Source organism: Chenopodium quinoa, unplaced genomic scaffold (assembly GCF_001683475.1).
Source record: "Chenopodium quinoa cultivar QQ74 unplaced genomic scaffold, ASM168347v1, whole genome shotgun sequence".
Taxonomy (NCBI): Eukaryota; Viridiplantae; Streptophyta; class Magnoliopsida; order Caryophyllales; family Amaranthaceae; genus Chenopodium; species Chenopodium quinoa.
Window position 1 is genome coordinate 1,570,281 of NW_018745323.1, and position 143,332 is coordinate 1,713,612.

Here is a 143,332-nt window from a genome sequence, read left to right on the forward strand (position 1 = left end):
AAAACTCGATGGACACTTATGGTGTCGAAGTTTATTTATTTGAATAGTTTCTAGTAATTTATTTTTAATATCTAATCTTGAAGCAAATACTTAGTTAATTCTGTACCGATTTAGCCAAAATTTAACCAATTTTTATAGCTTAATTGTTGAATGCTTGTAATATCTATAATTAGTTCTTATTCTGTTCAATAGTAAAGGAGAGGTGAAGGGAGTTGGAAAATCATTTACCAAAAGACTAAAGGTATGTTCTCTTCGGCTTAATTTAGCTCACTTCAGTTTCTAATTTCCTTCTCTCATAAACAATTCTTTTAAGCTTTATTCAGTTTAATTCAGCCTCAATCAGTTCAGTTCAGTTGTTTTCAGTAAATCAGAACAGGAACTAAGACGTTGTTCACCTCACTTTATTCTAAAATTATTGTTACTGATCTTTATCTTATTATATTTCTTTAAAGTTATTTTTTTTTACTTAGTTATTTCTAATGAATTGAAATTATTTTCAGGGGTGGGGAAGTAAAAAGTTAGTTGGTGTCCAAAATATGAACTACCAATCATAATTTTATTTTCTTTTATATTTTAGAGTGTTTAAGTTATATATATCAATACTTATATACTACAGTAATCCCCATCATTATCCCCATAATACACAGGTTAACATATCAGGAAAAAAAAAATCGGCTAAGAAAACTTTGTTATTATTACTCCCTCCGTTTTTAAATACTTGCTCAATTTCCTTTTTGGAAAGCTTTTACAATATTTAATTCATTTTTCACACTTAGTGGACCCAACATAATACTCTCTCTCCTCTTATTCTTCCACTACTTTGGCTTTTTATAATTTTTTATTCTTTCAACTACCCTATTAAATGGAGCAAGTATTTAAAAACGGAGGGAGTAATTTTTTAAATGTTTATTTTTTACATTTTTTTTTTGTTATAAAAAAGGATATTCTCAAAAAGGAAGAAGTTTGTTAAGATATCTAATTATTAATACTTTTGAAAATTTGAAAAAAAAAAGTTTGTTACTGAACTTGGGCTAGTTACATATTAATAGTATATTACTAGTTCAAAACCCGTGCTATGCACGGTTTTACATGGGTAAATTTAAGTTTGTCTCTGAGATAAATCTGTGAATTTATTTCCTCTCAATAATCATAAAAGTAAAATAATAGAGTGGCACGGATTTCAATGTATAAAGTTATGAGAGGAGATAAATACTAGAAGGTTAATCTGTGAGATTACTAGGGCTCCCTTGTTCTACAATATCATTTTATAATTCGTTTTATTAGTACAAAACCAAATCATAAGAAGTAAAAAAAAATAAAGCACAATAAATATTATGATATACCATTTGATAATATCATAAGTAGTATTTTATATTATTATGTAATAAATCTTATTCTTTAGCACTATGTTTTTTTAGGTATCAATCCCTAAATATAAAACCAAAACTTCTCTTTAAGATGTATGGTAACAAATTTCATTTTTTTTTTTAAAAAAAAGTAACAATTTTTTTGGCGAGAAATTTTTTTATGAGATGATGCCACATGTACTTTAGGGATATGGGATTACTTGGTTCTACATGGGTAAATTCAAGTTTCTCCCTGAGATAAATGTGAATTTATCTCCTCTCAATAATGATAAAAGTAAAATAATAAAGTGACACAAATTTCAATGCATAAAGTTGTGAGTGGAGATAAACTAGAAGGTTGATATGTGAGATCAACTGGGGCTCCCTTGTTCTGCAATATTATTTTATTAGAAATTGTACAAAACGAAATCATAAGAAGTAAAAAAAAACATTAAAAAAAATAAATATTATGATATACCATAACATTAATAGTTTTTTTTTATAATATCATAAGTAGTATTTTATATTATTACGTAATATTTCTTATTATTTAGCACTATATTTTTTAGTTATCAATCCCTAAATATAAAACCAAAACTTTTTAGATATATAGTAACAAACTTCATTAAAAAAAAAATTATAATTACGTGTAATTTAAGGATAACTACGAGCATTACTTTAGTATATAAGTATAGATTTTTTATTTTTAATTGAATTAAAAATTTAATATAATCATATATATATGTGCGCGCTTTTATATAATTGCAAAAATTTATATCTTTTTAAGTGACTACTTGTGTTATATACTTACCCTAGCAACTATTCATTTTGCATGTATTTTCTAATAAACGAATATTGAAATAATATTGTAAAATTACTATAAAAATGTGTATGACACATGTTGTGATATATATATATTTCGAGTATATTTTGTTACAAAGTGTTTATTTTATTTTACTTAATAAGCATGATTTTTTTTTCTTTCTCTCACATTGCTATTCTTCTTTTACTTTCCTTCCCTTTCCTTTTGTTTTATTATTATTTCAAAATGCTGTTTTACAAATTTTATTTTAAATGAGATTTTATGCTTTTCTTTTCTTATATTTAGGTTAGTTTTTATTCTGTACTATTTAATTTAAAAATAGATTTTGTTGATATTTGAATACCACTCTTCCATAGGCAACAAAAATTATGATCACACACTCTTTCACATATAAATAAATTAAATCCATGCCATTATCACAAGTAACAATAACTTTTTAAGTAATCAAAATATTTTCAATTTAGAATAAACGTGTTATTGTTGAGTTTACATCTATTATTGCTCCTTGTTTCCTAAATAAATAAAGTTCTACTCATCATGAGCACATGATTTTATGATAGGTTTTGTAGATATAGGTGATTAAATATGATTTGAAAAGTATTGGGATGGAGATGAGATAAACTTGCTAATTGAAATTGTCAGATAATGTAAACTCCTTGATCAGAGTGATTTTCATTGATCAACATTTATAGGGTTACAATGAGAAATCTAATCATATTAGGTAACATAAGATATGTATAGATATATATCAAAGATAATCTAATACAAAATATATCCTAAACCTAAGATGAGAATATTCTATGGATATTCTCTATCACACCCCCGCAGTAGGAGCGGGAGAAAATCATATGCTCAGACTGGAACTGAATCACGCATCGAGCGGTAATAAGGATAGTATGGTAACCCATGATCAAAAGGGAAGTAGTAGACATGTGCCGGTGATGACGTTGAGAAGCAACAACCACGATCTACGTAGAGTAGAGATAAGCACTGCTAGGCCGGAGGAGAAGGAGAAGAGCCGCACACAGACTTGGGCTAAGTTGCAGATCCAAAGAAGAAGAAGCTAAGGGATCAAACCATCATCGGGGAGAAGACACTACAATACTACGTGAAATCACAATTGAAGAAAAACAAATAAAATTGCGCAAGAAAAATATTAAATTCCACCGCTTGAAATTAATCAATTCTCAAAAGAGAAACCTAGGTAGCAAGAATCAATACTCCACAAAGATTCCAAGTGCTGCAACAATAAGAGGAGCCAACTTGGTAGCAAAAGAGATGTGCAAAAGTTGACCTTATTCTAGTATACCATCACCAAAACAAAATCTATGTGATTATGTGTAGAAAAACCAATGGGGCAATGTAAGAATTATTGTTGGTCATGAGGAGGTGGAAATAGAGTGCGGCACATGGAGTAGGTTGGCAAAAATTGGTACTGCCAGTAGTGGGAGGCGGTAGTGTATGCGATTGCCACCAATGATGGAGGCGGCTTTCGCGGTTGCTACTATCGGTGGGAGGCACAAGGCTACATAAAGATTCTAAAAAAAAAAACTTTGAGAAAAGAAAAAAAAATTATATGTGTGTGTGTTTGCGGAAGCATAAAAAATCTGTGTATATCCCGCCGGTGGGTTTAATTTTCTAACCCACCGGCAGTGTGAGAATTTTTGTATATGATCCCAAGATCTCACCTAAGCTGTGATACCATGTTAGTGGACCAACTCAACCAAAATCTTAAACTGATGGTTGAGGCCCACGAATATGTTTTATACTCTATCACTCCTCCTCACACGAGAGCCCGGTTGGGCTAGTGTGGATGCAGCATGGGCCCTCCTCATACCCTGCGCTTAATATTCCACTTGAAAGTGGGGGTGGATGAGATTCGAACCCGTGACCTTTGTGTCACGCTGGCTCCGATACCATGTTAGAGGACCAACTCAACCAAAAGCTTAAACTGATGGTTGAGGCTCAGGAATATGTTTTATACTCTATCAGAAATAATGGACATAGAAATGAGAGCTTTTCTACGAAATAAATTAAATTAAATAAAAAAATTGACAAATTAAAATTGTTTTTCAAATAAAAAGAAAAAAAATAATGGTATATATATAGTATTTGATTGAAAGTGATCTTGAAATAATGTTTGGTTTTAAATGTTGCCACTTAGAGCAAAGTCCTATATATAAACTTTTTTATCTTAAGCAATTGATGTATTGAAGTAGATATTTGTTTAAAGTATTAGGTTGTGGAGGTGAATCTAGACATGTCTTCACCACCTCCCTCCAATGTGGCATCTTTCAGCAGGGGCGGTTTCAGGAATTGCTTGTTTGGGTTCGATCTCTCCAAACAAATACAGATATCAAATATCACAATTCAAAATAAAATTTGCATTGGCTAATTCGAGTGTGCACAATACATATCAATTACGTAACAAACAACAACAATAACAAAAAGTTTATAGGACATTTTGTGAAAAAACTACCTTATAAAGCACTTTTTTTGCGAGAAACTACTTAATAAAAAACATGTTGTAAGAAACTACCTTATAAAAGGGTCAATGTTGTAAGAGACTACCATTGGTCGGATCGGAAAGTCATCTCTGACTTTCATTTTCCGGCGTTGACTACATCACATGCCAATCAGGTGACTTTTAATTCACCATTTCCTTCCTTTTTTCTTAATTCGTACGTGATGTGGTCAACGCCGGAAAATAAAAATTAATGATAACTTTTCGATCAAGGGTAGTCTCTTACAACATTTACCCTTTTATAAGGTAGTTTTTTACAATATATTTTTTTTATTAGGTAATTTCTCGCAAAAAAAGTGCTTTATATGGTAGTTTTTCAAAAAAATATCCTTAACTAAATTATAATTGAACTCAACTTTCTATGATTTTTGCAATTTTGACACACATTCTTTCCAAAATACTTTAAGCCTTTCATCTCCAAACTGTAAAATACAATGTCAGAATATATACATTTTAACATTGTACTTCCTGCTTCACTCACAACTTCAAATATTTAAGTAACAATAAAAGTATACAATAATTAACAAGTTAAAACTTAAAAACAAAACCAATAAACGAAAAAAAAAAAAAAAAAAAAACTTGTATTGAACAATACTCCGAGAGATGAAGAGAAGCTCACGAATTGAAGGCTGAAGCTCTATATAATTTGTAATATTGTAGTAAAAAAAAAAGAAAGGAAATATCGGATTTTGGTACCTCGAAAATGGAGCGTGTTCGAAAATATACCTTGTTGAATTTCTTACCCGTTTAAAACTTTTTCTTTTTTTTTTTTTTACTTTGGTAATATAAAATTATAGGTTTTGGTATCTCCGTCTATGTTCCATTAACTTTTCCTTCATAAGGTCCCATTATCTAATTATAATACTATCTTCGTTACAGGTTATGTGCAACGATTAGACATTTTTCCTCTCTACTTTATGTCTCGTTGCACATAACCTGTAACGGAGGTAGTAATTTAATTTATAAAAAAAAAAAAAAAAAAAACCCAACCAGCCACTGCCACCCCTCCCTGTCAGCCACCCTTCACCCTCCCTGCGCCGGCTGCCGGTGCCAAAACATTCCTCCAGAACCGATGAGCGGTGAGGCCACCTCCTCCCTTTCCCTCCTTCGATCTCAGCTCCAACAGCTGCAAAACCACTGCACAAAGTGCACAGTAGCAGCTGCCCACCAAAACAACCACCATTATTCGCCAAAAACAACTCCCTTGTTCGTCGGCCTCCTCCCTTCCTGAAACAACCACCATCCCCTTTTTCGCTGCCCCCCGAAACCCTAAAACTCACCTAATTTAAAACAACCCGAAAAACAAAACTCGCTTAGGGTTTTTAAACAACCCATAAAACGGTTGGTTTTTGGGTTGTTTCAGGTAGGTTTTGTGGCCATTGTAGGGATGTTTCAGGTAGGTTTTGCTGGTGCGTGTTGTAGGGGTAATTTTAGTGGTGGTGGTGTGATGGAGCGGCGAATTGGAGGTGCTGGTGGTGCGAATTGAAGGTGCTGGGGTTTGAATTGGAGGTGATGGTGGTGCAAATTGGAGGTGTTGGTTCACAAATTGGTGGCTGTTATGGTGTGAATTGGTGGTTGTTATGGTGTAATTTTGAGGTACTGGTGGTTAATTCGGCGGCTAACGGTGATTGCAGTCATGGTGGCGAGGTGAGGTGGCTACGTGCTTGGTTGCTACCGACTTGAAGGTGGCTAAGGGGTGGTTAGAAGATAACAAGGTCCACCAATGGAAAAGTTAATGGAATATGGACGTAAGTACCAAAACGTATAATTTTACATTTTGATGGATACCAAAGTTAAAAAAAAAAAAAGTTTTAAACGGGTACGAAAATTCAACAGAGTCCATTTTCGAGGTATCAAAATTCAAAATTTCTAAAAAAAAAAAAAAAGATGGTGCCTTTGGATTTCAAACCCCTGACTTTTCACCTAAAAGGTAAAGCTCTAGCCATTGGTCCGTGCATTGTAGTATTAAAAATAGGTGCATAGTTTAGTATTTAACCCTTGTTTTAATTATTTTTCTTAAAAAAAAAAACCTTTTTTTTTCCAGATTCAATATAGATTCAGCTAAACCTACTAAATACATACTGGAACCGCCACTGCTATAAGGGGGAGTAGCTTGAGCGATCGCTCTAGGCCCACCTTTTGTGGCCCCCTGCATAGATTTTTCTTACGGAAATAAAAAAATAAATAAATTTTTAATTAATAAATAACTAAAATAAAAAATATGAGAAGTATTCACCTATAATTTTTTTTCCTGATTATAAGTATAACCAGGCGAATAATTTTTATCCTTTCCTTTTCTCTTTACTAGGGTATCCTACGCGCGCGATGCGCACGAAAATGTTAGCTCTTGCATAGAAGTTGTGTTAGCGTGTAGTTACAACTTTGATTTGGGTGGTAGATCTGGTAGTTTTAATACGTACTATTTGGTTTATGTGCCTATATAGTGGTTTTGTAGAAGTATGAAAAAGCCACCAAAATCTTTAATGACAATTATTTTTTTAACTCTCAAAAGTTTGACAGTGTTATTTCAAAATTATTATTAAATAATATTTAATTGATTTGCATCCCTTCATATCTTAAGCTAATTTAGAACTCTTAATTGATTTGCATGATTTAATAATACTTAACGTATTTTTCTTCAAATGATTTTTTTTTAGCTTGGTCATACGGAGTAATAATATGTGAAATGTTCGTTGTAGCTATAAACTTAAGAATGTAAGTTCAATGTTCTATGACCATCTAATATATATATATATCTAACACTAAAGCAATAATCACTTAGTTATGTTTTTCCTCTTAAATTCTCTCCATATTTAATACATTTTTTTTCTGTCATCAATGTCCCTCGATTTTAGGATTTAAAAGTTATTTATACCTCTTGATAACATCTGCTCAAATATCATTATTTAATATGAATGTCATTTAAATTCCACGTTGTTTATGTGCGTGCCATCAAATAATGTAAAATTGAAAAGCTAATAAACCTTAACAATATTTGTAATTAAAGGACAACAAAATTGTAAATAAGAAGAACAACCACGAAGGGGATGTTTTTACAGTAGTCGTTTGAAAAATGACTACCATATTATTTTAATGATATACAAATATGATTGGTTTATTATTTCACGTTATAAAATAGTCACAATTAGTCTTATTATATCTACAACGCAAATATACTTTTTGAATTTTTTAATCCAACATAAAATAAATATTTTTCGATAAACTATAAAATAAGAATAAAAATTACATAAATGAAATTAAAAATTTGATCAATCAAAAAATTGGTGATAATACTATTTTATACCTAAAATATAGTAATATAATTAATTACTTGGAAAAAATATGTTAATTATGAACTATATAATCATGAAAACATTATGGTAGTCATAATTCAAATGACTACTATAAAATTTTCAACCACGAAGGAATAAAAATTCGTACATACAATTTTTTTCCTTTTTAAATAATAATAATAACATATGAAGTACAAAACATTATAATTATTTTATTTTTTTTAAAAAAAGGCATTAATTGATGGTATGTTTAATGAAAAAAAACCAATCTAATATATATATATATAAAGGGGAGCTTTTCCCGAGTTTTTAGAGAGCCATATAGGATTTAATTTTCTTAGCACACCATGTAGGGTTATAAGTTCCAATTGTAGCCAATCAAATAAGAGAATATTATTTTCTTTTAGAGTTGAATAATTCAAATGTCATGTAAGCAAAATTGACGAATGAGATTTCCCGGTTTAAATTAATTAAATATAAAATATTATCTTTTGATATCAAGAATTTTATCAAAATATATAACAAATTTTAGCACATAAATATATATAAAAAAATTATTTTAAAAAATTCAAACAAACCGTGCATCGCACGGCGGGCTTCATCTAGTTAAATATATTAATGAGAGTAAACATATTAATGAGGGTAAAAAAGTAAATATACATTTTTGTACATAATTTTTTACATATTTTTGAGGGTATAGTTGGTAGCACACTATTCCTAAGAGTTATTTTCTAGGGATTCCATCTGGCACCTTACCAAACTTCAATACAGTGACTCAAAAAATAATAAAAAAAATCGAGTTAAAAATGCAACAATAATATAAGGGGATAAAAATTTTGTTGGTGAATTTTACGAGTATATGAAATAAATATTTCTTTGCTTTATTGTTTAGGGCCCTTTTTTAAGTTTTCGCTCTAAGCCCCTTAAATTTCAGAGACAGATCTGACACATTTACTTAAAATAAATTAATTTCTGATTATGTATTTTCACACATACTTAATCTTATCTATAGATAGGTTTTATTTATTTATTTTTTAAACTAAACAACTATGTATCATTTAAAGTTATCTTGCAATAAAAAGTGTTAATATCTTTGTGAGATGCATGATTATCAGATTATATTCTCTTAATGGAATCGAAATTAGTCATTCCTACAAACCTTAGCTTGGACTATAACAAGGTTAATCAAACACTCAAACAGCCAATACCCACAAGAAATGTTTGGTTGACCTCAAAGGTTGTAGATAGATTGAGAGAAAATTATCCTAGATGTTATGTAGAACAGTATTGGAATAATAGTGATCATGTATTTTTTTTTTGAAGTATACATTTAAACATCATATTAAGTTTTTCGTCTAAATTGGCCTTTCGATTTCCAATTTATTGCTCTATTTATTTGTTTGTTAGCATTAAGTTTTTCGTCTAAATTGGCCTTCTGATTTCCATTTTTATTGCTCTCTTCATTTGTTAGTATCTTACTAACCTATATTGTCAAAAAAAAAAAAAAAATTACTAACCTAACCTAGTTTATTGACGTGTTAACGTTCTACATTTGTGTCATCTTGATAATCTTTTTTATTGCCACACACGATACATCTATGATTAGGAGAAGGACCCCAATCGTACCTTAACCCTCAAGGTTTTTTGGTCTGGCATTTGCAGGTTAGACACTTTGATCGAACCCTAAAGGATTCTCATCCTCTAAGTGTCTCTAGTAAAGATCGAACCCTCAATTTCAAAGTTGGAAGGTACAATCCTTACCACTAGAACAAGTTTAGCTTGGTATGGCTATATTCAATATGTTTGAATAGAAAAACCTTCAAACATCAAATACAAAGAAGTAGAATTTTAAGATTGTCAAACTTAATTTTTTTTAGAGTCACAAAAGACCGGGGTGAGAATCGATCCCAGAATTTTCTGAAATCGGGAGAAAACTCTAACCACATGTGTTATTCCTCACTCTTAGAATGTCAAACTTAATGATTGTTTAGACTCTTACATTAAATCATATATGACACATTAAATATCAATAAAACTCAATCAAAAGTCAAACGGCATAATTAAATTTATGGTCTTTAAGAAGGGTACAAGTCATGTGCCTAAACTAGCCTAATTAAATTAAATTAAATTAAATTCAACTCAAATATTGAATACCTAGGTTTAATTAAGATCTTATTTTAAAGTACTTTTCATAATTATCAATATAACATCAAATTATATTAATCATCAAAAGTCAAAACATACAATAGGTTAAAATCCAAATTATGCCTCTCTACCCCCAAAAAATACCAAATATCTAATGACCCCCACAAACTAGTAAAAAAGGCCCTATAATTTAATTTATTAGCCAGAGCTAAATTAACAGTTTCTTTTTGGGCCTGTATATTTGCCCTACAATGTACCAAAGTTGAAGTTCAATTACAATTAATTGCCACGCTACTGGCCCCATTATATTGCCCCACAAGCTGTGAACAGGCCGTTAAATAATTTTTGTATCATCATATTGCATTTTCTGCATAAAATACTGGCCAGAGTTTCCTGCATTGACGTGGAGTGAGACACCACTTTTAGAATAGTGGTTCTGTGATAGCGAGTGTCGGTACATTATCTTCGTCACTTAAAAATTGCTCCATTATTTTATTTTCACTTACTTTAAAATTACTACACCTAAAAAAAATATAAGTTACGGCCAATTCTGATAGATTGAACTGATTTGAACCGAACTAAACGAAATATTTTATAAGAGAAAGAAATTAAAAATTAAACTGAAAATAATATGAAGAAAACATGCTCCTTGTTACCATTTTAATTCTCTTACATGCTACTCCGTATATTGACCTTATTAAACAGCACATAGACAATTATTTTAGTGAGGGTCTTCATTTGCGACATTTAGGATTTTTCGACCGAGTAACAAAAGATAAACGGGTCAAATTAGTCGATACCCATGTACATAATACATATGGAGTACATTCATTTATCTCTATCTTCAGTGATATTAAAGATATTGTACTTACGTATATGGGTATATCCCTACACACCATTACACCAATCGAACACAATCTTGAAAAATAAAAAGCCTTTTTTCTTTAAATTTCTCTTGTTTGTTGTGAAGGTCTAAAGTCCAAAAGGAGAACATAGGGCACATGGGTAGAACATGCCATCCCTTATTCTAGATTATGTATTTGCATTATTTCATAAGACTTTCACCAAGAAAAAAAAAATGTCTTCTAAAACTTTTATGAGTAACATAATAACACTCTTATTTATTTTCCTCAAAAAAAAAAATAGAAAAGAAAAATAACACTCTTATTTATTGGTTAAAATACGCTTTTACATATAATAGATTAAATAGTGTTAAGTAGGTAGTTTGAACAAAATTTAAAATACCATTTGAATCTCGGCTCTATTAATTAATACGATCCTAAACAAACATATATAGATTTTGCTATACTAAAATATTTGAGATTTGAACTTTCATTTGTGAATTGTGACTTTCATAATGTGGACATGAAGATCGACTAGAAGTAAATACTCCGAGCTAACAAGTAGCTCTTTTTCCTGGTCCATAAATACATGGAAGAATAAAAATAATATATGGATTTTTTTGGAAAAATAAAAAAAAATAACTAACAAGAATTTATTATAGGATGAGACATTTTATCATATAAAAACTTTGGACAGACATAGGCTCAAAGGTTACATAGTGTCGGTGAAACCATGATATAAATATTTCTGTTTTGTTGATACAATATCATCTCATGTGATTTATACTCACTACTACAATTTTTCATTTATTGATGCACAATTTCTGTGCCACTAACTCTCATTAACCGTAAATTAGCTAAAGGAGGCACAGTAGATTTAAGTACTATAGTGTTGAATTACTACGTAGTAGGATTCTTTAATATCCATTGCATTTTTTCTTCATGTCATCTTGTTACTTTAATGCAATACGTAATATTAGGTGTTGTTTTGAAGCACTAAAAATACAATTTTATTGTTTCGATTATCAAAATCCATTGGTAAGTAATTTAAGTTAACAAGCAAGTACTAATATGAATATTACACATAAAATTTTAATTTGTAGGAATAATAAAGTAAAAAATTATTTTAACAAGTTTTATTTTTTTTTGAAAGAAAATCATTTTAATAAGTAATATACAAATCTTTGACACCTCACAAACATAAACGAATATCATGTACACGTAGTTCTAATGAAATATCATTACAATAATAATTACAAATAAGCTTAATTTCTATTTTGCATCAATAAGAACATATAACTATCCAAACTCCAAAGTAACAACTTTGGCATCATTGTCAATGCAACTAACTTCCTAACTTCATAAAACCCTACATCATTTCCACATTGTATTAAGGTTAATTAGCTAATTAAGCATATCATTGCTAATTTGGGGTGTGTTCAACCTCCTAGGTGGCCCATAAACCCAAAACTACTAAATTTATTGTGGTATCCTAGCAACCAAAAAAGTAACATGGGCCCCAATCTATATACCCAATCAAGTTTCCTCAAATTCACCAATTTCTATACCCTCTTTAAATTCTTTATAAACACCCTTTATTCCTCCTTGCTTACATAGTTCAAAACTCACACAAAATAAAGAAATGGCATTTCATCTCTTCTTTCTCTTCCTCTTAATCTCTCTTCTTTCCCCCATTTTCATCCACTCCTCCCATGTTAAAGATCCCGAACTAGTAGCACGTGAAGTACAAGAGTATGTCCTTAAACTTCTCAAATTTATAATTAAACGTGTACATCACACATAACGCAATACTTCGTGGTCGTTTGGTTCATATGAAAATAATGTGAAAAGTTGTTATTTAGGAAGTTGACAGCTATGTTGATAGTTGTTTGGTTAACAAATTTAAAAAGTTTATACTTTTGTATACACTTATAAGTAGAAACTTCTTCGCAAGTAAAACTCTCTAAAAATTGCAAATTTTTTGAAAAAAGTGTACCATCATACAATAAAGTAAATACTAATAGTTCAATTGAATATAGAATGTTACACCTACAATATACATTCTTTTTTTTAAGGAAAATTTTACTGTAGTGAATGTATATGAGTTTACACTAATGTAACACATTTTTTCTCTTATAACAATGTTGTAGGAAAATTATTAATGCAACTACAAGGAGGAATTTGGGATACCTATCATGTGGGACCGGAAACCCGATCGACGACTGTTGGCGGTGCGACCACAAGTGGTTTAAGAACCGCCAACGGCTAGCGGATTGTGCCATAGGGTTTGGCAAGGGTGCGCTCGGGGGCAAAAACGGAAAGATGTACGTGGTCACGGACAAGGGGGACGATCCAGTAAACCCTAAACCCGGAACCCTAAGGTGGGGTGTGATCCAAGATGAGCCATTATGGATCATATTTGCTCATGACATGGTGATCAAACTTAAAGAAGAATTAATGATGAACTCATTTAAGACAATTGACGGTAGAGGGGCCAGTGTACATATTGCTGGTGGTCCATGCATAACAATACAATATGTTACAAACATTATAATACATGGTTTAAATATACATGATTGTAAGCGTGGAGGGAATGCTATGGTGCGGGACTCCCCATCACACTACGGATGGAGGACGATATCGGACGGTGATGGTGTGTCCATCTTTGGTGGGAGTCATATTTGGGTTGATCATTGTTCACTCTCTAGTTGTACTGATGGTTTAATTGATGCTATTCGTGGTTCAACTGCTATAACAATCTCTAATAATTATATGACCCACCATAACAAGGTTATGTTGTTGGGACATAGTGATTCTTTAACTAGAGATAAGAATATGCAAGTTACTATAGCTTTCAACCATTTTGGTGAAGGGTTGGTCCAACGGATGCCGAGGTAAAGCTTCTAAAATTCTCTTGTTGTCTCTTTTTCTCGAGTGTGTTATTTGGATTTAGTTGTCACGTTGCTGATTTAGTTTACACTTATAATGCGACAGTTGTATGAGGTGAACGCTAACTTTTTGATGCAAAATGGGGAATTTTGGCAGGTGTAGACATGGGTACTTTCATGTGGTGAATAATGACTATACACATTGGGAAATGTATGCAATTGGAGGAAGTGCAGCACCTACAATAAACAGCCAAGGCAATAGATTCCTTGCTCCTAATGACCCAAATAACAAGGAGGTATTTTTTATCTTCAAACTCAAATTAGAAGTTTATGTTTTTTAAGAATGTCCAAATTTTATAAACTAGTGTTTACTAGGGATAGAGATCAAACTTGACACCTAATTACCAAAATTAGATCGAAGTTGTTTTTATATACATAACTCTTGATATTTTTAAAATGATACGTCGTAGATTGTTACAACTGATTTGGAGAAAGTATTTGTACATTTTAAAATTATACAAAAAAGCCCGGTTTAAGGGCTAAATAATCAATAATAAATTACCAATCTAGATATCATACGATGTGATAAAATATTTATATTTATAACTTGTTAATGGATTGCAAGTTTTGGTTGAATATTATTGTAGGTTACAAAACGAGAAGAGTGGCCACTAAGTGTATGGAAGAAATGGAATTGGAGATCACAAGGAGACCTAATGTTAAATGGAGCCTTCTTCACTTCTTCAGGAACAGGGTCTTCCTCAAGCTATGCTAGGGCTTCCAGCTTAAGTGCAAGATCTTCTTCGTTCGTAGGATCGATCACCATGTCAGCTGGTGTACTGAACTGCAAGAAAGGCGCTCGCTGCTAGAGCAATATTACTACTGTATTGTACTAAGCTCCCCCAATTGTATTTATCTAAAAGGGGAGGGGTGAAAATTATTGATTTTACCCTCTTTCGGAGTAGAATTATACTAACACAACTTCAGCCTGCTTCTGAAGAAATTTTTAAGAAGCAAGAGCAGATGTGTTGTTAAAGCTCAATTTATAATTATAAGAGTGATTTTTCTTTCCAAAAGACTGCTTTCGCAATTGCTAACCCGGCAATTTGTCTCCAAATTCGATTTGTAGTTCACGATTTATTTAGCACAGATGATTAGTTGTATACAACTTTATCCCTAGATCAAGCGAATCAACAAAGAATAATAAACGCTCACAAAATGACACCCTCGACCAAACCATCTACTAACTATCATAATGATATCAATCCTAAACAAAAGATTAGGGCATATACAGGAAATTAGCTCTCCCCTCATCCCCATATAAGTGTTTGATTATGCACATAAGGTTAATAATTAGAAGATATTCCATTGGCATTTAAAGCTAACACGATCACATCGAAAGTAACTAGTTAAACAAGCAGTCCGATGGTATGAAACAGAGGAATTATAACTATAGTTTCATCCATCCATCCATCCATCCACATATACTTCGTATATAAATGGGAGCCTCATTCATCCACATATACGTCGTATATAAATTTTTAGCCTCATTCATCCACATATACGTCATATATAAATTTTTAAAAAAAAATGCAAACCATATACCAAAATTTCCAAGGCACAACAAATAACAAAGGACAAGTCAAAGAATTACTACATAAATAGATCTATCTATAAAACATGAATTCATGACATTCAAACTTGTGGGATGCAATAATGGGGTCAGATCTCACATGGAAAGCAGCATACACAGTAATGCCATAATAAATAATCACAAGACAAATTCCAACCACAACTTTATCCCTTATAAAATTCACATGAACATTTGATGCCTTAGATTTTGTCTGCTCCTAAAATTTAAGCAAACTTACTCATTCTGCCTTTATTATGAAATCAGACACTGACAGCTTTATCCTCACATAAAATTGTGCAGAAATGTCAGCAAGCCAAGATCTAGCTTCACAAAGCTAGCACTTGTTACTCCATTATATACGGAATACATAATATTATGCAGAAATATTAAGATTTAAAGATGAAGATAACAATAAGCCACAAATAAACATCTATATTGATCAGAAAAGACGGTCTAACTGAGAATACTCAGAGAAAAAGATTCGACATACAAAATTTAGGGGCAAACAGAGTTTCAATTCATTGTCATGAGAAACGTTCCATTTTACGCCACAAAAGCATCATCAAAGACCCAATAGAATGACACCTACGCTTAAGAAGGGGGAGGACTCACACAACATAACCTAAATTACATACTATCAAAATTCAGATGGGGTAATGACATCATCTATCTTCAAAATCATCTTCACAACCTGGGTAGCTAACAAAATCTGCTGCTGCTTCCCGATCAAGGTCTCGAAAACATACTGCTCACGCATGTCGTTTGTGCCAACGTCATTGCAATCTATGCCCAAGTGAGTAATGTTCTCCTGCACAAACCAAAAGGCAAGAACAGGGACTCGCTTAAGCTTTCAATTCATCAAACTTGAATTTAATCCCCCGCAAAATGCAGTAAATTCTCCTACATTGCTCACACTTTCCACACAGATTATATGAAAAACAAAGTTTAAAAATAAAGCAAATATAATGTCACATTTTTCCATAAGAAACGCCAAAAGGATTTAAACTGCACCAGTTCCCTAAAAACCCAAACCATGTTTAAAAAATTAAAAATCCAACTGCTCCTACAGCAGGTCATTACCAGCATAGTAGCAAGAAAAATGTCAAGGAAGCATATATAATTAAAAACACTAATATACTCGTAACTGTATCTGCTGTATGGCTACTAAGAAAAATCATGGACCCCTCCTTTTCTGATTTATCGGCCTATGAGCAGCATTCTCACATAAGAACTTATGCATCATAGCAATTTCATACTAACAAGCATGCACTCAGTAATCCATTAAGGGGGTGTTTGGTTCATCAAGTTGGAATGGATTGGTATGGAATCCCATACTAGAGAGGTATGAATTCTAAAACCCATACTAGTCCAAAGTTGTTTGGTTTTATTGTTGGAATGGATTCTATCCTTCATTAATTTAATGGAATGTGAATCTTATGGGGAGGGGTAGGAATGGGATTCCATGGGTATGAGGGAGAGTTAGAACCCCTAGGGTATGAAATTCCATTACAAAAAACCTCAACCAAACAAAAAACTAGATGGAATGGATTCTAACTCCATTCCTACCCATTCCAAATGATCCAACCAAACGACCCCTAAAGGAGAGTGGAAGAGTCTCATGAAAAATCATACTTTTTGTTAGGATAGTAACATGGAAGAAAAGGGAAGAAAAAGGAAGGAGAGGAAGAAGGTAAGGTAACATTTTCCTTCCAAATCTTTCCAACATTGGAAGGATTTGATTTATCAAGAGGGGAAATAAATCCTTCCATTTCCCTTCCCTTCCCTTCTACCAAATGCTATATAAACACACGGGAGATGGATCCCTTTTCTCTTCTCTTCCTTTCACTCCAATTTTCTCAGTCCAAACAAAGTATCACTGTTAGGGAAGTGAAAATTAAACACCGATATGAGGTATAACATGATGCACAGCACATTTGACAGCAGAAAGAATATCCACTTGCCAGATCATATGAATTTTTTTAAATTTCATGCATCTTTCTTACATAAGCTCATTGAATTACAAAAATGAGAGTTTAACAGTAGGAACCTTAGATGAAAAACACAGGATTTAACTCATCAGCAATTGCAGATATACTACATTGCTCTTTGAGGTAGCAATTTTGTAACTAATTGGAGATTCTTATTTTAAACAACAGATGTGCAAGACTCCCTGGTTAAGCAATTCTAAAAGAAAGGCCTTGATCCACAGTCTCTTTTTAAGCATAAAAGCAATTCATCAACTAAAACAGTAGAAGATATTAAGTGCCACACAGCCAGTTACCTTGATTTGCTGATGTTTCACAGCAGACAGTGTTTCAATAGGCTGAAGACCACTGTTTTCAGCAAGTGCCATGGGAACTGCATCAAGAGATTCAGCAAAGGCCCTGATAGCATACTGCAGATACAGGAAAAGACAGTTAAAAATAAATGAAAGTTACAAAACATTCAATATTCAAGGTAATATGTTAATACCTGCTCAACTCCTGGAAATCGATCAGCACCTGCCTCTACAGCAAGAGAACAAGCAATTTCAGCAGAACCGCCACCATACACAATAGAATTGTTGCGGATTAGGTTCCTTGCAACACAAAGTGCGTCGTGGATGCTTCTCTTTGTCTCTTCAATCATCATTTTGTTACCTGCATCATAATGTTAAATAAGCAATTAGCACACACAGCACAAATGCTAATGTTTATTTAAACAGGGCAAAAACCCAGTTAAAAGAAGTACATGCACATAAACTTACATAAGCCTATTTAGGTAAAAAAAAAAAAAAGAGATTGAAATTGTATCAGATGTGAACTAAGTAAGATTTAGAACAGAGACATGAACCTACCGCCACGGATAAATATGGTCACAGCCTTTGAATTGGCACAATGTTCAATGTACAGCATTCGATCTTTTGTGGTACCAAAAGCTTTCTCACGAACCAACCCGGCCTGAAATATCAGGACTATGTCAGGGGAATAAAAGAAAGGCCACACAGAGAACTTCAAAAAAAAAGTATTAGCCTTCACTTATAAGTCACATTATCTGGCATTGAGAAACTTGAAAAGATTTAAGCAACACAATTTCACATTTGAATAAAAGTACAAAATAGGAGTAATAAAATATAGGTCACATTATTGATTACAGAAGAATACAATACGAGATTAGATGATACACGTTTACTCAGCTGAAAAGATTTATAACACGAATCAATACTCTAGCTAAACCTCAGCTTTGTTGAGCAAGGCATGGCTAATGACACATTCAGGTAGCTTTTAGCAAATTGTCAAACACTAGGGCTACGAAACGGGCCAGTTGGATACCCCTAACTACAATCTCACTGAAAGTTATCTTTTCATCAAAATAAGAGAATTCAACCCTCTTCATAATTCATATATAATCACAATAACTCAAAAGAATATTTCAGTGAGGGACATCTAAGACCACTGCCTCAAAACACCCTTCCATGATAAGCTAAGGACTTAACAATCATTTCACGAAAGGTATTGACTGAAACCTATGTCGCTATGGCTATTGTTCCACAAAATTGAAACATTTCAACAAAAACAGGAATATATTATAATGCCAAGCTACATACTAATAAGAAATCCATAAACAAACAAAACAAGGATCACGCTTGAAGGAGTTTTTGTTTGAGGCTAACAAAGGAAATTACAAGATGATACTAGACACATCTCATTGCAGCAATCATTATGACATCAATACTTAAGCAAAACGGACACATGTTAACTTCGAAAAGAAATTAAAACATCTCAGTTAAAACTATTATTCAAGAAGCTTTAGCAAAAGGGGCATTCGTACCCGTCCCAACTTTTCAGGAGTCAATTCTTGAAATCTGGGGACAATTCTTCCTCCTGAAAATATATAGAATTTCCAAGTAAGTACAATCCAACTAAACAAAGGTCAAAACCATATTCTATAGCAAGAAAAAGACATAATCACACACCGGTGGCAATAGCAATAAGCTCCAGCTCAACACCTCCAACCCATCTGACAGCAGGCAAATTCCTATGCATCAACAAATGGTTTGCTTCATCATCGAAACCCCATTGACAGATAACCAAAGTTGCACCAACATCCTGCAACTCACAGATCCGCCAAATGAGAGATGTGTATTACAAAAGTGCACATCCTTGAAAGCATAACATACTCCTTCAGACTCTAAGCATCTCAGTCATCAAACAGAAATAGGCATAGACATGCTGCTCATGTCACAATCCACTTAACAGAGGACTTTTTTTCATCAGAACATAGAATCAAAAGACTGAACCAGAATAAGACTTAAAAAGAAACTAAACAAGCCATGATCTAAAAGAAGGAATTAGCTAAATGGATATATCTCCAGCAGACCAGTAACAGTAACCCTTACGAGCTACGACCAATCGACCATGCATACAAGCGCTTGGCTTCCTTGCACATCCCGACCCAAAAATGGGTAGGGATATAGGATGTTTAAAAAAATTTCACAAATTGTTGTAACTAGAACAGAGTATGTGCCACCATACATATTATCATTCAAAGAAACAGCAAAATTATCAAACATATATATGATGTCTCAGAACCCACCTTGCACTTTTGAACCATTTCATCAAAGTAATGTTGCTCTTGTTTGCGTAATGTCTCAAACTTCTCCACAGTGTCAATCTCAACCTTATGCTTGGTTTTTGGCTTTGGTGGCTCAAAAGGGCAAGTTAAAATTGCTATATTAGCATCTTCAATTTTTTTCGGCATTTGAGGGTGGCTCATGTCCTTGTCCACAACAATACCATAGATGAGTTCAGTATCTTCAAGTTTACCTCCCACTTTCCCCTCTACTTTAATTAGATCAAGATTAACATCCTTCCGCTCCAAGTCTGCAACAGCCAAAACCGCTTTAACCGCAATCTCAGCCAAACTGCGCTTACAGCGATTTACACTGGAAAAAAAAAAGAAATAATTTTAAGTTCCTGACAGTCAGATTCATGAAGAAAACCACAACCACATATATAAAATAACAAGTCATGGTAAGTATGACAGCCAACAGGCCCGACATATGGGCTATTGCAGTCTTGCTAGATGAATGAGCAGAACTCCCACTAGCTAAAGCCAAGGATATACTTGTAATTCTTTGGTATCAATATATGGTTCCGATAACAGAATATCCATTAGACCAGATTACCAAAGAAATTTTGGCATTTGAAAGTGCAATATAGAACTTATTCCAGAGGAGATCTCCAAGCATTTTAAAGTCATATTTGTCTCTAGGGAGCATATTGGCAGTTAACACTCAGAAAGGAGTGCTGGTTATTAACTGTCAGAGAGAAGTGCCTCCAAGGGGAAAGATGGTGGGCAGATAATTTGACAAATCCAACTTGTTAAGACATTGCAAATTAGCAATAGTCCTTTCTCTAATTGAATAATCACGTAGGCATCCAAGAGTTAAAACCTCACACCATACACCAGGATAAGAACAGCAAGAAATCTAGAAGTGACCGGCAACTTGATTTTGATAAGATCACATTGATTTGAGCATCAGCTAATAGAAACAAGTATTATTGAGGATAAAATTCACATATCTGGGCTGAGCAAGAAATAGTAGATTTGACATGAGCAATACATGGTTGATTTGACATGAACAAGAGTTTGTGTAATTGACATGAGCAAGACATAGAGGATTGAACATAACCCATAAGCACTATTACCTAAATAAATTAGCAATATATAACACTCCTCCTATTACTAAATATAGGCTGCATTTGATTTGAAGTCATTCAATAGTTAAACTCTGGGTTGTTCAACATTTTCAGAAAAAGTTAATTCAAATAAGTTTGTTACAATCAAGATAGCTGATAATAAATTAAGTTTAGAAAATACAAGTTCATCTTATTTAAATTCAAATGAATAGAACACAACCTTAGCCAAAATTGTATTACTATCCTTCACTAATAAAATTTTTATCTCAACCATGAGTGATATGAGAAATTTCAAAATATAAAATACTATATTTAAAATGTGAGCTAATGTTTATATTTTGAGACAGCAGTATTAGTATAAATATCAGGGTACTAAGGTCATAAATTTCAGGGCGCTCCAACTACTTTCTCTTTTTTTCATTTATCTCAGCAGCTAGTTCCTGACTCAGGCAATCATGCAACATCAAGATTTGCTTAATTTATGGACTCCAGTACGCTTGGCAAATGAAAATCAATCAGACTGGGAGTAAAAAGTCATAGCCACTTTAAAATACTAGAAATCATGACTCGTGAGAAGGATAAGTAAGCATACATTTTTGAAGACAAAGTAGTCATGCAAGTCTGGATCAAAGGCTCTACATCGGTTTCTCCAAATTCGAATTTATGTGCGATCTTCTCCAGATGTTCAACAGCGATCCGAGAAGCCACTTCATATCCTTCTGCTATTCTAATAGGATGGATACCACGATCTAAGAGATTTTCAGCCTGCTCCAGAAGGGCACCAGCCATGACAACTACTCCAGTAGTGCCATCACCAATTTCATAATCCTGACTGCGGGACAATTCAACCATCAACTTTGCAATTGGGTTATCAACATCCATCTGGTCCAAGATAGTAGCACCATCATTTGCTGAAAACAAGGATAGCGTAAGTGTAAGAATCGTGAATGGAAAAACAAACTTGCATAAAATGACATACCTTTACATTTCAAAAGTCTACTACAGTGATGAACAAAACTATAGTTGAATGTAGTTTTAAGATTGATTACTCTAGAGTTAATAATTGATGTACTATAATTTAATACAGTATGGACATGGACAACACTTCATCTAGAGAAAATATAACTGTCAATAAGTAGTATATTAGGATCCTTCAAATATTAGATGCTAGTCCTCTATCAAAAAAATAATCAATAATTTAATTGTCTAGCAAATAGAAAAGGCATAAACAGCCAGCCATCCAGAGATTTAAGCTTGAATAGGTTAGAATCAGAAGCTGAACAAGCTCATTGTACCCCAAACAACATATTAGAAATATACCCAGTAGATCAAAAGAAATAGTAGCTAGAGAAATGAATCCCAATGGAGAACATATGTACAAGGAAAACAGGTCAAATTGATCAATAATCTCCCCAGCTATAACCCAAACCTAGAGGTGCATTCTAAAACCCTAGCTCATCCCTGTTGCAAACCTCGAAAAGCAATACCCGTAAATCTTAAGAGTTAAAAACCCAACTTCTCCAACAAAAATGCATATGACATCATTTATATTACTAAATAAAAAATGTAATTAATTGAAAAGTTCATGGAGAAGGCCACATTCATCTTCTCATTTGCTAAAGTTAAGATCTTTCCAAACCCTAAACTATAACTAATCCTAAAAGGATCCTTCATTTAATATCTCACAGAAAAGGCAAAGCACATCAATTCTAAGCTAGTTGCAAACATCCCAATCAATTAGCTATAAGCAGGCACTAAATCAAGTGCAAATCACAAAACCCGGAACCCAAACCCTAGCACTAACATCGGAATTCAAAATTAAACCTATAATTAAAAAATCTGACCATAAAATCACCTTAAAACCCTAATTTGAAAACAATAATTGCACAAAAACATCTAGAACGAGTGAAAATCAGATTAAACAGAAAAAGTAACTGATAACAATGTCACCGTCGGGAGATTGGAGCATCTTGTCCATGCCCTTAGGACCAAGTGAAGTACGAAGAATATGAGAAACCGCTTTTCCAGCAGTTACATTAGCTTTCACAGCCTCTAATCCACTCAATCGAGCCTTCTGTTCTTGCTCCCTCAATATTATGAATCGCCGCCCCGATTCATCGAATGCCGCAAACGACATTTTCGCCTTTCGAGATGAATCGGAACAAGATGATGAAGAAGAATAACAAGCAATGAATTTTGAGAGAGAACAGAAATAGTGTGAATTGTACAAAATCCGAAAATATGAAAATGAGAGTTAGAGAAGTAGAGAGATTAGTATAGCGTTCTAACTTAAGAATAGTACGGTGTTTTATGGATCATCCGACCCATTTTTAAGCTTTTTTGTGACCTAAAACTAAAACCCAACTCAAAACTTTTTTTTTTTTTTTGAAAATAAAAAAACTATGAAGTACAAACTCAAACTTAAAACTGTTTTTTTTTTTTTTTTTTCCCCAAGAGCTTAAAAAAAAAACTAACTAGATGGAGTTCGATCTCATTTGTTCAGTGAGATGCCCGAAAACCAACTAAACTAGCGAAAACTAAACCAAAACCCTAGAAATATCTGAATCCAAATTTGAAATAAAAAATAGGAAGCAGATCAGAAATAAAAAAGCAAGCAACATGTAGAAAAGAAAAGGAAAAGGTAAGGGTAGTAACTGATAGTGATGTCGCCGTCGGGAGATTGGAGCATTTTGTCCATGCCTTTAGGGCCGAGAGAAGAGCGAAGGATGCGAGCGACGGCTTTACCGGCGGAAATGTTGGATTTCTGAGCTTCTAAACCTCTTAAACGGGTCTTAGATTCTTGCTCCCTTAGTATAATGAAGGGACGTCCGAATTCATCGAACGCCAACGCCATTGTTGATTAGTTGAGAAGGATGTGATTTACCAGAATTTGAGGAGAGAGATAAAGAGATGGAAAGTTGTGGAAGCTCCGAGAATGGGAGCGGGAGAGTGAAAAAAGAGGAGAGAGAGAGTTGGGCGGAGTTACTTAATAGCAGCGCCGCACCGCTGTAGGGATGAGTGGATGGCCGATTTGTTGGTCTACTTTGTTCTGGATCATCCCATACCCGTTTTCTCTTTTTCGGATCTTATACCCAATTTCAAACCTTTTTTTTTTTATGCTCCTAAAAAGCATGTATAAAAATACATGCATGCATGTACGAGTATCATTAAGTATGATTTTATCTACTATTTGTTTTTTTAAGGGAATTATTTTTTTAATTAATAATTTCATTAATTATTACTTATGGGTTTAAAACAATTAAATTATACTTTATTAATTTATTTATTTTTGTCATATTATACTAGTAATGAGGGGAAATAGGTTTAGAACGAAAAGTCGAAAAGGCTATGCTAAATTACAGCCATTTTATTCCCAAATTTTATTTTTATTTTTTTGTTTTGAGGAAAAAAAAATGTTCCCTTCGTTCAAGAAATTATCATATACTCTCGGGTGTATGGTACACCCAAGGGTTTTTGTTTGTTCATTTGACGATAAAATGAGCAATAATTATTGAAATGAACAAAAAAAAAATACTCTTGGGTGCACCGTGCACCCGGGTATAATATAAAACAATTTCTAGCTTCATTCATTTACTATGTAAGCTACACAAATCGCTTTCAATCCTTGAAATCAAATTAGAATGTCTAGACAATTATTTTACGTAGTAAGAAAAATACATAAGGTACACGATACTACGTATTCATGAGGCTTACTGGTTTAGGGTAAAAGGAAGTGGTACATTAGCTTTAAAAAACAAACAAAAAAAAATCATCCAATTTTCTAGAAGATCAAAGACAGTTAGGAGTCCAACCAAAGTTACAAATTCAGACTCCAGCGTTTCCAAGTGATCCTCATTAATGTCATGATAATTGATCTTCACACAAGTATTATGATTGAATTTTGCGGAAAATTTGTGAGAAACCTTTTTAAAGAACTACGTAAGTGAAATAGCACCTTTTTTTTTATAATAGTTTATTATGATAAAATACCTTATAAATTAGAATACTGTAAGTTTTATTTTAAATGACATAAGAACCTGAAGTACAACTTCATGCCAAATTGTAAACATTCCAGCAAATGCAATTAGGAATAGCCAGTAAGCCAGGTATAAACAAAACCAGCCAATCTGAGTTTCATTTGCACAAAGCTACTTAGTGCTTAAATTCACGATTCTAGTCACTAGACAGTATAAATATCAAACGTGAACTATGCACAAATTCAAGCGATTCTCAAATTCCTTCAAGGCTATAATACGCATTCTAGACAGAAAAATATGGCCTTTCTGCATTCTACAAATTAAATGTGACAGCAGGGGAGCAGGACACAAAAAAGAACACCTTAAACAGATGAGAGCGACTGGTCCTTTCATGATATGTTCTCTAAACAAGCTGCTCAAGTAAGTTCCACATTTGCAGAACACTTCATCCACAGACAAAAGACCTAATTAATCATATGGAATTTGGATGTATGCAGCATCGCACACAAAGGGAACATCAGCATACATCCCCGCGAGAGCACACCTAATACACTCCAGCACTGTGAACAAGTAACCAAATGCCACAGCTGTCCAAAAATGCATGCCAAACTTGCCCCAGTAAACTGCTTGAGGCATCCAACGGCTGACAGTACCAATAACCTGCAAAGCTATCTCGAGCAACATTCCCATCACAACATGAAACCTGAAGAAGTGGGGCCACTCTTTTCTCCTAACGATCCCGAGGTAAGCAACAAAGAAATATGCCATGAAAAACCAGGGTGGCAGCCTCCCAATGGATCGGAGGAAAGGGTATGTTAGAAACTCAAGGTCCTCAAGAAAGGGATGAAGATGATAAGCTGTTTCTGCATACATCCAGGTCTCATGCAAAGGCATCAGATAAGGAAGGCAGGCTAGGGTTCTCCACCACCATCGAGGCTTCTTCATCATCTGAGGAAAGCGGAAACTATAAGGAACATCCTTTGCTGCTCGGGGTACCATGGAGTGTCCTCTCCTTTTAGGTAAGAGAGGAATAGTGTGTGACAGCCCACCATGCTCTCCACCCAAGAGAGGAGTCGAAGAAGCTGAAAGATGAGAAGACAACGAAAAACCTGCCATTTATCGATAAATAAAGATGTCAAAATCGGAAATAACAAATGACTAAGCAGTGAGTATGATCGGTAAGCACCACAAACAACAAATTGTAAATGAAAACACGTAAATGGACCATGATTAGAACTTGTTGGATTCTTTTGCCGGGTACTAGAAACCCTCAACACATGAGATAAGATTCTCTCAGCATAACTTTGTATAGTTTTATTGCTTGTCTGAGCCACCAAATACCTTGATGATGTGTTTAGATGATGAACTTACAATCTAGAATTGTCCCAATGCCAAGCACAGCGTGAAAGGCCCATTAAATGATGGATTTGAAATTAAAATCATTACCCTGTCATTTGAAATCACAATGCCCCTCAACTGCTCTATTTTTTCTGCACAAGCCCACTTCTCAAACCTACAGCACAACCAAATGCACTCTCCCCCTTCTCTCCACTCCTAAACACCATTATCTCTCCATCCCATCTCCTCCACCCTCACTGCAGTCACCACCAAATACCCCTTCGTTTATCAAAGCTAGAACCTGATGTTCCTCTATTCACTAGACACAGTTGATGATGCAGAAGCAAGAAAAACAGAAATGTGGGCGGAAGCAGTGCAGATGAGGTTAACATGACCAAGGGAAATCATATTGTGGAAAGAGAGAATTGAAAATTTTCATTGCCTAATTAATTGTAGAATCAAAATTCTGGAAAACAAATTTCTAGTACGGACTACGGAGTATTTGAAATGAAATGTGAGTTCCCAGATGCAATCTGATGTCTGTCAAAAATTCAAAAGTATAGTTGAAAGGAAAACCAAACTTGGGAAACAAGAACAAAATTATATACCTGTAGGATGATTCAATTTCAGCGCCTCAGTTGGTCGACATAGAGCTCTGACATTGGTTAACGCAGCCTTTGCAGGTAAAGGAGCAGGTCTTGGCCGGGAAGCATTACAGGAAATAGGCTTATATGGTCTGAAATTCATACTGCATCCATTTATGATCATTCTCTGACCTAGTTCATAAGTTTAAGCACCCAAAACAGAACATTTCAAACATCAATTATGGAACTGGACACCTAGGGAAGACTGAGATGAAACATATCAGTCTGAGGATTTAAAGTGTCGTAAAATGACAAAGCTGAAGTAACATTATGAATCACAAATTAGACTGAAAAGAGCGCGCTCCTACAGAAATGCAACAATTGTCGACTATAAGGTTTAATCTACACTTCATCGAGTCTCAATTTCTAGGATCCCATACTTTGTTAACTTTTTCAATTTACACATAACAATAACAACACACCATTTCAATCATGGAAAATTGATAATGCATAAAACAAGCTGACAATTCATCGAGTCCCAACACACAAAAGAAGCTTCAACTACAAAGGCAGCATGAAATTCTTGTCTTGGAATAAAATTAGTTCCCAAGCGAGGAAGGACTTTAATCAAAAACTAATCATACGTTTCAAAAATTAGTTCGGAAACCAAATAACAGATAAAATTATCCATTGCTGATAGAACTTTCTATCAGCCCATCAGTACTCTCAAACATCTACAAGGAAAATTTACAGCATTTTGCAGGTATTCAGCTCCAATGTCAAGCAAAACTTGTTTCTTAAACCACCCAACACCAAATTTAAGCCCAAATTAAACCACCCACCTCCTTGAACTTGCACACAATCAAAATTTCCAGCTTTGCTAATTGAATTACATAAAATTAATATTAAAATTCAGAAGTTAACAGAATTACCGAATACGGAGTATAATACTAATTATTCAATATTCAAGATGACAAAAAAAAAATAATCGAATTGCAGATGGAAGGTCGAATACAGTTGCTGCAAAAAGATGAAAAGTGTGGTGATTTCGACCACATAAAAGTTCATAGACATAGAAATTACTGAAAAATAGAATTAATGAAAACCCTAATTGACATTGAAAGTAAAAAATTGAGCTGAAATTAGAGTAGAGAAAGTGAGGTCATTTACCAGTGTGAGTGAGAGAAGTGTAAAAATGGAGGTTAATGAAGGCGATGAATAGTGAAGTAGAAGAAAGAGGAAGAAGAATTTAAGCAGTAGTTAGGGTTTTGGGAAAGCAACAGCATACATGGTGATAATGGTGAGATTGGGGATAGGACTCCGACAATGAGAGAAACCTCGAACTCGAACACTTACCGTAGAGGGTTAGCCAAATTTCGGATTAATTTTTTTTTTTTTTTTTAAACCACAACATTTCGTTTAGCAATAAGTCTTGTATTATGCGGAGTATAATTACGAGTAATTTTATTGTAAGACGGTCAATTAAAAATGATATTTATAATTTTTAATGAGTTAAGTGTAAAATTAGGGTCTAATCTTTTCATTTTTTCACCTGTTGGAACCTCTCACTTTTTTTTTCAACTTTTGGGACCTCTAGTTAACTTTCTGGCCATTTAACTCATTTTTAATCCACCGGAAGAAAAGTAAGTCCCTTAATGAGCTATTTGACCCAAAAAAGTTAGTCTCCTCATTAACTTTTTCACAAAATAAGCTAATAAAGTCATCCCATTCATAAATAATCATCCGCCATATAAAAAAAAAAGTATATTCCAAATATGCCAATGAAAAAAAAAAGAAAAAAAAAGTTGTAACTAGCCGTCACTACAACAAATCTTCACTTGTGCCACAAATTATGCCACGAGAATTAAAAATTCGTGGCATAATTAATTTCATCTAGTCACGGTAAAAACGAATTTCAGAAGAAAAATTTATACCACATGAATATTTTCCCGTGGCAAACTTTATATTTGTGCAACGAATAGTGCTTTTCCCATGGCAAACTTTACATTTGTGCCACGAGTAACTCTTCTCCCATGACAAACTTTACATATGTGCCGTGAGTAGTTTTTCCCATTACTTCTTTTTCTCGTCATCCAAATTTTATTTTTCAATCTAGGGTTTTATCCTAATTAGTTACTAATTTTTTTAAAAAAAAAAAAACTTTCAAACTGATTAGATTATAATTTAGAAATATGTAGTTGTACATAGTACTCCGTATATTATACATCGTACAATTCAGTTTATTAAATTCTTCAAATTTCCAACTTCAACATTCTCCCGGTTCATATTCTCGCAACTGCAAAATCTCACAAGTCAAATGACACTTTTGGCTACGATTTTGTCGATCGGCTAAAAATTCTCACTCCATCATTGGTAAGTTTGATCTTAATTCAGTTTGTTTACATGATGAATTTGGTTGCACTTAGCGATTTGTTTGGTAGTTTTTGTTTCTTGTCCCATTTCTTTTTATTATTTTGATTGTTATTTTAAATTTTGATTTGGAATAAAAATTGTTTAATTCGTAGCAAAATCTAATGAATGTTCTTATTAAAAACTAAGATTTAAATTCGTGAAATTGCGATTGCCTGATTTTAATAGTATGCTTTCACGAATTTTATTAATTTATTTGAAGTTGTAATATGAAATTATGATGCAAAATTAACCTGCACAAGTATTTATGAGGGGACTAACATTTTAGAGGGGATAGGTATTTATTTTCTTTCTAATCATTTTTAGGGGACTAATTTTCTTTCTAATCATTTTCAGGGAAATAACTTATTTAACCCAAGGGACTAACTTATTTAACTCAAGGGACAAACTTTTTGGCCGGATTCTACCCATCACCCATGAGGTCCCAAAAGGTGAAAAAAAGGGAGGTCCCAAAAGGTGAAAAAATGAAAAGGTTAGACCCTAATTTTATACTTAACTCTGTTTTAATGAATAACTTTAACTTGTGAAAAGCGTATTTGAATTCTAATATCTAAGTACATGTTATAAAAGCTAATACTTCGTATGATTAACAGATTAATATAACACTCGTACATTATTAATAGAACGTGGAGTAAAAGCTAACAATTGTCTTGGGGCATTAAATAAGATAACCAAAAGTAAACATATTAAATTAAAATTAAAATTTATTACATCGATTGACGCGTGATTTTAGCAAGCTTTATCAAATTAAAACCACTTTAGGATACATATTAGATATCTAACACCACAGGGGCGTTCATTAGCAATATCATAAAAAAAATTATAACTTTAATATGAGTAGTATATTTTTAATTGCTTTAGGAAAAGGAGGGGTCGTGTTGGGTGGTAAAAGGGAGAGCGTTCGGCGAGAGAGTGGGAGGGTCTGGGTTGGGGTTGTCGGTGAAGGGGGGGGGGCTATTGACGGGGAGGGGGAGTTTGTTGATGGGGCGGGGATCTTGTTGGGTGGGGTTTATTTTATTTTTTTTAAATTAAACTAAAACATGTTTTTTTTTTTAAAAAAAAAGAATTTTAAAAAAGCTTCCAGTCACATAGCGACACATGTCATAATTAAACTACTAAACATGTTATCAACCGGTTACATACATTCTATTTTGAGCAAACGTAGTCAAAGGTTAACTTATCTTGTAATAATCAAAATGTCGTTTTATTTTTGAAAAATCTACCAAATATCAAGCTCTTTTTGACAATTTTCTCCTAACATTACCCATACATAAACATTTGCAATTCTAAGCTATATAGATTGTAGAAAATCGAAGATGAATTTACTTGTAAACTTGTACTTCATATAATGCTAATAAGGAACAAACATAAAGTATTATATTATGCATAGCCCTAAAGATCAACAGTAGTACACCTGTTGTACCATGCAATTCGGCAATAACCTTCACAATAATGTTACAAAATTATTTACACCAAGCCAACTTAAAAATAGAACAACGAAAAACCAACTAATGTGACCCCGGCAATGGTAGACACCTCAAGCTTGGATGCACCATTCTTCTTAGTAGGTGATGATCCGTCCGTAGAGGGGTCAGTTGGAGTGTCCGGAAACATCCCAGCCGGGACAGGCCCACCAACGGGGCCTGCCTCGGCAAATCCACCCGAAGGAGAGCCAACATCGCCACCTTCATTACCAATATCTTCACTCGGGCTAGGGGCAGTAGTTGTTTTGGGGATAATAGCTGCCTCGGCGAAGGCTAGTCCTAATAGAGCGAAAAATACTAAAGCAGCAACTTTCTTAGCCATTTTTCCTAAGACAAAGTTTACAAATGAATGCTCCAAGGTCTAAGATGAACCAAAGATATGATGTGCAAGATGTAAGAAGATAATGTGGGATTGATACAGTTAAAAGAAAAAAGTGGTTAGAATTGTTTTATAAGGTATATGGAGTTGCGTAGTTATAGGATAACCACGTATAGAATTGGTCATTTGTTAATGCAAATTTAGTGACTCTGATTCATAGGAATAGGAATTACTTTATCCAAAAGCCTATAAATACCATCACTATATATAGATTATGCTAAAATTAACATAATTTATTTTTCAAGGATTTAAGTTTAACTAAAAGCGTTTTTCTTTATTATAAAAAATAAAAAATAAATAAAAAATAAAAGTGTTTTCTTTGACATGTCACTATGTCAGTTATCATTTTAATGAAATCAAAATAACCATAAATTTTAGACAGCTCAATAACTATAACTAAAATAGAAACCGTTGATATCATCCTACACCAAAGCTGTATAAGTGTCACTTTTTTATGACATTTTTTCCCGCCTTTATGCATTAATGACATCATCATATTTATTTTATTTTTTAATTTTAAGCTAAGCTATATCCTTAAATTGCTTTGAAAATTGGATTATAAATAATGACTACAACTATTAAAAAAAAATCAAATACAAAGTAGATACTTCTACAGACTATTGTACAATTGTACAAATTTGCTAATCACAGGAAATCGCCTTTTTTTTTGTTTCCTAAATAAATAGAAAAAATTAATTGTCCTCAATATAGCTAAAGATTATATATTCATCATTACATATTTTGATAAAATCGTGCATTACACGGGACTAACCTAGTTAATATACGAAGTATTAACCTAGCAAACAAAGAATAAAGGAAAATGGAGGAAAAAGTGATTTTACATTTTCATGAAATTTTGGAAAAATGAAAATTAATAAGGAATTATTTTTTACTTTTACCACAAAAAAAATCAAGAAATTGTTTTCTACGACCAAAACTTTAAAAAGTTTTATTTTACCACCAAATAAAATTCTATAAAAAGTTCAATATCTTCTTCGGTTGAAGAATCGGTTTTTAAACTTCAAATTCAATCCTATCTGAATTTCTCATAAATCCAATTTGAATTATAATTCGATTATTTGGATCTAATCCGAAAATCCGAATTAAAATATATTGCTAATTTTTAGGGCCTTGAGTAATTATAAAAATAAAATTGCAATTAGAAAAATTTTAGTGTTAAAAACATATTTGTATATGATTAATACAAGTATTGAACCATTCAAAAAAAAAAAAACAAGTATTTAAAGCATAGTTTTACATAAATGATACTTCGTATTAGTTATCTATTAACATAATTTTACATGATTAATTCAAGGAAAATTTGTCAAAAATAATACAAATTTTGAGCAGTCCATTAAAAACAAGTCAAACTTTTAATTATTTATCAATAATGCAAACTTTGAGGGAATCCGCTTTAAACAAGTTAGAACCGGTTAGTTACCTGGTGAACAGATTATATGGGACACGTGGCATTGTTTTATTGGGTTGTCAATTTAATTATTCTTTTTTTAAAAAAAAATTCAATGTTTTAAATTTTTAAAAATACAAATAATATTTTTTTTAATTATTATAAAAAAAAAAAAAAAAAAAAAAAAAAAAAAAAAAAAAAAACCCACCCACCAGTCACCAGCCATTCCGCTTTTTTTTTTACGTCTGACCTCTTTCCCGCCAACGTTCCCTCCCTCCCCCCACCGGTTGCGAAGAGCTCCTACTTCAATTCCACTCCCTAGTCCCTCCCTTTCCCGCAACCCCGTTTTGCAACCCCAACACTGTTTCGCAAACCTCACTCTAAACCCTTCTTGCTAAACTAGATTCAGAATGGGTTGCGGGTTTTGGGTGAAATTTGTTGAACAGTGAGGGGGCTTTGCAAGTTGACCAAGATCAAGGATAGGTGGGTTGGTCCTTTGCTGCTAGGAGTAATCGTTGGTTTGAGTATGGGCGAAGCCGCGGGGATGTGGGTTGAAGTGGGAGGAGAAGCAGTGGTTGCGGGTGTCGTGTTAGGGTGAAGGTGGAGATGGTGGTAGGCTGGTAGCAATTGGATGAGGGTGAAGGGAAAAGAAAAGAGAGGATGGAGTTGTTTGGATGGGATTGCCGGCGGAGAGGGCTAGGTGTCGGCCATTCACCGGGGTAAGGTGCTATTACTAGCGGAGATGAGATATTTTTTTTAAAAAAAAAATTATTTTAATTTTGTTACAAATTAACCATAATTAAAGTATTAATTTGGAGTTAATTTTCATAAAAAAAAGGAGTTAATTAAACTGTTTTACAAGTTTATAAGAAAAAAATAAATAAAGAATAACCGGCCAAATAAGTTATAGGTAAAATAACTTGTTTAAAGTGAATATTTTAGTTAATTAAGTTATTTGGATCCAAATAAGGTCAATTGGATCCGATTCAAAACGCAATTTTTTTTTTTAAAAAAATAATTCAATACGAATTAATAATTCAGTTTGGATTAATTTCGGTTTTTACCCGAATAATAAACACCCATAATTGGCTAATGGTACATGTTGTAGCTTTTTCCCAAAATCGTTGAACAAATTGTTTGGAATATTTTGAAAAAATTAATTTTTTTTTTCTTGGGAAATGTAATTTGACTAACATGGAATAATGATGGTAGGGGTGGGACTTCGGTTTGAGTCGGTTTCGGTTTGGAGCGGTTCGGATTGAAACGATTTAGTTAAGCTGGTGGGTCGGTTTGGTTCGGTTTGGGTTAATCACGGCTCGGTTTGGTTTCGGTTTATTTCTTTGCGGTTTAAATTCGGTTTGGGTCATAAGCGGGTCGGTTTATAAACGATTCGGATTATGTCGGTTCAGTTTGATACGGGTCGGTTTAGGGGGCGGGTTTACCCGGGTCAATGTCAGTTCGGTTTACAAACGGTTTGGATCAAGCCGGTTTGGTTTGAAATAGGTCGGTTTAGGGGCGGGTTTACCCGGGTCAATATCGGTTCGGTTTATAAACGGTGCGAATCATGTCGATTCAGTTTGAAATGGGTCGGTTTAGTGGAGGGTTTACACAGTTCAATTGGTTCAGTTTATGAACGGTTTGGATCATGTCGGTTCGGTTTATAAGCGGTTTGGGTCATGAATTCATGATTGTTTTAAAGATCGCGTCATGACCATGATTTAATGAGTTGATACTTATAATAAGATAAATCGATAATTAAGAATGTACAAGTATTCAATTAGATTGATCAACAAGTGTTTTAAACTTTTAAGTTTTAATAATCAGATATGTAAATATATTTATCGATTATAGTACATACCAATAATTCAATGAGGCAATGATACTTATGATAGTATGATAATGATACCAACCGTACATTCGTACGATATGATATACATAATAATTAATCTATAATTACATATACATTAACAATATCGTATTGAATCAATTTCCATTTCCAAACATTGCATTTCTTATAAATTATAACTTACACGAGATTAAATGGATTCGTTATTTAGTTTGTTACTTTATTTAGATTACTAACTCAAACAACTTAATAAGTTAAATGGACGAAATCACGAAATCATGACCATGATTTAATGAGTTGATACTTATAATACGATAAATCGATAATTAAGAATGTACAAGTATTCAATTAGATTGATCAACAAGTGTTTTAAACTTTTAAGTTTTAATAATCAGATATGTAAATATGTTTATTGATTATAGTACATACCAATAATTCAATGAGGCAATGATACTTATGATAGTATGATAATGATACCAACCGTACATTCGTACGATATGATATACATAATAATTAATCTGTAATTACATATACATTAACAATATCGTATTGAATCAATTTCCATTTTCAAACATTGCATTTCTTATAAATTATAACTTACACGAGATTAAATGGATTCGTTATTTAGTTTGTTACTTTATTTAGATTACTAACTCAAACAACTTAATAAGTTAAATGGACGAAATCACGAAATCACTAATTAAAGTGGTGATGAAATCATTATGCAATACTAATGTACGAATAGTCAAATATACAACGGTTAGATTGAATGCCCATGAAAAACAATGGTTAGATTTTCATTACTTTATTAGTTATTAATATTATTACTTATTAAGTTCTTATTAGTTTATTATATATACTGATATACAGTCACAGACTCACAGATATATATAATATACATATAGAGATGTCAGATATTGATGTGCATTAACTCATTAAGTCATTAACTATGTCGTATTAAATCAATTTCAATTTTGAAACATTTGCGTTTCTTACAATTTATAACTTATAAGTAATAAACTAATAATAATAATAATAGTAATAATAATAATAATAATAAATAATAATAATAGTAATAATAATAATAATTATAATAATATTATAATAATAGTAGTAGTAAACTAGTAATAATAATAATATTAACAAATAATTATACTAACAATAATAATAATAATAATAATAATAATAATAATAATAATAATAATAATCCCTCAAAATAATAATAATAATAAATAATTAAAAAAACGGTCAAAAAGACCTAGAAAAGCACAAAGAAAAATCTAGACCGTTAGATCTAGATGAATATTCTGGAATCTACAAAAAAAAAATGAACGGTTAGATGTTGAGATTGAATATGGACGCTTAGATCAACTGAACAAGTAAAACCTAAACCTAGAAAAAAAAAACCCACTTTATCAGCCATTCAGCCGTTTTACAATTTTACTCACTCAGTCACTCTTCTATTCTCAATCTATCATAGTTTCTCTCTCTAACTTCTCAGTTTCTCACTCTTTCGTTCTGAAATTCTCAAGAATCTCAACTTCTCAACTTTTAAAAATCCTAATTAGGGTTTTTGTTTTCGTTTCATTTGTGTTTTGGATCTACAGTTCTGATTTCTCGCTTTACATTCTTGTTTTTTTGTTTTTTCAAATCTTCCTTTCCTTCAATTTGAAGGCTTCAAGCCGTCAAAAGTTCAAAACTCAAGGTAATTTTTTGTTAATTTTTGTTGTTTTCGTTTTGATTTTTTTCGTTTTTGTTTCGGTTTGTTTATTTAGGGTTTTTGTTTTCGTTTCATTTTTGTTTTGGATCTAAGTTCTGATTTCTGACTTTTTCATTCTCGTTTTTTTTTCAAATCTTCCTCTCCTTCAAGCCGTCAAACCTCAAGGTAATTTTTTGTTAATTTTTGTTGTTTTCGTTTTGATTTTTTTTCGTTTTCGTTTCGATTTTTTACTTTTTTTATTTAGGGTTTTTGTTTTCGTTTCATTTTTTGTTTTGGATCTAAAGTTCTGATTTCTGAATTTTCCATTCTCGTTTTTTTTTTTTTTTTTTTTTTTTCAAATCTTCCTCTCCTTCAAGCCGTCAAACCTCAAGGTAATTTTTTTGTTAATTTTTTCGATTTTTTTCGTTTTCGTTTCGTTTTTTTTTTTATTTCAAGTTCTGATAATCTACATTCTTGATTTTTTCTTTTGGTCTCCAGTTCAGGCAATTCTCCATCTTCAAATCTCCTTCAAGCCGTCAAAGGTAATTACTTTTTCCTTTTCGTTTTTTTAATACAGTTTTTCTGTTTTTGTATTTGATTATTGTTGTTGTTCTTTCTTGAATATAGTCGAAATATGCCTAAAATCTGTTGTTGATTGTATTTTTGTTTTTTACGGGAAAATGGTAGATTTGTGTTGTTTTGTTGTTTATTATGCTCGATTTAAAAGTAATGATGATGGGTTGTTCAGATTATGTGATTATTATTGTTGGAATACATGCATTGTTTATTTATTGGAATACTTGTGCAGTTGTGCTTCATGCTTTGGTCCATACTCCATAAAAAATGATGGTTGACCATATTGTCAATTGCATACTTGTAATAATTGGCATATTTTGTACTCAAGAATGAATTTATCCATTGAAATTCAATTGTGGGTCCTTATGCCTTACTGAAAAAAATGACTTACCAGGGAAATCATGCATGCTTAAAATGTATACTTGTATGATTGGCTTAAAGTTGGCTTAAAGTTAGTACTTAGAATGTACACATATGTCAGTCACATGAGACAATGCATGCTTAATTGCTCACTATTAGTAGAATCTGTCACTTAATTTGGTACTTATAAATGCTGTTTTTTTTTTTCAGTCATGTCTCGTGAGTATGATGAATTTGACTATGAGAGGCAATCAAATTTTGATACTGTTAGCTCTCAAGCTGCCTCTGTCCCGGATGATGATGCTAGTAATACCGGCATTATCAATCCTTCTGTTAATAAACTTCAAAGAACCGCAGGTATATGGAAGCATTACACTTTTTTTTGTAAAGACGATAGGTAATGAAAAGGTAAATTATGCTCGTTGTAATTTGTGTGGCAAAGAATATCCCACTTCTAATTTGTATTTTGTTAGTGTTTTAAAAATTGAGTACGCTATTACTCAAGCCTTTAAAGACCCTAAACTTGCACCCATGGCAGCAGTTATGCTTGAGAAGTTTGAGAGTTATTGGGAGGATTATAGTTTGATACTTTCAGTTGCTATTGCTCTTGATCCTTGTTATAAGTTGTTTCGAGTGAGACATATGTTGAACTCGTTGTATAATGATGAAGCATGCGACGAAAAGATTATGATGATTAAGGAAGCTTTTTATGACCTTTATAAATTTTATTCTACTGCATCTAATACAAGTTGCAGAAATCCTGCCTCTTCAAACACAGCTCAATCTGAAAATTCTAATCGCACGTTGAGATCTCAAAATATTTTCACGGTAATACAATATACTCAATATTAATGGTAGTCTTCTATTTTTATTTGTAATGTCATAATTTAACTTCTAATAAAAAATCTGTTTCAGTTGCATGAGGTTGATGACGAATGTGATGATTCAACTAGATGCCCTCTGGCTGATCTTGAGGCATATTTGAATGGACCTCGTTCGCGATTAATTCAAGGGGAACATTTTGACGTTCTCAAGTACTGGGAATCTCAAGCTTCTTCTCTTCCTATTTTAGCTAATAAGGCAAGGGATGTTTTGGCCATTCCTATTACATCGGTGGCCTTTGAATCTTCTTTTAGTTTGGGTGGTCGTATTTTGAACAAATATAGGGGTAAACTTTTGCCAAAGAATGTTGAGGCATTGGTTACCACCCAAAATTGGTGTCGTGGTTATCAAGCGGATGTTGAGGAAGACGTCCTCCTTATTGGTAAAGAGATTGAAGCCGAAAGTGCTTCATCTGCATAACTGGTATTTGTGTCTCATTGTGGTTTATTTTATCTTGAAAAATCGTTGCCCTTGTCATTTATTTTCAGACTTGTTGGCAGCATTTTTCAAGACTTTTAAAATCGTTGCCCTTGTCATTTATGTTGAGACTTAAATAGTTAAATGTATTTTGGTACTTGCTGGCAGCATTTCTCAAGTTTTTGTTAAAACAACCATTGCTCAGTGATGTAAAATCTGAGAGCAATTTTAAAAAACAAAAGCTATAATTTTGAAGTTGCTTGAACTTGTTATGAGCTGCTGCCTGCTGGTAGTGCTTTTGCCTTTTGGTTGTTGTCTCTGAGTTGTTATTGCCTATATTGTTGCCTGCATGAGCTGGTTCCTTCCTCCTGCCAGCTTGAGGTGCTGTGTTGCTGCCTTTTGTGTTATGAATTTATGATAAGTTTTGTTGCTGCTGTTTCTTATGCTTGCTGTTTTAATTTTTCTTGAATCATCGTTGCCCTTGTCATTTATGTTGAGACTTCAATGTATATGTACTTGCTGGCAGCATTTTTCAAGTTTTAAGTTAAAACAGTCATTACTCAGTGATGATACGATAAACGTAAATCTGTGAGCAATTTCGAAAAACAAAAATAAGTTCCTGCTGAGTCCCTTCTGCTTATATTATTCCTTGCTTCTGATAAGTTGCTGATCTGTTATTGCGTGTGCTGGTTCCTGCTTGTTGATGCTATTTCCTCTGCTCTTGGGTGCTGTGCTGCTGCTTCAAGATTCTGCTTCAAGATTCTGCTCCCAAATCACTCACATTCTCACTCCTCCCTTCATCTTATCATGTATCATTTTTTGCAACCCTAAACTTGATGATGTTTCAGTTGATAAATCTGAAATCTAATCTGGGTAGTAGTGATAGTAGTTTCATTATGTATTGGTATATGTATTGTGAATTTTAATTAATGAAAATGGTGACTTTTTTTAATTGCTTGTTGATATTACTCTAATTTTAATGCTATTTATCTGCTGGATTTGTGGTAATGTTATGAAATAATTGTGGCTTCAGATTTGGGATGCTTCCGTATTTATTAAAATTCTTTTACTTAATATCTGGTTTAATTTAAGAAAAGCTAAAAAAATGTGTTTTATAAACATTTTAGTCCTCCCCTTTACAAAATACTTGTATAAGAAAGTTTTATAAAGTGATAATGTGAATGATTGTACGCCTTATTGACTAGTATAGTAATATTCTAATGCTTATGCCACTTGTGTAACGCAATCTCATACATCTCCAATCTTATGTTACCTTTGAGGCTTTGAGTGTTATTGGATGATCATGAATATCTTTATGAAGGAACAATGAAGATAATTTGGGTGGACTAGCATTATTACTGGAATGAAAATGATACAAATGATATATCTTGTAATTAAAATAAATAAGTAATCTGAAACGATATTAATAATGCCGTTGACCTAGATCTAGGTGATATAAACCTTTGTATAAACCTACGCCGTTTGATTAGATCTACATTTATTAACATTAATTGTATTTACTATTTAGCCATTTAGGTTGTAAATAATTCAATTTGAATTAAGCAGTTTGTAATCGGATCAGTTTAAACAGGTTGCGATTCGAAAACAGTTCGATTTTAACGGTTTAACGGGTTATGGCAGTTCAGTTTAGACGGTTAGCGGATTATAACGGTTCGGTTTATACGTGCAGTTTAAACGGTTTTGGTTCATAAACGGGTCGGTTTAAACGGTTAGCGGGTTACAAATGGTTCGGTTTAAACGGTTTTTTTTTCCGGTTTAAACGGTTTCGGTTTATAAACGGTTCGGGTCATTAACGGGTTTATAAACCATTCGATTCGGTTTCGTTTCGGTTCGGATTTGCGCAGTTTGGTTTGTTATCGGTTTACGGTCCGTAACGGGTTGACATTCAGCGGTTCAATTCGGTTTCGGTTTGATATTGAACGGTTCAGTTCGGTTTTCGGTTTATATTTATCGGTTTATAAACGGATCGATCCGTGATGGTTCGGTTCGGTAACGGGCGGTTTCACGGTTCGGTTTGAAAAGTCTCACCCCTAAATGATGGATAAGAAAACCCGAATTTACATTTTGGCGAACGTTTAATAAACAATAGCTAATTATGGAACACTTTTGAAATAGTTGTTATATTAAAATATTTTAATAGACAAAAAAAGTGGCTATCTACCCTAATAAAATTGAAAATCCCATGTCTAACTCATTTCTTTTCGTTGCTGCTATCTCATCTGTTTCATTTTATTTTGTTTCCTTTATATTTTTTTTCTCTTATCTTTCATCTATGTATGTCATATTATCCTTAATTTCAACTATTTTCAAACGACATAAAGATTTTATATATGAAATTTTTTTACCGATAAATTCAATTTTAATTGTTGATAAATTTCAAGTTTTCCAAAAAAAAAACAAAAAGAGTTTTGTATAATTTTAAATCTAGATATATGCATAGATGTATTTGCATATAGATGATTTTTAGTGTGGAATTAATATATACTTTCATGTATTTTGTTTAATTTATGTAATTTGTTTTTATTTGTTTTCATGTAATGTTTTTTTTTTTAATTTTATATATTGGTATTATTATATATTTGTATAATGACTTTGGTTTGGTTCAAAATAATACATGAAAAAATATATTTTTGAATTGAAATTGTACAAGAAATTCGTATACAACAAGTATCAAGAAATTTGATGAGTACATCTAAATTTACAGAATAAAGTAACCACAAAAGTTTTTTTCAAACGCAGTAACATTAATTGACAATCTTTAGTCTGCTGTCTAACATTAATAGCTAATCGAACTATATATAATGGGTCGTTTTTACAGAATTTAGACCTAAACTGATGAATAAATTACCCTAAATACATCAAAATAATTGACATGCATTTTTTCTAAAAAAAAAAGCCATTAGCTCTCAAAAATTACCAAAGATTGACGACATTTCGGCGACTTCTGCGGCGGTAGAAGAGCACAAATGGGAGAAAGTGAACCAATCAAGCAGGAGAGAGAAAAAGGAAATCGGTGTTTGTGATTTTGTGAATGGTGTGAAGCGCGTAACGTTAATTTATGTATTGTATTTATTGGGGCAGTATAGGATAAACCTTATCACTATTTGAGTAAAATCTGGAAAAAAAAAAAGATAAAGGTGGTCAATTTTTTAAGGTCACGCGAGAGGTTATCATCAAAGAAAAAAAAAAAATTTGTCGGATTCCGATCTCAAGACCCCCAAACAATAAACTTATAAGTTTCTTTTAGACCACTTTAAATATATAAGATCCTTCTAAACAAAATAGTGAACATATATGTCCCTTCCAGATAAATTTTCCAACAGAATTTTTCAAAAATATAATGAATCATATGTACAAGTAGATCTGTCAATTCGGGTTATGTTGTAACCTATGCGGTCCGGGTTCGGGTTGAGTCATGCTTGAGTCGAGTCATTCGTCTTATCGGGTTTAGATCAGGTTTAGGTCGGGTTAATTACAGGTCGGTTACATTCGGGTCGGGTAAATAATAGGTCGAGTACAATTCGGGTTTTCACGAGTTAAAACGGGTTTGGGTTATTTTCGGATTCGAGTCGGGTTCGATTCAAGTCAATAATTTGCGGGTCATAATCATGTTGGGTTATTGTCGGGTTTAAATCAGGTTCGGTTCAAGTCAATAATTTGTGGGTTATATTCAGGTCGGGTCATTTCCAAGTCGGGTCGTTCTTGGATTCAAGATGGGTTCAGTTCAAGTTAATAATTTGCGGGTTCGGTTCAAGTAAAGACAAAATGCTTTCAATATTAACATAGAGTACTTTAAGCCTTATGAAGTTATGACTTTACAAGTATATTACAATATATATCATATATCTTTATTTCGCTAGTCAATATTTACAATAATAAAGATGTATCCTCCGGAGTGTGGCTTGAGGAATATCCTCCAGAGCTCCATGAGATTATTTGTAATGATGTTGAACTTTTGATGATTTAATAAATTCTAAGCGATGGTTTGTGTCAAAAAAAAAATAATAAAGATGTATAAAATAATAAGTCGAGTTGATTTCGAATCGTGTAAATAACAAGTCGTGTTGATTTCGGGTTGGGTTTGTAACAGATCGGGTTGAATTTTGAGTCGGGTATTCGGGTTAGGTTAGGTACAGGCCGGGTTAAATTCGAGTTTTGACGGATTAAAACAGGTTGGGTCAATTTCAATTCAGGTCGGGTTTGATTCAAGTCAATAATTTATGGGTTATATTCGGATCGGGTCATCTCCAGGTCGGTTCATGTTCGGGTTCGAGTCTCAAATACTCGGGTTAACTAGGGTGGTTCTTGAAAAACAACCACCCTTGTTTACAGAAACAAGTTGTTAAGCCTTACAGGAATCATTTACAACAAAAAGCTATGACTCTCCTAAGTTATATCTACAGATACAAAGTGATGTGCACTTATAGCAGCCATACAGGAGTACTTTAAAAATTACAAGCAAAATTATTACACTTCACAAATTTGATTGCAAATCTGTTGCATTTTAGTTATAAACAATTAATAATATTTTCTCTTAAAGACACATTCTTCAAGCCCAATCATAAAAGCTCCTCTGAAAACATGGAAGGCCATTATAGAGGAATTTATTGCAGGCAGCCATAAAACATTTTTCTCTAGATAATCAACATAGGCTGATTCAATCACGAAGCAAAGGGTGCTCCCTGAATAATATGACCAAAATTTTTATGTCAAAACATGTCAAAGAAACACAACATACTGTAATCTACCACTCACATAGTCACATCCAGCATGCTTAAGCATCGACCATTACACCAAATAAATTTAAGAAGAATTAGAATCATATCCACAATTATATGACCAAAAATTTTATGTCAAAACATGTCAAAGAAACACATCATACTGTAATCTACCACTCACATCCAGCATGCTTAAGCATCGACCATTACACCAAATAAATTTAAGAAAAATTAGAATCATATCCACAAACCAATACTGAACTTGATACAATAGAAATTATAAAGACCACACATAATTTCATCCCCAACCACAAAACGACAGAAGCACAAAAAAGTGGTATGCACAGATATTGGAAGGTAGTGGAATTTAGACAACAGCTGAAACTGATGACAAGTTAGTCCACTCATAAGTCATCACAACTTGTGATGACTTCCAGGTAGTCATGAAGGATTCTATAGTCTCACTAAAAGATGTGATATCTTGAGCAAACTGAATGAAACAAAATCATAATAATTTAATTTGGCTGGTGAGTTTAGAGACCAACCAACAAATAAGATTCCCACTGTTACACTAATCAAGCTAAATGTTCAAATTCAAAAGTATATTAGACACAGGCATACGACATCTAGTGATGTCCATATTAGTGAGCAAAATGGGAAGGAATAAGAGGGAAGGGAGAAGGAGATCTTCCATTTTCCTTCCAAATCTCTCCAACAATGGAGGGATTTGATTTATTGTGTATCTCAAGTCTTGGAGCTTATTATTGATATAATATATAGTTTAGAGAGACAAAGAGAGAGAATTTTGGCGTATACCCCTGATATTCTTACACATTGGCCAGGGGAGCCTCTTGAAGCTTCAAGGTTTCTCTCTCTTACAAAAGTCAAATGAAGTTTGTAATTTTTATTAGTTTATACAAATGCTCTATATCAATAAATAAATCCACAACTAGTTTGAGGTCCGGGCGATGCCTCGGGTCATTTTTTTTGTATTTAATAGTAAATTGTTTTAAAAAATAACTTTAATAAATTAAAGTGAAATCTATTGATGGTTTTATAATTTAAAAAAAATTCATATTTTTAAATAAATTTTATTGAGCATTAACAAAATTCATTATCATATTAGTTTGTTTTATCTGTTAAATGAATGAGCAAACGACAGAATGAGGATTAAAAAATTAGAATTTATGAACGTTAATTTTTTGTGAGGTATTCATTAACAAGATGCTCTAAATTAGGCATGAATTTACTAATGGTAGTAGCTTCAGAATCAAAGTCTTGGGGGCAAGCATTGAGGTATTCATTTGGTACAATTCCCCTATGCTACAAAGAATTCAGCAAGTTCATAAAATTGCATTTCAGTATCTTCAGATGAGGATAATTTCTCCCGCTTGATGATAGAGATTCATGAGAGATCTCATGGAACTATGACAGAAGCTAATATTGAGTTTTTTTCAGCATAGGGCACCTCTTAGCCACCTCCATCATAGCCGCCTCAGAGACACTTTTGCTGCTTTTAATTAAAAGAACCTCAAATTTTGAGCATCTGTAAACAAGGCAATCAAACTTAAACATCATTTACGGAATTTAAAAGGCCCTTATATTTTCCTGATCGTTTTCACATTTGCAAGAATGTTCTCTTATTCATATTCAGAGTTTTAGTAGATGAACTATGATTATGCAAGGTCAAGATCGAACGGAGCGGGGAGGAAGAAACACTAAGCTCTCCTATTTATGAATTTAATTAAATTAAGTAAATTAATAATGAGAGATGTTTAACTACTCTAGCAGTGACCAATTCATCATGTTAGCAATGGTGTTTTTTTTTTTTTTTTTTTTTTTTTTTTTTTTTTTTTTTTTTTTTTTTGACGGGAAGCAATAGTGTTAAGATATACTTATACGTGCAAAGACTATTCCCATTACAACAGAACATGTACAAAATGTTACTTAGCCTCTTCATGGAACCCTAGCAAAAAGTCCAAAGTTACTGCATCACAGATCGGTCACATTCACTCCCTGTTAGCAGGAAAAAATTCTATTACACGGCAAGTTTCCTGACACTTCTCTCAAATTTCTCACAGCCAAACCATTCGAATTTCTTCTAAGTAGAGCTCAATGCTTTTATACAGATTCCTGACCTCTATTCACACCAACCTGATCATCTTTTTGACATAATGAAAGCTAAAGAAATCAGAGAGAAACCTAGTAATCTTTCCACTTTCCTGCACTTACTTAAATTATCCTACTTCATCCCGAATAAAGAACCCTTCCCGGTGTTATTCTCATTGCTTATAGTACCACAATCGATATAACAGTATCAATTCCATAACCTTACATTCATTCTATTCCATATTGAATCTATTAGACTATGTAAATACTTGTGTATTTTCTAGATGTATATTCTCTAGGTTCACTCCCCTTTAACCCTTTGTATTTATTATGTTTATGTTCATACCCTTAATCATAGCTTAGTGCTTTGTGTAATCTTTGTATTTATACACTTTCCAATAATGGAATACGGAAGGGATTATTTCCTATATGGTATCAGGATAGTTTTTCCCTCTCTATCTTCTCTCCTCTCCTTTCTAGCTTCTTCCTCTAGCCGATCCTCTTTTCACTATGGGTGACTCACCAAAAGCTCCAAAAGCTTCCGCCTTTCATCCCACCTTCACTGTCAACAATATAAAGAGCGTAATTCCCATTGTTCTTCAGATGGACCGTGCTCAGTACATCTCCTGGGTCGAGCTATTCAAGATTAACGCTCGTGCTCATCAAGTGTTGGATCATATTCTTCCCTCCCCTGACAACACCGATGACTCTTCTCCTCTGTCAAAAACAGACCCTGAACTTTGGGCTTGCCTCGATGCTATTGTTCTCCAATGGATATATAGCACCATATCCAACGACTTTTTCAATACCATCCTTGAACCGAACTCCACTGCCGAGGCTGCGTGGGGTAGATTGAAAGATGTTTTCCAGGATAATCAAACAAATCGTGCCGTTCAACTCGAAACTGAATTTTCTCAAATTGATTTGAACAACTTTCCTAACATCTCTGCCTACTGTTAACATATTAAGATGCTTGCGGATCAACTCGCCAATGTTGGGGCCAAGGTTTCCGATCATCGTCTTGTCATCACTCTCGTCCGTGGCCTTCCAAAGGCGTATGACAATGTTGCTGCTCTGCTCCAACAATCCGACCCTCCTGTTCCTTTTCAAAAAGCCCGATCGATGCTTTTATTGAAAGAGTCTCGACAAGCCAATCAAGCTTCTAATGAAGCCAATGCTACGGGTTCTGCTCTCCTTGTTGCGGGTAATTCTTCACCCAACCATGAATTTCACTCTTCTCCTCACAATGGCAATCGAAATCAACAGAAGCAATTTAATGGTGGCCGCGATGGTGGTCGCAGTGGCAACAACAAGGGGCGCAACAATGGTGGCCGGAAGCACAAGGGTCGTGGTGGCCGTGGCTACGGGCAACAACAACAACACCAACAGCCCCAATCTCCTCTGCCTCCATAATGGAACGGCACTCAAGGGTGGAAATTCCCACCTTGGGCTGCCTGGGCTTCTTCTCCATGGGCTATCCCACCATTCCCATATCCAACCTCCCAATGGCAGCGTCCCCCTGCTGGGCCTAGGCCGCATCAGCCCGGTATTTTAGGACCACGACCCCAACAGCACCAACAAGATGCCTTCTCTGCTCAAGCGCCTTCTTCGGTTGGATATGCACCTACGGATGTCGAAGCCTCACCACCCACCGCCCTTGTCGCTCTCTCTTCTACTTTGTGGCATGACCGTTTAGGCCACCCCGGTTCTCTTGTTTTGGATTCTCTCAAGAAGAATGATTTTATTCAATGTAATAAAAATTTAAAATCTACTGTTTGTTTTTCTTGTATTTTTGGAAAACATGTGAAACTTCCTTTTTACGCATCCACTACTTGTACTACTTTGCCATTTGACATTTTGCACATTGACATTTGGACCTCTCCTAAACTAAGTAGAGCGGGACATCACTAATATGTTCTATTTTTGGATGATTATACTAATTTTCTTTGGACCTTTCCAATTGCTAGAAAGTCTCAAGTTCATTCTCTCTTCCTTCAATTAAATGCTTATGCTAATACTCAATTTGAGTGTAATGTTAAATGTTTTCAATGTGATAATGGTGGAGAGTATGATAATGATTCTTTTCGTAATTTTTGTGTTTCTCATGGTATGGTCTTCCGCTTCTCTTGCCCTCACACATCTCCTCAAAATGGCAAGGCCGAGAGCTGAGAAAAATTCGTTCTATTAATAATACCATCCGTACCCTTCTTGCTCACTCTTCCATGCCACCTTCATTTTGGCATCATGCCCTTCAAATGGCCACTTATCTCCACAACATTCTCCCAACAAAAATTCAAGCCTACGATTCACCAACATCTATCCTATTTCAACAAAACCCTTCCTACTCTCACTTACGGGTTTTTGGATGCCTTTGTTACCCTCTCTTTCCCTCTACCACCATCAACAAACTCCAACCCCGTTCCACACCTTGTGTATTCTTAGATTACCCTCCTAATCATCGTGGTTATAAGTGCTATGACATGTCAACTCGAAAAATCTTCATCTCCCGTCACGTGATTTTTGACGAAACACAATTCCCTTTTGCCAAAATTCACACTCCCTCACCTACGGACTATGACTTCCTTGATGATGGTCTTTCCCCTTTTTTTAGTCCAACAAATGCAACATCAGCCTAGCACTACTACAAAGGCCCACGTGCCTCCCCCCTCTCTCTCCCACGGCCCAACAAAACTCAGCCCACAATCCTTCCAATTTCGGTTCACCAGACCGCCCAACCCCCTCTCCTTCTGTGGGCTCTCCCTCCTCACGGCCCACTCTTGCTCACCCCACTCCAACCCATTTTGGGTCTTTACCTATCAACACTCCTCTTAGCCCAACTGATCAGGCCCACCCTACACCCCACCTTCTAATCCGGCCCACACTTAGTTGGGTCAGCGTCCAAGCAAGCCCCCCCTCCCCTTTAGCTGTACAGACCAGGAGCTCTCATGGGATTTATAAACCCAAAAATATTTTTGATCTTAATTGTCAGACTACTTCTCCCCTTTACCCAAAAATCCCATTGCTTCCCTTTCCGATCCGAATTGGAAAAATGCCATGATGGTTGAATTCGATGCTCTAATTAAAACTAATTAAGACGTGGGAGTTGGTGCCCCTTCCTCCGAATGTTAATGTTATTCCTTGCCTATGGCTTTATAAACATAAAAAGGATGCTAATGGTGTTTTTGAGAGGCACAAATCCCGTCTTGTGGTTAATGGCAGGAATCAACAGGTGGAGGTCGATTGTGATGAAACTTTTAGCCCAGTGGTCAAACCGGCGACAATTCGGACTGTTCTTAGCATTGCTCTTTCTAAGTCTTGGTCCATTCACCAAATGGACATCAAAAATGCTTTCTTGAATGGTGATATTTCTGAAACTGTCTACATGCACCAACCACCGGGCCTCCGTGACAAAAACAAACCGGGTCATGTTTGTCTTCTTAAGAAGGCTCTTTATGGGCTCAAACAAGCTCCTCGGGCTTGGTACTACCATTTTGCCTCCTTTGTTGCTACAATTGGCTTCTCTCATAGTAAATCAGACAACTCTCTCTTCATTTACTCTCATGGCAAGGATTTGGCATACATCCTCCTCTATGTCGATGATATTGTTCTCACTTCCTCATCCGATGATCTCCGACTATCTATTATGGCCCGTTTGTGCTCCGAATTTTCTATGACTGATCTTGGGCCCCTAAGCTCCTTCCTCAGTATCTCGGTTACTCGGCATTCGAGTGGTATGTTTTTGTCCCAAAAATCTTATGCCACGGATATTATAGCTCGGGCTAATATGTCTTCATGTAAACCATCGGCAACACCGGTAGACACCAAGAAAAAATTAAGCTCCTCATCCGGGCCTCCCACCGATGACCCGACATTATATCGGAGTCTTGCCGGTGAGCTTCAATACTTGAATTTCACCCACCCGGATATCTCATACGCAGTTCAACAAATCTACTTATATATGCACGACCCTAGGAAGGAACACATGACTGCCATTCGACGCATCTTACGATATCTTCAAGGCGCCCTCTCCTACGGGCTGCACCTTTACGCCTCACCTACAACCATCCTTATTTCTTACTCGGACGCGGACTGGGGTGGATGCCAGATACGCGCCGATCGACCTCCGGTTATTGCGTCTATCTCGGGGAAAATTTAATCTCATGGTCTGACAAACGGCAGCCCACTCTCTCCAAGTCAAGTGCGGAAGCCGAATACCGTGGTGTTGCTAATGTCGTCGCCGAATCTTGTTGGCTTCGCAATCTCCTTCTCGAGCTTCATTGTCCCATTAAGAAAGCCACAATTGTTTATTGTGACAATGTTAGTGCCGTTTATCTCTCAAGCAACCCGGTTCAACATCAACGAACCAAGCACATCGATATAGACATCCACTTTGTGCGTGAAAAGGTTGCTCTTGGTCAAGTTCGTGTTCTTCATGTTCCCTCTTGATATTAAATTGCGGACATCTTCACCAAAGGTCTTCCGCAACTCCTCTTTGAAGACTTTTGAAACAGTCTTAGCGTTCGCGAATCTCCCGCTTCGACTGCGGGGGTATATTAGACTATGTAAATACTTGTGTAATTTCTAGATGTATATTCTCTAGGTTCACTCCCCTTTAACCCTTTGTATTTATTATGTTTATGTTCACACCCCTTATTAATCATAGCTTAGTGCTTTGTGTAATCTTTGTATTTATACACTTTCTAATAATGGAATACGGAAGGGATTATTTCCTATAGAATCGCTCAACACTTCCCCCAATAATCCCCATGCCTATCACAATTCCTGCTGCTGGTCGAGATTACTGAATAACTAATCTTTAGATATATTACTTTCATCACATTTAAATAACTCCTAGTCCAAGTAGGGAATTTACTTACTTTAATCATTTTTAATAAAAACCATGTAAAAACAATTTATTTAATTTTTTTTTTAAAAAAAGCATGTAAATTTATTCATCATAATGTCTTCATTACTAAAAAAAACTAACAAAAAAATACAGCTCAATTATCAAAAATCCAAACAAAAACCCAATAATGATCACTACAAACCAAAGCTTCAAAATTCCCAACCTCTCCAATAATTTAATTTTCTAAAAATTTAATAACAAGACAATACAGAAGAAAATAAATTAACCAAGATAATCCTAATAATAGGCGAAAATCATCAAATTTAATGGTTGTACTAATTAATCAGCCATAATTAGGGTTTAAGCTACCTGTAAAACATCATAGATGACGAGAGCACCATGATTCCCCCGACAGCAACAACTCCCTTTAATATCGCAAGATAATTGTAAGAGAACCAATTTGAGAGACTGGGAGTAAATTAAGGAAAAATAAAAAAAAAGAGTGAAAATATATGGGCAATTTGGTAATTCCAATCTCCATAAGGAATGGTGTTTGGTAATTTTTTATTTTTTATTTTGTTTAATAGTTATATACAAGTATATATAATTGTACTAGTTTTGTGCTCGTGCGATGCCCAGGTTGTTTATTGAATTTTAAGATATATTGTGAAGTATATTATTTTACTTGATTAGAATATATTATAAACAATGGATGTAGTACATTTTGAACTAACTCCTTCGCTCATGAAAAATATTATGATACAAAAATTAAATTTATACGAAGTATGATAATTTATGAGAGTTATAATCTAATTATTTTTTGAATAAATTATAATTCAATTTGCACATATTAAATACAGGTACTTTATCAAAAGTAAAACTCTAAATTAACAATTTTATTCTAAAATTCTATCCAAATTTGATTGAAAATAAAATTATAAACTAACTTTTTTATCCTACAAATTGAAATCTATATAACTCTATTCTACGTGGCATGACACTTGGCGAAAAGTTAGAACGCCAAGTGTCGCTGCCTCGTCGCCTGACTAAAAGTTTAACTTTATATGTTAGTTACTAGTTTTGTGCCCTGTGCAATACCCGGGTTACTTATTGTATTTTAAGATAAATTTTTAATCTATATGTCAAAATTTAAAATATATGATCATGGTGCAAGTGTGTGAATGTGAATATGAATGTATGTTTATTACGGCCGCACCTTGATGTGAGGTTGCCTACGTATCCGTTAGGAATCAGGCCGAACGTAGCTCTAGCCAAACCTCGCACAAGTGTGTGTATACCTCAAAAAGGTCTTTTAAGGGTTGTAACGTGGTTAGGCTAAAGGCTGAAGAAGAAGGGGATAGAGGCTCAAGACCCTAGATAAGCCCCCAAGGTGTGCAACCTCGCTTTTGAATCTTTGTATTTATGCTTGAGTTTCTACTCTTTTTTAGCTCTTTTTGCTCTAGCATTTATTTTATTTTAATAAGTGTGAGCAATCTCGATCATGCGGCCTATCACTCACTTGGAATTCATGTTTCTCAGGCACGGTACCGAGCACTCGATAAGAGACGCAATCTGAGACGTGTTCTTATCGAAGATATTTTCATATCAAAGACATTGGAACACTTACCCTTTTGTACACTTGTTTTGGTTTTTTTATTATTGCTTATTTTTTGCTATTGCTTTCTTTTGAATTTGCTCAAGCTCTCTTTAGAATTGCATAAGTTGTACGCCATCCCATCCCAAGGTTAGGTAGATGTAGGTTGAAAAAAGAAGGGTTTATCGTTAGACGAGGCTCAAAGTGGTTTATGAAGAAAGGATGTGTAAATTGAAAGGCGAAAGGAGATATGATGTGGCTACAAGGGGTGCCTCAAATCATTGGTATACCTTGTGCTTAGCTCGACATGGATTATTTTTTTTTTCTTTTTTTGAATGCGATGTAATGAAATGATCATATGCAAGGAATTAAATGCTCATTTTATTAAGGGAAAAAGGAAAAATCTACAAAATTAATCTAAAGGAAAAGAAAAGGTGTCTATGCTAGACTTATTGGGGAAATAAAAGATGAAAAAGAAATAGAAAAAGAGGCCATGAAATCTTGTCGTTGAAGCTCGCCTCTTGTCTTGTGTTGTTTGCTTTATCATCACTCGCTCTTCTTGTTAACTGGAGGCATGGGAAGCTTGTTATTATCAATCAAATGTTGGATAGCCTCCTTTAGCTTCCAACAGCTCTCAGTAGTATGACCCCTACCTTGATGGTACTTGCAGTGTTCGTCTGGATTCCAACTAGGCAATCTCTTTTCAGGTGCGGGATCTTGAATAGGTCCAATGGGAGTAATGAGTCCTTTGGCATGGAGTCGATCGAAGGCAGTATCGTAGCTCATCCCAATGGGGGTGAAGTCTTTCCTTAGTTGCTTCTTATATCCTTGGTTATCCATGGCTAAAACTTCACTGAGATCAAAGGTACTAACATTGTTACTAGAGTGGGCGTTTTCGGAAGAAGAAGGATTGTCGTTCTTCTTTCCTTTCCAGCCACCGTGGTTACTATTGTTAGTAGCTTTTTGCTTTGCAAGGTCATCTTCGATTTCAATTTCGATGTCATAAACGGCCTTGAAAGTATTCAAATTGTGTTGATATTTTAGGTGCTTCGAATACTTTTCTTGGAGATTCTTGATAAACATCCTCACAGATTCCTTTTCGGTGGGGACTTCAATCATCTTAGCGGAAGTTTCCCTCCATTTATTAAAGAAAGAAGTAAAGCCTTAATTTTCTTTTTGTCTTAGCATCTCAAGTTGTCTATGGTCGGTTTCAACTTGGATATTGCGCTTGTACCTATCAACGAAAGCGTTTACTATCGATTCCTAGGTAGAGGTTTTCTCCTTGTCAAGGGAGAAGAACCATTGTTGGCAAACGGTTTCAAGAGATAGTGGGAATAGAGAGGGGAAAACCTTCTTATAGATACCCTTAATGGTCATTATAGTTTCAAAAGCTCTTAGATGGAAGTAAGGGTTATCTGTTGCCTTGAATTTTGGGATGTCGTTGGCATTGAACTTCTGCGGAAGAAGATCTTTGTCCACCGAGACCCCTTGTGATGTAAGCTCTTGAAACTTGTAATCGCTAGACAACTTGCTTAGGCTCTCTTGCATGAGGTCCATCTGTTGTAGCTTCACGGGATCATCAACCTTGAGGGTGAGTAGCTTTAGTGTTTCAGTCATGGTAACCAATTGGTTCCTAAGCTCATTGACTTCTTCTTGAGTTGCCATTATCTTCTTAGCCTTCCTCTTTTGACGAATCGGTTTATCAAAAAGCGAGACTTGAATAAAGAGGTTGTCCTTGATTAATCGCCCTTCTCTCCTCGACCAAGTACTGTGAAAAGGAATTTGGGGATACTTATTGTTAATTATTTGACTCAAACTTTATTCAACATGCAATGGATGGAGGAGGTGAAGAAAGATGGAAGAATGTGAAGAAAGATTTAGATGGAGGTGGAGGGATATGAAGAATTAGGAGTAGAATGTACCCCAACTCAAATGACGGAAAAGACCGACTTATGCATGAACCTAAGACATGGCCATGGTGATGTGTACTCAAAGTGTGTGCTAAGACTAGTGAGTGTAGGTGACATGTTAAGACTCGTGTCATGACCATGTGGCTAGACTATGTGACCAAGCCTCGATTAATGACCTGACAAGGTGTTATTGACAGCGAAAATAACCAAATTAATTAGCAAACTGGTTAATTAGACATTAGGTGATGACTCGACAAATAATCCGAACTGTCGGCCAAGCGACAGGACTGGCGTCACAATATGGTGATTGGTGCCAGACTTTTTAGTAAATGTCTGGCGCTACACACCATACAGTGGCGCTACAGCTCAGATTTTGGCACCAATATTGGAGCCTCAGTCTGGGACTGTTTTCGGTATTATTAGTCAACTGGGGTATGCCTAAAGTCGTACTAGGTCGATTCCGATTAAAAGAAGAAAAAACTTTATTGACTCTAATTAATTAATTAATTAATTAGGCAAAGTTCTTTAAGTCATTAATTATAATCTCAACACAAATCAACAAACGGTTAAGAGGAACATAGAGTATATATGCACAACAAATAATGCACAATTAGTCAAGTAGGCACAATATGATGCAATGAGTTCGCAACCTAACCATGGCTCTAGTTCTCTTAAGTTCAGGATATGGTTTGGTCAAATAGGGTCCATGGTTAATTGTCCAGATGCACCGCGTAGAAGCCTAACCGTGAAGGGTTAACGCGTGTGGATAGGACACCGCGAGTTTTTAGAAAAAACTCGCTTCCATGGTTTGGTGAATTCAACCTCTCAGATGTACCCTTTGTTGCCAGGAGCGTTCAATCGGGTAGATAGAGCATGAATTCCCAGAGGGTTATGTCCATATGTAGAACACATATGGGTTTCAGAAAAGTGAGAAAAAAAATTCAATCAGGAAGTAGGATCGAGCAAACAATACGAAAAACCGATCGAAATTAGAACGCATATTTCTGGCTCGATATTGGGGGAAATTGGCGCCAGCAGACCGAGATTGGCGCCAACTTTTAACTGTAGCGCCTGGCGCCAATACTGGCGTCTGGCGCTACGGCTAAAAGTGTGGCGCCAAGCTCTGGCCCCTAACGCTACTTCCCACATGCCTCAGCAGCTTTCTGTGCTCAATAAAATCATCCAGTTTCTTGCGGTGTTATTTCAGTCCTAGTTGTGAAAGACATTTCTCAAATTTCCTACGTGTAAAAATCCTATGTTTTTGACTCATTACGGATGGTCTTTCCAATGAGAACCTTTTTATGCATATGACAATAATGTTAATCAAAATTACGCACATGAAATACTTAGGACTTTTCGAGTCTCATCCACTCATTCTAAATCATTGCCGAAACAAATTCAGGAATTAAAATAGAAATCCTCCCCAGTGGAGTCGCCAAAAACTATAGGGAATATTTTCAAGCCTTTAAAAATCCCACTAACTTGAACCCCACTGTGATCATACACTAAAGTACGGTGGCGTCCAAAAGGGAAGAAGATTGAGCAAAAGAGTCGCCAACAAGTTTTTAAGGAACTTGTAAACCGTTCATAGGATGAAGGTTACACCCCTTAACGATCCAAGAGATCGTCAACTCCATAAGATCATGAACCAAATAAGGGTTCGGGGATGATGGTACAAATCCAACCTAAAAGAGATTGAACCTGCCCTAATAATAGGCCTCTACTTTATTCTGCTCGTATTCATGTGCGCTTTCTGACTAACATGCAATCAATAGATTAACCCTAAACTTGTTTAATCTATGTTGGTTGAATTTAATGCACAAACAAACTATTATTGGCGATCACTTGAATTTATAATCACAATTAACCTAACAAGATTATTAATTATCTTATTAAGCGTGATTGCAAATACCAATTCCCTTTAAGCATGCAATAAAAGGTGATCAAGCAATAAAGAATAAATATCAAGCAACATAATAATAAATAATCAATATCATGAATAACAATAATATCAATCATAATCATAATCATGTTAAAGCATAGCAAGATCCTAGGCATGATACTAACAAGATTAATAACAAACCCTACCATGTCACTAAGCAATAAAAATCAAATCTTTAGCCCTAACATGATACTAACATGAATTAACATTAGGAAGAATATAGGAAGCATCATACTTTTAATCATACTTGATATTAAAGTTATCCTAGACATGATACTAGGAATCAAAATAACAATCTAAGCATGATATCTACATCATAATATCAATTAATCAATTAAGGCACTTACTTGGATGCCTCGTACCTCTTTCTAATAACAAAATACACACATTAGTAATTTCAAGGAAAATAATAAACAAAACAATTAAATTAAATAACTGAAATAGAGATTTGGGACCAAACCCTCAGAAATTAAAACCTTTCACGTCTAGGGCGAAGGCAACTTCGAATATGGCTAGGTGTTTCTAGAACTTGCGAATGCGGAATTTTGTATTAAAGCAAGAAAGAAAAGAAAGAAGAGAATGTTGATGAAAGTTAATGAAAAGAGATGAATGAAAAGGATTATTTGACTGTAGATAAATGCTAATTGGTGAATGATGAAGATAGTTGATGAAGACTTAAGAATAAAGAGAATTGGTGGATGATAGATGTAGATGATCCCTCAAAACGGAGTTTTTGATACGATATTTATAGAGAAAATCATCCAAAAAAGATAATTTATCAAAACAGAGTCTGAAGACCGCAAAAACAAATTGGCGCCAGGACCAGCGGCTAGCTCCAGACGCCAAGGGCTGGCGTCTGGCGCCAATCCTGATTCCAGGCGCCAAGGCCTGGGGTTGGACGCCAAATTGGATTTCAACGCGTTTTCGAAAATTTGATAAATTTCCGTACCGGAAGATAAAATAATATAATTTCAGTCGAAAATGCTATTCGATCTTGATTAAAACTCTGAAGAATCCTAATTGAATTAAGAATGATAAAAACCTTCTAGAATATTCTAGAAAATTAAAACCATTCCTAATTGCATTAGGAATGATAAATCATATTAGGCCCTCCCCTAGATCATTGGGCCGTACTTAAAGCTCAAACCGGGCCCAGTTTAGTAAATTGGCCATAAATTCCTCAATATTCATCGGAATAGGGCTTATAATATATCGTTGGAAAGGCCTTTGTAAGCCCCATCCAACTACACCACTATTGGACCCATATCATGGACCAACAAAACTGGATTGGCTGTTTTATTAAAATAAAGTTTTCAAAAACAGAGAGAAGAGAAAAGAATTAAAACTTTCCGCAACACTAGACCTTTCCACACTTTCGCTTCATTCGATTATGATTCGACGTGAAAGGTACTCATCACTGGGTTTGGTTTTGGGGAGACACAAATGGGTGTCTACAATATGATATGTATTCGTATTGTATGTATGTTATTGATTACTGTTTCCCAAATCCCTGAACCTTTTTCCTCTCTCTTCAAACTTTATCTGTCCGTCATCCACGTCGATCCCGCAATCTCACCGTCCGTTTCTACTGACGGAGTCTCGCCGTTTCAGGTAATCTATAACTTGTTTGACGATCTTTGTTGAATTATTGATTCGTTGTTCAAATTTAGGATTGTTTGATTTGTAGTTTATTTATTTTGATTAGAAGTCTTTTCATTTAAAAATTGAAATTGATTTATAAATTTTTTTCGTGTTTAATTGTACGTTTGATTTGTATAATTGTTCCGAATACAAATTATTTTGAGATGGATTTGATAATATGATGTTTAATAGTGAAATAAAAGATTGATGATTCCAGAAAACAAAGGTGAAGATGATTCAGCACTTGGTTACCCATTGAAATGGTATTGGGACCACTACAACCATGACCACGAGAAGGGTAGCCATAGCAACTGTTATGGGTAAAAATATGCAAGACTTAGTCAACGACAGTCAACGAAAGTCAGTGACGGAGACTCCCCTCGACGAAGCTATAAGCCCGACGAGGCATGAAGCATCGACAGAAGACTAAGTCAAGTAACAGCCTCCTATTTCTTAGGGAAAGGATAAGCTCAGATTTAGTCCAACTTCAGCCACTCCAATCTGTTGGGATTCAAAACAGAAGAAGAGTAACCCCCGCAACTAACATCCGAAAATCATGGGCACGATGTTATCCCCTTGCAACGGCTAGGATGAAACCTAGCAAATTATCTATATAAAGGACGAGGTAGCAACGAGTATATCCATCATCCAACAACATACATCATACACTTAACCTTGTAAACTGATATTATTCTTTGCATAGTGAAAGTTTGGTAGATCCTCATTCTTCCCGCGGTTTTTACCTTCATTGGGTTTTCCGCGTCACCAATTCCTTGTGTAATTTATTCTCTTTTTACTTTTGCCTTATATTTGATTTTGCTTAGTTGATCCGTAGCCTAGATTTTGATACTCAATCCCACTTAGCAAAAATTAGCATAAACAATTTGGCGCCCACCGTGGGGCTACAACTAGGTAAAATCCAAAAGGTTACTCGCCAAACTTTCAATATGTCAGCCGACGAAATGACCCAGAACAGCTAAAAGCTGCCTATGAGAAAGTTCAGGCCGATCTTGAAGCAGCTAGGGAATCTAATGAGCGTCTCAGCAAAGAAAAAGAAGCGTCAGACTCCGATGCAGCTGCTCTCCGCCAGCAGTTGGAATCCGCCCAAAGCAATCGTCGTCGCCGACCAAGGCAGTTAGGCTTGATTCCCAGAATGCCGTCTTTAGATGTCATTGAGTCCCCCCATGATACCAATACTGAATCCAGTGACGGAGAAATGAACTTGGACCCCCCTGTTAGGAATGCTGGGCAAGGGACCATTAGGACTTCAGGCGACGACCAAGGTAGCCCGCAGCCCGACCAGACGGAAATCCTGCTCCAGAGGCTGGTTGCCTTAGAAAAGCAGAACTCTAAGGTCCTGTCAATGATGAAAAAGATGCCCGGCGTGCCGATCCCCGTCCAGCGAGAAGCTCCAGATGGATTCGCAGCTACCCCTTTCTGCAACGAGTTGACCCTGGCACGAATTCCCAGAAGATTGTCGCTCCCGACGTTTACGTCGCTATATGAAGGAACGACCTGTCCAGAGCAGCATGTCGAGTACTACAAGCAGCGAATGTGGCAAGCTTCGATCCCGTTCGAGTGCTGGGAAGCATGCATGTGCAAGTCATTTGGTGCAACGTTGACTGGACCCGCCCTCAAATGGCTTGGCAAACTTGAACCAGGTAGTATAACTAGTTTTGCTATGTTAGTTAACAAATTCTATTCCCATTTTGAAAGTAGTAGGCAGTTCGACAAGCAGACGAGCGATCTGTATTGGATCGTCCAAGGTCCTAAGGAGACCATCAGAGCTTATTGGTCTTGGTTCAACAAAGAGAAAGTCTCAATCAAGAATGTCGACAATAGGACCGCCATTGAAGTCTTCCTCCGCGGACTGCATACGGACTCGGACCTGTATAAAGATATGATCAAATATCCATGCTCAACATTTGAAGAAGTTCGGACCAGAGCCGTGGCTCAAATGCGCTTTGACGAAGATATCGCCAATCGCAGCTCCTACCCAAGTTCCATAAGTTCGTCCGATCGAAAGGCCGCAAGCAACCCAAGAGGATCGTGGCGGCATCAGCCTTACGAGGCAACAGGTAGATCACGCTCTGTTAATGCTGTGCAGGTTGAAGATATCCTCGACGCCCCCCAATACCCCGAGATATTGAAGTATGGCTTTGACGTGAATATCGTAGCGGTAGTGAAAGAATTAGAGCCCTTGGGAAGAAAAGTGCGCTGGCCGTCAAAGAGCAACAAGCCAGAATCGGAGAAGGATATGAGAAAATGGTGCGAGTTCCATAGCGATCATGGCCATAAGACGGAAAACTTCTATGCCTTGCGAAGAGAGGTCGCCTTCCAGCTGAAGAGAGGCAACCTCAAGCATCTATTGGGGAAAAAGAAAAGCAATGACGCAGGTCGCCGTGAGCCAGAAAAGACAACGACAGCTAGACCTCCCAAGCCCCCTGTACCTAAGGTAATAGTTAATGTTATCACTGGTGGTTCCGATATTTGTGGACTAACCTACTCTGCAGCAAAAAGGATCGCAAAGTCGACGATAGATAATGCAGATGTCCCGGACGAGATCAGAGACCCCCTGGAAAAGAAGCTAGAAGCGATGACAATTACTTTCGATGATGACGACGTCAACAACATCAACAGAGAGCATGAAGACTCTTTGGTAATTTCTTTGGTCGTCGGGAATTGTCTGCTTCGAAGGGTGCTGGTCGACGGAGGAAGCTCCGCAAATGTCCTGTTCAGAAGGGCCATGGAAGACATGGGATTAAAAGATAGCGACATCACTAGAAGGTCGACAACTCTAGTCGGTTTCAGTGGAGAAAGCATGTCAACTCTCGGAGACATAACCCTTCCAACCTATGCAGGAGGCCTAAACCCTCAAACCAAATTCAACATCGTCGAATGCCCATCAGCCTATAATGCCATATTAGGACGACCCTGGATCCACCGATTGAAAGCCATTCCTTCCACCTACCATCAATCAATCAAATTTCCCACCCCGTGGGGAGTCCAAGAAATTAAAGGGGAACCCCGCGAAGCCAAACACTGCTACAAAACAACCCTTAAACCAACCATGAGAACCGCATAGCAATTACAGCATGGCCCGACACCAGACAGTCCCAACGACCTCGAAATTGACGAAATACCTTTAGACCCCGAAAAGCCTGATCAAACCGTCCATGTCGGAGCCAACTTAACACCTGAACTCAAAGACAGTATCTTAGCCTTTCTCCGAGAAATAAAGACTGTTTCGCCTGGTCTCATAAGGACATGACTGGTATAGATCCGAGCATCATCTTGCATAAGCTGAAAGTCGACCCAAATCATAAGCCCGTCAAACAGAAGCGTCGAAAGTTTGCTCTGGAAAGGAATAAAATCATCAACGAAGAAGTGCAGCAGTTGATCGACACAGGAAAAATAAGAGAAATCAAGTATCCAGATTAGCTCACAAATGTTGTTGTCATTAGTAAAAAGAATGGCAAGTGGAGAGTGTGCATCGATTTCACCGATCTCAATAAAGCATGCCCTAAGGATCCGTTCCCGCTCCCGCACATCGACGCCATGGTAGACGCAACGGCAGGTCACGAGCTCTTAACATTCATGGACGCCTACTCCGGATACAACCAGATCCTAATGCATCCCGACGATCAGGAGAAGACGGCCTTCATGACCGACAAAGGTATATATTGTTATAAAGTTATGCCATTTGGACTAAAAAATGCAGGTTCGACGTACCAAAAAGTCGTCAACAAGATGTTCAAGGACCAGCTAGGAGAGACGATGGAGGTCTACATCGACGATATGCTGGTGAAATCTAAGAAGTCGAAGGACCACGTCGATCACCCTAGACAGACCTTTGAGGTATTGCGAAGATATGCTTAACATTGTCGTCAGTGCTGTAGCCGTCAGCGCAGTCCTGACGAGAGAAGACGACGAAGCTGGGCAGCTTCCGGTTTACTATGTAAGTAAAACCTTACTCCCAGACGAGGTAAGATACACTTCCCTAGAAAAGTTAGCCCTCGCTTTAATCACTGCTGTTAAAAAGTTAAGGCACTATTTTGAAACCCGATGACTAATTATCCGCTTAAGTCTGTCTTGAGAAAACCAGATCTGACAGGACGTTTGGGTAAATGGAGCATCTCGTTGAGCACGATGGATATCGAATACCAACCCAGAAAAGTGATAAAATCCCAAGCTCTCACAGATTTTGTGGCTAACTTCAGCCCCGACTTACAGGTTATAGCCGACAAAGAGGTAGAAGAAATCAACAACGTCCAGAGCAAAAGTAAATGGATCCTGTTCGTCGACGACTCATCCAACCAACGAGGAGCTGGCCTGGGAATGGGGCTAAAGTCGCCACAAGGGGACATGATAGTAAGGTCTGTATCTTGTGATTTTAAAGCAACTAACAATGAAGCAGAATATGAAGCTTTGATTGTAGGAATGAACGTTGCTAAAGACCTAGGTGCAACAGCCCTGGATGTATGCAACGACTCCCTCCTCGTCGTCGGCCAAATAACAGGTGACTTCGCAGCAAAAGACTCCAAAATGTCAGCATACCTCGACATAGCCAAAGAAAAATCCAAACATTTTGATCCTTTTACCATCTCTCAAATCCCAAGAGACCAAAACGCCCAAGCCGACGCATTAGCAAACCTAGCCTCCGTCCTCAAAAAGACCACTTTCACAAATATCCCCTTAGTCCATTTGCAAAAACCGTCCGTATCCTTTAAGGAAATCCTACCAGTCGACGACGTTAACAATGACAACGACTGGACCAAACCTATCATAGACTATTGACCAAAGATATCCTACCCGATGACAAAGCAGAATCACGAAAACTAAAATACAAAGCCTCCCGATACCACATCATTGACGGAGTCCTATTCCACAAATCAGCATCGGGGTTATCCCAAAGATGCATCCAAAAGAAGGAAAAACAGTCCATCCTTAGCCACTTGCATGACGGAATATGCAGCAGTCATGTCGGAGAGAGAAAACTAGCAAAAATCGCGAAGCGACAAGGATATTTTTGGCCAACGCTTCATGAAGACGCAATATAATACGTGACCAAATGTGACAACTGTTAGCGGTTCGCCAATACCGTCCATAAGTCGTCGGAGCCCCTCCACCAGACATTATCTCCATGGCCCTTCATGAGGTGGGGAATGGACATCGTCGGGAAGCTACCCGCGGCGCCAGGACAAAGAATATATATGTTAGCACTAACCGACTATTTTTCTAAATGGATTGAAGCAGTTTCTTTGAAACAGGTGACGAACAAGGAAGTCATTACGTTCATATGGACTAACATTATATGCAGGTTTGGAATTCCGTCGGTGATCTTCTGTGACAACGGGTCACAGTTTATTAGCGACAAAACTCGTTTTTTTTTTTGCAAAAATTTTGCATAGAGTTGAGAACGTCGACACCAAGGTACCCACAAGCCAATGGACAAGCCGAGTCCAGCAACAAAGTCGTCATGGAAGCCATTAAGAAAAGGAAAAAAGCAGCAAAAGGCAAGTGGGCTGACGAGCTCCCATCAGTCCTATGGGCCAACCGGACGACGCCAAGAGAAGTGACGGGGCATACGCCCTTCTCCCTTGTCTATGGGTGCGAAGCTGTTCTACCAGTCGAGGCTGACTTCCCAACATCGAGGTTCGGTCTCATGACGGAGGAGAGAAATCAAGAGGAAATGGAAGATAACTTAGATGCAGTTGAAGAACTAAGAGAAACAACGCTAATTAGAATGGCGGCACAACAACAAATCGTCGCTAGAAGCTTCAACAAAAACGTCAAAGCCAAAACATTTCAATTGGGAGACTGGGTACTAAGGAAAGCATTCCAGAATACAAAGAATCCGGCCGACGGAAAGCTTGCCCCCCCATGGGAAGGACCATATGAAATTACCCAAGTCATTGGCAACGGTGCCTATCCATTAACCGACCAGCAAGGTAACCCCGTTCCACGAAGTTGGAACGCAACCCATCTCAGAAAATACTACTTTTAAACAGACAGTCGAAAACGTTCATCGACAAAACGATAACGCTCTTAACAAAACACTCTGCTTACTTTATTCGTTTAAAGTTTTTATTTATGACTAAGCATACTGACTTAAGCATCGGAGGGTCGTTGGCACAACGGTGCTTTAACCATGTCTGTTTTGTAGAACAATCGATCGACGAGACATCCCACTAAGAAAAAGAAAAACACGGCTTTATCACCAGCAGTAGAAAACAGACGACGACGGACGTCAGCTACACTAGCGTCCCTTAAAAGACGAGCAAAGCTGTCGTACAACCGACAATCGAAAGCATGACGAAGCCCAGGGCAACACTTGACCTTAGCGTCTGATGCCAAACACCCGATACCTGAGCCACGAACCAGTCTTCAGGGTTCAGCGTCGACGTTGGGACGCAAGGGGCATTGGCAAACAATGCAATGATAGGCCTAAAATCACAAAGTCTTCGACGAAGCATACTGTGTAGCTACACATCTGTATTTAAAAACGTCAACTATCATTTAAACATGTTATCTTAAAAAGTTAATAAAAAAATTTTCGAAGTTTTTTGGAATTTAATAATCTTATTTGTTGACTTATCATTTTTAGTAAACAGATTTTAATTGCTTTTTGCCTTACGTACACAGATAACAACTTGAGCAAGAGCAAAGAAATACTTAGCATATAAAATGAAAGCGAATTGTCAAAAGAACCACTTGCCCTCAAGTGGAACAAAAGATACAAGTTACCAAATCAAAATACAAGTTCTTGAAGCAAAAGTAAAAGACCGTTTAAAAGCATACAAAGCAAAAGTTTAAACCGTCACAAACGACGGCCTTCAAACGTCGGCCCCATCAGCAGGGAGCCCATCGACGACCTCCTTGACGACCTCATTAGCTCGAACATTGTCATCGACAACTTCAACCCGCGGCTCCTCAGCACCGTCGACGGATTGGTCGACAACAGTAGTAGGCTGATCTTCAACAACAAACGGCTGGTCGTCAGCGATCACAGGCTGATCCTCGACGACGAAAGACTGGACATCGGCTACAGCAACAGACGAAGAAATAGTGACGGAAGGACCAGGACCTGAATCCGCGGTCGACGCCGCTGCAGCGTCCTCTTCCAACTCGTCAAGCGTCCCGCCGTTAACAAGGAAACGGTCGATTACCTCTTGAGGACGCCATTTTGAAGCCATTCCATCCAAAAACTGTTTCATCAGCTTCGCCCTCACCTTTATATCTAGCTCGGCATAGTCATCCAGCGCATTATCCAATTCTTTCTGGGTCGATGCCAACTCATCCTGAACCTTCGATAAAGCCTCATCCTTGGCAGCAATAACCCTCACCTTATCTTCCAAATGCTTAGCTTGTTCCTTCCTGATCTTGAGCATCTGAGACTCCTCCTCCATCGTCTTCGATTGAACCTGTAGACGCCTCTCTAGATCGTCCACCTTCTTCTTTGCCTTGTCCAAATCCTTCTTCGTCATCTGGAATACATTAACCGCAGTCTTGCGCAGAGCCTCACTGGCAGCACCGTCCAGCCTTTGCATCTCCTTAGCCAGCCCAATCACCCTGTCCCTCAACACCAGAGAGTTTTGCAAGCACTGGCCAAACACATCCCCCAATTATAAACCTCGAAATTAACACTTGACGAGTAAAAACGAAGCCAAAGTAAAGACTTACGTATAAGTGAACCGATGTAGCTTCAGAGGCTATGTCCAGGACGGACAATCCGGCCAAAATCTCCCTGAACTTAGGAAACAGCAGTTGATTCAGGGCGGGAAACAAAGAGTGTTGATCATCCCTGCGACAATCCAGGAAGTTGGCAGGAAAACGCATCAAGATATCGGGAACCGGGGGCTCGTCGTCAGTTTTCTGCTGTTTACGCGGAGGAGTCGCCGACAGCGTGATAGTCCCCGACTCATCGACTGTCCTCTCAGGTGGTGGAGTCAAGACAGGCTCCACCTTCTCGACCGCAGGCGCCGGCTGTTGTTCTCGAGACGCCAATCCTCGCTTCCTCCTTATTCGCAAATCAGCCTCTTGCTGAGTCAAGCTTCGACCTCGACGAACGCCTTGAGCGGCCGACTCTGAAAAAGCATTAGATACTGTTAACTATAAAGCAACGACACAATGACAACACAACGAAAATCACTTGACGTTAAATAAAAACTTACAAGTTGACATTGTCTCTTCGGAATCTTCTACTTGTTTTGGTGTCCTCACTGGAGTGCTCTGTTCCTGCCCCGCTTGATCGCCCGTCGGCTTCTTCTTTCGCACAAATGTTCTTGCTGAAGGGTTGATGGCAAGGAATTCTTTCACCTTCGACGAAGAAGTCTCCGACGATTCAAGAAAGCCCAATTCCAACTCTACATTATGGGGGAAAAGATCAAACCATTTCAGCCAAAATCAAGTTATAAGAACAAGAATGCCATAGAAATACTCACCCTTCGTCAGCCATCCTTCCGTCAACCATAACCCGTCGTTACCCAACGACACCCTTTTAACAAATAAGAACCACTTCTTCCAACCCCTGTCATTCACATCAGTATTCAAAACCAACTGATCTCCTTTTTTGCACAGACTGACGAAACCACTTTCCGCCATCTTTATCTCATACCCTGCCGCCAAATCTTCCAAAGTAAAGGGATTCTCCCAATCTTTGGTCAATTCTACTATCACTGATAAAATTCTCCAACCAGAAGGCATCAGCTGGCCAGGACTAATGCCTAGAACTTCAAAGAAAGAACGAACCAGGGGCGGGAAAGGGAATTTAATCGTCGTTTCCGCAAAAGGATATCTAAAGAAAACAGCGAAATCTTCAGGACAGCCCGCCACCGTCTGGCCGGGCCCCAGAATATAGGCAAAGGTAGTACCGGGAAAGCCCGCCATCTTGACGAAATCACTCATCATGTTTGGAGCCATCAACGACTTAGACTGAGACTTTGAATTCTGCTGTGAAACAATTGTTCCTCTTTTTTCAACAACGCGAAGAGAAAACCTAATTCTAATTTTTGGAATTTTGTTCGACATCGTGCTTAAAATTGATTAATGCAAAGGGAAGTAGAGTAGATTACCTGGTAATTGAAGATGCCGAGAAGTTTGAAATCGCCGCCGCACGCTGCCACCAAACCACCGGAAAAACCTCGCAAGGAAGAGAGGAATTGGAGAGAAGAAAGTAGAATAAGGTAGAAGTTTGGGGAAGCGCGAAGCGTGTTGCAGTTAATAAAGAGTGAAATGACGGTTAGAATAAAGGAGTGTGAGAAGTGGAGTAACTGCTCTGAAGGACGTGCGTGGTAAAGGACGGAAATGCCCTCCAGATAATTTGAAATTTTTTCGGTTATTTGATTTGTGTTTATTTTAATCATTTTTATTTTGTCTTGCATTTTTATTTTTTAAGTAATTGCCAAAAGTGTATAGTCGTCCACGTTTTAGCAATTAGGGGAAAATTGTTATGGGTAAAAATATGCAAGACTTAGTCAACGACAGTCAACGAAAGTCAGTGACGGAGACTCCCCTCGATGAAGCTATAAGCCCGACGAGGCATGAAGCATCGACAGAAGACTAAGTCAAGTAACGGCCTCCTATTTCTTAGGGAAAGGATAAGCTCAGATTTAGTACAACTTCAGCCACTCCAATCTGTTGGGATTCAAAACAGAAGAAGAGTAACCCCCGCAACTAACATCCGAAAATCATGGGCACGATGTTATCCCCTTGCAACGGCTAGGATGTAACCTAGAAAATCATCTATATAAAGGACGAGGTAGCAACGAGTATATCCATCATCCAACAACATACATCATACACTTGACCTTGTAAACTGATATTATTCTTTGCATAGTGAAAGTTTGGTAGATCCTCATTCTACCCGCGGTTTTTACCTTCATTGGGTTATCCGCGTCACCAATTCCTTGTGTCATTTATTCTCTTTTTACTTTTTCCTTATATTTGATTTTGCTTAGTTGATCCGTAGCCTAGATTTTGATACTCAATCCCACTTAGCAAAAATTAGCATAAACAGCAACAACAGCGATGATAACAATAACTACTGCAACATCAACAACAATGGCTACTGCAACAACGAGGACGACGATAACAACAACAGTGACCAAAATTATTGCAGCATACAAAATTGGTTATGTACAATGTTATTGGGATTTTCCTTGTGTTTTTATATGTATCTCTTAGTCTTTTCCCCATATAATTTCGATCCAAAGTTGCGGGTGGATTCTTTAGAGGTGACTTCTATGAAATTAAGTAATCTCAGTGTTGGACTTGGAGGTGATAAACACATAACAGCCGACTTGGATGTTACCTTTAAATTGAATAACAATGTTGGAGCCTTAGTATATTTTAACATAATGCTAGTGTCACTGGAGTATCACCACGACCACGACCACTTCGGGTTCCTCCCCTCAACGACACTCGAACCGTTTCTTTTAGATCAAGGCCAAGGACAATTGAAATTTCTTATGCAGATTAAAGAGGATGATTCTCGACTTTTAAACAAAACTGTGGATTCAATCTATCATGATCTATGGGGTCAAAATGTTATACACTTTGCCCTAAAGGCTCGGAGTCGCTATAATTTTATCAAGACTGTTACTGAAAGCTGCGACTTCAAAGTCATGTGTGACGACATTAGTGTTATGTTTTCACCTGCTAATAATTTCACCTCTGGGAGGATGATTGATGCTCCACTCTCATGCAAATGCAACTCTAAGTGTTTACATGTTAAGAATAATCAGCATGCATCTGTATAAGGTGTGTAGAGTCTGTAGACTAGTACTATGTATTTCAGCTTATTTATTTTGAATTAGAATAGCTATTTTAGTTTCTTTTAAAAGAAAAAAAAATGTTATAGTGGTAATTAATCATACTGTAGTTTTCAGCTTAATTTCATACCAAGTAAATTACCATTATTACGAGTATTTAATTTTTCTTGTTTTACAATTTGAGTTCTTAGGCCCTATTCTCTTCCGTTTAATTTCACTTCAATTGAGTTCCTAATTTCCTTCTCTCATAACAACAAGCCCTTAGTTTTATTAATATTGATAATACTAGAGTAGCTAACGCGCGCACCATATATAGCTAGTCATATCCGAAATCTCTTTTAATTTGGCTTTACATCACATATTTACTTATTAGCAGCATAGTGAGATAAAATATATAAACAAATATATTTAGGGGTATAAATGTCCACGTACTATTGTTAAAAATTCCAAAAAAAAAACATTATTATAATTAATAAGGGAAAATAAGTAAAAACATTTTAGATGTAATAATTGTTCACACACTATTCATTAAAAAACACTTGTACACATTTATGGGGGTATGTATGCTACTCATAAGAGTAATCTTGTACTTTTTATAAGGTAGGGATTTTCCTCACTTTCCTCTTTCTAGTTTATGGCAGTGTAATTTTTTTGTGCGGTCTCGTAATAGCTCACTGGTCTAGGCGTCTAGCTCCATTGTACCAAAATGTATCAGGCCCAAACTGTTCGGAAGATTCCCACGTGTTACGCATACGTTCGCCAGATGCTCGAGAGTTGTAACCACAGGCGAAACTAATGTAGGACCTCACCCGGGAACAAGTTGTATCCTTTAAAACATTTTGACTACTTCCTTTCCTGGACTCTTCCTTTTCAGAGACCTTATTGTTCACCTCCGCTCGGTCAACCGTTTTTAGAATTGCTACCTTTTTCTTACTGATTATCCCTAAACCTAATGTGAGTTTTTCGAGGAATTGACCCTTACAAGTTGACCTTCGATAACCTTTCTAGATGGAGGAGCCCTAATCCTTAGGCTGGGGTAAGGGGGACATCTCCATAGTTGTGACTAGGGGTGAGCAAAAATTCCGGGTATCCCAAATTGGAACTGGAACCGGTTAGAAACCGGCGGGTCCGGAGCCGGAATTAGACCCGGTGGTTCCAATTCCGAGTAATACATTAAGGACCCGGTTATAACCAATTCCAATTTCAATTCTCAACCTTTTAGAACCGGAACCGGTTGGGTACTCGGTATATGCTAAACTAAATAAGTTTTAAATAATAAAAATAAGTTTTAGAACCGGAACCGGTTGGGTACCTCAACCACAAACCACTAAACACCCTTCAAAAACATCTGCACCTAAAGACATTGCTGGACTTTCCTTATAAAGTACAGAATGCGAATTTCTTTTAAAAAAAAAATAATTACAAAATACATAAATCTCAAAAAAAGTTCATAAATAATGTATCACTTGTTCAAAATTATAATTAAGATGTTCATAAATCCAAAAGTATATGTTTGTAAAAATATATATTTATAGGAAACGTGTACTACGTTCATATTTTTAACTAAAAATGTTCAAAATACCAAAATATAACCAAAAACAGAATTGTTCATAATAGAATACACAAATTCACTAAAAAATCAAAATAATATGAAAACTACATATTTCGAAGCTCAAACCTAGCCATAGTGATTTAGATAAAGGAATCTCATCGGAAAATAATCATCTCCGTCGTCTTAACCACCTCTTCCTCGTCTAATCCGCCATTTTTAACTTCTCTTCATTGGAAAAACTCCATTAACAAAGCTTCAAATTGAAGGTTGAAGAAAACAAACTTTTAATTAATGTATAGTGATTAACAATGGTGATGAAGGAGTTAAATCAAAAACAAAATACTGAATGAATTTAGGAAAAAAGAAAAATTGAGGAGAGAGAAATAAAAAATTAGGAATTGTCCGAGGAAAAGATGAAGGATCTCAATCTATGGTAAACAATAATGATGATGAAGAAATTAAATCAAAAACAAAATTATGAATGAATTTAAGAAAGAGAAAATTAGTTTAAAGAGAAGAAAGAGGAGAGAGAAATCAGAAATGTAGAAAGTGTGAGAGGAGAGGAAGAAATGAGAGAGAGAAAATGATGGGGATAGAAAATAATGTTGGTATTGTGCTAACAAATTGTAAAACACGTGGCCTCTTATTAATGGTGGTGTGCATATTAAAATTTGCCAAAGATATTGGTAGTCAAAATAAATCACTCATGGGTTAATTATATAGGTGATCAAGTTGAGCCCAACCAGATTTTGGGCGGGCTTTGGACTACTTTTCACCAGGGGTGAGCATGGGACGAGTACCCGTACCATTAGTACTAACGGTTCGGGTACCCGATAACCAAAATCACTAAAAGTGATACCCATAACCGGAATCGATAAGTTCGGGTACCCGAATTTTCGGATCGGTATCGGGTACCGAATAAGATATCCAATAATGATAATTAAACTTAATTATGTAGTTATTATGATATAATTTACAACTAATTAACAAAAATACCATATGATCTTGGCCAAATTATTAATAATATTACTAATCATTGATATTATAAAGTGATTATGAATTAAAGTAAAAGTTTAGATTTATATTAATACTTGTAGATTTAAGTAGGGAAAAAAGCAAAATAAAAAAAGGCTTATCGGATCGGATTGGGTAACCGTTAATTTTAAAATTATACCCATAACCATACCCGATAACAAATTATCGGAACGGATACCCGAACCGTTATGGTTATCGGATCGGGTACCCTAATTTTCGGAACAGTTACGGATCGGTTTTTTGGTTAGTTTTGCTCAGCCCTACTTTTCACGGCCCGAAATCGGGTCGGGCCCAACCCGACTCAATTTTTAAAAAATTTTGGGCGGGCTTGGAAAATCAATTTATGCAATTTTAGTTGATTTTTTTTACCCGGCCCAAGAAGCCCGCATGGCCCGCCTTATTTGGACGGATTTGGGCACACATTTTTCGATCCAAAATTTGGCCCAGCCCGATCCGATAAATGGGCAAATTTTAGCCTGATCCGTCCATTGATCACCTTTAGTTAAATAAAGGAAAATGTTATACATAGCCCTTAGGGCTACATATAAGCATTAAATTTACACTTGAAAATCATAAAAAGTTAAAAAATGATCAAAATATAAACACTAATAACACTGATTTACAAGTATTTTTGTCATGAATTCCTAATTATACAATTTCCAAGAGTATATTTAATGCTTATATATATCCCTTAGGGCTATATATAACATTACCCTTAAATAAAAAATAAAAAATCCATGTTGTTAAACAAGGCCCTCAATTCTATAACAGTATAATAAAAATTATTTTTTAAACACCCTTGTGGTTATTGCTTATTTTATTAATTTCTACATCTTCCACCTCACCTATAACCACTCTTATACCCATTTAATAACCAATGTCTCCCAATAGTTAACCACATCTTTTTGGTTATACATTTTCTCTCTCCTACTTTTACCCAACCCCACCACACAATATCTCTCTTAAATCCTATCATATATAACTAATACACTTGGTAATAATCAATTAAAACTAATAATTATTATTAGCATACAATAATTAAATAAAATGACTTATGTTTAAAATTAATGCATTATATTATTTAATTAGTAAGTAATTAGTCGTTAATTAAGAAATACACAATAATTGCAACTTTACTAAATTCGATAATAATAAAAATAGTACATATTCTATCAAATGACAACAATCTTTAAAAGATAAAAACGAACCGTGCTTGAGTACAAATACAATAATTTAATGTTACGATTATACAACTATTAACGCAAATTATTTTGCCTACTGTGAACATCGAATTTGAGCCACATATGTTCAACTAAGTCTTTCTTTAAGGCTTTATGCATAGCTTCATCACGAACACGAGCTCTATTAGACATATAAATTTCCAAACTTGCAATTCGGTTGTTGCTATTTTCGAACTGAAAAGGCTCTTCAGTGTTTCTATTACTTGAAGACGCGTTTGTAGCTTGATCATATTCATTTGGATCGTAATACGTTTTATACGTATCTCTTTCGTCCTCAACGATCATATTGTGCATAATGATACATGCTATCATTATTTTTCCTAACATTGATGTGTCACGAGCTAGCGCAGGATTCCGTATTATTGCAAAACGAGCTTGTAATACTCCAAAAGCACGCTCAACATCCTTTCGTCTAGCTTCTTGTAATTTGGCAAAAATACCTTCTTTTTCATTTTGTGGTAGTGATATTGTAGGAATGAATGCTGCCCATTTAGGATATATGCCATCAGTGAGATAATATCCCATATTGTAATGATGGTCATTCACAACATAGTTAATAGAAGGTGCACGACCTTCAAAAACATCGTTAAACAAAGGGGATCTATCAAGAACGTTAATATCATTACGACTACCTGGTGTCCCAAAAAAAGCATGCTAGATCCAAAGATCATATGATGCCACAGCTTCCAATATTAATGTGGGCTTACCTGGTCTTCCAGAAAACATACCTTTTAATCGAAGTGGACAATTTTTCCACCGCCAATGCATGCAATCAATAGAACCTAGCATACCTGGAAATCCTCGACGTTCACCAATTCTTAGTAGTCTTACTAGATCTTCTTCATTGGGCTTTCTAAGGTATTCATCACTAAAGTAAGAGACAATTCCTCCCACAAAATGTTGTAGTGAATCTCTTGCAAGGGATGCACTAATTCGAATGTAGTCATCTACAGAATCAACAGAGGTGCCATAAGCTATTAGCCTCATAGCAGCTGTGCATTTTTGCAATCCGGAGGCACCAAATCTTCTTGTAGCATCTTGTCTTTGTTGAAAGAAGGGATGACGTTCTTCTAAAGTTTACTTTATTCGGAGAAATATATGTTTGTTCATACGAAATCTCCGACGAAATAACTGTGGGGGAAACACAGGATGGTCAGCAAAGTAGTCATTCCATAAACGATTGTGTCCATCCTCACGATCCCTTGGAACAGGGATCCTTGGTGCCCTTGGAACTTTATTTAACATTTGATATATTTCAATTGGATTGGACATAAAAACTTCATCCATCATTTGGTTAACAAGACGATTGGCTTGCCTTTGTCTTTCGTATCGTTGTGTTTGGCTATTTTCCGAATTGGATGAAGAATTAGAAGAGTTGGAGCTTTCGTCGGATGACATGTTATTAAAAACCAAGTTGATATGAGAATGGAAGATAGAAGTTTTTGTGGATTTCTAAATATCGCCCGCAAATCTCCACATAAAGCCCACAAACTTATATTGAAGTTACAATATTGCCCTTGACCTTAAAAAAAACACAACCTCAATAAAAATCAGAGTACGGGGATGTCGAGGCTCGTGGCGACAAGGTGGTTGGCTCGTGGCGGCAAGGTAGTGGTGGCTCGTGGCGGCAAGGTGGTGGTGGCGCCAGGTCCGGCAGCCACGTCCACCGGCCTGGCGTCTGGGCAGGACGCCCAGCCACGGTGAGTGGCGTTTGGGACAGGCGCCAGTCACTGTGGCTGGGCGTCCTGCCCAGATGCCAGGCCGGTGGACGTGGCTGCCGGACCTGGCGCCACCACCAGCCACGGGCCGTCCTGGCCAGGCGCCCCAGCTGCCTTAAATTTTTTTTTTTAATTTTTTTTTTTTTTTGGAAAATCAGAAAATTTTTCTAATTTTTTTTTAATGTGTTTGATTTTTTTTTAATATTTATTAATTTTATGTGTTATTTTTTTTAAGTCTAGTATATATATTTTTTATAAAATCAAATAAAAAACATAAATTTCCACATCCTAAATCAAAACATAAATTTAATAAACATAATTTTTAAAAAAAAAAGGCAAAAAAAAAAATTAAAAAGTAAGGGCGGCGTCCAAACCAGACGCCAGTGCACTGGTGGTGGCGCCTGGCCTGGACGCCAGTGCACTGGTTGAGGCGCCTGGGCTAGACGCCAGTGCACTGGTTGTGGCGTCTGGCCTGGACGCCAGTGCACTGGTTGTGGCGCCTTGCCTGGACGTCCTTACCATGGTTCCGGCGTCCAAACTAGGCGCCACCTCGTTTTCCGTCGAAGACGACGTATCTCCGGCGACCCTCGCCTCTCCGGCCTCCCTGGGCAACCCAGTACGACTCCACATTTGTTAGATCGAGATTTGTTTGGGTACGATTTTAGAAATGGGCAAAATTGTCAAACCATGTCTAATTTGTGGGCTTTATGTGGAGATTTGCGGGCGATGTTTAACAAATCCCAAGTTTTTTAGGGGAAAAGATGGATGGTTAATCAAGTGAAATGTATCTCATCCATTTTATAGAACAAATGTGTTGGGTATGTAGTCATTTTTATTGTCTTATATGGTGAATTTGATGTCTTGCATGCATGCATTGATTCAGAAAAAAAATTGATAATTTTTTAGTAATGTAGATGCATGCTTTTGTATTGTCAATATCACCAACATTGTTATGTACGTAAAAGCAATATAGTGTTACTATTACCTTTTCAGTGTTAAGTACATCAATGTCTAGTATCTAATATTTGCTTTTCAGTGTTGGGTACATCAATTCTTTTTCAGTGTAATGTAAATCAATTTACATCTTTTGCTGTGAAATATCAAAGTGAATTGATGAGTTTAATCAAATCAATAATAATTATATGTATATAAAGCGTATCGTATAATACGATTTTAATACTAAATTGTTAATAAACTTGTTTTTTTTATATTAATAATAGCATTACAATGTAACATTCATTCATATCCTAAATCAACAACACATTAAAAATTGCGAAATTAAAAATCGAACCTTAGTACATAAAACAGAAAACTAAAAAGCAAATTATTTAAAATTAAGCTAAGAAACATTTAAATTATGATTAACCATACACCTAGTACATCAGTCTGAGGGAAACAACTTCTTCAATAAATTGTTCCTTAGTTCAAGATAGGTTTGGCTTTGAATCGAGGTGTTTAAATAACTCTATATTAATCTTTCTTTGCTTCCTTGCTTCTTTCTCCCTTTCTAGTTGTAACCTTGTAAGTTCCACTTGATTTTCTTATTCCCTTATAAGGTTCATGTTCTGGGCCGTGTCCAACCATTGTTGCCATGCTGCAAGTGGCATATTTGTCATCTTGCTCTTTCCTTTATTTTTGCTAGATTCGTTGCTGGAAGGCAAGCCTGAATACCCAATATCACCATTGGTTGGGGTTTCCGGGTTTGATTGATACGTGATCTCTTTGAGTCACTTCCTTGAGTAGATGTTTTTTGCTTGCATTTTTGAACAATATCTTCACTTGGTTTCCATGCATCATGTTGTATCAAAATGTCCCAAATATGCTTATCTTGAAAGGTTTTAGACATCAATGATGTCTTTGTTTTGTCAGCAGCATATATACTATATGCTGCCTTCATAACATCTTCATCATTGTTCTCACTTCCCCTTCTTGATTCAGCATGAGCATGTGAACCACAAAATTTAGAACATGAAGCATTGATCCTTCTCCAACGGTTTCTAAGTTGCTCCGAACCCCTCATTTTCAACAAATCTTCTCGTGTTACCCCGTCAGTACCTTCTTCGAAACACCTTTGTTTGTATAATCTAACATTATTATACATTTCCTCAATTTTCCTCCAAAAAACATCCCCTTTTTGGTTAGTGTTAGTTTTTTTATTTTGACTAACCTCAAGCCAAGCCTTCACAAGAACCACTTCTTCAGCTTTTGACCAAAACTTTGTTTTTCCATCTTGATTGCCTTCTTCATGACCTCTTTCATTGACTTCAACTTCTGGTTCATTGTCATCATCTGATCCAGCCGAAGTGTATGAGCAATTGAAACTCAGAAGTACACTATCATCACCTTGTGACATAGGAAATTGGGACATAGGAAATGTTGGATCACCTTGAGAGATTTGAATATTCTCAAAAGATGGGATAACATTTTGAGAATATGAATAATTAGGATTTTGTGGTGGTTGAAAAGGGAAAGGAGTAAAAGTACTTGGATTTGAGAAATTGAGATTTTGTGAACCATAATTCGAAAATTGTTGAAAATTTGTATCTAAATCTGAGTTAAGATCAATTGGAACGTTAGAATAGTAAGGTTGAAGATTTGGATTATTTTGGGGTTGTGATGAGTTTTGAGATTTTGTGGGTTTTTTTGTTCTATTAGATTTTGGAATATTCATCTCTACACAATTTGATAATAAAGAGAGAAATATTCACTAAAAAAAAATTGTTTCAAAATACCTCAATATTGGGCTCATTTTATAGAGAAAAATAAAATAGAGCTTTTTTTTTTTTAAAATTGTATTTTTAAAATTATGGCCGTTACAAAATTACAACGGTAATAAAATCAGAGCAAATCTCATCCATTGATTAAATGAATAGGTGTCACAATCTCAAGCAGCCTTGTCATTATATATCACTATCAAAAATAATAAAATATTCCATGACCAATCTACAATAACCGGTTATTCTAGTAACCAGGTTATTGAAAATTTCCCCCAAAAGTTTCTCTCTCTTCATTATTTTATTATTATTCCACTTTCTCTCCTTTAATAACCACCCTCAGTGACCAATGGCTGGGTATGCTATTATATAAACATCAATATTTTTTACCACCCTCTCTCCTAAACTACTACTACCACCACCACCTCCACCTCATCCTCCTCCTCCTCCCTTTTACATACAAACCACCACCATCCATACTACACAAACCACCACAGCAATTCTACCTGATTTCGTGTATCCGGCGACCGGCTAGGCTTCTCAAGGCTTCAATAATGGAGCGGCGACAAGGTTAGTTCTTCTCTTTGATTTCAGAAATTGTGCACTTTTTTCAGTAAATTTGTGCGAATTTTCGTGTGATTTTTGGTCTGGATTTCTAGGGTTAATTGTAGATGAAAGGTTCTTTGTGTTTGGTTTGCGAATTTCTGGTTTAGGGTTGTTAAATTGTTGCGGATTTAGGGATTTAGGGTTTTCAGTCGTTTCGATTATATTGCATGCAAGCTAATGGAGTTGCATTTGAATTAACTGAATTACACTTTAAATTAGTCGAATTAAGTTTATATAATTTGAGTATACTCGAATTTTGGTATTGTTGAAGTTTTCTTGAATTTTTGATGTATCAGAGGTTGAGGTTCGGGCAAAAGGAGGAGTTTAGGTTTGGGTGGCTGGCGTTTGGGAAGTCCGAAAATGATGATGCTCTGATTTTGATGGTGCGTAGGGACTGATTGGTGAGTGGAGAAGGAAGAAGAGGGAGATGCGGTGTATGATAATGAATTGTGGGGTGAAGGTTAAGGGGCTAGCATAGGTAATGCCATTTAGGTGTTGATATGAACTTCCCTCAACAATTTTTTTTAAGCAAGCCACTTAATCTTCAAAATTTGGCACTCATTTGCAGTTGTTTTTTGGCTGATTTACTGAGCTTGAAGCTCTTTTGTTTCGAATGAACTCATATGCAAACGCTAAGAGTTGAATTGGAATGTTGTTAGTGCTTCTCCTAGCTTGTTTACTGAGATATTTTTGTCCTAGTTATTTCATAATATGATCAGCTTTTATCATTTTAGGCTGAATGAAAAAGCTGCTCTAAGCCTTTTTAAGTTTTATTAGTAGCCATAAATTAGGTAAAAGGCAAGGTCTAAACAATAAACTGTTGATCTGAACTTTCTTCAACGATTTGCCATTTTGATAATTAGGTAGGTTGCCCATGCTTATTCACTCATTAATTGAAGGTTATGTAAATGATTGAGCTGCATCATCTTTATTAGAATAAGAGGAGGTTTCATGAGCATTTTTCCAGTTTGTTTGGAGTCTGACCTGCTGTCCTCTAAAGTAGATCTTCACATAGTAAATGTGAAATCTGTAATTGGTACAATGAAATTTGTACAATTTAATTGTAGTATTGTATTCTTTGGTCTGAAGCATTCTTGAACATTTGGTATTTAGGCAACGCAATGAACTCCAAATAGACGATAAACAATCTAATTAGATTAGACTAGATCTGATAAGTGAACTAAACAAGCTCTAGGTCATATAAGTAAAAGACTCTTGACATAGTTTGATTAAGTTAAGGTCATTTTTACATGTCCAAATTTTTTTTTGTGTATATCAAGGGAAGAGAAGATTATTTGAATAAACCACTTTGGGATCATTAAAATACTATAGAATCATCCTTTATTTTGGAATAAAGTATACGTTAATGTAATAAACTTTTTTAATCAATCATAGGACTTTATCTCACTGGTAAATTTAAGGTCATGTAGTCTTAATTTTTACAATATAGTCCAAAACTGACTAATTAGTCTCATTAATCTTAGCAAGCTTAGTTATACACGTATATAACTCAAGTTCAATTATTTTGAAGAATGTAGGTCCAACTTAGCATTAGTCAACCTGAATCATTTAATATTGTCTCATTAAGCTCACTAACCTTAGCCATACATGCGAAAGTTAACTGATGTTAAGTAATCTTAATGTAGGTCTTCTAAATGTTAACCTTTTGTAGTTTTTAATAATATATAAATTTAAAATATTGAGCGTCAAAAGTATGCATTTGCTTTGACTAGAGTGTATGTTTTAAATGTTGTAAGATAGTATCATAGAAAATCTCTTTTTTTTTTTTTTTTTTTTTTTAATTATTGTTAAAATGTTGCAAGATAGTATTATTAAAATACTCTTATGGTTTTTTTTATTAACTCTTTTTATTTTACATGTTGTAGATTTTTTTTCCCAAGGTCCCTGCGTATATTCTTTGGAAAATTTCGGAAAAATTAGCGAATTCTACTACAAGGAAATGCAATTTGAACGATCGATTTTACTCACGGGCAAGATACCCTGAGTTGCAATTTAGCTAGCGTATAATAAACACTAGCTAATTATCGACATCTTTGAACCATTTGTTATTCTTTAATTTCTTTTTTCAATGGTGGAAAAGTGGTCAAATAGACAAATACCCTAATATAATTGAATTACCATAATAATCTTAAAATGGGGTTAAAAGTTACCCTTGGTAAATAAGCATAAAAATATTGAATGGGCAAAATGGGTTAAAATTTACCCTTGGATTTTCCTCTGTGTAATCAAATATTTTTAAAAAGTGTTTGAATTCCCGTGCTTAACTCACTTCTTCTCTATTGCATTCTTTCACTCTCTTCGCTTTCTCCTTTTCTCTCTTCTACAAATGTCATTTTGTACTCAATTTCAACCACCTTTAAATGCCAAAAAGATTCAATACCTAGAGGTATCTTGCTAGTAAACCCATTAATAGCGTCGATAAAACCCTAAGCTCTAAGGTTTCGACAAAAGAAGCTGGGGTTCTAGCAGAAACAGAGGCGTGAAGATCCAAGGTTGGAAAATTTTTGAGAATACACTATTTTTGGTAAGTTTAGTTTAAATTTTGAGAATATACTACTCCCTCCGTCCCTAACTTACATTCCTCCTTTCTATTTTTGGTATTTCAAAATTACATTCCTCCTTTCAATTTTTGGTAAGTTTTTTTTAGTAAATCAACTTTTTTTTTCTGTTTTATATTTAATGCTTTCTCACTCATCCTTACCTAATTTCACTCATAATCCTTGTGTCAAATTACAATAAAAATAATTGGTTAAAAATTTTCAATTAGGAGCATGTAATTGGTCCTTTTTTTTTTGCAAAAGATTAATGACATGTCATAAGTAATAACTAATCTATCTTTGTACTTCCCATTGCATTATCTAATTATTGTTATTTGTCTTATTCTTTCCTCCTTAATTCCCGTGTAAATTTCCAAAGAGGAATGTAATTTAGGGACGGAGGGAGTATATTCGGTAACATTATCTATGTATTATGTTATGTAATCTGTTTTTGGATGGTAGAATTGATGTATATTTGGTGTAGATTTTTTATTTTTTGTTTTTTTTATTAATGTCAGAATCGGTATAAAATTGTATAATGACATTGGTTTGGTTATGTTTTTTCTACTAGTAGTTCAAATTCCAATATGTTAAGACATAGATAAGATCTGCTTCTTATTACAAGTATTATGGAGTAAATAAATTGAAGCATGCAAAAATAACACATACTCCGTAATTGTTTTATTGAAGCATGCAAAAATAACACATACTCGGTTTTTAACTATACATCCGAGAACGGGCGAGAAGAGACTTGCCTTAAGGAAAATAATGAAGGGCATGTTCTCTTCAGCTTAAGTTCAGTTTAGCTCAGCTCAGCTTTGTTAATCAGAACGGACCCTAAGATTGATTGCCACACTTGGCCAACTCTTCAACAAAGAGTTTTTGAGCATGGTCCGGGACAATGACATGGGTTGTATGCCCGTCATGTCAATGCCCAAAGAAGCAATCTTGTGTTTAGGCCTAGTTATTGGACAGGTTGGGTCATAATTGGTTCGCTTCGATTGTTCTCGTTTTTATTAATTATTGGCTGGCCTATCCTATAAATGGATCTATATGTGTTGTAAATTCACTCTAACTGTGTCAGACATGATTTTTAGTCCTTGTCTCTATTTTTTGCCCCATTTAACTTTTCACGGTCTCATGTTGTGCTTAAAACGCATATATCACTAATAAAATATACAATGAAAGTTTAAAAAATAATGATAATTTACAATCTAAGTTTATAAAATTTAACCCGAAAAATGACAATGGCACAAAAATAGAAGAATAGAGGGAGTAAAAGACAAGGCCATTGATTCCACCTAGATAGTAGATATCCTTGATTTGTAGTTCTTTAGCCACTGTCATACCTTCTCTAACCGCAAGCAACTTATGTTTATCTTTTTTTGAGGAAAATAATAAACACTAGAGATTTGAGTATGATCTTAACTTTACCAAAAGAGACGGTTTATTGGAGTTTTTCTTAACTACTACTATTTTTGTAATGTTTTTTTTTTTTTTTGATGCAAACTATTTTTGTAATGTTTTAATTGGACGCCATGATAATACTTAATGATTCAAAGTCTTTTATCTTAAATTGTTTTTTTAATTATACTTTCTCTGTTTTTTTTACTTAACCTGTTTCTTTAATCACGTTTGCCAATGCAAAACTTTAACGATCAATAACTTTAATTTTTCATAAGTAAAAATTATAAAAGTTATATATTATGATAATACTTATTGAGACGAATTTAGAAAGATCTCATATGAATATATTTTTCCTTACATATCATTCACAAAAGACGGTCAAAGAAGAGGTGGTGAATAGTGTAAAAGTCAAAGCGGGTAAAGTAAAAAAGAACGGAGGTCGTATTTGTTTTTCAGATGTTAAAGTTTGCATACAATTAGTTAAGTTTCATATTGGTAAATAAATCAAACAAGAGAGGTCACTAAGGGTTCGATTGATGTTGTTGTGCTTTTCTATTTTTATTTTTCAAGATCATATAATATAGGTCATACTACATATAATCAATTTCAAATTAGTCAAATTTATTAAAATCATCATAATTTTAAAATTTGATAATTGATAAGTGGAAACTTTTTTTTTTTTTAAAGTGATAAACAAACCCTAATATAATGGTTGCGATTAAAAGACATATGTTCACTCCTATCCTTGCTTAGGCTTTTAACATTGAACTCATTTCATTACAAAAAGACTATTAGAGTAACAGAGCATTGATTATTTAAATGCATAAGAATCAGATTGGGCCATGCAATCATTATAAAATAGCACCTAATAATATATATATTCTCTCCGTTTTTAAATACTTGCTTCATTTCTATTGGGATGTACGATGCTAATTTTTTTTTATCAATAATACCTTTAATTATCAATAAGTATAAGTTCTAACAATTAAAAATTAACAATCTATTCATTAGGACGATCCCAACAAGTACCCACAAGACTATATTTTTTCTTATGTATATTTACAAACATTAGTTTAAGTAGGACAAATGAATATTTGCAAAAAGTAAAAATGTAGCAAGTATTTTAAAATAAGGGAGTATAATACAGTTTGTCAAAAAAAAAAAAAAAAAGGGAAATTCTCACTGGTAAACTCCAATTACTTAATTTTACAAGTGGTAAACATTCTTAAAATTTATTATCAATGATAAACCCAAATTATTGGTTACCATTGATAAGTGTTATTTTACTAAAAATTCTAACTATAGTTAGTTTTTATTTATGAATTTTATTAATTAAAAAAAAAAAAAAAAAAACCAAACCCTTCCCCCACCCAACCTAGCCACCCCAACAACCCCTCCCCCCTGCCGGTGACAAGGCCACTGACGGCAACACACGACCTCCCCCGGCCCACCACTGGCCACGACGTCAAGCCTTCCCCACCCCATCTTCTCTCTTTACCCCATCTCAACACCTCCTATTTCCCCATCTCAACGCTCTTCCCCGACGACTCCCCTCCCCTCCCTCCCCTTTTTGCGCGGCCCTTAAACCCCACCCAAAATCAGTTGAAAACCCAAACCCGTTTTCTGGGTTTGGTTTCAAAACCCGCAACTGGTTTGGGTGTTTTTGGTGTTTCGATTCAGCGGGAGATTCAACATGGGTAGGGCGTCGACGGCTGGGGTGGAGTGTTGGGCGCCGGTCGGTCACGGGGAAGGGGTCAGGTGGCTAGGTAGGTGCAGAAAAGGGGTTGATTTTTTGTTTTTTTAAAAAAAACAATTAATTCTAGCCGCTAGTAGCGTCGGTGCTGGCGTGGGGTCATGTGGGTAGGCAGGTGGTTCTGGTGGCTAGGTGGGTGGTGGGTGGCCAAGTGGCTAGGCGAGTGGGTCAGGTGGGTGGGTCAAGTGGCTAGGCGGGTTGGTCAGGTGGCTAGGCGGTTGGATGAGGTGATTAGGTGGGTGGGTCAGGTGGCTAGTTGGGTGGGTCAGGTGGTTCTGGTGGCTAGGTGGGTGGCTAGGCGAGTGGGTCAGGTGGGTGGGTCAAGTGGCTAGGCGGGTTGGTCAGATGGCTAGGCGGTTGGATGAGGTGGTTAGGTGGGTGGGTCAGGTGGCTAGTTGGGTGGGTCAGGTGGCTAGGGCTTGTCAGGTGGCTAGGTGGGTGGGGAAATAAATTAGGGCAAAATAGGAATTTCAGGTTTTTTTTTTTATAAACATTTTTAAATGTTAACCATAGTTAAATAATTAGATTAAATCATTATTAAGGTTACTAATTGATTAGTCATTCTATTTGGGGTTTATCATTGAAAATAAATTTTAAGATTGTTTACCACTTGTAAAATTAAGTAATTGGAGTTCACCAGTGAGAATTTCCCAAAAAAAAAAGGGAGTATAATACAGCAGCTCCCATTTTACTTTTGCATACGTTAGTTGTAAGTAGAATTGGTAAAAGCAGACATGAAATAAAATAGACACAAACAGAAAGGTTAATATCAAGAGTTTTAACACATTAATAAAACAAGTCAACACGAAGCAACACATTTTATATAACAAGACGGGTTAATACTAGGATTCCCAACACATCAATGTTAAGGGCCGTTTGGTTGGGGTTAATAATCAAAGGGAATCGGAATGAACTGATATCATTCCCTTTGTTGTTGTTTGTTTGTCACTTTTTTGATTCCCTTTACCCATTTTTATTTTTGAGTTCACCCATTTTTAGTCTACATTGATTCCCCACCCCCCCTAGACTTTCCCATTCCCTTTCCCTAGCCACCATACCCACCACCGTCTACTAGCCGGAAGTTGCCCAACCACCTCGCCGCTGACCCAGTCTCATCGCCAGAGCCCGCCGCGCTTCCCCCTACATCTCGCCGGAGACCGCGCACCTCCCCCACCTCTCCCCGCAAAAATACCTCCTCTACCCGGAAAATCATCCACCACCCACGCAACAACCCTAGAAACACTATCCCTCCTCCGAAAAACGTCGGTCGACTAGCCCGCTAGGGTTTTGAGGATATGGGGAAGGTCGGCCGACGTTTTTCGGGAGAGGGATAGTGTTTCTAGGGTTGTTGCGTGGGTGGTGGACAATTTTCCGGGATTTTTGCGTGGGTGGTGGACGATTTTCCGGGGAGGGGAGGGACGGCGAGGGGAGGGGGAGGTGCGCCGAGGGATGAAGATTCCCGTCGAGGTTGTGGCTGGGCGGTGGGGTGGCTCGTGGTGGCTGGAAAAGTGAAGAAAGGGGGTTGTGCGGTGGTGGTGGTGATTCCCTTTGTTTTTTGAAAACAAACAACATACTAGTTGGAAAGGGTTTCATTCCATTCTCCTACTTTCCCTTTGTTCATTCCATTCCGATTCCCCTAGGCGAACCAAACGGCCCCTTAATATGACCCAACACACCCATTTTTTTTTTTGGATTTTATATAAATACATTGAATGAGAAAAATATTTTTCCATATAGCACGATACGAACCAGACAGGAAAAAACGGGTTAGTACTAAAGATTTCCAACATATTTAATTCAACGGGTTAACCCTACAAGACATGTTTATTAAATGGGTTAAACCTATTTATTTTCGGACTCAAACACAATACGATTGTCAGCTATAGTTGTAAGGTTTCCTTTTCATTTTATTCGCACAATGCTCTTTCTATCTCTCTTTTCATCATAGGTTCTCATCAAAGGTCACTAATTTTTATTTTATTTTTCAAATTTATCTCATAAAATATCATACAAGTTCCTTATGATGCAATTAAAAAAGATATACGGAAAAAGTATTTAATTTCTTCCTTTAAATATCATCTTGTTTAAATCGTTTCAATGTATATTTTATTAATATCCACTTTTATAATTTACAATGTTGATGATTAGAGATATTAATTGTTAAAAATTTCTAGTAATATATAATTTTTGCTCAATTAAAATTATTTATTGATTGTAGATTTTATTTTAAAATTATTTTCTCTAAAACAATTGGCTTTTTTCTTGGTAGTTAGTTCCAATTCTTTTTTTATTAAAATAAAAAGTTTTTTAAAAAATATAAAAGGTAATTAGTCATTTATTGGATGGTTGTTGGTTCTTATATATGGGTTGGTGGGGGTGGTTTTTGAGAGGGTCAGGCATGGTCTAGGGGAGTGTTGTGGCTGGTCGTAGGTGGTGGGGTTGACTGTTGGTGGGTATGGCTTTGTGGTGTCGTATGGGGTGGCTTAAGAAAGGGTGGTAGGAATGAGTGAAGTGGGGAAACAAGAGGGGAAAGGGAATGGAAAAAAGACCATTAACTAAGGGAATTATAAAGGCCCAAGTACTAACGACTTGTTCAAAAAGTTGTCATAAAATGAACAGTTTAAGATGAAATACTCTGGGTTACAAGTATCGCTCTCATTATTCAAAATGTTTTGCAGATGACCTGACTGAGTTATTAGTCAACCCTCGAGTCCGCAGGCCATCTCCGGCAACTGATTATGAGTTGGAGCTTCGAAGGTATTATTATTATTAATTAATTAATTAATTAATTAATTCTCTTTTATTTAGGATTGCAGCAATTGCGACTATACTCCTTTTGAGTATGGCTTTGATAAGCTTTCTGTTACAGCTTTTCTCCTTTGAAACCCCAGAAGGATTTCCGGTATGTTTTCATTTTTGTTATTCAACGTTTTATTCACTGAGAAAAGAGCGTAACTGTGGATAATTGGATCTCTTTGTTACTTTTGCACAATAATTAAACCCTTGTGTATTTAGTGGTTTTAATGTTTTATAAAGCCCTGTTGTTTTTATATTTTAATGTCTCAACTTCACCCGATGAACATTTGGGATGCGATTCTATGGATTTGTTGAGATGATCGATGTTCATGACATGGTTGCTGTGAGATTGTTGTCATATCTTGATTAAGAAAGTAAATTCTGACGAGGATATGGATGAACACTTTAGAACATAGAGATATTTCATGTCATCATTACTTTTGGCTTTATTTTTTCTTCTTCTATGTCATATCTATATTTTTTGCATTTTGTACCATTGAATCTTAGGCAAATACATACGAGTATATATCTTAACTCTAAAGTATAAAAACAGGTTTTGAATTTTATTATTTTGTTAATTGATGTGTGTTGTTAGGGTTGGACTTACAGAGTAGCCGTGTTTAGTCCCTGTTTCCTATTCGCAGCAGTCTGTTTCTTCCTTGCGAAGAAACATGGTTTCTTTGGTACACCTTGTTCACCTGTTGAGACCTCGGACAGGTAGATTTTGTATATATTAATTATCAAATTAATTAAGTAATAATCTCCTATTTTTATTATAATTAATCAACTTTTTTTTTTTTTGAGGATTAATGCTTTTTCACTGGTTGGTTTATGCATTATTGGCGTGGGACAATTACTTATTCAGATTTTGACCTTTGAAATCCTGGTAATTTTTTTTTTTTTTTTTTTTTTTTTTTTTTTTAGAATTACTATTATTATTTTTATTATTAATAATATTGTTATCACAAATATTAGAAAAAATCCGATGTACAATATCGTTATTGTAAATCGGCTCAACCTTTACCTGAATACTGAGAAAGAATGAGCTAGAGAGAGAGTGAGTAAAACCTCAACCCACTGTTCCGGCTAAACCCCCGCCGCCACCACCGCCGCCTCCACCTCCCCCTTTACCTCCGCCATCACCACCAAAAAACCCGATGTGTGTTGGAACGCGATGGTTACCGGTTTTATACGCCATGGATCATACATTGACGCCTTAAAGACCTTGTACGAAATGAAGGTTGCAAGTCTGAAACCACATAAATCAGTAATGGATGAAGGCTCGCATGTGGTAGTCTGAAACTAGAAATAGCATGAATGAATACTAATAGGAACAACTTTTGTAAGGACTATAATATCAAATTAACCCCAAACTAAGTAACTAACCCCTGTCCAACCAAAATACCTTCCTCCAATCTCTCAATAACCCCCAATCGACTGATGTGCCCCCATTCCTTAACCATGGTTTATTGGGAAACTCCCGATCTTTGTAAAAAAAAGGGTCATTTTTGCGAAAAAAGTCATTTTTGTTAAAAAAAAAAGTCACTTTTGTTATAAAAAAAAAGGTCACTTTAATAGAAAAAGGGTCACTTTTGTGGATAAAAGTTTACTTTTGTGAAAAAAAAGAGGTCACTTTTGTTAAAAAAAAGGGTCACTTTTGTGAAAATATGAGTTACTTTTGTAAAAAAAAAAAGAGCGTCACTTTTGTAAGAAAAAAGGGTCACTTTTCGCAAAATATTCGATGTACAATAAAATTATTGTAAACCGGGGGCATGCATAAGTTTTTGTATTGTTATTTGTAGCACTGTCAAAAACCGAACCGAACTGGTGAAACCGAACTGTTTCAACCGATCCGAATGAGAACTGAACCGATTAAAAACCGATTTTATGAAACCGAAAACCAACCCGAACCGCATGTTAGTAAAACCGAAACTGAACCGATCCGAGTAAACGTTAAACCGTTTAAGAACCGAACCAAATCTAAACCGAACCGTTTCTAACTCGAAACCGTTTAAGCTGGCATAAAAACCATTTACACCGAACCGTTAACAAACTGCAACCCGTTTGCACCGAACCGTTTATAAACCGAACTGATTATAAACCAAACCGCTTATAAACCGAACCGTTTATGAACCGAATCGCTTATAATTCGAACCGTTTACAAACCACTTCCTACTAGGAGTATTTTGAACGACTCGATAAAAATCCGATTTTTTAAAATAAAAAACAGACCCGAACCGTAATTTAGTAAACCTAAAATAAAACTGATCCAAATAATGTTAAATTGTAGAAGAACCGAACTCGTTAACAAACCAAACCAATTATAAATCGAACTAAAATAAAACTGAACTAAAAAAGAACCGAACCGTTTCTAACCGGGAGAAAAACCATTAACAAACCGCAACCCGTCTGCACCGAACCGTTTACTACCCGGACCGTTTACAACCCGAACCGAATTTAAACCGGGATAAAAAACCGTTTACACCGAACCGTTAACAAGCCCAACCCGTTTGCACCGAACCGTTTACTACCCGAACCGAATTTAAACCGTTCAAGAATAAACCGAAACCGAATCGAACCGATAATTATTTAAACTGAACTGAAACCGACCCGTAAGACATTTGAACCGATTTCAAACCGACCCGATTTCAAACCGAACCGAAACTGAACTGTCAAACCGTTTTGACAGTACTAGTTATTTGGTATTGTTCGACAACTGATACATTTTTTTTTGTGTGTGATAGGATTGGTATTATCGAGTTGGGGTACTGATTCTTTGCATGGCGCTTATGTTATACGGCGTCATGAAAATACACCAGTGTTTTTGAGGCTGATGATTAGTTTAGGATACTATTTTTTGTTACGGTTACACCATACTTTTGTGTTCTGTGATAACAATATTACCGCGTACTCTTCATGAATCCATGTAGGGCATGTACCCCTTTTCCATGCTCAGTCACGTATGTATCATGGCTTTTCTATTCTGAAATGCCAGAGGGACAAAATGCAAATGATGACAAAAGCTATAGTTCGAGTAGGCAAATGTGGTCTGTTCATTGAGTTGATACAGAGGCGTCTTCATTCTGATATGTTGTTTCAAAGAGTTAGGAGTGGTCCTTGTTCAACCTTAGGTTCGATCACAATAGCTGCTGATCTATAGGCTATAGCCAATACAGACATAAACAAGATGAAAAAGAAGAGTAGGAGACTATATAAAGAAAGCAGTACACATGATTTTTTTATTATAGGCATTATATATGTTCAAAGGAGGAAGCATCGGTTACAAAAGTAAGCACACTTATATTTCATAAAACCATGTATACAAAAAAATATATTTTAATTTAAGAAAAAAAAACACCCTCCATTCCTATCTAATTGACGTATCAAAATGGGCACGGAGTTTAAAACTTGTTTGAGTGGCGGTGAGAATTATTATAATATAACACTTAAAATCGGTGGGTTTTTTTTTTTTTATATAGTGTGTCAATTATTCAGCACAGACAAAAAAAAATGTTACAATAATTTGAGAACAGAGGGAGTAATAGAATGATAGAATGGCCAAATTCACACTCGGGCATGGACTCACATCCAACACAATAACTTGAGTTAGAATACAACAAATTCATAGAATGGCCAAATTCACACTCCCGGCCACGGACTCATGTCCAACACAAGCACTTGACTTAGAGTAACATATTACTGAACTTATTGATTGATCAATGCTCACAAATTTAATAAAATCAACAGTCTCAATACCATAGAGGGGATACCAAGGCAGGTGTATCAAACTGCCAAACAGCAGCTTGAACTAAAGGTCAGAACAGCTAAACTGCATCAACAATTGCAAACACAATTTACATGCAAAATTGGCCAAATTGCATGATGAACTTCCAATCTAATGCTACTTGGAATGGATTATAGAGACAAATTAGATGAAATATTTCATGTCTCCAGTCCTACCAATGTTTAAAATGTCGGTACAAAGAATATACCTGTACACAATTTTACAGAATTATTCAAAAATAAAGTAAATCCTATGTACAAAAGATGAAGAAAGACCTAGTTTCTGTTGTGTGATAAATTGCTAACAGCTGAAAAGAGGGTATAAAAAAAATCCTCACCAAACTGCATCAGTGAATTTACAAGCTAGTCTATCACTCTATCCTACAAAGAAAAATGAGAAACTGCAATTAATACGCATAAGACCAGCTCCAAGCGCAGGAAAGGCAGGTCAGACTAAAAGCCAAGAACCAGATTTCTTTACATGGGTAATGAAAAAATTAACCCATGCAAGCTACACTGCCTCTGGAGTATGCTGCTATCTCGAATTTGGTCATCAATGTGTACTGGTGTCACCCAAGTTTACAGAATTAAGAAGCACCAGTATACATCAGAAGGGTGGTTCATGAAAAACAGCCACCCTTGTTTACAGAAACAAGTTGCTAAGCCTTACAGGAATCATTTACAGCAAAAAGCTATGACTCTCCTAAGTTATATCTACAGATACAAAGTGACATGCACTAATAGCAGCCATACAAGAGTACATTAAAAGTTACAAGAAAATGATTACACTTCACAAATTTGATTGCAAATCTGTTGCATTTTAGTTATAAACAGTTAATAATATTTTCTCTTAAAAACACATTCTTCAAGCACTATCATAAAAGCTCCTCTGAAAACATGGAAGGCCATTATAGAGGAATTTACTGCAGGCAGCCATAAAACATCTTTCTCTGGATTATCAACATAGGCTGATTCAATCACGAAGCAAAGAGTGCTCCCTGAATAATATGACCAAAATTTTTAAGTCAAAACATGTCAAAGAAACACAGCATACTGTAATCTACCACCAACATTCAGCATGCTTAAGCATTGACCATTGCACCAAATAACTTTTAAGAAGAATTAGAATCATATCCATAAACCAACACTGAACTTGATACAGATCCATACAATAGGAATTATAAAGACCACACATAATTTCATCCACAACCACAAAATGGCAGAAGCACAAAAAAGTGGTATGCACAGATGTTGGACACATGTAGTGGAATTCAGACAACAGCTGAAACTGATGACAAGTTAGCCCACTCATAAGTCATCACAACACGTGATGACTCCCAGACAGTCATGAAGGATTCTGCAGTTTCGCTAAAAGATGTGATATCTTGAGCAAACTGAATGAGACAAAATCATAATAATTTGGCTGGTGAGTTTAGAGACCAACCAGCAAATAAGATTCACACTGCTACACTAATCAAGCTAAATGTTCAAATTCAAAAGTATATTAGACACAGGCATACGGCATCTAGTGATGTCCATTAGTGAGCAAAATGGGAAGGAATAATTTCTTTTCCCTTAATCTGCTTAAGTTAATACCATACTTACTTTTGGTAGTGAAAATCCAGAACCGCTGCAACAAGCAGGAACCTAGAAAGCTTGGCCAAAATCAGGAAACTGCAGTACAGAGGAGACCATGTGATAGCAAACATGAAGATTGATGACGGCCACATTTGACAGTACATACATGTGAAGCTAACCAATTACTCTGATGGAGCACGTCTCCTCTTCCCATAATCAACATCCCTTGACCTGGACCTGTGACCATCTTCTGGAATAGCCCGGGACCTGCTCCTAGATCTTGAAGAAGACTGTCCCCTGTCCCAATCATCCTCATAACCCGAATCACGTTCCTTTCGACGATGATCTCTATAGCCATCCTTGTCTTCTCTATGTCTGCGTTCTCTATCAGATCTATCATAATCTTGCTCTCTCTCATCACGATATCTCCTCTCAGAGTTTCCAGACCAGTCACGCTCAGAAGCTCTTTCCTTTTCTCGAGGGGCAGCATTTGTCCTAGAACTCTTTTCAGGGTTTTCCTCCCCATATCTATAGTCAGAAGCACCATCATCACCACCATAACTTGACTCTCTTGTCTTCTGTCCATGTTCTTCCCCAGCCCATCCACCCATACCAGGATCAGACCACATACCCCCGGGATGTCCTTCCATTCCAGTGCTACCCATCATCCCCATTCCATTTGGTGTCATACCACGGCCAAAAAAGGCAGGGTTAACATGAGGAGCCACACCAGACATACCCATAGGATTAACAGATGGAAAGGGAGGCATCATTCCAGGAAATGCAGGGCCAGAAAAACCTCCATACCCAGCTCCTCGGCCCATATATGATGGATCAAATCCAGGACCCATCATGGCTTGAGGATGCATCATTCCTCCACCTGGACCCCCAAATCCAGGGTTTCCAAGACCTTGCCCAAAATTGCCCATAGCAGCACCACCCATTCCACCAACATTCCCAAGGCCATTCTTGGGGCCCATTGGTCCTCTTCCCCTTGGCCCTGAACCACCAGGACCCCTAGCAGAAGCACCCTGTCCTCCTCTTCCCCATCCACCTCTTCCAAAACCTCTTCCTCCCTCACCAGCTGATAAGTTCATCCCACCACCTCTTCCAGCGCCCTCAGTTACATTTCTTCTTCCCTGAGGCTGAGACTGAGGCTGCTGTGGGTTCTTGCTTGCATAGGCAGCTCCCATCTGCTTCAAAGTTTGGGGTGAAGCAAAAGCCACTACACATGCCCGTCCATTGAAATTGTGTCCATTCATCCCCTCTTTGCATGCAGCAGCAGCAGAAGCATCATAAAACTCAACTTGGCAGTAACCTTTTGATTTTCCACTTGCTCTTTCGTCAAAAAATTTTACGTCCTTGACCTTTCCATAATGAGACAGTACACTTTCAAGCTCTGCATCAGTAGTCCACCAATGTAACTCACCCACAAACAACATGGTTGGACCGTTATCCATTTGTGGCCGGATGATATTGTCATTGACCATCATATGGTCCATATTCATGTTTGCATTTGCCGACATCTGATTATATACAATCCCTTGGGAAGCACTTGGACCCCCACTTACATGATTATTAGCTTTACTAATGTCTGGAACACTACCTGTAGTATTTTGAGCAATAGGAGCCGAACCTTGGAACTCCATATTCCCAGAAGCAGTATCATGAATTCTCTTTTCTGGCCCTAGAGGCCCACTAATGTGATTAGAAGATCCCATTTCTAGTTCTTTAACACCAAGACTTGCATTTTGGAGTCTCCCATCAGAAGCAACCCCAGAGTTTCCCAGATTATGAGATACACCAGCTTCTTGTCTAGGTTGAGGGGTATTAAAGGTTTGAGTTTGGATACCACCATTTCCTACATTATTATTAGGAGGGCCTTGTGCCTCAGACCGATGAAATTGCAAGAAACCCTCTCCAACATTGACCCCATCATAAAGATCCTCATAATCATCATCTTCGCCTATCATCTCCTCGTCTGCTAGAGCTGGAATAGCTCCACTACCCTGATATTGTAGCTTTTGAGCACCTCCATATTCCTCATCACCATAATCTATCTGTTCTTCAGCAGCTGGATCCATCTAAGTCTATTTTATAGTGACAATGCTAAGATGGTATCCTCCCACCTAAATTTTCAAATAAAAATACAGTGAAGATTTAATTAACTATCACAATATTAACTTACTATCCACATAGAAAAGCAATATGTTCTCTCATACGTTCAACGTGACTGAAATCACACATGCGATGCTCTATCTATACCAAACCCATGAAGAACACAAATCACTTGCACTCGTTATACATTAAGGTGAGCTTAAATAAAAAACAAAAGCCACAAATCACTGCTTCACAAGATAAAGAACTAAAAGTCTGATATAGGGAAATGAGGCTCCATGTCAGCAAACTCCACTAGTATCAGCACAAGGTAAATCAGAAAAGTAAGTCATGCATTTCAATTCGGCATATATTCCTTTTCTAGCAATCATATGCTTTAAAGCAAATCAGAAAACCAGTCGACCATTCATGGCCAGTTGAGTAATTCAATCCCACATATCATACAAACAAACAAGCATGTGTGATTGTGTGAAAATATCTTAATAAAGGAGCAAAATCAAGCAAATCCAACTCTTAAATCATCAACTAAACAGAAAATCATCGAGATCTAACTCAATTCCTCAACCAAAAAAAAAAAAAATCAAAACTCATGAAACAAGTAGAAATAAAAACATCGATATAGCAAAACAAGCAAATTTCTTCATCTAAACCAAAACCCTCAAAGCAATAGCCAAAATCTGATCGACCCACCATAACATATAGCATCACAAACAAATCTAACAGCTACCCACTTCTTCAGATCACAAATCATAAGTAACAACATCATACCCAGGTCACATAATCATCAAAATAACCTACCCCTCAACAAATCAAGTCATAATTTCAACCAATTTAAACACAGATCCAAAGAAATACACAAAACCCAATGATTAAAAAAAAATAATAAAGAACAGGAAGCAACTTTATACATAATAGGAAGAAAAAAAATCGAAACTTTAATTAAAAATTAAGATGATTACTAACCAATTATGGTAAAGGATTGTCAATTAGAAATCAACAGAAAAGATTATACCTTTTAATTATTCAATTTATGTTCTCGTTTTCTGTATGTTATTGGGTGTCTCCGGTAGCCAGGCTCTGAGCAGCTCCCTGAGTCAGACAAATTAATTGGTGGGCTTTCTCTTTCTTTCGCTAGTTCCTTCCTAATTTGTACGGGTCTTTTTTATTTTTTCTTTTTTAAAAAAAAAAATATCTACAGTCAAATTTCTTTCCAATTTGTCATTGTCTTTCTACGGGCCCTATTAAGATAAGATTAATCCGTACAAGGATACGTAGATTCATACTCTAAAAAAAAAAATTGGTTCTTCCTCCGTTTTAAAATACTTGCTCCACTTTTTATTTTTTACTTTTTAAATACACTTTAATAATCCCAACTATTGCCGATTTACCTACTACAATCCCAATTAAGGTTTATTTTTTAACAATCCTAACTATGCACCTAGTTTTCCTCCATCAGTCCCAAAAACCGGTTAACTGTTGAAAGGGTAATTTTTTTTTTTTGTTTTTTAAATGCCACATGTCATCACATGATTGGCTTAATTTAAAAAAAAACAAAAGAAAAAAAAAAAGAAATCGAATCAGCCAACCGCCGCCATTCCCCGCCACCCACAGCCAATCGGAACCCGCGGACCACCGCCCTAACCTTCCGGAAATGGTCGTCGGCCCTCCATACCCTCGAAACACACACCCCCGATCGACCCCAACCCCCTAAAACCACTCTCATGTCTCCTCCCTTCCTACCCCTTCACCGGAAAATCGTTTCAAACAAAAAAAAAGTCAATCATTGTCGCTCCTACTCCCTCCCTACACCCTCGAAATCGTCCATAGGGGAGAATTCGAGGGTTGGGGAAGGAAGGAAGGAGGGTCGTTTTTTATTCGAGGGTTTCAGTGGTTTGGAAGTAGAAGTTTTTAAAGGTCGAATTCGGTGGTTTGGGAGTGGGAATGGGTTGGCGAAGGCGGATTTTATGGTTGGGAAGGGCCGATCGACCATTTTTTAGGGTAAGGGTGACGGCCGTCCATTTTCCGAGGGGCTGGGGTTGGCCCTGGTGTTTTGCGGTGGCACAAGGGAAAGGGTGGTAGCTGTGAGGTTTTTTTTTTATTTTTTCTTTAATTTTTTAATTTAGACCAATCACGTGCTGACACGTGTATTGGTTACCTGTTACAGCAAGTCATTGACTTGGTGTTAACCGGATGGGTCTGTTTGGAGGAAAACTGGATGCATAGTTAGGATTGTTAAAAAATAAACTTTAGTTGGGATTGTTGTAGGTAAATTGGTAATAGTTGGGATTATTAAAGTGTATTTTAATACTTGCTCCATTTTCTTATTTGAAAAGTTTTTACCATATTTAATTCATTTCTCTTAACTAGTGGATCCAACATAAATCTTACATTCCTACGGAGTACGAAGTATTTTATTAATTTCATATTTTCTCTCCTCCAAATCTCTCAACTACTTTTGCATTTTACAATTTTATCAACCCCACTACCTCCATATTTTATTACTTTCTTCAGTTGCGCATGGAGAAATGGAACAAGTATTTAAAAACAAAGGGAGTATAAAGAGAATGATGACTAGAAGATAGTGATAAAATATTTGTAGATTCTGTAGAGTATAATGTCGGTTCATGGTTGATTTCAAACTAGTGAGCTTGCTACGGAGTATGAGTCATTTACAAGTCAAGTGTATAATCGATTTGGGTGATTGATTATCAGTTGCTGATTAATTCTCATTGATATTGGGAGGGGACTGGAACCTAACCACCCAGAACTGATCCCCGAATCCGGATTAGCCCAAAGGGTGAACCGGGTAGAACACCAAAAAAAAAATATCTCATTGATATGTATAGTTACACAAAGTATTCCTAAAACTAACATAAGTAGGAATAAGATAAAATATTAACATAATTAGAAAATCTAAAGATATTATACAATATTTCCTAATCTTATCTTAACAGAATGACTATGATTCATCAATCTTAATATCTAGGGAATCTAATGCCTAGGGTAGTACTATAAAAAAATGTAAGGGATGAGTTTTGAACTTGAGATCTTGAAAATGACTCTCATTAGCTACCTACCAAAATGAGTTAGGATATAATTAACAGAAATATATGCAACAATTCATAGATAATCTAAGGGCATGTTTGGTTCACCTTATTTTTGCTTATCTGAACTTATCTGATGTGGTCTGATTTGATTTGAATGTCAAATTTGACAAACTTTAACCTTAGATATGCGGTAATCTATATAGAAAAAATGTATCAAGTGTTGTCTAGCTTGTTAGATTCGTAATAATGTGTATTTAATTAATATATGATTTTCATATTATTTTTTTCATTACGAAATAAAAGATATTTAGCGATAAAAAACTGCACATATAAACGATGATCTGATCTAAACTTATTTTTTCTAATCTAATCTGATCTGAACTTTTTTTTTTCTTCTGAAATAAGCAAAAATAAGATGAACTAAACAAGACCTAAATCAAATGGGAGGCTATGATCCACCCTAGCCTCCCCTTAGTTCTGCCACTACATCCAACTTTTTGTTAGTGAGGGCCATTACTAACTTTCACAAATTTAACGGGATTTAAATGATTTTCATTTAAAGGTAGTGCTAAGACTGCTAACAATACAAGGTAGTTAGTGTTTCAACAAAAAATTATAAGGTAATTATTTGCAAAACTTGTATTATTATATCGTTCACTCAAAAGAAAAAAAAAGAAAAAAAACAAAGAAAAAAAAACCCGCAAATTTCTGCAACTAGAGTGTACCCGTGCAAAATGCACGGGATATATATTACATTAGAAAGATTTTAATTTTATAATATAAGAAAAAATATATTTCAAATACAGGGTTGATTTAGATGTAGTAACTTATGCCCTGTTATTTTGAACTATTTATGGTCTGCTCTTGCTCTACTCTGCTAAAATCATACTTTGTTGAGCTCTACTCTACTCTATTGTCACATGCTCTACTTTTTTGCAATCTGATGTGCTCTATTCTGCTCATAAACTCGAAAGAACAAAACCTTACTCTTATATGTAGGCGGCCATGCAAATGTGTCAAGCTATTATGGGGGTTACTTTTTCAAAGCTGTAGAGTTACTCGTTCAGTGTTATAGGGGTTATTCGGTTAGTGTCATATGGGTTATTCGGTTAGTGTCATAGGGGTTATTCCATCAGTGCTATAGGAGGGGTTACTTTGTTCTTTTGCAAGCAACTATTTGATGAGGCCAATTACGCAAAAAGCGTGTTGTACATATTTTTATTTTGATTATTAGAGAAGTGGAAGTTGTTTGAATTGAACGGTTGGGGATTTTGAGTTCTATAGTGAATTGTTGATAAATGAACTGTAAATCCGTACATTCGTGCTAATACATGACACATATTATACACAAAAGAAAATAACACAAAGTGAAATGTTAATAGTGTTTAAGAAAAAAATGAATTGTTATTATTAGTTATTGCAATCCCTTGAAAAAATACAATTTTTTTTTTGTTTAAAAAACAAACAAATAAAGTAATGGAATGATAGATATTTTTTTTTTTTAAAAAAAAAAAAAAAAAAAAAAAACCTCAAATGCATGAGATTTGAGGATTGGGGATTTGAAGGGTTGTGGTGAAAATGACTCTGCAATTATATATTAGATATGATGTGATACAAAGGATATGGATATAACTTATATCTAGATTATACTTCATCCGTTCTAATAATATTGAAACAAATATGAAATTACGCATTCCAAATCACATAGTAAAGGAGGGAATCTCAACAATATCAACTATTAATAATTTTGTATTAATTGATAACTAAAGATAATACTCCATATGAAGTATTCAAAATTGTGCAATATTAAATGTAAAAGTCAAAATTCAAAAAATAAAAAGTGTAAAAGTCAAAACATTACAATATTGTAATTACTGGAAAAATAATGCCAGTAGTTATAGAGGGTGCAGTTATAACTGGTTAATAAATATACCTGTAGAGAATTGAGTTTTTTCAATTGAAATAGCAGATTTCAAAAGTTCCAATTATTGGATCCTAGAAATTTCTTATTTAGATTTTACTGTCATTGTAGATTATGCGGTTATACCAAAAAGTAGAACTATATTGGGAAAAAAAAATCTAACAGTAGAAGATCGAAAAGCAATTTATTGCCACCAAAACGCATAGGTATAACCAATTGACAATCAATGGTAGCAAAAAATCTATAAAAAGCATCCAATGGCAGTGTAGATTGTAGAGTTGCAATGTACAGCTTCCTAACAAAGAATTACTACAGGAGAATTCAAGCTTTCTTACTAAATAAATTTCTAATTTACACCACTTCCCAGTTGCTCTAAAACACACAAACCACCTAGATGAGTCATGAGCATGCATAAACTGGAGTCCTAATGTTGGAAGTGGAAATCCCTAAGCCAAAATTGCCATTTGATACAATGCAACTGAAGTATTTCGCTGCAGTGCTCATTGCATCAGTACATCCCCTTGAAAACGGGATTTGTGCGACAAATACTTGCCCCATATTCTTCATACTCAGCTTTGGTATGGCAAGCCTGCACATAACATAGTTTGCTTATACAGTTATTCATTTTGGTGAGTAAACTGACGACCATCTTGAGAGCATGAAATTAATCCAGAAACACTAATGGATAGCAATAGCAACATAGATCAATTTGTGTATGGATCTTTCCATATATACAGTAGGAATCTGGGATCTTTCCATATATATAGTAGGAATCTGGGATCTTTGATCTTTCCATAGATAGGAATTTGGGAGGTCAAAGTCTATGCAGCCTTTAACCCTTACCAATATCTAGTACAGTTTAATTTAAGAGGAAGCTGTTTTCCAAGCCCCAAGGACAAGCATTTATTTATTGAAATGGAGTCATGAAGGACAAAGTAGCAGTAGAGTTGCGCAAAAATTTTTGTATGTAATATGATAACATTGGCAAATAGCAATAGGGTCTGGCAGTCGCATGATAATTAAGCTAAAAGCAACATCAAGTTGAATAGCAACTTCAAATTAAAAGGGAAGCAACATACTCCAAAAAACTCAGGAGTTGAAGCAAGTACGGATCCCCCAAACCATACTGCATATCTCTGGATAGGATGGCTCACTACGTTGACTTCCACCGGTTGTGACTGCCAACAAATTGAGAGATCAGGCACATAATGCTGAAGTTTCTAAGTACTGTAATATATTATTGGTTTTCTTACCTTCATTCCTCCAGTAAGCCGTGCCTCAGATGCAAAAACTCGAGCATCAACAATCTTCTTTATATCCCTTTGCAACCTACGGTGGAAGTCCTTGAACATGGTTGAGCCACCAGACAACACTATATTCTGGCACATTCCACATAATTAGTTAGGCCAAAAAGTAGAATTCCAAGCTACAACAGTACAGCCTAATACACCTAGAGCAGAGCGACACAGAAATATAGCCAAAAAGTGTTTTCTTTGATGGAATGAATTAAAATCTTAAATACTTCATATCGACCTTTCAACCAGAGCATATAACACTCTACCTTGTACAGTGCTCGTCTTGTGTCAATTGGTGCAGATTGGATACACTTGTCAATCACAGCTGGTAAAGGAGTGGTATAATCACTGTTGTAGATCTCTGGGTTGAAAAAAACCTGTGAACCATACAGCCAATGATAAGCACATCGTAGCTTCAAAAGGCGTGAGGGTAGAAAGGCACACAGGCATATTAGACACAATAATAAACAGAATCTCTGAGACCATTAATCTTAAAAAAAAACTTGGATTTATTGTTTGCTTGCAGACTGATGGTATACATCAAGACCAAAAAAAATTTACAATGTTTCTTCTCAATGATACCAGACAATCTTAATTTGTCCACAGGAATTGGGGTTTCAGCCACTGAATCCATCTCATATACACTAAACATTAAATCAGCCTTAAGATTACTACATCAAACCAGATTGCTACCTTGAATCAAACTCCCTCTTCCCTCAAATGATTATCACCCGTCAGATAAGATAATATAAAGGTAAGCACCTAAAAGGTGACATAAATAAAGGGTATAATTTAATAAATTGCAGAAGTCAAGTTTTCTGATCCAGGATAAGTGGATAACGACCTTGAAGCAACACAATTAGCACTATATGGCATAATCAGATCTAGTCCTATTTAAACTCAGTCAGTTTGAAGGAAAACATTTTCTAGGAAAAATATTTTCCGCCTTTTGTTGTTTGGTTTGTAGAGGGTGAAAAACAATGTTCCCAAAGGAAAATAAACAGAACAAAGGAAAATTGTTTTAACATTCTTTTCCTCTCCTCCCTTACACTCCAATATTCTTTTTCCTCTTTCTCCATTATCTTTCTTGTAAGGAAACAAACAAAGGAAAATTGTTTTAACAATTATGTTTTCCCTTTAAAATTGTTTTCTTTGAGAGATTAATTTTTCGAATAATGTTTTCCGTTGAAATAAACAGAACCCTAAAGTTATCCCCTTAGCAATAAATACAATTGAAGCCAATAAAGAAACAATTATAACACTGTGATACAGACAAAGAAGACATGTATAAGCAAATTGAGATTTGAAATTTTGAGGCCATTCACAATCAAGAAAAGTCATAGATAAAACTGTTTTCTCCTATCATTCTATATGCATCAGAAAGCCAACCAAACCAAACAGAAAGAAATTCAGTTGAAAAGTCCTTTGGACTAAAAAATTCCAGCTTCCAAGAATAAATATAGTAGTTTTTTCACAGACCATTTGGTAGAAAGTAATGATGGTGGATTTGTGTGTAACTTTGTAATGCAAGGAAAGCATCATGGTCAACAAATACTTCCTTTGTTTGAGCAGCACCATTGTCTTTTCATAGTCAAACTTTATGAACTTTGAGAATATTTTTTTATACTATTATGTACGAAGAGATATAATCACGTTAGATTTAGATGAGACACAATGAATAAATTCAAAATATCAGCCTGCTGTAATTATTTACATTGCAAAACCAAAGTTATGCACGGTCAAAGGTGTGTGTTTCTTTTTAGCTTACCTAGTGAGTTATTCAAAAATCAACCATTACATACCATTATAACTTTGACAGAGCAAAACTATATTTAAATCCGAAAAAACCAATCCTTTATATCTGATTTTCTGGATAATCGATCCGAAAAATGAATTTGACTCAGATATCAGAGAACTCGGATAATAAAACCCAATTCAGATATGTAATTTAGCATTTTTGAGTATCCGATATCTGATATAAGGGGCTCTTTTGTAAAATATGAAAAGATCAAGCTTGATTACTAGTTGGATCACAGTCCTTCCTCAATTTTCTCGCATCCATTTCCCCACTTTCCAACCATCTTCATTCCTCATTAGTCTTTACCCTTTCTCACTCTCCAAATTCCTAAAACCTACTTATATTCCTCCTAAAGTCCTCATCTATGCTATCATTTCTAATGTCATCTACCCCCTTCCTCTCTTCTCATCATCCTTTTGAATCCAAGCCAAGATTTACAAAGCCAAAGCAAATTTGCTAGGGAAGCAAAACCTAACCAATTGCAGAGTGATTAGATGTCAAACTAGGTAAGGTCAACAGGTCATGTCCGTCACAAGGCCAAAGACTACAGTAAAACCATTATGCCAAGAACTAGCGCCTTACATAGATTCACTGATCTGATGATTCATGCATGGTAATCTAATTGATAGATCAATAGTTTTTACTGTATGGTAATAAATCAATTATTCACACAATCGCTCTTATGTGTGCTTTTATTAGTTCTTCTTCTAATACTTTGTGTTTTTATTGTCCCTACTCCCTAAAATCATCTTTATCTCATTCATGGTAAATTGATAATAAAACAGTTGTATTCAGCACATTAATTTTGTTGTGAATTTGATATATGTAAGTATGTAACAATGAAGACTAGGCAAGGACACTGAAAACAACAAAATTTTGGTATCAAATATCTATCTAATATTCAAAGTTTTGGATCAGATACAGAAATAATTTATATTGATTATCAGATTTGTGCTCAGCCTAATTATAACAAGATAACTCCAGTACTCCATCATATACAAGGTCAATTTATATAAGTAAATCGTTACTGTGAAATGACAAGGCATAAGAAAGAACCTCAGGACCAAGGAACCGCTCATAGCCAATGTCACAGCTGTATGGAGCTCCAGTCTTTGGTTTTATTCCTCTCCATTGCTTGATATATTTAGAGGGCTCCTTGTCATGTTTGTTGTACTCCTGAACACACCAAAAGTTAGGTGACATGTATATCAACTCAGCAACTATGTACAATTAAACTGTACTAGATTCAGATCAATTGAAGTAGTACCTTGACAATATCTGAAGAAGTGTAGCAATACATCTCCTTCACTTGTCGAGCAACTTCAAAGGAGTCTTCTGGTGGTACATTCTCTCCTCTTTCCTACAATGTTTAACATAAAAAAATGCAGAAAGAACACAGTTGAACTGCTGCAGAAATTTGAACGGATAGGAAAAAGCCCATATAGCAAAGTGAGAGGAATTGGACATCCAAGCCATATATAAACACATTCCAACATCCATGATAATTAAGGGAGGTAAATTTCATTCCAAAGAAAAGACAAGTTAAAGATAAGGAAGCATAATCCTGCATGTACACAAGAGCAGAGAACACAAAGTACACATTTGAGACCAAAAACCAAGGATAAATACTGGCCACACCGCCATACATGATTAGAAATTGATCAAAGGTGGAAACATAAGTGGTAGCTAGCATCATCTTTATAATCCACTCTTAGCTAAAAGCATGCAGGACAGATTATATGAGCATCAGACCATTGATGAATCCACATACAGCAATTAGGCAGGAATTGTGTACCCTCTTTAAAAACAATTTATCACGTATGGGAAACAAAAGTAAGGCTCTAACTTTGTAGAATATGCTTTGTATCACATGCTTTGACATATTCTGCTGGTTCCCGGTTCAAAATGAATTCCTCTGCCTTATAAAATTCTTTTTTAAAAAAATATCATGGGTTCTAGGCTCTAGCTTGTTTAAACATTGAATTATGATTTATTTTTTTTTCCTTTTTTCCATTTCACTAGTTTTCTTTCTTCAACATATTAATTCATCCATTTTTTCCTTCAGCATTTTTTCCCTTTAATATTGCTTTCCTATTAAGAATTAAGAATTGAAATGTGACTAAATAAATGTATTTCCTCCGCTATTTATATATCACAACAATTGAAGTTTCATGCATCCCAATGGTTGACTTTAACCATAAATATCTTCAATTATCTACAAGTAATATACTTCTCTTTTAAAAAAATATTGCACCACTTGCCTTTTAAGGAAGTTACACAAATATTGCACCATATCCATTTTAGGAAAAGAAATATTTATGTTCACAACTTCACACTACAAATACCTATATACCTTTACTTTTTACACTCTACTCTTTAGTTTATATTTACAATCACATGGGCAATTTTGTACATTTACCTCTTTCTCTTCCTTTTTCCTACTATCAAAAAATTTGTGCAAAACCCTTATGGTGCAATATTAAAAGAACAGAGGAAGTATATATTACAAAAAATAGTTTATATTCTGAAAGTTTACAGCAAGAAAAACCTAATAAGACTCCACATAGCTATATTTTTCCTTGTGTAAAAATCAAGGTAGAGGTCAAGGGGTAGTGAATAAATAGTGTGGAAACTCAAATTTCCAGAAAAGGAATGAAAAAGCAGTCTTAAGGATGTGTATAAACTTACTGAAACATTATTGAATAATACTTCTTTATATTTGTGCATACTAAATCTGAAATTTCTGGCAGACAGTGCTTTTAATCATTATAATTAATAAGTATATTTTAAAAAAAATAATTTGAAAAAAATTAAATAAAAAATTACCCGCATAAGCTGTTGGACGAAAAGTGTAACATCTTTTCCAGAAATGGGAATTGACTTGATACTGCTCCCAATAACATAGCCTTCTGCAACAGGTACAACATGCGTACCCCCATCTCCAACATCTACTACAACCCCTGTCATCTCACACTAATGAAAAATATCATCAATAAAATCAATGTTATGCACTAAACACAAATCAAATGACGTGAAAGAAAGAAAACTTTGGAAATCCATATAAATAATATGGGCATATGGCCACATGCATAAGTAACACTGAATCTTCTCTTCATATTAAACGACCAAGTTTAACAGCAACTCTATATGAGTGTTCTGCATATGCAGCCACATGTATAGCATCTAAATAATATTCTCCTTACAATGATGTTTTGACAGTAAGTGTACATCCACGAGAGTAGATCTTTCCTAATTATGGCCATCCTAAAATAACAGACAGAGCAGGAGTGAATAGGTGCCTTCCGTGAGATGATATATGTGACTTCGAGAATCCCTAATTCTTAAAAGAAAATTTTCAGGAAAATTATAGTTGCTGATTTACATTCTTCTAAAATAAAATCTATTTGGATTAGCTTTTTCATGGATGAGCCCTCACATACTGGCCAAAATAAATTGATGTATGAATTGGTGGTTCCTTTCAGTTCAGAGAATAGCCTGGTTTCAGTAATAAAGGAACTAAATATAGGACAAATAAAGACCAAGCTTCCTGGAGCCAGAAGCATGTTTTGCTGTAAAGGCAGCAAATTAACAGAAAGAATTCAGACTGTTTTTTACACTAGATAAATGTCACTTAAATAATTTTACAGAAATTACAAAAATCCTCAACACCACTACATCTACAAATCTATCCCTCTCTGCAAGTTCAACATTGTACCGATACATCCAATAGTCATCACCAATTCCCCAAACCTCTGAAATGATGCTGGGGAGGCCATGAAAGGACAAAAAGGACAGCATCACCACTACATTATCAAATTCCAAAAATGTGAATGACCCAATCCCTAAGATATGTGACATATGTCCCAGCACCACTGATAAATCAGGGAAGGCTAATAGTTACATTGCCATAGAAGCGAGGCCATAGATTATTCTAAATTTCTAAATAAATGAAGTAAATAGGGTATGTTATGTTAACTAAGTATAGAGTAAGGTTGCTTTCATACTTTATGCTAAGGAAAGCTGAATGTGGATTAAGACATCACCATGAAATAATTCTATTTAGTGCCAAACAAGTACAGCAGTAGCTAGTGTTCAAGTTCATAATGCATTGAACTGACTTGAAACACCATAAATAGTCCAAAGTCATATTAGGCTATTAAATGTGCTACAAACCCATTTTGATGAAATCCAAACATCAAAAATCATATAGCTAAACTGCAACAATCATTCAGTCATCCCATAACTGACTGGGGTAAGCAGGTGTAAAGTTCATAATTTAATATACAAATGCAGAAAATATCACTCAATAGTCAATACTAAATTGAAACTCGTAAATGAAGAAATAACCAACCTTAGATGTAGTATAACCAGCAGCTAAAGCTAGCACAGGTTGCACTGCTATGTAAAGCCCCGGAACATTGAAAGTCTCGAACATGATTTCACCTGTATATTCCCGGCTTTCAGGAGGTGTCAGAGGACTTTCTGTCAGCAGGAAGTGATGATCCTCAGGATCACAGCGTAGATAGTTAAAAATACAATGTTGCCAAAACCTTTCCATAGCATCCCAGTTCTCTACCTGTCCATTCTTAATAGGATAGTTCAAACTATACGTACTACTAGACTTAGATCTCGCTAAAGCCTCATCCCCGATGAAAAAATCCAAATCGGCCATAACACCAGCATTATATTGAGTCAACCAATTACTACTCTTATTCAATGTTCTCGGTTGGTTTACAAAAGAATCATTCACTGCAACAGTTGTTGGGACAATGAAGCAAGGCTCCACATTCCCAGAAAAACCCATTTTAGTATACCTGCAGTGATTGGTGGACAAGGTATTAAATTAAAAAACACATTGTTGCCGGGAAATTTCATTTACTCGAGATGTGAAGCTAGAATTCAATGACTTTTACATTCTGAAGCAGAACAAAAGAATTCAAAATTTACACGCATTTAAGCAGACCTCAGTCACCAAACTCACACTATTATAGAAGTATTTCCATAGAGCACCTTGTGCACATTACTAATGAAACTAGACGTTGTCAAAATGTCAAATTACCAACACCTCATGTAACCAGAATGGCAGAATTACCTAGTGGCGATCCGCATTCAACACCTTCCTAACTTCTAATAAGCATCCACACTCAGTTTTAACACATACTCAAGAACTTAGACCACATTCATAATTAGCACAATTCATCAACTATTAGTTGCACTAGCTGAAATCCAATGTTCCCCAAAATCCCTATAGTACATAAAAACTTGTGATCAACCCAATTCCAAAACAACATTCAAGATGATGGCAAATGCCTGTTTGACCATTGACGCAATTCATCAATCACTTGGTCCTTAAAAAAATCATTTTTTTTTCATACAGCTACCCAATGCAAAAAACAACACCAGCTTTCTTTTATTAACACATTTCATCAAAACATTTGGTAGGATCGTCAACTTTCAAGATTTCCCACAGTCAAACGCAACGCACCATCAAACCCAATCCAAATCAAATATTAAATAACAATAAAAGGTCCATCTCATTATAATATTTCATCAAACAATTGGTGTGCAAGCTATGTTTCGACAGTTCCCAAACACCAACAAATCGTATGAAAAATCTACCATCGACCCTATTCATCATAGAGCTCAAATGACAAAAAATCCCAGTTTTACACAACACCCAATCACATATATCAATATATACAGACTTATAGAAAGAGAAAAGGTGAGAGAGAGAGAGAGAGAGGGAGAGAGAAATACCCGGTGCCATTGTCGATCACGACAGCAGGGCGATAAGAAGAGGCATCCATGAGAGAGAAAGAAAGCAAAAGCAGAGAGAAAACGATGATTTTGAAGAAGGACCTGCAACTGAGATCCGAGAGAAGGTTGATTGAAGGGAAATGATCATGGTCATTGAAAGCGCCACAAAAGGGGCACCAATGAATTCGATTCCACTGCTACTGTTATTGTATCATGATGATTAACACCTTCTCTTCTTGATGATGATGATGATGGGTTGACACCAGTATAGTAATCTCCAAACATTTCAATTGAATTATGATTTTCCCCCAAATTTGGCTAATAAGGGTTTGAATTCAACATGATTTGGGAAAATTGATTGATTGATTGTTGAATGAGTGAATTTGTATTTGAAGGTTGGATGATTATTCTTACCTTAGCAGCTAAACAAAAACAGCAACAACTCAACGACTCTCTCTTTCTTCTCTTCTCTCTCTTCTTTGTCTGTTTCTTTCTTGTGTAATTAATTGAACAAACACAGTGAGATTCATAGTAACTTTATGGAATTATGGGCCTCTTCTTTATTTTCTTAGTGTTTTTAATTTAAAGATTTAAGGCTTTTAAGCCCAATTCTACCTCATCAAACATGAAGAAAAGGTGGGAAAAAAATTTGTGTCAACAAAGTGCAAATAAACACAAGTTTTTGTTGTTTCAAAAAATAAAGGAAAAATACAGTTTAATAATTCCAACTATTGGTGATTTACCTACAATAGCCAACTAACGTTTATTCTACAATAATCCTAACTATTGACCCATTTTTCCTCCAGCACTCCCATCAGGTGATTTACCTACTAATGCAGGTTAAAAGCCTACGTGGCATTTTATTTTTTTTTAAAAAATTTTGTAATTTTTAATTCCTTGTTTTTATGTTGTTAGTAAGTTGAGTCAGCATTCCTTCCAGATTTTTTTGCCCGTTATTTCTTCTTCTCTCTTCTCTCTCCTCTCTTATGTCTTCTCTCATCTCCCCTGTTTGAGTCCTTAGTTAAATTAATTTTTTTTTTGTTTTTCTTTTGAATTATCAATGGCTACTGGAAGGAATCAGTTCGATGGATCCCCAGCATCATCTTCAAGCTCTAGGGGAGGATTTTATGCTACCACGAGATGCAATTTTGGGCTAGATGAGGTGGTACGTACGGTGAAGAAGGGTCCTAATATTGGTTCCAAATTCTTTGGTTGTCCTAAATGGCCTGTAAGTTAATTGAGTGTTTATTGATTGCATTGTAATTGTTGTTGCCTGTAACTTAATTGTTGTTATGTTGTTGGTTGTAGTTGAAATTTGATTGAAATTAGGGTACTTGTGAATTTGTACAGGATACAGAGTGCAATTTCATGAAGTGGGTTGATTGTACCAATGGAGATGACTTGCGATTCCAGATCTTTGAAAGGGAAACAACTATAGCTGAATTGGAGATGCAAAAGAGTATGTTAGAAGACAAAGTGAAGAGGTTGCAAGGAAAGAAGGGAAATTTTGAGGAAGAAGTACAAGAAATGAAAGCTGAAGTTAGCCAATTAAGGATTGAGCTGATGAGGTCTTCAAGGAATGAATACAATTTGACAATGGCTTTGTTTTGTTCATGGTTGTTCTTTGGCATTGTGGTGTTGATGTTCAAATAGTGGTGTTTAGTGGGTATTATTGTTTAGTGGCAATAATCTAAGTAGCTTGGTGTTTGGACTTTGAATTAAGGAAGTTAGTGATGTTGTACGCAGTGAACTTTGTTATTTGTAATCTGTGCCTTTTTATGCAATGAAATAAAGTTAATTTTGGATTGAAAACATTAGCCATGTAGTACTGCATAAATTACTAAATTATAATGTGTCACAAAAGTACTTAGAATCCAAAATAAGTAGCCAAACGTACAGGCTACACCTACTAACCCAACATAATAGTAGCACAAAATAAGTTGGGGTTAATTGTTTCATACACACAAATCCTAAGACTACTGAGTTTGATGATGCTGGTGTGATTGTTGACTTGAGCTCAATCCACCAATGTAATTTCTTTGTTGCTGACTCATATCCTGCCTGCTCTTCATAGTTGTTGTTGTTCCTGACAGCTCTCTTGTAGACTTTCCTCGGACCTGAAACAAGTGTGCAAGAGTGATTAGTTACAGCTGCCACTATCATAAAACCATGATATAATGACTGTTTAGTTCACTTACATTAGTAAGGATAGATCCATCATCACCAAAAAGAACTCCTACACCCTTGGGAGCTCCTCTTCCTCTACTGGTTTGGTCTCTTCCTGCACCCCTTGTACCTCTTCATGCACCCCTTCCTTGACCTCTGCCAGTGCCAGATGCCTGAGTCCCCACTAGTGGTATAACTGATGCCCCTACAGAGTGTGACATCCCTGCACCTGAAGTAGTAGGTGGTGGTTGGGCTCTTCTTGCCTGAGGTTGTTGCCCACCTCTTGCTCCTCTTCCTCCCAAGATTGTCCTCCCACCTCTCCCAATCTGTGTGGGTTGGGCACTGATGTCTTGGTGTGGTGGTGCATCTACTGCAGCATGCACTTGGATTTGTGGAGCTTGTCCCTCCTTTCTAGGTCTACCCTTAGGCTTCTTTGTGGGTGGCTCAGTGGTTTCCTCATCAGTTGGCTTATAAGGGCATTTCCTTTTGTTGTGTGTAGTTGACTTGCACACAGAACAGGACATTTGAATACCACTTTTGGATAAAGAACCTGGTTTTTTGGGGTTCTCAAATGGGTCTTTAACTCTGTTTTTTCTAGGCCTCCCTGGTCCTATCTTAATGGGAGGTGGGGCTAGGGGGCAAGAGACTCTAGGCCAATACCTTTCACCTTCTATTAGAGGAATAGTTCCTAACACAAAGAAGTGACACAAGCTAGACTAATTAAACATAACAGGTGGCATGTGTATTTAAATTTGAAGACTGAAAGTAATTAAATGTATCTGCATATGCCTTCAAATAGTTCTCCCTTGTGTAGCATTGATCCACAAAGTCTTTTGCTTCTTGATTCAGAAAAAAGATGCAGGCACAAGCATGACAACAGGGAATGCCAAGCATATCCCATTTCCTGCAGCTACATCTCCTCTCCTCCAAATTAACCACAAGCTGATCCATGTTGTGAGAGACATTGAACAAAGTCTCTGAAGATGGATACACACTACAATAAGCAGCCTTATTTTTTTCCTTATTCAACTTACTCTGAATTCTTGGGCATAGGGCAATTGTGCACTTAGTCATCTCGTGCCTTTTCTTCACTAGCCTTTGCATTAGCCCAGTTCTAATTTCTTCAAGCATATACAAAAGATGCTTTGTTCTTGCTTGTATTATATAACCATTAAAGTTTCTGCTATGTTGCTGGTTATGGCATCTGTCTTCATTGAGGTCTTCAAGAAAGCTCTGCAGAAAAAAGGAGGGTTATATTTCTTGAATGCCTCAGCTGCATCATTGTTTATTTCAGCAAGTTCATTCAATCCTTCTTCATAATCTGCCATGCTGTATGATTTTGCTATTTTCCAGAATTGCAGCTTAAGTTCATCTCCTCTGTAAGTCTTGTGCCAGTGAGCATAGATGTGTCTGGCACAGTGTTTATGCTCATCTCTGGGCAAGACAGTTGACACAACATTGAGTATTGCCTGAAAAACACACAAAAAATAAGTTTGACAGCTAGAGTGGATATGATTTGTAAAAATAACATCACTAATAAGATAAGACACTTACTTGGTGTTCATATGAGATGATAGAAACTTCATCTCCTTCACCCAAGTCAAGACATGTCTGAATATGTGTAAAAAAACCACTCCCAACTCAAATTGTTTTCTCCTTCTGTAACAGCCCATGCTACTGGGTACATTTGGTCATTTGCATCCCTGCCTACAGCACAGAGGAGCTGACCACCTATAAAGGTCTTCAAAAAGCAAGCATCTACTTCTAGGACTTTCCTACACCCTTCTTTCCACCCTATTGCAAGACCCTCAAAACACATAAAGAGTCTTTGGAAGACTGGTGTAGGCACCTTTGTCTGAACTGTCACTAATTGAATGTGGCTGCCAGGGCTGCTCTTCTGCACAACAGCTAAGTACCCCCCCACCTTTTGGTAATGCTCATGCATAGATCCATGTAAAAGCTTGTGTGCTGCATACTTGACTTTGTATGGAAACACCCTGTTCACTATCATCTTGTATGCCCTCTTTATACATTCAACTATCTCCTTGGCTGGCCAGTAAGGTCTTGTTTTAAACACATCTAAAAACTGTTGTGCAACCTATTTAGCCTTCAACTGTCTATTTTTCTTCATGTTTCTCTGGCAGTTATGCTTATTGCACACTCTCTTTATCAAAATGGTTGTCTTTCCAGTATGCCAGGAACCATATACTTTAAATGGACAACCCTTGATGAACCTTGCCTCAACCTTTTGACCCCTGTTCTTGTTGCTATTAGTGATCACTAGGTTTTTCCCTTGGAACACAGCATACTTAGCAATTGCCTCCTTAAAGTCATCTCTTTTTGCAAACCTCAAACCAACCCTCCAAGTGAACTGTGAAAAGTCGGTGTCTGGGCTAACTAGCAAAGCAGATCTCCTTCTCCTGGAACCATCATTTCCTTCATCATCAATTGGTTCTGGGGAGTTCTCTTCCTCCTCACTATCAACATACTCACTTTCATGCTCAGACTCTTGTTCTTGCTCTTCCTCAACCACAATGGCTTTTCCCTCAATTGCCTCCTTAGCTAACTGAGCTGCAGTTTGTACTAATTGTTTGGTGCAACTCTTCACTCTCTCTCTTGCTTGGTTGTATTCTTCATCACTAACATCAGAATAAAAAAACTCCCATTCATCCAAAATGGCCTCATTATACTCATTCTCTAATTCTGCATCTAATCCATCCAAACCAGTAAGGACCTCTGTATCTTCCAAGTCCATATCATCTCCATCATCTTCCTCATCCTCACTGCATACTCCTTCAAAAAAAGGACTTTCACCCCCCTTCCCCTTCTCACTACCCTCTACTTTTACCTTTATCTGTCAGAGGATTATATGATGGGTTTGCATCATCACTTCCAGTATTGTAGTAACCTTCACACAACTGATCTAGCCTAAGTGGACTATCTGGCCTGTTATCAAGCCAATCATATTCATCATCAGCAACAAGTTCAGAGGTTATTGCTGGTGTGGTATTTTTTGTTGATGTTGTTTTGTGAGAGGTAGTGTGTTTCACAAGACCAAGATCTGAAGTATTAAAAGCAGTATGGGTAAGGTGGGGGGAAATTAGGGCATCTGTTTCTTTGAGTGAGGTGGAAGATGCTTTTTTGGGCAGCTCTTTTTGAATTAATGGTGGGACAGGTGCTTTTTTGGTCCTTGGGCTAGTCCTAACTTGGGTCAAAACAGTTGGTGGGCCCCTTTTAGGTGCATTTTTCTTTTTCTTAAGCTTGGACTTTTGTGAGGAAAATTGGGATGCTTGTGTCAATGGTTGGAAGTGTCTCTGAACTACAGGTCCCTCTATTGGCTCAAGCTCTGGTGACTCATCTCTATGCTTTACATAAAGCTCCACACACCTATACTTCACACCCAACTTTGCTACCTCCATAACATCAGCATCATCATGCACTTTCCTTAGTCCATTTGTCAGACTTAGTCCAGGCACCAGGTAATACAGACCAACAACATCTTTCACTTCACTACAACACTCCTTTGTTAACTCTATTATGTCAAAGAAACTTAACAAATCTGGGTCAATCCGCTTAGATTTGCCTCTGCCCCCTCATAAACCAATTCACCATTGTTAACATGCTTGAAATACCCACTATGCCAAAACTTCAGAGCAATGAATTCACACATTTTAACCTAACAACTACAATAACAATTCACAATTACTAACACACCAAGACATAATTCAACTCAAATTAATAAGAATCAATAATAAACCCTAATTAACGAATTCAATAACACCACAACAAACAACAATCATAATTGAACCACTACAAAACAGACGCACACATAATTCAACTAAAAATATCCCAATTAATCGCATCAAATCGCATCTAAAATCAACAATTTATGCTAAAACTAACAGATTTAGGAATTACCTTAGCGCAACGACACTTCACTTCAATTCTTCAATGGCGTCACGAAAACTGTCCTACCACCGTCGCCACTTCTTTTCTGTAATTGGAAATGCAATTTCCTGGTTTTTTTTGCCAAATTTGGGTACTGAATTATGGTTGAAGGAGTAAATTCGAAGGACATGTGTTAATGGCGGGCTTTTAATTTTCTGCAGAAGGTAGTTGAAGTGGTGATGACGTGGCTTCTCCTTTGGGGGGAAATGAATTGAGAGGGGTCAACTTTAGTTTTGAAGTAAGGTCAACAATGCTAAAAAACAAAGAAAAATAAATAAATAAAATATTTAAGTTAACTTGGAAACCTGGTTTCCAGTCAACTAGGACTGCTAGAGGAAAAATGGGTCAATAGTTAGGATTATTGTAGAATAAACGTTAGTTGGGACTATTATATTGTAGGTAAATCACCAATAGTTGGGATTATTAAACTGTATTTTTCCAAAAATAAAACATACATAGTGAGATATAAGGTATTGTCTTCTTTGTTGAGTTGAGGATCTAAGTTGTCAAATTAGCTACAGATCCAAAACATGCTTCCTCTCTCAAAGGTCATTGAGGAACCACCACCTTGCCTAGGCAAGGTGGCCTCGGGAGCCCTTGTTTGTGGTTTAGTTTGATATTCCTCTCAAATTGTTTTTTCTTTTGCAGGTGCTCAGTCTTCGCGTGTTCCTCGCCTTATCCTGTCCTGTGCCTTCCTTTTCTTTCTTAGTTTTTTTTTTCCCTTTTCCCTTTTTATAATGAATAATAATCAAGTTATGGAGGAAGTAGAGTCCATTGAAGTTGATTGTAATTATATGGTTAACGTTCCTATAGAACTAAATGAAGTTATCCTACAAAAAAAAGATGTCATCATGCAAAGTTCCGATGAGTTAGCTAAGGCTAATCCCCCTAAGAAATCTTTTCGAAAGGCAGTCCAAGCTTCTTCTCAGTGATTCTCTGAGGCTCAAAAGATAGTTATAACTTCTACTGAGTGGGATGATGATATTTCTTCACCTCCTGATCCTACTAAGGCAGTTTCTTTTGGAAAGGAGACCTTAATTAAATTAAGGCAACCTTGGAAACTTACTTTAATGGGTAAGTGTTTGGGTATTTCAGTTCGTCCATCCTTTATTACTCAACGTGTTCGAGCTATGTGGAGACCTAAAGGTTCCCTTGAAGTCATTGATCTTGGTAAGGATGTTTATCTGTTTCGTTTCTCAGTTCAAGATGACTACGAAAGAGCTCTTCTTGGTGGACCGTGGTTTATTATTGATCCATTATTTAATGGTCACCAAATGAAAACCAAACTTCCGTCCATCAATGAACCCTTTTGATAGGATGACTATTTGGATATGTTTCCCTGAACTACCAGTTGAATACTACGATAAAGAGGCCTTGTTCGACATAGCCAAGTTAGCGGGGAATCCTCTAAGGGTCGATTATGCTACTGATCATCTAACAAGGGCAAGGTATGCTAGAGTCTGTATTGATATTGATCTTACCCTTCCTTTAGTCACTAATGTTTGGGTGGGTAATGGCTGGCAATATATTGAATATGAAAACATTCATACTTTATGTGAATGCCCCATGTATCTTATTCCCAATATTTCAATCCCTAATTCTAAAGGTCATTGATGTGTCTCCAATATTATAAGAAATAATGAATGGTATTTGAAAGATGTTCTTCACATTATTCCTCCTTCTATTTGTACTATGATTCTAGCTTATCCCCTTTCTAAATTTGTTCATGTTCAAGATAGGCTTAAATGGACTTTAGATAAGTCGAGTTCTTTCTCTATCAAATCTGCCTATAACTCAACTTTACCTCCTAATAACCTTAATTCTTCTTTCCTTAGTAATTTTTCTTGGAAGAGTTTGTGGAAAATAAATTGCCCCTGCAAATATAAAATGTTACTCTGGAATTTAGTTAGGGATATTCTTCATGTTGGTTCTATCCTTAAGAAGAAAATTAATTTTTTTGATCCTATGTGCATGAGATGTGAACATCATTTAGAGGACTCTCTACATGCCTTTAGAGATTGCCCTAACTCTTCTGCTTTTTTGTCCCTTATTTTTAAACATTTTGCTTTTCTTCAAATAAATTTGCAAAATTTTTATAATAGTAATTTCACAGATTGGTTGGCCTTTAACCTTGGAAATAAGAGTAGTTGGAAGAAAGTTTTCTCTATTGCTATTTGGCATATTTGGTCAGCAAGGAATATGGCTATATTTGATCAGAAAATGTTGCTAATTCAATCTACTTTTAACAAGTTTTTGTTTGATTATCAATATACTATGCACTTACCTCAGGACTCCCTTCACAATTCTGCTTCATCTTCGACTCTCGCAACAAGAAAGTGGGGTCCCCCTCAAAAGGGGTACCATAAGTTGAACACTTATGGCTCTTGGATCAGTGTGGACAATGCTGGTGGGGGTGGTGTTATCAGATGTGAGAAAGGTCTTTGGGTTACAGGTTATGCAATGAGATTTAATGCTTTGTCAGCTGATGCTGCTGAACTTATGGCTATTCGTGAAGGTCTTTTGACAGCTTGGGGCAAGGGGATTAAATTTCTAGAGCTGGAAACTGATGCCGATGCCCTCACTAGGATGCTCAAGGATCCAAAGTCTTTTGAAGATGGGGACTTGGGTAATCTAATAAGGGATGTTGCGTCTCTCTTGGAAAGACAATGGACAGTGCAGGTGTTTCACATTAGCAGATCAATTAATGAAGTTGCTGATAAGCTGGCTTTCATGGGAAGAAACAAATTCAAGGCTGGTGAAACAGTTCCTTTCACTTACCCTCCAGCTGAATGTTTCGGCACATATGCAGCTGAGAATCTGAGATCCCAGACATGGCAACCTAACTTCTCTGCTGTTAGGATCACCTCCGTAGCTGATTTTGTTGTCTTCTGCTGCCTTAAGACTACCTCGAGCTACTGTCGGCCTCTGCAGTTCTTTAATCATCTGTCTCATAATCTAGTTTATCAAACCTATCTTTCTGTTTGTAAGCTTAACTATCCTAGTTTGGTGTTGTATGACCTGTACTCTACTTGGTCTTATTTTGATATGATGGATCATTTTATCATAATATGCATGATATAATATAAATTGTTCCCTTTTGTGTTAAAAAAATTTGTTGTTTCAAAAAAAAAAAAAAAAAAACACAAGTTTTTGTTTTGTCTAATTTTTTATTACCACCATCTCGAGGTATGGAAATTTTTTTAAACCTAAGATTTCATATGAGTATAAGTAATGGGCATGTCAGTTAAGAATAAGTAGTTTTTTTAATCGACGTACGCTTGTTGAATAGGTATTATTTCTTCCTAATTTGACGAAACTGAGCAACTAATATGGCAAATATTCAACATGCACTTAACATTTAACAAGAGCCTCAAGCTAAGGAGATTTTTTTTTTGGTGCTCTCATATTATATACAAAATATGAGAGCACCTTTAAAAAAAAAACATGGTTTACAATTGAGTGATGAAAAGAGGAGTTACTTATAGTCGATTGTAATGTTAAGTCCTTTTCATTAGGGGTTGTAATATTAAATCGAGGGTCAAGTCGTAAGTGATAAGGGTCTCTTCACTTCAGCTTAATTTCAATTCAGTCCAGCTCCAATCAATTCAATTGAGTTCAGTTCATTAGCTCCTAATTTCCTTCTCTCATAAAATATTCATTTCAGCTCTATTCAGTTCAGTTCGGTTCAACTCAGCTCATCTCAGTTCAGTAATGGTGAATAGACCCTAAGTAGATGATATAGAAAGACATGTCCTGTAATCTATACTAATATTTAATAACAGGAAAATTTAAAGGCCATATAAAATGCCACGTAGAATTTTTTTTTTCTTTTTTCTACTTCCAATAATGCTTTCATATCATTTAATTTCCCAAACGACACTAACAATGTTTTTTATCATTATCATTTCCCAAATGACACTATTCCCCTAAAGTTTCTATATTTAATATTTACAAATAAATTAATTTTCAATTATTCGATGTACTTGATCAATCATCTTTATTTCTCCTTCCTATAATCTCTATGCATTTTTAAAGGTTAGTTACAAGTGTTCTTCACCTTATATTAATTTCATATTTTAAGTCAATTTTTACATTTTAATTTCTCTAAACTTTTTTTTTTTATTCCTTTATGTGTTTTTTTTAGTTTTAAATGATGATGGGGTTGATGGATGAGTGGATTTTCATTTTTATGTAATAGTCTATTCAAAATATTAGTTTTGTAGTGTTTGTGATAGCTTTCATGAATTTATCAACTAATTTTTTTTGACATACATTACCAATTAAATTACATAGAAACATCTGTAAAAATATATCATATAACTAATATATAAAGCTAAACTTTGAGCCAGATCACGACATTGTGACACTTGGCGTTCTAACTTTTCGCCAAGTGTCGCTCCATGTTGGATAGATTTAAATAGATTTTATAAGATAAAAAAGTTGGTTTAGAATTATATTTGGATAGAATTTTAGGATAAAATTGTTAGTTTAGAGTTTTATTATCAATAAAATATCAATATTTCAAATGTACAAATTGAATTATAATTTTATCCAAAAAAAATTATTAGATTATAATTATCAAAAATTATCATATAAATTTATTTTTTATATCATAATTTTTTTTTGGAGCGAAGGAAGTAGTTTAAAGCGTAAAACATCTATTTATAATACATACTAATCGGTTAAAATTATATACTTCACAATCTAATAGAATGGATACCTGTCAATTAGGGTTGGATCATGACACATCTCGGATTTGGTCACTTCAGGTTATGAGTCAAGAAATGTTCATCCCTTGCCCAAAGTTTTGGGTTTGGGTCAATCCAACATGCTTTGAATATTTATTTTTTTAGTTTATTTTTTGTTAATTTATCTTAATTATTTTTTTAATGTATTAAAGCGAACATTTTCACCAACATTATTGTTAGTCATTACATGCTTACTAGATAGCAAATCGTCAGAAAAGCACATCAACTCCTAACTAACTTTGTATCAATGATATATTTTAAATTTTGATGTATAGAGTATAAATTTATCCTAAAATTCAATAAACAACCCGCGCATCGCACTTGCACTAAACTAATATATATATATATATATAGAGAGAGAGAGAGAGAGAGATCGCACTTGCACTAAACTAATATATATATATATATATATATATATATATATATATATATATATATATATATATATATATATATATATACAGAGAAATATACCTTTAATTTCATGAAATCTATCACAAAAATGGCAAAATTAATACTTTGTAAATTTAATTTTGATGAATATATTAATTTTTTTTTGTTTAAATTATGTTGTAATTACCTAATGCAATTCGTGATGATATGTACACCTATTAATGCAAATAATAATTTTTTATAATGTGGTAGATTTCATGAAATTAAATGTATGTTTTGTTTTTTTTTTTTTAAAAAAAAATTGATGAAATTAAATGTAAGTTTTGTCTATGTATAAAAAAAAAAAAAAAAAAAAATTTACCAACAAATTTAAATCGTACATACAGGCTAAATACTAGTACTATTGATAATAGGCGAATACTAGAGAAGCAAATGGCTCTCAACTCTTTAGATAAAATAGAGCACCAATATCTTTAGCTTGAGATTCTTGTTTAGTGCTTGTTGACTGTGAAATAATATGTCATATTCATTGCTTGCCTCCGTCATCAGTTTCCACACAAACATGTATGACTATAATAGAAAATAGTAACACAATTTGCTACATATGTTAAATTACCTCAAGAAAATGTTGTTTATTTATTTAATTTATTATTGATTATAATTCACGTCAAAGTAGTGTGTATGTTTATTAACTTTGTTGAGATCTTTTTCAATTTTTAAAAAATAACTCATTATATTGAAATGTTGATATTAATTTTTAAAAATTACCTGCATGGCATGATACTCAAACTAGTATACAGTAATTGATAAGTCTATAGCCACAAGCCATTATTAAATTTTCTTGATTTAATGGATAAATCTGTAGCCACAAGCCATTATTCGAAAACTATTTCAAAATATCCTTAAAAATAAAATGTAATTTGATTATAATTGATAATATATAGTATAACTAGTTAGGATGAAATGCACATTACAATTCCAATCAACAAAAGAAAAAAAAATAACTTTCTTAATTCGGTAACTATTCTAAGTCTCTTGAAAACAAAGTTTTTAATAACAATGCATATAGTATAACTAGTTAGCATAATACACAACACACAAACTATATATTGAATGGGTCTATTCACCATTAGTCTACCCACCAAATACATATAATTCTAAAAATTGATACGTCCAATAACTTATATGGAATTTACAAAAACTTATACCTAAATCTCAAAAGTCAAGATGTTCAAAAGAAGTGTTCACTAACTTATACAGACTATTTTACTATGAGTCCAAACCCATACAATGCTTTTCATATGAAAAATAAATTACCAATAAAATAAAAAACTAAAAAGGGGTATGAATACTTGAATTATACTTTCATGTAATGTATAATGGAAAAAATATTAAATATTTTAATATGAGATGATATCAAAATAACTTATATGGTATAATACTACTGCATCAACTTTGACTACTTAGTAGTTAGTACTTCCTTTGTTTCATAATTTTAGTATCTATGCATTGTCAAATATCAATGCAGTGGTTTGCCATAGATACAAGTATAGACTTGAGTTATTTATGTTGGTTGAGGGAAATGACTCTTATATCCTAAATTTAATCAATTTTACTACATTGATACAACATGTAAAAACTAACCTCTCATTGTTGGATAAGGTCGATTATTATTATTATATTACACTAAGTAAAAATTACTCCATACTTTGTAGTTCAAAAGAATAAGATTCCACATTACTATATAAACTCGTGTATATAAATTAAAAATGAGGCCGATAGTAAAATGGACTCAACAAATAACATAATAGTTTGGGTGATGACAAGGCCAATCATCGTTGTTAATCAATATGTTGAAGGAGGCTACTCATCTTTGATGTATGGGTTAAGCAAAGTCCTCCATTTTCTTGTATTATCTGTTAGTAGAGTTGCAAGAAGAGAACCTGCATTTTGATGCACGATTTCTCATAGAGCCGTTAACGAAAATGACTATAGGTTGTGTTCCCAGATTCCTAGGATGCAGATGTGCTTTTCAACTCCTAGGAGTGGAATGGTGTTGTCCGTTCTTTAGCAACGTGATGCATATTTCGGGTTCTTTCGTCTCCCATCTATTTCAACCATGAGTTTCCTTCGCTGTCACTGCCAGTTCGGGTTCTCTTCAATGTTTATGTTCTGCGTTCTTGGTCCATCTCATCTTTTTAAGTTAATTTGGCTTCTCTTGATCCATGGTAGGGATGTGGTTCGATTTTCTTGGTTGTCCGAGCTTAGCAACTATTGGCTTGCTGCAATACTCTTTCATTGTTTTGTTCTCTTCGTTCTTCCTGTAATGGGTATGGTTATTAGTGTATATCTTTTAGGTTGTTTAGTGTTCTATTTTAGGTTGTAATACTGTTCTTCGTTAATAGTATCTTTTGTAAAAAAAAAAAAAAAATTTAAAAAAAAAATAGTTGGTTGAAAAAATTAAGAATAGGCAAAGGTAGAGCCCACAAAAATGACTAATCACAAAAATGTAATGGGTTTAAGTTGAGGCCAAGATAGAAATGCCCAATTTATGCTCATGTTACCTGTCTCCCTCTCACAATCATTACCTGCCCCCTTTCTCTTTCTTTCTCACTCTCTACTTTCTTTGTTCTTCTTCTTCAACCCCAACAAATTTCAATTCAATTTCATACCCTTTTCTTTTTCTGATTCTGATTCCCATTCTTTTTCAATTTTCACCAAATTTCATTTATTATTCTAAATAATCTCTCTCCTTAATTTGATTTCATCTTCATTATTTTATTAATTAAAATTCTGATGCTCTGCTGCACTTCATCAGTGTCAATTTAATGGATCTGCAACCCACTATTTTCTCTCTCCTCAACCCACCATTTTCTCTCTCCTTCAATGTAGAACTAGCAGCACCATAAAATTACCCATTTTCTCTCTCCTCCAAACCCCCCCATGAATCCTCTCTGCTGCATTGCTCCTGTTTCCGTCGATCGTGAAAAACCACCCACCGGAAATGTCATCGGCAAACCGCCGGAAATCGGGTTTGAATCCCTTAAAAACCAGAATCAAACTCAAATCACCGGCAACAATGGCGGAATCAATCTGGGTTTTTCCCGGCACAGTTACTCTGCGCAAGTATCGTCGGTGAGTAGCAGTACTGCAGCGTTGGATCAGGTGCATCATCACGAAGCAGAAGATGTGATGGTGATGAGTGGTAGAGATTCGAGGGTGTATGGTAGTAATGGTGGGGGTGCGATTGCTGGGATTCTTTACAAATGGGTGAATTATGGAAAAGGGTGGAGGTCAAGGTGGTTTGTGTTGGAAGATGGGGTTTTATCATACTATAAATTGCATGGTCCGGATAAGATTGTGGTTTCGAGTTCGGGTTCGGGTTCGAGTCCAAGGAGGGAGAAGGTAGGGGTGAGAGTGATTGGGGAAGAATCTGTGAAGTATATGAAGAAGAATAATAGTTGGGGGAAGAATGGTACTAATAATGGTAGTGGAATTAGTACTAATAATAGTAATGGTTTTAGGATTAGTAATAGTTTTAGTAATTTGTCAACTTATAATAAGCAATGGAAGCCTTATGGGGAAGTACATTTGAAGGTGTGATTTTGATTTTGACTTTGTCTTTACATATGTGGTAAAATTTTAGCTTTTCTTGTTGCTGTTGTTGTGTTGTGTTGTTTTTGTTGTTGTTGTTTGTATTTATGTGTTTGGTGTATTGAGAGTGATTGGTAATGTGTTTGGTTGTTTGATATCTTGTGTGTTTTTAAGGCCGGTTTCGGGTTAGGATGTAAGATTGCGTACATCTGGACCTTTCTGGACTAATTATGGAATCTTAGCTTTGTGGGGGGGGGGGGGGAATTGTAGTGTGATTGGATCTACTGGTCCAGCTGCTAAAACTTTGCATTGGATAAGAGTATAAAGAAGAAAACTATAAGAAATCGGGTGTGACCGATGTTGTGGATCCTAACAGACTGATTCCTTTGGTTAGAATTAGGCACTTTGGCTAGGGAAAAAAAAAGTAGTGTATAGAATGAAATCACATTTGAATTTAAGTTAGTTTCAGAAATTTAGATTGGTTCAGTGTAAGATTAAGGTAGTTCTTTGTCTGGTTGGTTGAATCAAAACGTGTGGTGAGTGGTGACTTGTCTGTGCAAGTATTGTTGAAGCATTTCAATGCATGCAGGTTGGAGGGGAAGAGTTGGTTGCCTTTGTGGTTGAAGTGAAAATTCAATATTTTGACATCACATTTTGGTGGAACGTTGTTGCATTGCAATTGCAGGAACTTTTTTTTTTTTTTCGTATGTTTTTGAATCCTTTTTAGCCCATCGATTTAGGAAGATTCTTCTATTGAGAGGTGTAGTGGATAATCTTGAGTATTTTTGCAATGCTCAAGATTATTCCTCTTTTTGATAAGTTTCCTGGGACCATTTGTTGGTCAAGAACTAAAGACTGTATTGTATAAAGAATGTTTGAGGGAAGGTCTGAACAAAACAATGTATATATGATTTTACGAGACTGTGTTATGGCTGAATTTTTTTTTTCTTTTTTTTTTTTTCCCTTTCCTGAGGTCTACCTTATCTTTGATACTGCGGTAGTCCCTTTAATTACATTTTTCCTTTGGTAGAACTCTGATTTGCAGTGCCGCTGTTTAGTCTGAAGTTTAAGCATTCATTATCCTTCCACTCACATACTATGTGCTTTTCCAATTTTGATGACACGTGCTTATTTATCATTATTAATTCTTCCATATTGAGGGAAGGGTTCTGATGCTTGTATTATAGTTGACATCTGTCTGTTATTCGTTCTGTATTGGAACTGGCAGTTACAGAAATGAAGTTGGCATGACCTTCCTGTGTAGAAGCTTTAGTTTCCTGCAAATATGCTATTAGCTCGTGATAGTTGATTAGCTGTTATTCTCCCCAGAGATGGCTTGTTTATTGTTGTTGGTGCATTACAGGTTTCTTCCATTCGCGCAAGCAAGTCAGATGATAAAAGACTGAGTATATATACGGGTACCAAAACTCTTCACCTACGATGTGTCTCCAAAGAAGACAGAGCAGCATGGATTGAGGCACTCTTAGCTGCAAAAGATCTTTTCCCCCGGGTGTTGACAAGCAATGAATTTGCCACTGAAGACATTGTTGTGTCAACAGATAAGCTTCGACGTAGGATGTTGCAGGAAGGCATTGCTGAGCCAGTGATTGATGATTGTGAGTCTATTGTGCTCATAGAAGTCTCTGAGCTGAAAAATCAGTTTAAAGCTCTTCAACAAAAACATGTCTCATTGCTGGAGACTTTGAGACGGTTAGAGGTATCACCCAATTTTACTTGAATTCTCACATTCTTTGACTATTATAAAGCAGTCTGACTGTCTGAGCATTGAAGTAGTAGAGTTAATTTTTTGCAATTCTATTGAAATAAATGGTGGTGCCTGGGTGCTATGACATGACCTGATAACTTATAATGTGGTACAAGTAAACTATAAGATTTATACTTTTCTTTGCTGCCTTTTGTTCTTTGCTATATTCTTGTAACAACTGCTACTATCTTCATATATACATTTTTTTCTTCTTTTGTGGATCAACCTACCGAATATGCTTTCCTTTGAGGTCCTCGTTTGACATTTAATTCACATATATATACTGGTTACATTAGTCGTTTGCATGATATCTTATTTTTGAGTTGTAGAGAGTTTAATTTGCGACTTCTGTTTCCTTGCTTGCCTTTAAAACGACGTGGATTCCATTTAGTGGGACTTAATCTCCAAATTCATTTCTATAGCACATTGGACATCTAGGGTAAACGGGCAATCAAACTTATATTGTTGTTACTTTCTCAGTCATCACTAATCACCAATCGCTGAATATGATATTTATGTTTCCTGTCAAAGATCATGGATCACCCAGGCATATAGGATATGTTTGTACTGATTGATGGATTCATATGGAATAGAAAATGCTCAGATTTGAACATAATCTTAATTTGTCTCCATTTTGATACAGTTAATCCATGTTAAAAGTTGAAATATTTTGTTATATGGCATCTTATGGTGAGATCATTTGTGAATTTCCCTGGATTTCAGAGTGAGAAGATAGAATTGGAGACTACTGTGGTAGATGAAACAAAGAGGAGAGATTCTTGTTGTGGGCAAGGAAATAGAAGATTCAGCGGTTAGTGGTGCATTTGTCTCATTACTCTGTTCTACCCCCTTTGCCTTCATTATTCTTTTCCTTCAGTTTCATCTATGACACCTGCTGATGAGAGTTGGAACAGCCAGCAGTAATTGTATTGAAATTCTTATTAACCCTGTAACCATTGCTGTTATCTCTCGTTCTTGTGAAATATCTTACCAAACCATCTATTTTTGGAACTGTTGTCTGTTACACCTACAGTTTTATGCTCTGTACTTCACGCCTTCTTATGTTCTTATACTTCATCTTTTTCTAAACTTATTTTAATATTGCATAGACTTTCAAGTTCACTACATATTCTTATATATCTTCTAGAACTTGTTAATATTGTTGCATAGACTTTCAAGTTTCACTGCCTATTTAATAAAGGTTTTCTTTAAGAGGACCAGGAGTCTCCTCTTAATTGAATTTTTGATGTAAAAAAAAATGACCTATTGAGACTTATTATTTGTACTTGTAAAAATATACAGAGTATTAATTTGACTCCCTTCCTCAAAACCCAAGTTATTGAGCTATGCGTGCTTGAGTGTTTCTTACTCTGTTTTGTTGATGAAGTGTGATTACTATTCCAAATAATTCGAGCTCTTTCAAACCTTGCAGATTTTTATTCTGTCATGTCTGAGGGTAGTGGATCTGACTCTGATGTTGAGAATGAGAGTCAAGATGGGGGGGATGCTGAATCAGATGAAGAAGATGGTGCTTATTTTGATACAAATGATTACTTGGCTTCGGAGTTTTTAAGAAGTGCATCTTGTCGTGGAAGGGAATCCTTTGCAGATGCTTGCAGTTCACTGGGGCAGGATTGTTCACAGGAGCTTCAAATGGGCATTAGACCTGTGGAGTACCCTTACGTAAAGAGAAGGGATAGTTTTCCAGAGCCGAAGGAAAAGGAAAAACCCATGGGCTTGTGGTCAATTATCAAGGACAATATTGGGAAGGATCTTTCTGGAGTTTGTCTTCCTGTTTACTTCAATGAACCCTTGTCTTCACTGCAGAAATGCTTTGAAGACTTGGAGTATTCAAACCTGGTGGATCGAGCTCTTGAATGGGGGAAGCTGGTAAGATTATCTACCAGTTTCTTGGTCTTCCTTAAAAGTTCCTTATGGTGATTATTATGTGATTAGATTTATTTTTTTCTTAAAACTAATGTAGCTATTCTGCTGTTTAAATTTTTTTCTCCTCCTCTTTCCCAACCTAGAGAATGATATGATTCATGTATAAATGTTTTAAAATGGTACCTTAATATTTTAAACTATTGAGTTTCGCATGGCTAGTGTTTTATACCTATATATCTGCATTCTTGTAAGAAGTGTGTATGCTCTTTAAAATTTTCTAGATATAAGAATAATGGGGTAATAGGTAGTCTCTTTTAATTTTTCTTAAAATTGTTGACTGTGGGATGGTCTTGTACATTAATTCTCTTCATTGACTTTGCTTTCACTTTCAATCTTTCTTGATTTATTTATGATGCTCTCAAGTCCTCTACTTCTATAATTACGTTCTAACTAAGAGAATGATTGCATTATTGTAGGGAAATGACTTGATGAGAATCTTGCATGTAGCTGCGTTTGCAGTATCTGGCTATGCTTCAACTGAAGGTCGCCAATGCAAACCTTTTAATCCCCTTCTTGGAGAGACTTATGAGGCTGACTACCCAGACAAAGGCCTTCGTTTCTTCTCTGAAAAGGTAACTGCTTTCTTATATGCTGAAACTTTATAGTTAGTGTGATTTAGAACCTGTTTCAAGTCCAGAATTTATAGTATTTGGATTGAAATTTTTTTTCTTTGTAAAGTTTTTCGCAAATGGTTATAGTGTTTTGCCTTTTTGGATTGGGATATAATTAGCTGCTACCGCCAAAAGCTGGTATAATTGGATCAGTTATTGTATCACTACCAGATGCTAATTGGAACTTGTGGAAGCTGCAGGTAAGCCACCATCCTATGGTTGTCGCTTGTCATTGTGAGGGCAAAGGCTGGAGATTCTGGGCTGACTCTAATCTCAAGGGTAAATTCTGGGGGCGCTCCATCCAACTGGATCCTGTTGGTGCCCTTACTCTTCAGTTTGAGGATGGTGAGACATTTCAGTGGAGCAAGGTGACAACTTCCATTTACAACATCATAATTGGTAAAATTTACTGTGATCATTATGGAACCATGCGCATCAAAGGCAGTGGAAATTATTCCTGCAAGCTGAAATTCAAAGAGCAATCTATTATAGAACGAAATCCACATCAGGTAACCCTTTTGAACCAGCTATGTAACTTGAATATGGATGTCAAGAAGCAGATTGATGTTCAAAAAAAAAAAAAGAGTATTGTATCAACGTTTCTGCACTTAGATAATTTGTTATGGCGCCCTTCTCTGTTGCTAGAATGTCATTATTTTTTAGGAACTTAAGCTATAGTTCTCTAAATCTCATTACACAAAATTTAATCTAATGTGAATAAGAGATAAGTTACAATTTATTTGTAATGACTTGTATCAATGTTAAGATTTAGCAAATCAATCCATGCCATGGGATGAGACCTAGGTTTTTTTTCCTCCCAAGAATAAGCCTTTTTTGGTTTCAAATATCAGGAAAAAGGTTGGAAATATGAATCTCAATCATGCTGTTTTTTTTTTTTTTGGGTCTAGTCGGATACACTAAAAGTGTAAAACCCCAAAGTATCATGTTGTGAAACACTAGCTCCCCATTTTGTTCAAGTTTATTACATCAAAGGGGTTCAGTGATATTTCGCTTTACTTTGTTCCTCCATTTACTGGGGTTTGAGAGGGACCAAAAACCAATTTATTGGCTCAAACTGCCACGGTTGCCAATGTTCAATTTTTGTTGCTGGTTATCTTCTTGTTGCTTCAAGTTATGCATTTACGCTAGAGGAAGTATAGCATGAATTTGTTAATGCATAGTCTGAAGGAAAATAATGATCTTGTACCCCCAAATTTTTTGCTTTCATTTTCCAGATCTTTTCTTCAAATTATGCCAGCGAGTCATGTGTAATTCTACGAGCTTTGTTCATTTATTTTTATACTTGCTGATTTGTTTTACGTTTTCCTATACAGAATTATGTTATTTTTAGGCTTTGCTTTTGCTATGGAGTAACTTGGGTTGGATTTCAATCTGTAATGATTTTCTATACTGAACGGTTTTGTTTACTTATGTTTACTTATTTTCCAATCCAAGAGATTTTATTTGGAAAGGGATGAATAATCTTTTTAACCTATTCATTCTTTATCTATACACGCAACTTGTGGAAATTGGAACCCATTTCTCAAATGAAGCTACAACTGCTTGATAACTGAACCCCAAACCCCTTTAACTTGTAACTGATTTATTTTCATACCTCTTCTTGAACCAAATTGGATTTGAGTTGTTTCCCGGAGCTATTGTTAGGGCGGTCACAAATTGTCTTGCTTTAGTATCAAGCTATGTTGCTTATATACATGATCTTATGTCACCTGTTATTTTCTATGACTTGCAGGTTCATGGTTTTGTCCAAGACAACAGAACTGGTGAGAAGGTTGCGATGTTGGTAGGAAAATGGGATGAGGCGATGTACTATGTGTTAGGGGATCCAACCACAAAGCCAAAGGGCTATGATCCGATGACGGAGGCTGTCTTGCTCTGGGAGAGAGAAAAAACTGCTACAAAGACTAGATACAACCTCACGCCTTTTGCAATATCTTTGAATGAGTTGACTCCTGGTTTGCAAGAGAAGCTACCACCAACTGACTCAAGGCTTAGGCCAGATCAGAGACACTTGGAAAATGGTGAATATGAGCTGGCAAATGCAGAGAAAGTCAGACTTGAACAGTTGCAAAGACAGGTATGTCTTTGCCTGAGTAAAGCTCTTTAATTAATACTCATTACAGGACATCAATCTACCCACCCCACCTACCATACCAATTACCAAAGGATGTTCTACAGATTAAAAGCTAGTTATGCTAGTCCAGAGATGAATGAATTTCTCTTGGGTAATAATAATTGCACGAGTAATAGTAATAATTGTGCTAGAATTTATATATAGCGTTATTGTTCAAATAACATGAAGGTCAATATGGTAATGTCTTGGCCTCCTGGTTAAGCCACCTGTGTGCAGCACAAGTATTATGTGTTGTCTCTGAAATCATGTCCTCTTAGATAAAGCTGGCTTTTTATCGAAATTTCTTTCTGCTGTCACTAGTCAGCAGTCACTTTTGCTCACATAAATTTGTCAGTTTAAAGGGTTTTGCACATTCCCTTACCTATGTCAGAAGTTATCTAAATAGACTTGATTTCTGCTTCATTGGTATCGGTTTTGAGCATAATCTTCTTAGTTTGTCTGTCAACAAGGCACAAAGCAGATACAGATTCTTGAAAATTTGTGTTGACTTTTTTAAACCTGCTGCAGGCAAGGAGGATCCAAGAAAGTGGATGGCAACCAAGATGGTTCCAGAGAGATGAGGATGGATGTTATCGTTACGTTGGTGGTTACTGGGAAACAAGGGAAAAAGGTAGTTGGGAAGGAATTTCTGATATATTTGGACAGAGGAGCGATATACTCCAATCCTGTAATAGTATACCAGAAGAAGAATGAGTGATCTGGGCTAAACCGAACTATCATTTTCTTCTCCAGAAAGTCTTTTTTTTTTTCTTCCTGTTCCACAGTTTCTTTATGTGGAATGGGATATCTTGGAATTCCTCAAGTAATTGTACCACCATGGTTGTTAGGTGTAGGTGTAGCTACTAGTTAGTGTAAGTTGCATTAGATCATTTGTTGTAGGTCCTCGGTTTCTTACCCTGCCTTAACTGAGTTCTATATGTTGGTGCTTCTGGCCTTCTCGCTGCTAGCCAATGCAGCAGATTGTATGGCCAATATTGAGGCTGGTATGAATATTTATCCCAAGAAAAAATTCAGAAAGAAAAAACATATAAAGTTGCTGCTGTAGTCATTTGTACACAAGTCTGAACAGTACTACCTGGAATCTATGTTTTCCTTCAGAGTTGAATGCAGATTTTGTATGATATGATAATAGAAGTGCTACATAAGATCCAGGTTCCATTCTTTGCTGGTCAAATACATGCTGAAAAAAAAAATACAGTGCTATTACTTCTATATTGTATGCAGTCTATGACTGTGGTTTGATTATTGACTGTTGCAAATACATGTTGAAAAAAAGAATTTAGCAGTGCTACATTATTGTGGAATCTATTGCCCATTTACCCTGATTCGATTCTCAGCTGGTGCGTATGAAAAGATAAATGTAGTGCCATATTATGTATTTGTAAGCAGCCTATGTACTCCGTATTCGGATCTAAAAAAACTAGCCAGCCAGCCAGCCTGTATTGATAGTCAAGAAACCGAAGAAAAAAAAAAGAAAAAAAAAAACAAAACAAAACGATCTGGAGAAAATTTCGAGTTCAAGTTTACTTGGTAGTGTTTGACTCAAACAAATCATACTTGTAATTAGTACTTTGTAATACCCTATTCCGAGGCGTTTGGTTGGAAGGATGGGAATAAGAGGGATAAGAAAAGAGGATAAAGATAGAGGATTGATAGGTGGGAGAAGGATAACTAATCTTTATCCCATGTTTGATAAGTAGTGGAAAGAAATTGGGAATAAGTAATAAATTTATAAAAATACCCTTACTAACTTCTACCCTTCTCTTTACTTTTCAATTTCATTAAGGGTAATTTAGTCTTTTAAAACCCATTTTAATCCATTTCCTTTATACCACCCCCCTTAGTTTAGTTATAGAAATAGAGGGATAAGTGGGTGATTAATCTCTATCCCTAACCCCCTTATAATCCCTATCCCTCTAAACAAACACTACATTCCTTCCATCCCTATATTTTATCCTTGTCCCACCCCTTTTATTCCCCTAAACAAACAACCTCGAAATTTATAATTAGGCAAAAGATATATTCATATTACAATTTTGTCATATATACTCGTAATATCAAAGATATGTATGAGCTCACGAGCTCAACTCAAATCATAATTTAAGTTCAAACTCGAGTTTGTTATGTACACAAACTAGTCGAGTCAAGTTTAGCCGAGCCCTAAATATTTAAAAGCTTGCCAAGACTCATCTTTGTGAACAGAACAGACAAGGGCTCTATCGGTCTATCCTCAAATCCATCTGAAACTGAGTATATACTTCTTCATTCCATCAAGGTGATTAATCCTATCTAATATCAGTTGCTATAAACTCCTCATCTTTAACATTGATTTCAACTAGTTTTTTTCCAGTTTTTGACATTCATGATGTATAAGAGTTTGCTGAATTATTACCCAGTTTATCGAATTTTGTTGGGTTTTTTTCCAGAATTTTAAATCTGGGTTTTGTTTATCTTTGTCAATTTTATAAGTTTTGATTGTTGTGTTTGAATTAATTTTGTTGCAGCCCCAAAATTATCAATTATAGAATGTTATTCATTTGCCGTATAATATGAAGCTGCATCATTGGCCAAAAATTTCAGTTATTGCAGCTAAAAGAAATGGGTTTCTCTCCCGTAATTTTGTAAACAGTTACCAGGTTTCTTCTTCATCTCTCTTAGTGTATGGTTTTTTTTTTTAGTTTTGTCATGTTGATACTATGTTTAATTTTCCTTGTGAATTTTTAAAATTTAGGGCCCATTTAGAACTAATCTAGTTCCGATAAATTGTAATAAGGGTTATCCAAGTTGTAAATTCAACTTGGATAACCCTTATTACAATTTATCGGAACTTGTTTTATTCAACTTGTCTCCCAAGATGAGTAGAAATAAAGTGAACAGAACAAGGTCTTACTTACACTTCGATGAAAAATAAGGTAGTGCTCTAATGTATTGGCAATACCAATATGGGCAATGTAGTATTTCATTGACCAATTAAGTTAATACTACATCCGTTTCATATTGTTATGTGCAACATTTACTAATGTTTTCTTTTCTTTGTAAGTTGTCATTTCACTCTATCTCTCTCATCATCACATGTATCTCAATCTTTTCCCTCTCCATTTAACACTCACTTACAAATTTTGCGTAGGAGTCCATGCAAAATCATTTGTTGCAAATAATTTGAAACAAAGGTAGTAACTTTTTTTGGGGGTGTTGGTTATGTGTTTATTGGCAAGTGAAACCATGAAATGTGATATTCTATGTCCTTTGAACCTTTAGAATGCTCCTCAACTGAAGCTATGTCCCGAGGAATCTGTGTCAAAATTGCTAGACAGAAGATGGGCATTAGAAAATCCAGATACCAAACTTCACCTGATCACAATTTCAATGAAGGAAACACCAGCAAAGGGTGGGGTTTTTTGGAATGTGAACTTTTCAATGGATGCAAATCCTAAATTGGGTGATGCTATGATGGATGAAAGATGCAAAGATCCTTCGTTTTACGTCATAAGAGATGACCTTTTACACCCGTTTGTCAATGGAAACAAAGCAAGGAAACTAGATGCGTTACTTCCTATGATTGAAGATTGCTCAGGCACTGATGTGGTGAGTTGCGGCTTTTGCTCCCTGTATCCATCATAGCATTTTAGTAACTTGATACTATAAAAGCTATTCTAAACTGTCTTAATAGTCATTTGTTGCTGTACTCGTGAACAAGAATCAGTTTACGCTAAGATGATGCTACTGAATTCTGTTAGGTTAGAAGAATGAATACCTCTATGCTTTGTGTTTATCTTTCTTCTATCACAATTGAGATGTATGGCTATTACTGTCAAGCTCAACAATTCAACATTTGACTGCTTTCTTTATATTGTGGGTTTCATTCACTCTGTATGTTCTTTATCATATCTTTTCTTGTTGCATCATTGCTTTAGCATTAATGATCATTACAACATACTAGCTATAGTTGCCATCTATGCGTTTCAATGTTTGTGACCATGTAATACTCAACTGGTGTGCTTTCTAGGTTACCTGTGGAGGTTGTCAAAGTGCACATGCAGCTGCTGTGGGTAGGTCATGTGCATTGGGGCTCTCGCCCACATACTAAGATTCTGTTTATAATTAGCAATTGCTGATTTATCTAAGGGAATGAAATGCAATGATTGGCTTTATTTTATTGATTTATTCTCTGCAGCTGTATCATGTGCAGAAAGAGGTCTAAGGTCACATTTGCTTCTTCGAGGAGAAGAGCCAGAGATTTTGACTGGATTCAACCTAATATCATCTATATACGGAAATGTAATATATGTGCCGAGATCCCTGTATGCCAGGAGAGAAGAAATGCTTCTTAGGCATGCAAATGTTATTGCAGGTCCCAGTGGTTCTGTGGTGTGGCTCACTGATATTCTTGATAATTTCATTGAATTAGCAAGTGGAAAGTACTGCACGCAAACAAAGGCAAATAGAAATACTGAGGATGGCATGAGGAAAGTTGTAATTGTTAAGGAGGGTGCAGGGGATGCTGTGGCATTGCTAGGTGAGAACAGGCATCTGTTAGGCATTGATAGGTTTCCCACATCATCGATAACTTGGTATATCATATCATCCTGTTTCTTTAAATACATAAAGTTGCTGAATTTGATTTCTGAGATGCTTTTTATATCTTGATGAAATGCATAATATTCTACTAATCTACTCTAAGGACATGCTTGGATTGAAGTTTATGTATTAAGGTGAAAAAAAAAGGTCAAACCAAGAAAAATTAATGAAGATGTAGATGATGCTAAAGTGGTTGGGGTTTTGATAAATGAAAGATGTTAGAGATGGTGTGAGGAAAAGAGAGAGATGGGAAGATTATTACCCTCATGATAAGGTTAATAGTTACCACTACCACTGTAGGATAACAAATACCCTCAAAATGAGGGTAATAAGTTCACCTCCCTCTCTAATCATCACCACCACCACCACCATATCTTGATCCTTGCAATCACACCATCACTACCTCATTTTTCCTAACAACTACCTAAATCCTTGTTCATTTTCTTTAGTCTGACCTTTTTTACTCCCTTAATATATTACCCTTATTCCAAGCATGCCTTAACTGTATAATTATTGTGCACAGCCTAAATGATCATATCCTTATTTGGCCTACTATAGTTGTTGCAGTTGATTAATACTATGTAATGAGTATGTTCGTATCTTCTCAATGCTTGAGATAATATGCTTCCAACTTCCATTTGACCATGAACTTGTGATATATGTCAGAGTATATTTATTAGGAATATGTTGGAGTATTTAGGACTGAACCACAAGTGCTAGACAAACATCAAGCACTGTTTAGGAACCTTTACGCCTCTCGTGTTTCTTAGTGTCAAAACTCAGTTAATTTATGAAAAATATCCATGCTCTTGGTCCAAAATAAAGTGGTAAGTGTCCATATTCATGTCATAGTGCGATGATCCAACATGGGTAATTCAGGTTAAGTGCAAAGTCTGGGTAATGTAGATATTTTTAAAAAAAATTAAAAAAAAAAACATTTAATTGTAGCATGCACTCATTCGGGATGATTTAATATTAATGTCATTTCAATGTTTGTCACCCTTCTACTTGAACCTTAATCTGTTTGAATTAAAATGTCAATTGTACATTTTTTTTTCCCTTTTGATAATAATGATATAGGGATTGCTTATATCTGTTCTTGCAGGGATCATTCGCCTACTGAGGTACTTGTCCCAAAGCCATATACTAGGGGAAAAGAGGCCATATAACTTTATGATTGATGCGGGTACTGGAACAACAGCAATTGGTTTTGCCCTTGGAGCCTTAATTCTTGGGTATGGTTCAAGTTTCTGTTTTAAGATACTGCGTTGTTTCTTGTAGAAACATGTGAATCATGCTGTTGATAATAATCAGGCTGCCGTGGAAGGTAACTGCTGTAATGCTGGCTGATTCCTATGATGGATACAAGAATCAGGAGAATCGTCTGATTTCAGATTTTAAAAGATATGCACCAGCCGATCTTAGGAATTATGAGTTGAAGGATGACCTTGTTCAGTGGGTCAATCGTGACACTCCGAGAAAGTGAGTTACAAATCCAAGTACTCTCTGGTGAATAGTTACTTTAAATCTCTTATTGAGTAGTTGTTTCATCACTATTTGATTTTTGCTTCTCTTTTTCTCTGTTCATTAGTGTGTAAGCCATATCATTCTCATAATTCCCTCCTCCATACTTTTGTCCCCTCTTTTTTACGCCCTCTTTCTTGTTGCAACTATCAACATTTGTTAGCTGGCTAAGCCAAGAGGCTCAATCATCGCAGATTTGGCAATGTCCTGGAGGGAGAAATAAAGGCATGTCAACAAGTAGCTAATCAAACAGGGGTACCTATTGATCCAATATACACATTGGCAGCATGGGAGCTAGCTGTTCAGTTAAGCCAGAAGCAACCAGACAAAGAAGAAAAGGTGGTGATGCTGCATACAGGGGGCACCCTTGGCATGTTTGGACTAGCACAAAGATATAAATCCTACTTTAGTACGCTGAAAGACGGGCCGCCCCAATAATTCTCTCGGCATGATACTTGCTAGATGCTCGTAGAATGACACGACAGTGCGACACTCTACTCTACCTGTGTTTGTTCATCTATGTGCTGCCTGTATGTACATTGTTTTATGCATATATATATCAAACACTCAGAAAAAAGGATCTTCATTGACAATTTGACAGTCATTCACTTTAAGAATGACACTTCAATTATGACCTGAATTGATTTCAAATTTTGCCAAGCAAAATACAGGTTTTTCTGTATAATGTAGTCCCCAGGTTGAAGTTTGAATGGTCAGAGATCTGCATGACAATTTTTTTTTTTAGAGGGGGAATCTATTTCACTATTTCAGCACCTCTATCTTGTTCCCGTTTCAACACCTCTACCTTGTTCCGAGGGAATGTATTTTACTATTTCAGCACCTCTATATCTAAATAGTTAGAGCTCGGTATAAGTGACTAAACGTGTAACCAAGGGGTTATTTTGCTTATTTTTGAATGAGCGAAACTGATAAAATGAGTAGTACGTAAAAAAAACACTCATGGGTACACAGTACACCTAGTTCCGGGGACAGTTAAAAATTTGTAGGCCAATTCAATTCTCTTTTGTATTGAAGCTGTAGTTGATGGTGGATGACCACTGCTCAGTAATTTGGCAATACTAAAAAAAGAAAGGATTTTCAGTAAATAAGATGGGCCAGTTTCTTTTTACAGAAGATGTCAGGGGTGAGTGAGCTAATTAGTGAATTTGAATGAATAGTGGAAGCCAATCCTTTGAACCACTAAACCGACACTTGGACAAGACTTATGCCTGACGGCATTCAAAGGGCTCAACTGGGGTCTATTGCTATTGCTATTGCATTGCTTAGCTACTCTTACTAGTTACTACTACTACTCTCTAGTCTCTACTTGTACTCCTGCATTTTCTTTCCACCACCAATCTTTTGCAGGTTGTTTTTAACCATGCAAACTGCCACTAGGAATGTGGGTCAAAATTTTTAGATTAAAAAAATTGATTCCCTTTGTAGACGTTTTGTAACGTAGGGCATGTTCTCTTCGGATTATTTTCAGTTAATTTAATTCAGTTTAGTTATTAATTTCCATATTCAGTTCAGTTCAGCTTCAATAAATTCAGCTCCAAAAAAAAAGCAAAAAATAACACGCTCGGTGGGACTCGAACCCACAATCCTTTGATTAGAAGTCAAATGCCTTATCCATTAGGCCACGAGCGCTACTTGTGCTTTTGTTTCACTTTCTTTTTATATATAGGTATTTTGTGACTTGTTTATCCCCATTTTTAATGAGATAACTTTTCTCTTGTAAGTTGTAAAGAGTAAAGACGTATGACATGGGATGGGGCCTCTATTGTTATAATCATTACCGAGTATCATATTTAATAACACATCTTCATCCTCAATCATTATTGCTTTATTGTACCCCTAATAATAAGCTTGTGAATGCTACTCTGGATTATTATGAATCAGATATGAGGTGATTATGTTTGAGGCTCATAATAAACAAGCTAGAGATTATTTCACCGTTTCCTTACACATTTTATAATGTTTAGCTTGCATTTCTTGCACAATAATGATCTGATCACAGATATAACAAAAAAAAAAATGTAAATAAATAAAAATGTTTCAAACTGTTCTATAATTAAAGCGTTTTTACTAACTATACAATTCAAATTACAAGTTAAATCTACTTTTAAAATTCCAATGGATAGTAAAAACTCAAAATGATGTAGAAAAGTTGTACACACAAATCCTAGTGAAAGAGAAGTAAAGTGGACGTGCACCAAGCTAGAAGTGGAGATGGAATATATAGGAAGTACAAAAGTGAAACAATAATCACTACATTGGGCTTAATAACCGCAACTAATTTTATAACATCAATTTTAAACATAATTCTTGGTCATAGAGTAGTTCTCGTACTTTTCTAACTGTCAAAACTAAACAAAAACCACAATTATTGCCATCCTTTTTAACATTATACTACCTTATTATATTTTATAATATATGCTACTATATAATAGTACTAAATATTTTTTAATATCTTTATAAATAATGAATATAATTTGATCAGAATTGAGGCAGTTCCCCAGTCCCAACACACAGTATAATGCAAGTAGAAGATGAAAAACGATTCGCCACAATGCTGGGAACATAGTATGGACCATATCAAATAATATATGATCACTTCATATTATTATAATTTTTAACATAAAAACAATATTTTTTTAAAAAAAAAATAGAATATTGCGTTTTGAAAAAAGAAAAAAAAAAAAAAAAGGTAGGCAGATTTTATAACTTTTAAACAACAAATAAAAACGAAGAACAAAGAGTTGGCAATTAGCAACATTCCTGATAACAAGGGTGAGGCAATAAAGGATGGTCCCCCATTTATATTTTGTCCATGCTTGTATACATATTATGTTTGTATTATTGCTTTCTCCACCATCACCTTTTTATGCATGTATTAGCTTGCTAATCTAGTAATTATCATATGTAAATAACTCTTAATCAAAGGTGACAAATAGCCAGACAAGTCGATTAGTCAATGATATCGGATAACCTTAGCTCACGTCGTCGTGTTTGGATATATAATAAACCATACAATCTGACTTAGGTCATATTTGAGTGATGAGTCGTCATTCGATTTGGTTCATGCAATATTTCTGATTAGTGTTAATTATGAGTTATCAATTTGGTCGGATGTTGAGATTTTGATGGAACACTTATGACAAACAATCAACTATTTCATACTCGATCACTTTCCAATTCAATGTGGTTCATGTTGATGTCAATTGATAAAAAAAAAACTAGGACCATAGAATTATCTTTTGTTGACTTGTAGACAATGTAACAACTAATGTAAATTAGGTTAGAAAACAGCCAGATAAATTTTATTTATTTAAATAATAAATCAAAATCAATAGTAAATCCCCACAATAGTGTAAAGTTTCACCTCAAAAAAAGGGAAAATTACTCCTTTCTATCATCACCAAAATATATAAGGGGTCGGATTCATGTAAGTTGTCCACCATAATTCCATAAAGCTAACCTACCCTTATGCCTCCCAAAAAGTAATCCACTGATCATATATTATATAAATTACAGAGAATTCATATATTACGTACATAAATTAAACAGTATACCCTAATTCCCCATTTTGAGAAATAATAACTTCTCATTAGTGGGGACAAAGTTTAATGCAAATTCGTCTTTTTGCTCAATTTAATCGATCAGGTTTAGTATATATATATATACGAAGTACTATATAATTTTGTGCTTTTCAAAAAAAAAATAAAAAATAAAAAATAAAAAAAAAAAAACTCTAAAAAAAACTCTATAATTTTGTTTAATTATATATTCGTATATGTAATGATATGATATGATTAATACGTTTATCATATCATATCAAACACTCTAGATTTATTTAATTATATATATAGTCCACCAATCCTAATGCTTGAAGCTTTTCATGCATGCATCTATTCCTAGCTTAGTAAAACATTCCGTCTTAAGGCAATAATATCATACCTTTAATTTGATTAAATAGAGGTGGCTAGTAGATTATGTAATTGTATTTGATAGAGGATATACACAATATTTTGTGTAAAACTAAATATATACGGAGTTTATCTAAATTAAACCCAGGAAAGAATATTTTCTATCAGTATTCCCTTTATGCCCAAAATTTTGTGTCACGACTTATCTCTTTTGATCTAAACGAGAGGCTTTAGAAGTATTTGTATTATTATTTTTGTGACATCAACATAAATTATTTGTTCAACCTATAAGAGTTATATACATGGATACATTATGACCATTCGAAGTCCATGTTATTAATGAAGATAGCAAGTTTAATTTGATGTAACTGTTCAATGATTGTCATCGTTACAACTCATACTTATTTAAATTCAATAGAGTAGAAACTGAAGAACAATAAATTAGGTCTTTAAGAAAATAGGCTAGCTTAATTTCAGTGATTTCCGTAAGGAATGCCTGTCGATCTTCAAAGGCTATACTACTACGGAGTACATTATAAAAAATGAAAGAATTTCCCTTATAAAATTAAGGAGCAATAAAAAAAAATACAGTACTTTGTACTAGGATATAAATATACAACGTATGTACATAAATTGTATGACTTTTTTAATCTATTTTTGAATAAGAAAATTTTGCTAGAATTCTTTCTAAGCTTAGTGACTCGTATAAGACGGAATGTGCATCAATGTACAAAGGATTGATTGATCAGTCAATACTCCGTAAAATATCCTCCTTATTGCGAGTAATATACTTCGTATAACATATTACTTGTATCAATAATAGAACTTTACTAATAGAACTAGGCATTATTTACCATAAATGTTTGTCATAAGAGGTACAACAGTTTGAAGAAGTCATGAGATGAATGTGTTTTTAATGTTACTTACTGAAGCAGTGGAGCATATATATTTATGCTACCTAGTAATTAAGTGAACTGTGGAGTATAGTAATTACAAACTTACAAAGGATTGGCTGTTCTTAAAATATTGTTGATTTGTTTCCTGCAACTGCTTACTAGAAATCTATAATAATGAAGATTATAAAACATTATGCATCTCATATGGAGTAGTATAATTAGCGAATATATAGAAAGCCATGGATAAAGGGCTTGTTCTTTTCATCTTATTTCCACTTATTTCAGGTTAATAAGTTTAGATTAGTTCATAAAAACCTTTTAAAAAAAGTAAGATCTAACAATTGTCATCCAAGTTCAAGTTACAATTAAAATAAATTTTAATAAGTTCAAATAAGTGAAAATCATATAAATAATACTTCAGAATACACCCAAACTCTTTTCCTCCCTTTTTTCTCAATTGGGTTTTCATTTTTAGATTAATTAGCCTAAGTTAGTGAAAATTCTAAATTAGTATATAGAGTTTTTTTTGGATATATATATATATATATATATATATATATATTACAGAAAAGTGTTAATGGAAATTTATGTAGTGTCGAAACATATACAAGTATTAGGGCTTTTTTCAGCTTAATTTCATTTCAATTCAGTTCAGCTCCAATCAAGTTCAACTCCAATTAGTTATTTTCAGGTAATCAGAACAGGCTCTACCTTTTGTTTTATGTTGATGATGACGATGATAGAATAAACCAGATCGAAATCAATTTTTGTGCTCCTACTATTATGCATAGAGCCCTCATGAATGTTGTACTAACAACAATGTTTATATATATAACAAGGAAAAAAAATATAGAAATTGATTATTCCTTTTATAATTTAACAAATATTCTTTTTTCATATACAACGTCACATTATAGGGTTTATATCAATAAAACCTCTTACAATCTTGGTTTGCGTTGCTACAATATTTGAGTAGAACTCGGAATAACAGAGGAAGTACAACGTAACTATTGTTGGTTACTAGGCAAATTATTTTTGATTAAGTTTAACATGTATTAGTAAGATTCAAATACACATATGACTTTCAACAAATTAATTATTTTTGGTTTCATAACATCAAAATTTATCTATATGGTAGCCAATAATTTTTTGCCTCAACTCCCGAAAGTAGACAAAAGAGACAAAATTATATTCCATTGCAAAATTTGATTTTTGTTATTGTTTACAAAAATGCAAGTACAAAATTACTTTTACTTGTATTTTATTACCACTCACCCGAATTTGAGAATGTGTTCTCCAAAAAGTCCAAATATGATTGATTATGAGAAGAAGCACATAGTCCTAAGCACATTTTTGCTTTCTTCCTTGCAATTTGGTTCTCTATACTAGCATGTTCCAATAATCTTCAACATTAATAATCGTATAATTGTTATAAAATTTATAATATATGATCACTTATATTGAGCACCTAAAGAATCCTATGGAACCTTTGATTCAACTTGTGCTCGAAAAATTCTGATTTCAATACATTTATTCGATTATCAAGAACCTATACATATTGTTTTTCATTGGTTTTCCTACCCTTTTATTGGACTATTGTAAGTTAAGTTGTCCATTATTCCATTTCATTGTGCTTTAGGGCTTCTTGAGACAAGTTGTTTATCATGCATGTAATATATATAACTATATATATATAGGCTTAGCTAGATAATTTAAGCATTACAATTTACTTCTCTAATCCAAAATAACTAACACATATTTTTTTTTTTATTTTTTTTTTTTGTGATTTAATGCTTCTTGAGATCAATGAGGAAGTAGAAAAAAAAATAGTAGAGAATACAACATGAACCAACAAGAAATGGCCTATAGACATGAGGCAGAGATGAAGAAACACTAGATTAATTTCAGCAATTGGGTTGCACTAGGGAGCCCCAATTTTAAATCCTTGATAAACATAATAACATAATTCTTTTACTAAGAGGCAAATCTATAATACTCCCTCCGTTTTTAAATATTTGCTCCATTTCTCTTGAACACGCATGTCGATGCTAAACTTTGATCACTAATATCTTTAATTATCAATAAGTATAAATTCTAACTATTGAAAATTAATAATCTATTCATTGAGATGATTCCAACAAGTACCCACATGACTATATTTTTTCTAATGTATAAATCACAAACATTAGTCAAAGTAAGACAAATAAATAGTGCAAAAAATAGAAATGGAGCAAGTATTTAAAAATGGAGGGAGTATCAAGTAGCGATATTAAGGTAAACTACAGTTTTAACCGTATATATGTTACGTTTTTTTTTCAACTTTATTATAAACGCCAATTGTTTATCAAGGAAATAAACATGAATCTTTTCCTATATGAAATCATATATATAGTAAGACTTTGTGTAACTGTGTATACTATATACGATATTATAAGTTCAACCATACATATTATATTCATATACTAGTATACAATTTTTAACTAAAAAATTAATGATATAATGTGGTAATGTACTACTTCGTATGTCTCTTGGATATGTAACCTTAGTGGCATAAAATATGTACCAAATTAAAAAAAATAATGCAATTATCCTGATCATTTTTTTTGTTACTCATTAACTAATTGGAACACACGTGTGTTCTTAGAAAGGACCACCCATCCCGCACCCCTAATGATACGCCAAAACACAGATGGAAATTGGAAAGTTATCACTCTGTTATTATTATTATTATTATGCATGCTCTTTTTCCTTTTTTTTCTTCATTTTTTTAATTTTTATTTTTTATTTTTTATGTAAAAAGAGCTACTACTGGTCCATTTCCATAGCTTAACTAAGCTTTATTAGTTTCTAAGTTTTTTTTTTTTTTTAAAAAAAAACGAGTTACTACTAGTATACGGTATACCGAGTAATTATATAGGCAGTTCAATATGTAATCTTTAGTTTGTGCTAGCTACCATATACCAAATTACCAATATTTTAAACACTTAATTAAGATACTCAATCTGTTCATTTTGAAATATATGAAGTTGAGCTATTGAGGATATTATATTTTAGGAAATTATATGATAATATTTAGTTTCTATATTTTGTACCTAAAATATAATTTTTTGAGATCTTTGTGATATTTCCTAATTTTATCATATTAGGGAAACCTTGTATTATATATTAGCGATGGTCATATCAATGGAAATCAAGTAATTGAGTTTGTTCAATTTAACATATTCTCATAAATAATTTAGCATATTGAGGATATTATATTTTAGGAAATTATATGATAATATTTAGTTGCTATATTTTGTACCTAGAATATAATCTTTTGAGATCTTTGTGATATTTCCTAATTTTATCATATTAGGGAAACCTTATATTATATATTGGCGATGGCCGTATCAATGGAAATCAAGTAATTGAGTTTGTTCAATTTAACATATTCTCATAAATAATTTAGCATGGTATCAGAGCAGGTTAAATGGGACGGGAGCTAGGAGAGACGGACTATACTATTTTAGCAATTCAGATTCGGTGAATCATGTGGATGTAGGCAATGCAATGTCGACTTTGGAGTTGTGGCACCGACGAATGGGTCATCCATCCGAAAAAGTGGTTAAGTTGCTTCCTCATGTTAGTGGCAATAAACATCATCTTTCTAACGGGTGTGAGGTATGTATGCGCGCTAAACATCCTAGAGATAAATTCTCTTTGAGTGATGGTAGAGCTTCTAGGATTTTTGAAAAAATACATTGTGATTTGTGGGGTCCGTATCGACATGTCTCTTCGTGTGGTGCTCGTTATTTTTTTACTATTGTTGATGATTATTCCCGGGCTGTTTGGATTTATTTGTTGGTTGATAAAACTGAGGTTTTTCGAATATTCTTAGCTTTCGTTGCAATGGTTGATAGGCAATTTTCTCAAACCATTAAGGTGGTGCAAAGTGATAATGGCACTGAATTTAATTGTTTGCATGATTATTTTAGTGCTACTGGTATTATTTTTCAAACCTCTTGTGTGGGGACTCCGCAACAAAATGGGAGGGTTGAGAGAAAACATAAACACATTCTTGAAGTTGGGAGAGCTTTCAGGTTTCAAGCTAATTTGCCTATTTATTTATGGGGAGAATGTGTTCTTGCCGCTGCCCACCTAATTAATCGCACACCCACTTCTTTATTACAAAATAAAACTCCATTTGAAATTTTGTTCAATAAACCTCCCTTATTTGATGCCCTTCGTACTTTTGGATGTCTGTGCTTTGCTCATAATCAGAAAATAAATGGAGACAAATTTGCATGTCGGAGT

The 143,332-nt window shown here is 35.3% G+C and overlaps 14 protein-coding genes, 2 long non-coding RNA genes and 1 other non-coding gene across 27 annotated transcripts in view; 9 read left to right on the forward strand and 8 right to left on the reverse strand.

The window, feature by feature from the left end:
* The window catches only part of LOC110712616 (probable E3 ubiquitin-protein ligase HERC4), a 4,550-nt gene extending 4,413 nt beyond the window's left edge, over positions 1-137 (forward strand). For both annotated transcript variants that reach the window (XM_021891092.1, XM_021891090.1), the window contains exon 7: positions 1-137. This exon is cut by the window's left edge and continues 441 nt beyond it. The gene's annotated coding sequence lies outside the window, so the exon portion shown is untranslated.
* Positions 138-12,395: 12,258 nt separating this feature from the next.
* On the forward strand, positions 12,396-15,169 carry LOC110712571 (probable pectate lyase 5). Its single transcript, XM_021891037.1, has 4 exons — positions 12,396-12,725; positions 13,124-13,867; positions 14,019-14,157; positions 14,509-15,169. The coding sequence occupies exons 1-4, from the start codon at positions 12,616-12,618 to the stop codon at positions 14,728-14,730; spliced, it is 1,215 nt and encodes a 404-aa protein (XP_021746729.1). The 5' UTR covers positions 12,396-12,615; the 3' UTR covers positions 14,731-15,169.
* A 737-nt stretch (positions 15,170-15,906) lies between these two features.
* On the reverse strand, positions 15,907-24,191 carry LOC110712570 (T-complex protein 1 subunit epsilon). Of its 2 annotated transcripts, none has more exons than XM_021891036.1 (9): positions 23,831-24,191; positions 21,768-22,086; positions 20,070-20,418; positions 19,450-19,582; positions 19,305-19,357; positions 18,331-18,433; positions 17,967-18,133; positions 17,776-17,889; positions 15,907-16,302 (listed from the first exon to the last, which is right to left on the reverse strand). In XM_021891036.1, exons 1-9 carry the CDS (start codon positions 24,027-24,029, stop codon positions 16,132-16,134), a joined length of 1,608 nt encoding a protein of 535 aa, XP_021746728.1. In that variant the 5' UTR covers positions 24,030-24,191; the 3' UTR covers positions 15,907-16,131. The 2 variants fall into 2 exon arrangements, with proteins under 2 accessions (XP_021746728.1, XP_021746727.1); XM_021891035.1 differs by lacking the exon at positions 23,831-24,191 and adding an exon at positions 23,111-23,508.
* Positions 24,192-25,169: 978 nt separating this feature from the next.
* Positions 25,170-28,478, reverse strand: LOC110712369 (protein TIC 20-I, chloroplastic-like). Of its 3 annotated transcripts, none has more exons than XM_021890824.1 (3): positions 28,245-28,478; positions 27,099-27,261; positions 25,170-26,261 (listed from the first exon to the last, which is right to left on the reverse strand). In XM_021890824.1, the coding sequence occupies exons 2-3, from the start codon at positions 27,256-27,258 to the stop codon at positions 25,621-25,623; spliced, it is 801 nt and encodes a 266-aa protein (XP_021746516.1). In that variant the 5' UTR covers positions 27,259-27,261; positions 28,245-28,478; the 3' UTR covers positions 25,170-25,620. The 3 variants fall into 3 exon arrangements, with proteins under 3 accessions (XP_021746516.1, XP_021746514.1, XP_021746515.1); XM_021890822.1 differs by having other exon boundaries at positions 27,099-27,266; XM_021890823.1 differs by having other exon boundaries at positions 27,099-27,339.
* Positions 28,479-30,986: 2,508 nt separating this feature from the next.
* On the reverse strand, positions 30,987-31,310 carry LOC110712487 (anther-specific protein BCP1-like). Its single transcript, XM_021890952.1, has one exon. It carries the CDS (start codon positions 31,308-31,310, stop codon positions 30,987-30,989), a length of 324 nt encoding a protein of 107 aa, XP_021746644.1.
* A 14,603-nt stretch (positions 31,311-45,913) lies between these two features.
* LOC110712488 lies at positions 45,914-46,363 on the forward strand. The gene has a single exon (XM_021890953.1). The coding sequence runs from the start codon at positions 45,914-45,916 to the stop codon at positions 46,361-46,363; it is 450 nt and encodes a 149-aa protein (XP_021746645.1).
* An 11,180-nt stretch (positions 46,364-57,543) lies between these two features.
* Positions 57,544-60,421, forward strand: LOC110712490. Its single transcript, XM_021890954.1, has 2 exons — positions 57,544-57,599; positions 58,291-60,421. Exons 1-2 carry the CDS (start codon positions 57,544-57,546, stop codon positions 60,419-60,421), a joined length of 2,187 nt encoding a protein of 728 aa, XP_021746646.1.
* A 2,394-nt stretch (positions 60,422-62,815) lies between these two features.
* LOC110712491 lies at positions 62,816-63,993 on the forward strand. Its single transcript, XM_021890955.1, has 2 exons — positions 62,816-63,160; positions 63,982-63,993. The coding sequence occupies exons 1-2, from the start codon at positions 62,816-62,818 to the stop codon at positions 63,991-63,993; spliced, it is 357 nt and encodes a 118-aa protein (XP_021746647.1).
* Positions 63,994-71,951: 7,958 nt separating this feature from the next.
* LOC110712492 lies at positions 71,952-73,334 on the reverse strand. The gene is made up of 3 exons (XM_021890956.1): positions 73,049-73,334; positions 72,728-72,928; positions 71,952-72,568 (listed from the first exon to the last, which is right to left on the reverse strand). Exons 1-3 carry the CDS (start codon positions 73,332-73,334, stop codon positions 71,952-71,954), a joined length of 1,104 nt encoding a protein of 367 aa, XP_021746648.1.
* A 1,932-nt stretch (positions 73,335-75,266) lies between these two features.
* LOC110712493 (glutathione S-transferase T3-like) lies at positions 75,267-76,325 on the reverse strand. Its single transcript, XM_021890958.1, has one exon. The coding sequence runs from the start codon at positions 76,323-76,325 to the stop codon at positions 75,267-75,269; it is 1,059 nt and encodes a 352-aa protein (XP_021746650.1).
* Positions 76,326-76,560: 235 nt separating this feature from the next.
* LOC110712545 lies at positions 76,561-80,216 on the forward strand. Its single transcript, XR_002509606.1, has 2 exons — positions 76,561-76,938; positions 78,861-80,216. It is a non-coding gene; the product is annotated as an uncharacterized LOC110712545 (long non-coding RNA).
* A 4,862-nt stretch (positions 80,217-85,078) lies between these two features.
* Positions 85,079-88,491, forward strand: LOC110712445. Its single transcript, XR_002509584.1, has 3 exons — positions 85,079-85,449; positions 85,562-86,374; positions 88,233-88,491. It is a non-coding gene; the product is annotated as an uncharacterized LOC110712445 (long non-coding RNA).
* Positions 88,492-89,403: 912 nt separating this feature from the next.
* Positions 89,404-94,278, reverse strand: LOC110712559 (cleavage and polyadenylation specificity factor subunit 6-like). Of its 3 annotated transcripts, none has more exons than XR_002509610.1 (3): positions 93,931-94,278; positions 90,877-92,978; positions 89,404-90,269 (listed from the first exon to the last, which is right to left on the reverse strand). XR_002509610.1 is itself a non-coding variant. In XM_021891026.1 (2 exons), exon 2 carries the CDS (start codon positions 92,931-92,933, stop codon positions 91,032-91,034), a length of 1,902 nt encoding a protein of 633 aa, XP_021746718.1. In that variant the 5' UTR covers positions 92,934-92,978; positions 93,980-94,277; the 3' UTR covers positions 90,326-91,031. The 3 variants fall into 3 exon arrangements, 1 of the variants encoding a protein (XP_021746718.1); XR_002509609.1 differs by having other exon boundaries at positions 93,980-94,277; XM_021891026.1 differs by lacking the exon at positions 89,404-90,269 and having other exon boundaries at positions 90,326-92,978; positions 93,980-94,277.
* A 3,860-nt stretch (positions 94,279-98,138) lies between these two features.
* Positions 98,139-107,289, reverse strand: LOC110712379 (actin-related protein 3-like). Its single transcript, XM_021890834.1, has 9 exons — positions 106,786-107,289; positions 105,380-105,842; positions 103,855-104,001; positions 102,296-102,388; positions 102,085-102,204; positions 99,497-99,607; positions 99,189-99,314; positions 99,015-99,113; positions 98,139-98,524 (listed from the first exon to the last, which is right to left on the reverse strand). Exons 1-9 carry the CDS (start codon positions 106,833-106,835, stop codon positions 98,444-98,446), a joined length of 1,290 nt encoding a protein of 429 aa, XP_021746526.1. The 5' UTR covers positions 106,836-107,289; the 3' UTR covers positions 98,139-98,443.
* Positions 107,290-120,287: 12,998 nt separating this feature from the next.
* On the forward strand, positions 120,288-129,490 carry LOC110712367 (oxysterol-binding protein-related protein 1D-like). Its single transcript, XM_021890820.1, has 8 exons — positions 120,288-121,637; positions 122,998-123,351; positions 124,123-124,210; positions 124,832-125,289; positions 125,763-125,918; positions 126,158-126,466; positions 127,711-128,055; positions 128,620-129,490. The coding sequence occupies exons 1-8, from the start codon at positions 120,984-120,986 to the stop codon at positions 128,803-128,805; spliced, it is 2,550 nt and encodes an 849-aa protein (XP_021746512.1). The 5' UTR covers positions 120,288-120,983; the 3' UTR covers positions 128,806-129,490.
* Positions 129,491-130,229: 739 nt separating this feature from the next.
* Positions 130,230-135,078, forward strand: LOC110712438 (D-cysteine desulfhydrase 2, mitochondrial-like). Of its 5 annotated transcripts, none has more exons than XM_021890906.1 (8): positions 130,230-130,387; positions 130,617-130,748; positions 131,371-131,697; positions 132,119-132,161; positions 132,287-132,628; positions 133,796-133,925; positions 134,005-134,172; positions 134,378-134,571. In XM_021890906.1, the coding sequence occupies exons 2-8, from the start codon at positions 130,662-130,664 to the stop codon at positions 134,457-134,459; spliced, it is 1,179 nt and encodes a 392-aa protein (XP_021746598.1). In that variant the 5' UTR covers positions 130,230-130,387; positions 130,617-130,661; the 3' UTR covers positions 134,460-134,571. The 5 variants fall into 5 exon arrangements, with proteins under 5 accessions (XP_021746598.1, XP_021746596.1, XP_021746597.1 ...); XM_021890904.1 differs by having other exon boundaries at positions 130,237-130,387; positions 134,409-135,077; XM_021890905.1 differs by having other exon boundaries at positions 130,237-130,387; positions 132,302-132,628; positions 134,409-135,077.
* A 713-nt stretch (positions 135,079-135,791) lies between these two features.
* TRNAR-UCU lies at positions 135,792-135,864 on the reverse strand. Its single transcript has one exon. It is a non-coding gene; the product is annotated as a tRNA-Arg (tRNA).
* Positions 135,865-143,332: the final 7,468 nt, after the last annotated feature.

Bases quoted from the DNA above. Each gene is read 5' to 3' on its own strand.
- LOC110712571 (XM_021891037.1), top strand. From the start codon at position 12,616: ATGGCATTTCATCTCTTCTTTCTCTTCCTCTTAATCTCTCTTCTTTCC. The intron at 12,726-13,123 runs GTATGTCCTTAA...ACAATGTTGTAG, and splicing joins GTAGCACGTGAAGTACAAGA to GAAAATTATTAATGCAACTA. The intron at 14,158-14,508 runs GTATTTTTTATC...ATATTATTGTAG, and splicing joins ATGACCCAAATAACAAGGAG to GTTACAAAACGAGAAGAGTG.
- LOC110712570 (XM_021891035.1), bottom strand. From the start codon at position 23,312: ATGTCGTTTGCGGCATTCGATGAATCGGGGCGGCGATTCATAATATTG. The intron at 19,583-20,069 runs GTGGGTTCTGAG...TGTGAGTTGCAG, and splicing joins AAATGGTTCAAAAGTGCAAG to GATGTTGGTGCAACTTTGGT. The intron at 19,358-19,449 runs GTGTGTGATTAT...ATATATTTTCAG, and splicing joins GCTTATTGCTATTGCCACCG to GAGGAAGAATTGTCCCCAGA.
- LOC110712369 (XM_021890824.1), bottom strand. From the start codon at position 27,258: ATGATCATAAATGGATGCAGTATGAATTTCAGACCATATAAGCCTATT. The intron at 26,262-27,098 runs GTATATAATTTT...GATAAATGGCAG, and splicing joins GAAATTGAATCATCCTACAG to GTTTTTCGTTGTCTTCTCAT.
- LOC110712487 (XM_021890952.1), bottom strand. From the start codon at position 31,310: ATGGCTAAGAAAGTTGCTGCTTTAGTATTTTTCGCTCTATTAGGACTA.
- LOC110712488 (XM_021890953.1), top strand. From the start codon at position 45,914: ATGGGTGACTCACCAAAAGCTCCAAAAGCTTCCGCCTTTCATCCCACC.
- LOC110712490 (XM_021890954.1), top strand. From the start codon at position 57,544: ATGATTCCAGAAAACAAAGGTGAAGATGATTCAGCACTTGGTTACCCA. The intron at 57,600-58,290 runs GTATTGGGACCA...TCAATATGTCAG, and splicing joins CTTGGTTACCCATTGAAATG to CCGACGAAATGACCCAGAAC.
- LOC110712491 (XM_021890955.1), top strand. From the start codon at position 62,816: ATGGAAGCCATTAAGAAAAGGAAAAAAGCAGCAAAAGGCAAGTGGGCT.
- LOC110712492 (XM_021890956.1), bottom strand. From the start codon at position 73,334: ATGTCATCCGACGAAAGCTCCAACTCTTCTAATTCTTCATCCAATTCG. The intron at 72,929-73,048 runs GTATGAACAAAC...AAAAATGCACAG, and splicing joins GTTATTTCGTCGGAGATTTC to CTGCTATGAGGCTAATAGCT. The intron at 72,569-72,727 runs GTATGCTAGGTT...TTGGGACACCAG, and splicing joins TGAACGTCGAGGATTTCCAG to GTAGTCGTAATGATATTAAC.
- LOC110712493 (XM_021890958.1), bottom strand. From the start codon at position 76,325: ATGAATATTCCAAAATCTAATAGAACAAAAAAACCCACAAAATCTCAA.
- LOC110712559 (XM_021891026.1), bottom strand. From the start codon at position 92,933: ATGGATCCAGCTGCTGAAGAACAGATAGATTATGGTGATGAGGAATAT.
- LOC110712379 (XM_021890834.1), bottom strand. From the start codon at position 106,835: ATGGATGCCTCTTCTTATCGCCCTGCTGTCGTGATCGACAATGGCACC. The intron at 102,389-103,854 runs GTAATTTTTTAT...TAAACATTGTAG, and splicing joins TCGTCCAACAGCTTATGCGG to GAAAGAGGAGAGAATGTACC. The intron at 98,525-99,014 runs GTATGTTGCTTC...TGTTATGTGCAG, and splicing joins CAACTCCTGAGTTTTTTGGA to GCTTGCCATACCAAAGCTGA.
- LOC110712367 (XM_021890820.1), top strand. From the start codon at position 120,984: ATGAATCCTCTCTGCTGCATTGCTCCTGTTTCCGTCGATCGTGAAAAA. The intron at 121,638-122,997 runs GTGTGATTTTGA...GGTGCATTACAG, and splicing joins ATGGGGAAGTACATTTGAAG to GTTTCTTCCATTCGCGCAAG. The intron at 124,211-124,831 runs GTTAGTGGTGCA...CAAACCTTGCAG, and splicing joins AGGAAATAGAAGATTCAGCG to ATTTTTATTCTGTCATGTCT.
- LOC110712438 (XM_021890904.1), top strand. From the start codon at position 130,662: ATGAAGCTGCATCATTGGCCAAAAATTTCAGTTATTGCAGCTAAAAGA. The intron at 132,629-133,795 runs GTGAGAACAGGC...CTGTTCTTGCAG, and splicing joins GGATGCTGTGGCATTGCTAG to GGATCATTCGCCTACTGAGG. The intron at 133,926-134,004 runs GTATGGTTCAAG...GATAATAATCAG, and splicing joins CTTGGAGCCTTAATTCTTGG to GCTGCCGTGGAAGGTAACTG.